The 102,317-nt window shown below is 33.3% G+C and overlaps 8 protein-coding genes and 1 long non-coding RNA gene across 15 annotated transcripts; 5 read left to right on the top strand and 4 right to left on the bottom strand.

Annotated features, from left to right (window-relative positions):
• The first annotated feature begins 21,002 nt into the window (after window positions 1-21,002).
• On the top strand, window positions 21,003-22,229 carry LOC130624278 (uncharacterized). Its single transcript, XR_008981195.1, has 2 exons — window positions 21,003-21,675; window positions 21,846-22,229. It is a non-coding gene; the product is annotated as an uncharacterized LOC130624278 (long non-coding RNA).
• Window positions 22,230-30,500: 8,271 nt separating this feature from the next.
• On the top strand, window positions 30,501-31,829 carry LOC130623097 (putative uncharacterized protein DDB_G0287457). Its single transcript, XM_057438595.1, has one exon. It carries the CDS (start codon window positions 30,501-30,503, stop codon window positions 31,827-31,829), a length of 1,329 nt encoding a protein of 442 aa, XP_057294578.1.
• Window positions 31,830-41,141: 9,312 nt separating this feature from the next.
• Window positions 41,142-42,591, top strand: LOC130624274 (GTP-binding protein Di-Ras2-like). Its single transcript, XM_057439852.1, has one exon. It carries the CDS (start codon window positions 41,350-41,352, stop codon window positions 42,322-42,324), a length of 975 nt encoding a protein of 324 aa, XP_057295835.1. The 5' UTR covers window positions 41,142-41,349; the 3' UTR covers window positions 42,325-42,591.
• A 4,196-nt stretch (window positions 42,592-46,787) lies between these two features.
• Window positions 46,788-48,288, top strand: LOC130624277 (uncharacterized). Its single transcript, XM_057439854.1, has 2 exons — window positions 46,788-47,611; window positions 47,723-48,288. The coding sequence occupies exons 1-2, from the start codon at window positions 47,472-47,474 to the stop codon at window positions 47,883-47,885; spliced, it is 303 nt and encodes a 100-aa protein (XP_057295837.1). The 5' UTR covers window positions 46,788-47,471; the 3' UTR covers window positions 47,886-48,288.
• Window positions 48,289-48,974: 686 nt separating this feature from the next.
• On the bottom strand, window positions 48,975-55,832 carry LOC130624272 (protein phosphatase 1E-like). Its single transcript, XM_057439850.1, has 7 exons — window positions 55,525-55,832; window positions 53,384-53,493; window positions 52,784-52,992; window positions 52,185-52,373; window positions 51,340-51,483; window positions 50,666-50,822; window positions 48,975-50,452 (listed from the first exon to the last, which is right to left on the bottom strand). Exons 1-7 carry the CDS (start codon window positions 55,701-55,703, stop codon window positions 50,070-50,072), a joined length of 1,371 nt encoding a protein of 456 aa, XP_057295833.1. The 5' UTR covers window positions 55,704-55,832; the 3' UTR covers window positions 48,975-50,069.
• A 60-nt stretch (window positions 55,833-55,892) lies between these two features.
• LOC130624275 (uncharacterized) lies at window positions 55,893-57,777 on the top strand. The gene is made up of 2 exons (XM_057439853.1): window positions 55,893-56,536; window positions 57,179-57,777. The coding sequence occupies exons 1-2, from the start codon at window positions 56,015-56,017 to the stop codon at window positions 57,380-57,382; spliced, it is 726 nt and encodes a 241-aa protein (XP_057295836.1). The 5' UTR covers window positions 55,893-56,014; the 3' UTR covers window positions 57,383-57,777.
• Window positions 57,778-58,189: 412 nt separating this feature from the next.
• On the bottom strand, window positions 58,190-62,329 carry LOC130624273 (protein HGH1 homolog). The gene is made up of 3 exons (XM_057439851.1): window positions 61,606-62,329; window positions 59,176-59,366; window positions 58,190-58,549 (listed from the first exon to the last, which is right to left on the bottom strand). Exons 1-3 carry the CDS (start codon window positions 62,270-62,272, stop codon window positions 58,322-58,324), a joined length of 1,086 nt encoding a protein of 361 aa, XP_057295834.1. The 5' UTR covers window positions 62,273-62,329; the 3' UTR covers window positions 58,190-58,321.
• A 6,364-nt stretch (window positions 62,330-68,693) lies between these two features.
• On the bottom strand, window positions 68,694-81,399 carry LOC130624299 (paxillin-like). 4 transcript variants are annotated; one of them, XM_057439880.1, is made up of 9 exons: window positions 81,207-81,399; window positions 77,403-77,714; window positions 75,773-75,805; window positions 74,547-74,579; window positions 74,252-74,365; window positions 73,497-73,673; window positions 70,835-71,145; window positions 70,126-70,356; window positions 68,694-69,723 (listed from the first exon to the last, which is right to left on the bottom strand). In XM_057439880.1, the coding sequence occupies exons 1-9, from the start codon at window positions 81,217-81,219 to the stop codon at window positions 69,457-69,459; spliced, it is 1,491 nt and encodes a 496-aa protein (XP_057295863.1). In that variant the 5' UTR covers window positions 81,220-81,399; the 3' UTR covers window positions 68,694-69,456. The 4 variants fall into 4 exon arrangements, with proteins under 4 accessions (XP_057295863.1, XP_057295865.1, XP_057295862.1 ...); XM_057439882.1 differs by having other exon boundaries at window positions 77,613-77,714; window positions 81,207-81,396; XM_057439879.1 differs by lacking the exon at window positions 81,207-81,399 and adding an exon at window positions 80,743-81,191.
• A 2,117-nt stretch (window positions 81,400-83,516) lies between these two features.
• On the bottom strand, window positions 83,517-99,816 carry LOC130624298 (ribosomal protein S6 kinase beta-1-like). 4 transcript variants are annotated; one of them, XR_008981197.1, is made up of 19 exons: window positions 99,588-99,815; window positions 97,155-97,189; window positions 93,161-93,287; window positions 92,897-92,965; window positions 92,371-92,442; window positions 91,929-92,004; window positions 91,471-91,528; window positions 91,216-91,278; window positions 90,920-91,048; window positions 90,161-90,251; window positions 89,815-89,856; window positions 89,559-89,624; window positions 89,361-89,423; window positions 89,057-89,134; window positions 88,340-88,447; window positions 87,470-87,552; window positions 87,275-87,313; window positions 85,108-87,012; window positions 84,515-84,850 (listed from the first exon to the last, which is right to left on the bottom strand). XR_008981197.1 is itself a non-coding variant. In XM_057439878.1 (18 exons), exons 1-18 carry the CDS (start codon window positions 99,672-99,674, stop codon window positions 83,713-83,715), a joined length of 1,299 nt encoding a protein of 432 aa, XP_057295861.1. In that variant the 5' UTR covers window positions 99,675-99,815; the 3' UTR covers window positions 83,517-83,712. The 4 variants fall into 4 exon arrangements, 3 of the variants coding, with proteins under 3 accessions (XP_057295861.1, XP_057295859.1, XP_057295860.1); XM_057439878.1 differs by lacking the exons at window positions 84,515-84,850; window positions 85,108-87,012 and adding an exon at window positions 83,517-83,725; XM_057439876.1 differs by having other exon boundaries at window positions 84,515-87,012.
• Between the last annotated feature and the right edge of the window lie 2,501 nt (window positions 99,817-102,317).

Raw genomic sequence — 102,317 nt, 5'->3', positions numbered from 1 at the left:
GACTACGGTATTTGAATTTTAAAAATTGAGGATATCGAAGATTTCAAAAATGTGGGATTTTTAGTTTCCAACTTTCAACACATTTTTCCAAGAAGGTGACATGCCAAGACACTTTTGATTTCCATTCGCTGTGTCATTGCAAGCACGGCGACTTTTCGACCAGGCTTACTCAAGATGCAAGATATGATTAGAAATATGATTCGACTTTGCATAACTCACCGGAGCTGTCATCAACACAACATAATTTGACGCTGTGTGGTAATGTATGGTATGTTTTGATGTCTGTAACCATTGGTGAAGTTAAACTCTTGATATCAATTTGCTGTTATAGTGTCAGATGACGTTGATATTCCAAGTACGTGCTATAAGTCTGCATATTTTTTAGTAGCGATAGCAACGAATAATAATAACATTCTAATCTACGTGCAAATGAACGTCAAAAGAAAGAGATTTTCTGTTTATATGTACAGTAGACTCCTAATAAATGCCCTGGGCTTTATAAAAATTTTAAGATTAATTAGAGAGGGGTGTTATTAACAGAGGGGCGTTTATTTACAAAAACATTTTTTTTGATATGTGAGATATTTTTTATATATCCTCAGTATTTACAAGGTCATTTTCTTCATCAAAGTCAATGAATTCTCTTCAAAATATTGGCATCTTCAACGTTCGAATCAGTTGGCTCAAAGGGGTTTAAACACCTCCTTTCATCGCACTAGGGGAGAAGCGTTTTATAGAATGAAGCGTTTAAAGGATGGAGGCGTTCATTGGAGAAATTGCTTCGAAAAACTTAAAAATTTGAATAACCAAAGCTCGAATAGCTGAGAGAAATTTGTCTAAAATCGAGTTAGAAAATTCACATGAAAGGAAAGTCGTTTCGAAGAACCAAAAATTTTAAATAAGTGCAGGTTGAAATAACTGGGAGTTTGCTGTAATACAAAAGTACAGCTATTGTCAAATAATACGATTACTGGATAATAAAAACGAGCAAAGAATTGTGTTCCCTTTTTTGATCCCATTATTGCGATAGAATCATTAATTTTTGAAATTACAATAAAAACTTGTTAACTCGCGCTCTTCAGTCGGTCCTTTATGCACTTTCTTAGGAGAAACAACCTGAAAAAATTAAATATCTCGAAAGTCGAATAACTTTGTCAGTAAGACAATTTTCTCTCAATATATCAAACTTTCTTCATCAATTTATAGGGCGTGCAGACACTACTCGATAATTCAAATATTCGAGAAAACATAAAAAATTGAGTTATCGAGTGTTTGAATTTTCAGAGGTTTAACTGATCTGGATTTTGTAAGTAATGACATTAACCTAACAAAAAGGTGATTAAAAGCTGAGCAAAGCAATGCACACTGCAGTGAAGTAAAGTATTTTAAAGTAAACTAAAGCAAGGAAAAGTTCATCACAGTAGACATTGTCAAAAAAACTAACATCAAAAGAAAATAAATTTTCCCCATTAATGACGTTTTAAATACAATTCAATGAATTTGAACAATTTCAAGAGGTTAGTACAGATACGACCACAAGATAAGTTAATAATTGTCTTTAATTTCCAATGGCCTTGATGTCGATTTATTTCCTGTAGCAAACAACAGAACCTAAGGGTTTTTAGCTCATTCTAAACATCTTATTGATTTCCGCCAGCGCCACGCGGGGCGGAATCTTTAAAATCGCCAGATGGAAGATATATATATATATATATATCTATATAGATAGAGACAGGACAGAGCCTGGACGCTGCACAGTCGGTGGTACAGATACTGTGTACTCTCACTTTTGTACCTTTAATATCCCAGTTAAGAAGTTAAAAAAACACTAGTCGGTAGCTCGTAGATAAAACACGGATTTGCCCTCCTCTATATATCGCATTTTGTGTTTCTGCAGCACGAATTTTTAATCTCTCACAAACAAATAGACGGAATACTGCTATTTTTAAAGAGATTGGCGATGGTTCAAGTGCAGCAGCCATTTATAATCCTGGATGTAGTTTCTCGGCTCCATCTCTTAAAAATCAGAAAAATGCAATAATGAAGGTAAAGGGAATGTTATGTTTTAAGACATCCGTATTTATTAGGGTAATACACATAGCTGGTCTATTATATTTTAATGATATTTTTAGGCCACCCGTTAAGCTGGTTTGGACCTTGCTAGACTCCGTGACCCAGTATGAATTGCCCAACATAATTCACTATCATAATTTTAAATACTAGTTTTCAAGGGATATTACATATTGTTCCTACTGTGAAATAAAATCTCACAAAATTTTCCAAACTTAAACTGGAAAAGAAGTTTCTTACTGCACAGTGGAACTAAAAACACAGGAATGAAGCCGTGAATACCGCCAAGTCGGTTACTTCTGGTACAAAATTCTGTTATTGTTAAAATATTTTACTCGTCAAACTATATAAAATTATTAAGGTATATAAGTTAATGTTGCACTTTGAATTTAAGTCGCTGCATTAATAGCCGTCTTCTGTCTGTCTCTGTGCAAAATTGCACTTCAAGTAGCGAGAATCACGAAATGTGGTATATAAACAACGGGTGAACTCGAGGATTGAAACACGGACTACTGACTAGCTTTAAATACTGCAATATTGCTTTATCCGCCATAAAGGTGCGTTTTCCATTAAAATACGGTGTAGCTTAAAATCAAATTTTAATTCTTTAACACTACCCACCGAAAGGTGTAAGTAACCTAGTACGATGAAACTGGTGAAACTGGTGTAACCACCAAGCAATTTTTTCTTTTCTCAAACAAGATGAGTAAATATGTCAAATTAATAGCAACATACGTGCGTGGACTGCTCCACTGTGTTACATTCGCCATTACAAACTAGCCACCACTGTCGAGAACCCGTCCCTACGTAGTAACTCACGAAGATAGCGAATGAGTAAAAATTGTCTTTCGCATGCAAAGAGTACCGTTTTTTCACCTGGCGAAAACTATAGATAAAATGTCACCGAAGCTGCGCACCAAAATTCAACTTTATACAAAAAACACAATAATAATGGGAAAAAAATGACGGCCCGTCATCAAGCGGTCGATAAAACAATATATTTATGTGTTAAAAACGTCGAAGAATGTGCTCCGTCTAGCAAACGTAAACACTTCTTATCGTAATACGTGCTTCATCATATCTTTTTGCTGATCGTTACTGCTATTACTGGAGCGATTATGTTTTGTTTTTTCCTTATCTGGCATAAGAAATTTCGAAACTTTATCGTTTCAACGGAAATGATGACATTATCTGAATTTCCGGTTCGTACATAAATTAGTACATAAAAAAATATTAATCACAAAATGCACTTCTTTTTCAACTTTTTTTTTCCTTTTTTGATCCAGAGTGTCCTGACAAGGAAAATAAAAATTGGATTTAAAGTTACTAAATATGGATAACCTATACAAAAATCATAACAGATTCTACCAGACAGATAAAGGTATTAAACCAAGTAATAAAAAGCCTCAGTAAGCGTACTTTAAGACAACAGGGATGAAAAGCGACAATTCCTTGTCACCAGCGATGTTGAAAGATCGGAAATGATTAATTTAAAACCAGAGGCAGTAACATTTCAAAACTCTCTGTTGTTCATTCTTCTCTTTGTTTCTTTGACTTTTTTTCCTTTTTTGATTAGGATTATTATTTGATTATTAAGTATATATAACGTATACAAAAATCATAACACATTTTGCCAGACAAAGGTATTAAACCAAGCTTTAAAAAGCTTCAGTAAGCGTAGGGTTGTCTTAACACATTTAAACAACAGAAATAAAAAGCGACATTTTGCTATCCAGCTACGATAAATCGAACAGGAAAGCAAAAATTTTTCCTCCTTCAAACAATCATTACCTATGACGATTTGTTTTCATCATCTTACTATTTTTATCAATATTTCTTATTTTATTTATTTATTTTTATTTCGTTTTTTTAAATTGCAATTTCATGAAAACCTTAACGAGTTGACGAAATATGTTTCGACCAGAAAGAGTTATTCCATGAGACAAAGCAAGCATCACACAAGCAATTTTGGCAAGTGCGTGTCTTAGGATTTTCAAAAAACAGGACTTAAAAGCGACATTTCCTTGCCAGCTGCGATGTGGTAAGATCGGAAATAAGTAATTTCAAAAAAAATGCAGTAACATTTCAAAAAGAGTTAACTTTTGTTTATTTTTCCAGAAATCTGCTTAGCAGTTGCTTAGGTAAAATTGTATAAGACAAATCTTAGCATAACAGGAAGGTAAGAAATATCACAGAGAGAGAGATCAGAGGTCAATTCAACTACAGATAAAACAAAAATGTTTATTTTTTGGTGATTATAAGAGGGCAGTAGATAAATGTAGAGATAAGTTACTGATTATCATTAACTTGCATTGGCTTTGATGGCGAACCATTTCCTGTTGCAATCTAAAAAATAGTCAAGAACGAACCATTTCCTGTTGCAATCTAAAAAAAAGTCAAGAACATTCCTTCAGTTGAATTATAATTAGAAGAAACAGACAACGGAAGTCAGACATTTAAAAAATTCCTTTATACGTACTGACAATCCAGTATTATTTAACCTTGTTCCCAGAGCATTTTGTCGTTTTTGATGTGTCTGATAGCGGCTTAAAGTCCAAAAAACCCTGCAAATGAAGATGAATATAATTGACTCCTTTTTTTTGGCAGGCAATAATTTTTGCGAAATTCTTAAGAAGATGTGATGTAGGTGATTTTCCAGAATTGATTACCAGTGCGCAAAAAAAAAGAATGATAAGAAAGGACATTGTATGAAGTGTCAAGACTTTTCACCTGTTGTGGTATATTTCTTTCTCTTATCTGGTATAGCTAATTAGGTAACATTAGCGTTACTGTGGAGAATATGACATTATTTAAAAGGAATTTCCTGTGCGCACTTGAATTAGAAACTTAAGTTAAAAATACCAACCGCAAAATGCACTTTCTTTTTTAACACATCCATTGTTTCTTGACGCATTGCCAAAAGGAAAAGAGCTCCGAAATTGGAGTAGGAATTCGACGTTGTGCAAAAATTTTATCGCTATATATAAACCTAATTGTAGCAATTATAAGGATGTTTTGCAAATATATATAAAGGGGGAGAAAAAATAGAATACACTATGAAGATCTGACTGAAGCTCTGTAAAGTAAAGACATTTCGAGCGGGTGAGTTAGAAATTATATTTTATGAATTGTAGAAACTTTTTACTCGAAAGGTAAGTGCATTTGAGGAAAAATATTTAAAAGAGCTTTTAAACTTTAATCAAACCCGTAATTTTGACTTTTTAATAATTTTAAAAACATTCCAGGATAATCTATGCGAGCACGATAAGCTGCTGGACACTGGACACAAGTAAGGCACAAAAGACACAGTTTAGAAGATCCGTTACTATATAAACATTGCTTTTGCTTCATTACAACAAGATTTGACAATTTCCTATCTAAATATATACGCCCCTCTCTACAAGCAACCTAGCCATTTGTCTAAGCCTAGTTTTAGTCCAGAAAATTAAATATTCCATGGAAGAATTTCTGAAAACGTAAAATATTTTTTGTAAATTTGTTCTGGCGTGCCAACGCTGCTTGTTGTCGATTTTATTAACATTTTTTATTGAGAATAACTAAAGAAATACTTATTCAAACGTTCTTGAAAATTCTAATTCAGGTCAACCTGTTTTTTGTTTACAACTTTAAAAAGTTATTCCCTTTTTTTTCTTCCTAGAGAGTTCATTTCCTCTGTAACGGAAAAAACGAGTTTAGAAAATCAGACTTCTATATTTCATTTTTTACTTTTAATTAAACTTTATTTTTTTCGCTAACCTTGTTTTTAATCCATTTCCTAAGAAATTAATTATTTTGGACGTATAAATATAGCTAGCTTCTTAAATTCACCTGCGTTTTATCAGGGACGAGGGTCAGCTAAATTAGAGGTAATATTTCTGATCATGTTTGGTTTCTTGCTAAAAGCTACAATGGAATTTCTTACGTTCTATTACGAACAAGCCAATACTTCAAATACAGGTTTGCGTGTTAGGTTAGCTAATTAGATATTTTAAGACTGAGAGAGTCTACTGTTATTCTTTTTGACTATCTGTTATATTAAAACGCATTTTTAACACCTAAATATATTACATAGTCGATTTTGTGTTAACAATACACGAAGTAATTTTGATTAAAATAAGTGATAGATTTTAATAATTCCTGTGTATGTTCCACGGCCTCAAGACTAGTCTATATTATTTACCCGTAATCTGTCTGTTTGTGCAAGAGAAAAAAGTCGTTCTACGAAAAACCAAAAAAGCAAATACAATACAATTTATTCACTTTATTGAATTTTTAACGATCTATGTTATAATGCTGGCCATACGTCTGTGGTGTGTGAATCAAAAAGGTGGCTGATAAATTGGAATTTTCTACGTGCCAAAAACAGTATATCTAAAATTACAGCCAGTAAGTTTGCTGAAAGTGAGGCTTGGCAATATGACGAAGATATGTTTAGCACACATATGACGTCATATAGAATATTTGTAATTTTGACAGTATCGCAATTGTTATTCAATACAGAAAATTTTTTTCACTATTTTTCTAGATAGTGGTATCAGCACCTAAGAGAGATATATTTTTTCATAAGCAACTTCACTTCCGATCTGGTACTTAAGTTGCTAATCTAATGCTGCAAACTTGATAAAAATGTTGCTTAAAGCTTGCTTCGCAAAAAGTAAACAACTTCCAAGATTCTCAAAACACCTGTCAAAAATTATGAGGCCGGATAATTATTAGTTTCAAAATCAGGAAGATAGGGCTGCATAAATTAGTATAAGGACAAACCCAGGGTGCATCAAAAGAAGTTACATAATGTAAAAAACAATAAAATCTCAGTAATGTATCGTTTTAAAAACTGCAGTCTAAAAAAACAATTTGTTCCTTGTATCCATTTTTGTTAATAATGTTGTTGCTTATAAAAAAAATCATACAGGAAAGCAAAAACTTTACCTCTTTTAAACTATCATATTCTATGAAGATTTGTTTTTATTATCTTACTATTATTACCGATATATCTTATTTTATTTATTTATTTTTATTTCGCTATTTTAAATTGCAATTGCACAAAAACCTTAATGGGCTAACAAAATATGTTTCGACCAAAAAGACTTTTTCCATAAGACAAATCAAGTATCACACAAACAACTTCAGCAAGTGTGTGTCTTAGCATTTCTAGACAACAGGAATAAAAAGCGACATTTTCTTACCACCTACGATGTTGTAAGATCAGAAATGAGTAATTTCTAAAAAGACGTGGTAACGTTTCACAACTAATTATCTATTGTTTACTTTTTTATTTATTTTTAATATTTGCTTAGTCGTTGAAAACAAGTTTGATCATAACAAGATTGTCTAGATGGTAATTTTTTTATGTGCAACCGTACTTGAATAGAATGGATTGATTTTCTAGCATAATGTACTACTGGGTAAAAATTTTTGAAATGAAAATGCATCAAATATCACAAACTAAATTCAGCAATCAATAAATAATATTATTATTACTATCATTATTATTATTTATTTATTTTTTTGTTCTATTTCAGTATTTAAAGTTCTATATTTTTCTAATTGCCTTAATGTTGTCAATTCTTTAAATAATTATCCTCAATTTGATACGTTCTGAATGTAGGTTTTCCAACGTTTAGAGCCGCTTTGCACACAGATTAACCTGTGTACAGAGCCATACTAATTCTAGTGACCTATTAAGGAGGTCAAAACAAGAAAAGCTCAAGCTAAATTTTATGACTAATTAGATATTATTCAACGGAATTAGATGTCTCTTTAATGAATAGAGGTATTAGTGTCACGCCTAACTGTAAAATTGAGCCCATATAACGTTGCATTGGTTTTAAATGGCCTCATATCTGTAGCCATAGCAACGAGGCGACTTAATATTTGACTTTGACTTAATATTTGGCATGAAATAAAAATGAAATAAAAAAAATTAAGTTAAAGTGAGATTTTTTTAATAGCAAATATGTACATGTTTTAAAAATATATATGTAATGAATCTAATTATTTTTATGAAAGCTCTCTGTTTTTTGATAAATAATATTTAACAATATAATATTTAAATTTATTTCTTTCTAAATGTTTGAGATCATCTCACACAAGTCTGATAAAGCAGTTGAAATCTTTTATATCTTGTCAATCAATACATAGATTATATTAGCACAACTGGACGCCCTATGGCATAGCCTATTTCAAAACGAGGTCTATATTTTGTTACGAGGTTATATTAAAATGGTATCTTAAGTAGGGTATACTATTTACATGGGGAGAAAGGTAACGCGTTGCGTTTTGCTGATAAAGCTTGAGTTTTAGATTTTTAAATTCTTTTAACAATCTAATTATGAAAAGCTATATAAAGGCTTATCTTAAAAATCTGAAGATTTTATTTCTTACATAAATAAAGCGTTTTAAGTATCCTCTCTTTAGTCATCGATTACTGGTTGTTCATCAGTTTGTTTACTTTCTTTATTATTTTGTTATTATTTTTATCTATTCTTTTTAGCTTTGGAAACGTTAGTGGTGTGACAAAAAAGATATACTGGTAAGTGCTGTGGTCACACTTTTCTTGGTGTTTTTTTGTTGTGCTGAGAACAATATTACTGTCGTGTAAAAGTAGCAGGATAAAATGTTACCATAGTGTTAAGTAACAAATTTTGTGTGTTTGTTTTTTTTTTAAGTGTAAAAAGTTTCAGAAGAAAATACAGCAAAATTTAAAATGCATTAAAAAAAACAGCAAACGAGAGATTTACTTTTAATGAACAAGCAACAGCACGCAAGAAAAAGCCGAAGCTAAATATTTGAAAAAAATATTAAGCCACTGAATAAACAAGCAACTTGAAGTCCAACAAAAAACCTTGAAATCACATTAAGTTTTTACTTTTCTAAAAAAAAGCACGTAAGAAGTATATGCTAAAAATTTGTTCTTTTTTTTGCTCAATAATTGTCGACGTTACTTTAATTTTTCATTTGTATGGGTTATGGTGAAAAGCAACTGGTGAGGAACAAGCATAATTTGACTGAAGGTTTGAATAGCAAAAAGGGGTGAACCAAAAAGTAGTGGTATACAGTAAAGGTGTAAATTGGAAGGTGTAAATGTTGAAGTAAAAGAAAGTAATTGATTAACATTAAAAAAAATATGAGGACAATCTTTTTAGCAATTATTAGTTCCTTCTCCTTAAAAATATATCAACTTAAAATAAATAACTTCCTACCTATAATCTTTAATAAACCTTACTCCGCTTCGTGTCCAATTTTGTTTTTTTGCTTTTTTCTTTCGGTTAAAATACGCTACATTAATATTATTCCATAAGAAAGTTCTTGCATAATTTTCTTGTAAAGATCATGATGATTTTCCTCAGAAATATTTCACCAACAAAGAAAGGTCAACAAGTTGGGTAGATGTAACATCATTTCATAGGAAACTTTCCACCATTTTCCATAATGGTAATGATTTTTCACTTTTCAATTTCTGTTGTCGTCTCCAAAATATGGATCTGTAATGATTATTGATCACTTAAAATCATCGATCCAAATCTTTGCAATCCCTCCATTGTGTACCAAGTCTCTCACTCCTCCTCAACTAATCAATGAAAATGGACTCTCACAATATTTCATAACGTTAATTGTTCAATTTGACATGACGTTTCTTCTTTTCAGACAGAAATATAAAATATAACTTAAATTGGTCTATCCGCAAGGTATGCGGACTGATAAAGACTTCTTACTTTGAATGCTGTAGTTATGCCATTATTAGAATGGTGGCAAGCTAGCTACAAACATTGTATACTTTGTCACCATGGAGGTGACTAATTTGAAACTGTTAATTTATTTACACATTCACATTCTTGTAAAACTTATGACCATACTACCTTGAAAAAAATCTTTCTCTATGGTGATACTGATAATAAACTAGAAGAATTTCAATTGTAGAAAAGTCGCATGAATAACGCTTTTATTTGGATAAGATATAAAATTGTCGAATGTCAAACTGAAAATCATCCCGATTATATAAGGTAAACGACTCTACTCCATCAGCAACGTCTTACACGAAAAAGCAGCTGCTATCAAATATGGCTGCTAAACTCTCACGACACTCACCAACAAAAACAAACAAACAATTAGTCTTTCAATCATTTTAATTAGCAAGCTTAGAAAATCAAAGCGACACCTCCATTAAGGATGATTTAAAACACTAACTGTGGTTGGCAGCTGTTGTTTCCATTTGTCAGATTGTTGAGGATGTCATAAATCATGATGAAATTTCAAACATGCACACCGATGTTATAATACAGACTGACTTAACATACACGTTAAACGTCTGCACCATAAAAGTTATATAATGTTTGCTTACTCTATTTATGTCCCTTCGTGTCCTTAAAAGACATGACATTACCATAAAAACAGCCAAAATGTTTGTTAGCGCATAAGATGAAAATTGCGAAAAAAATATTGTGGGGGGAAGTCAGTCAGTTCAAGATGACGTCATTTTAATATTCCCTCACCTAAAAAAAGCCTTAAAAATGAACTTAAACATTGGAATAAGAAAAACCGGTTGCAAAAAGTTTCAGATGTGCAAAATTACTTGGTAGAAGAATAAAAGCTGACATTCTTTTAAAATGTTGATAGGGATATGCAAAGAAAGAAAATGTGACGTCATACCAAGAACTTTTTTAACTATCCTAAAACTAACTAAAATTGGTGAAAAGTCACCAAATTTTAAGCCCTAAACCGGTATGCTTCAAAAGTTATCACAAAATCATTAGGAGAAGGGACAAATAATTCAATAAAATAATTCAATAAATGTAATTTAAATGTAACTATCCTAAAACTAACTAAAATTGGTGAAAAGTCACCAAATTTTAAGCCCTAAACCGGTATGCTTCAAAAGTTATCACAAAATCATTAGGAGAAGGGACAAATAATTTATGTTGGGTGTCAATAAATGTAATTTAAATGTAATTTAAACTTCCAAATATGCACCACACGTCAAATAATTCTCGCTAAACGTCGAAAAACATACCTTAAACGTCACTCTCTACGTTGAACGTTAAACTATGCACGCTAAATTGCGCAGGCGCAGACTGTCAAATTGAATGACTTTTACAAAACTTGGTCAAAGCAGTAAAAAAGTTATCACCTCTACGAGTTAAGTTATTTTAAAAATGAGAACAATAAGTGCACGCAATGAATGACTCGTGTAATGACTTTTTAAACTCTACTGCAAATTCAATTATCTGTCTCATAACAAATCTTCTATAACATATCTGCAAGTTTAATGAAACCATCATAAATTGATCAATTATTGAAAACATAAACATCTCCATATTAAAAATAATTTAAAAAACAAGAACAAGTGAACAAACGCTCAGGCATATTTTATAAATTTTATTGCGACAAACTTCCAGCCATAAACGAACAATACAAAGTCACTTCAAACTGCTCTTAATCGCGACTTCATTCTTTAGATAAAAATATAACAACAGCTTACTGTAGTAAAATTTTAGAACTGAGAATCATTGTTTGAGAAGTTTGCAAGTCAATAGGATTAATATTGCGCAATGAACAGGATACATCTAAGAGAAAAGTAGCTACAACAAAGGGCGTGGCAGGCACTATAGTTTTAGAACAGGGAGGGAAAGGGGACGGGAGGGGATAACCAAGAGTAGTTAATAATTCACCGATTATGAGATATGTGGTACCATGTTATGGTAAAATGTTAACTACGCTTATGATAGGGCTAACGCACCAAAGAAAATTTTTAACCCCCTAGATTGGCTAAAAGGCATCATCTAAGTATGTTTTTTCCGTATGAATCACAATTGACAAAAATGTCACACACCCCACTTTCATAGGCACCCTAGGCTACTACGGTCCTGCGAAGCAAAAACAAAACAAAAAACAAGTTAAGCGATCATTTTGCATATTATAAATGTAGATAAGAATAGTAGTAGAACATGTCGTAACTGGCTCCGTCTTAATTGGAAAAATAAAATTGTCTATCTCATTTTAAAAGCAGATAAAGCCGCCGTGAGGCATTTTATCTTTTTTATGAACTCCACCGTTGCGGTTACGCAATCTTCCTTACTCCGTTCTCTCCTTCGCAGTTGTCAAGTTTTTGTTGGAAAGTTGTTTATACTTTTTTTAAATGCATTCCTGTGCAAGTGTTAGGAACAGCAGGAAGTTATTACACCATTTTGTTTTATTTTATTATTGTGGTAAAAGTGTACGTACGAAATGGACTCGCTGATTATAGGATCTCATATGTACAATAAAGTCATCTCACAAAATTCTTTACTTAAAGTTCTTACCACTTTTACTCGCAATAAAAGTTCTTAATGCGAGGTCATACCACATGCAGCTTTACACTAAGTATTTACGTGTTTTTAGTCACCTTATGTGACTTTACATCGAATTAGTTTCGTCCTTAACTATGTGTTTAGTGCGACTTAATCAAATAATTCTTATTTTATGTATCTGAAAAATGCACAAGGAATTATTTTCTTCTCGATTCTTTTACTTTTTACTGTTTTTTTTGTTTTGTTTTTTTTTACTCAATTCAGAATTCAGAGGAAAATAATTACTCTTACATTTTTCAGATACATTGAATGAAAATGTAGTTAAGTCGATTTGACTCGTAGAAGATTTTTCCGCAACCAAATGCAATAATGTACCCCAACTTTTGACGTTAAAACAACGAGAAAGAGTTTCTTGTCTAAAAAATAAAAGACACCCTTGTCTATAGTTAATCTTCTCTTCTTAATTCTTAAAAAGAGGAATTTGTAGAAATTGAATGGAAATAACATTAAAATGCAGCGCCACACAAGTGGTGCGCAGAGTACTTTATGATGCATTAATTTACAGAAAGGTATTAACTTGGAAATTTAACTGAACACAAATTAAGAACACAATTTAACTGGGATGACGAAGTCAGCTTTTAGGGGCGCACTAATTTTAGATAGCACGAAAATTCCAATTTGGCAGCTTTTATTTTGATTCACGCACATAGCATGGAAATTAAATTTATTTTTTTAGCCATATACTTGTTACTTTAAAAAAAAGGCTTTAAAAGATATATTATTTCTTCCCTGCTTGCAAATATATCTATAATATAAGTAGTAGATGGTTAAACAAAAGTGAACAAAAGTTTAATTAACATTTCCCAATTCGCGTTAGTCAGTGAATCTTTGAAATTTTATGTGATAACGGAGCATATTTTAAATTAAAGGTAACCAAGGCAATGGATAGTGCCTTTATCAGTCAAAATTAATGATATACATCAATGATTAATTAAGCGAAATAAGTCTGTCTACTGTTGTTAATGCATTTAGCGTTTCACCTTGACGATAGGATGACAGCGTAAGTCAGTTTTTAATGTCAGTATCAAGAATAACGGATTCCTCAGTTCCTTGCTGTCATATTTGATCTTCCTCCATAATCTTTCTACAGCATACTAAACCGTTACTTCTTAATCGGCTTATTCTCAATTACGCGTACTCGCAGTTTCGTTGCCTCACACACTTATCTTATAGTCCAGAGGAGAAGTTGTAGTATTATTGACTCAGTCATCTTTTATTGTAGAAAAAAGAAGATACACTTTAGCGACTTTGCAAGGTATGCAAAATTGTTGTTATGAATACTTTTGATTTCTATGAGGTGTAAAAAGTTTGTTTTTTACTTAATTTCGACGCTAAATATTTTGATGAGTACCTAGCTAGACCTAGTTTCCTCAAATGATGGAATTGCAGATGCATGGGTTGACCAATCAATGACGTATATTATAAGGTTATAACGATAAATTTTGCTGTTCTCAAATATATTTCTTTCGTTTTCGTCTCTTTGCTTGGTGCAAAATCTATTTATAAGAGCAACACATAGCTTCCGATAGTGGCAACAATTAAGAAGAAAGCTATGATAAGAACAAGCTTAACCATGATATGCAGTAAGAAAGAGAGAACATAGAAACAAAAGTACACTTAAGTGTATAAAAAAAATAAATTAAAAGTTACGTATAAAAATTACAGTTACTTGTATCAAAAGAACTTAAACATTAAGTATTGCAACACAGGTGTAAGCATGTTTGAGATGTAGTTCTAAAAGTTTCGTGTGAACGTCATCAGATAATTTACACAGTGTTATGAAACAAACATCTGGCATATTTGCCGCTAAAATTACTGTTGTATTCACATTCGTGAATTAATTACGGAAACTCTGATTTTATCCACATCTGAATAACGCTAACAATAAATTGTTTTTATCAACGAGATCAATATACTTGGAAATATGGTAAAACAGACCACGAAACGTCTTCAGTATTTGTTTTTTCGGGTATGTCACTTCTCAACCGTGCACAACAGCAGCTTGAGAGGAGGGCAAACCCGCGGTAATATATTTTATAAATCTACTTTGCTTTAACAGCTCGTCAGATCCTTCATAAAGTTGTTAACCTTTTCAGAACCTTCGCCATTGTCGTTATTTCTTTTGTACATCGTTTTTTTTTTCTCATATATCCGTAACTGACCTTCTCTATGTCCAAATGACATGACATGTTGACTGATGTTACAATTTCTGACTAAAATGATCATCCGCTGGACATGTAATCACAGACATCAGTTTATTCGAGGAATATTTTGCGAGAGAAATTTCCGCGAGAAAAACTACCGCAAGTGTAAAAAGCCGTGAATTTTGCTATATAAAATTTAATCAACAAATTAAAGATCTTCGCGAATTCTGAAAAATTTACGTTTCTGCAAGATAACATCTCGCGATTCGTATTTTACAATAAATTTTACAATTGCTCGCTGAAGAAAAAGTCGTGTTTACAACAAACGTCTCACAGAGAATAAACATTTTCTTGTTTCTTACCCTATCGTCATCTATGTACCGATGTTGGGTCAATGGTTGTTTTTTAAGTCTAAGCAAAATATATAATTCGAGTTTAGAGAAAAATTTGGCAATTTTAATTAAATTCAGACTTTTTTTAAAAAAGCTTTTAGTGGATAGACTCTCGCGAATCAACGATTTGAAATGTTTGTACCGAATAAACTTTTGAAAAATCGGAAATTCGCGAACTTTTAAAGTATTTCGCCAAATTAAAGTATATTCACTAAATATTAGCAAATTTGCATTATTGTCCCGTTCATATTAACCACAGTCGTCTTAACTTTATTAAAAGCTGTCGGAACCCTAATATAACAACATCACTATTTTTTTTTCAGCTAAAAGACATCGGTGAACACCACATCATATGAAATAAACATCGTCTCTTTGGGATGTGTTGCATCAATGATATTTATTCTCCTAATCGTGGTCATACTCACACACTCAATTCTACCAACAAATGCTCGCCTTAGGTCAAGAACAGAGCGAGCATTACCTAAACATATCTTCTGCTTTGATCAATGTTCAACATCACTTCAAAGATGTTTAAGCGCAAATACGACTTTGGATATACAAGCTATGGTCGTATGCTTTCAAGCTAATCACATTTGTAGGCTAGAATGTAAAAGGAAGAAAAAAGAAAAAAGAAAGAGGAATAAAATATTAAGATAAAGTTCATGGAATACAACAACATAAACCTTCAATTCGTATTTTTCCTCGAAAACATTCGCACAAGGGCAAGACTTTGAAATCTTACGTGCCTGTAAAAGACCATATTTATCTCATACACCTATATTTTGTAATTTTAACAATATTTCATATTTATATTAACATTATATATATATGTACATAGTAGCATTAACATTTTTCAAGGACTAACAGTTTAACTCCAAAGAACAATTTTTTTTTTGATTACTGAATTTAAAATTCAAGAAATCGCTTTTATTTGCCCACAATTTCAGTCTATTTTCCAATCTCAGGTAACTTATGGAGCGACCATGTAAAGTTCGTGTGGAATATAATGACATCTTTATTGCAGCCTTTAGGTTTTGATGTGTTTAGATTTATTATGTTAAAAAAATTTGAGAGTAAGACCTAAGATGCGTTTTAATAACACTTCCCGCGATTGGCACTCGATTTATAAACTAGGGGAAGGCGCGTTTTGGGAATTTGGCAGAACATGAAACGCGGGAAACAACATTTTTGTGTGTCTTCCCCCTATGTTAGCATAATAAAGCTAAACACATCAACACCTAAGGCTGCAATGACGATGTCAATATATTTTACACAATCCCCACAGCTGAGATCTCAAAACTTTATTTTAATTTGAAAAAATTATCAAAAGAAGTATCAAAAAGAATTATCTGAATAAGCCAATAATTAAGGCAAAGACTTCTTATATTAGACATCCTATATGGCAGCGGTTAGACTTTATGCCCTATCCCACCAATTTTCACACCCTTCTAATTAAATAACCAGTAAACCTAAGATGGGAACTACAATCCAGACACATCCACTAATTATCAATCAAGCCAGTAAAATAAGAAGGTATCAAGTTATCATTTTTCGTGTTCTTTTCAGTTTCCAAAAAATTCTGATCCTTAAAAACACCCTATCCGAATTGCAAACATATTAAATAAGCGCCAGGGGCCTAATCGATTCTTTGCAGTACTATGTCATATTTACAAAGGTGTTGGATACACCGATATCAACAAGAATAAATCAATGTATATTAACCATAAGAAAGTGGTTGGAGTTTAATCTCCACGACGTTGACTTATAAAACAAAATAAAATTGTGCCATAAGCAAGTGACTAAGTACGTCTATTATGGTACAGAAATAAAAGTGGAACTTATGCTTGCAATTTTCTTGACTGCAATGAATACAATTTGGACTATGTTAGCACTAATAGCCTTTGTATTTTCTACCGATTTATTTCGTGATACACGATATTTTCACTTTCATACATGCATTATAATTCCAAAAAACAGGTTACATATTTTTATTGTTGAGCATGTGTAAGAACTTGAATGTTAGAAAAGATTGTTAGTTTTTGTATCAGGTGCATGTAAAAATCGACATTTACAAGTTTAAAACAAATTATGTTCATTTTAGCTTGGTATTAAGGCTACAAGAATCTTAAAAACAAAAGTATGAACCAATCTCAAAATCATTATCAGATTAATTATTGTCTTACGTAACTTGACTTAGAGGAGGCCTTTAAAATTTTTTAAAGAGAATCAACAGAATCGCTAAACTGCAATCTTTGCTGACGTTGCAATTAAACATGTGGTCATGCATAAATAATAGACCCATGCTGTTGCTGGTTACTTTAATTAATATTATATCTACCAATTACCTTTAAAAATAAGCCTGCCTGTCTGTCTGCTTACGTTTTAACAATAATTCGTAGTTATTCTATTAGAGAAAACATCAGAACTAATTTCTAGGTATCACCACTCATGAACAATTTTGTGGTGATAAAGTATACCCTCCGTATAAATGATTATCATTCATCACTTGAGTTTTAGCGCTCTTTTATTGTGTATAGTTTATTGAGTTCATTTAGATATTTTTAGAATGTATGTTCAGTGCATCTCACGATCACGTACGAGTAAAATTTAGGGTCATAAACAATTTAAATGTTTTAACATTTTGAACAGTAAATAAAGTTTTGCTCTACTGACTTGGTCATAAGTACTTCTACAGCATTCTCAATACAGAAACGAATAAATGCGTAAGATTGCAAATTTATGGACTTTCTTCCTATAATCTTCTCCCCCTTCCCTGTATCACTGTTGTATCCACATGTCAGGGCACAAACAAGGCTTAAATCAACACTGATGTCGGGGAAAGGAGTAAAACTTACCTTTTTTTTATGAAAAAAATCCCATTTCGCCACTTATTTGGTCTGGGATTGTAGAACATGGCGTTGTGAACAAATTATACGAAAACATGGGCGTTACTTAAAATTCTAAATTAAAGGCGGCAAAAGTATGGTCTTAAAAACACGCTACCAAAATATAACATTAATCTACTTTATTTACATAAGCGATTTCGTGGATTAATTTTTGCAATTCTTGCATGTCCTTATCAATTCATATTATATTTCCGATAACTACATAAAACATATAACTTGTATTCAGTTCTCAAAAATAATCGTATTTAGACATGGTTCCGCAAAAAACTCTTTTTTCTTTCATGGCCTTTCACAACTAAATTTGTAACAAAAATAAGTAAAATTGTAACAAAACATCAGCAGGACTGTACGTGCTTCTTTTCTCTAAGGTTTCCATTGTTGAGCAATCGACAACAGCATGCAAAACAACTATAAACGACCTCAGAGAAAAGTCTTTCTACCACGCCTGACGTCAGACAAAGATTGAAGCAAACAAAAATTGATATCAATTCACAGCTTGAAGGCGAGAGATATCATCGCTTATTGTAGTGGAATTTCAGAATTTTATTTTTTCAGCAGTAACGCGTAGGATAGTTGCACATATTATATCACGAAGTACGAAGAAAGTTTAATTTTTTTCCTTCCTTTTTATTTACGCCTGTTTTTGTTTGTGTGGTTCTTATGTTGTTGCTGTTGTTGTTGTTGCTGTTTCTTCAATGTCCTTGTTTTTATTTACGTTCAGTTATCTTCAATAAAACACTCAGAACTGCTTCAAATAAACGCCTCCTCTATTTAACAAGAAATATGTTTTTATAAAATTCAAGTTTAGGAGAGGTGTATAGTTCAAAGGTGGCATTTGCTTATAGGATGCTTTCTTTGCTCGTAATTTTCCTCTTTTTAACTCGTGAGAAGCGATATATCACTCACAATTTTACCGTCAGTACTTCTGTCTCTGCATAGTTTGAAAACTTAGGGACATAGTGGTCATTTAGTATCAAATTTTTCTCCGAATTTTTTCTTTCGTTCGAAACATTTCTCTTCCAAAGTGTAAAGCACTTCTCTTCCATGAATTAGTAAAAAAAAAAAAAAAATTCAGACCCAATTCTGGCCCGCAATATTGATTGATTAGATTTAGATAACTCACGTTTTTGAATAAATGACATACCGGTCTGGCCATGACAAAGATCAGTGTTCTTAGTAATTAATAACTCTCAAAAATTTTATGTGTAGTGGACCATGCTTTTCTTATTGTTCTTGATTTTCTAATGTTCTAAACAAAAAACCTGTTGTTTTTAACCTAAACTTCCAGTCTGATATTTTTTATGTAGTTTGATTGGTGGACCCTACCATAATGGCATTTTATTGACTAAAATTAACTACTTTGCCACGAAAGTGAATTAATTCGTAATATTATTTTACTCATGCATATGCACAGGAACCTGCTACAATATCAGGCTGTTGGTTAATTAAGTACGTCTCAGCCAAGTATACTTCTCGCGAAAACAAAAACACAAAATAAACGGATCATGGGTGTAAAATTGTGGTCCAGATTTCAAAGTTTAGTTGTGAAGAGAAAGTTCCGGGCCATATGCATAAAAGTGTTACGTGCAGAAAAGAAGTGTCCAAATTCAGCAGAGAACTTTTTGCATTATAGAAGAGAATTACCTTTAAATTGGAAGAGAAGAGAAGTAAGCCAAATGCGATGGCCCTTTTATGTTAATATTAAATGTTTTCTCTATGGCGTCTTTTTTAATTTTTGCTACCCTTGCGCCCCTGTTATGTCCGTCAACACAATATTACTTCATATGGGCGTAAGACATAACTGTCTATGAAAACCATTAGGCAGAATATTAGGCAATGTCTGCTTGATTTTTGCTTACGACAACAATTTATCAGGTGACCAAACATAAAAGCGAGGCTGCTGGTTTAGTTATTTTTAATATTGTATATTACTTGTGATAATTAAAAATAAAAAAACAAAAACAAGAGTAGAGCATTTTTAACCAGAATAGTTTGCAGTTTTGCCTTAAACTTCTTTTAGTTTTGTGTTTTAACGCCTATTTATTTAATTCGTCATTACTTCTACTATTGCTTCAAACTAGTAACGCTAACGCACTAAATATATTGCTTTCGGGCGTACAATGCGCCAATGCATTTTTGTCGTGTTTTTGCCTATTCTTTTGGTTTTCCAAGGTTTTATCATGCTTGAGGGCGTGTGTGGCGTACAGTCTATTGTGTTGTAAAATAACTGTAATAACCTCAAATAGAAATAACTCATTGAGCGCCTTATTGTACCCACAGAAAATCTAAAAACAAGGTAAAAACCCTAAACTCTGATCAATCATTCTCTGTAGAGTTATTTAACACAATTGAGGCCTTTTCCTTGACAGGGTGCATTGAAGCAATCATTATGTAGCACATTTTGAATTTTGCTGACGTTAGCGATTAACCACGATACCAAACTTAAAAATGAGGCAACATTGTTAGTGTGCAATGAGTATTGAATAAGGAACGTCGTAAACAGACCTTAAGAACCTTTGACCAGGTCACTTAGACCCCAACCTGAACCCCAACCTGAAAAGGGTTAACTTTGGTTTCTTAGTTTTATTTTTCTTATATAATATAGAATAAGCAACAATTTTTGTCTAACAAGGTATAAGAATTGGATGAGGGTGGGAAGACTTCTTTGTTTATTAGCTATATTACATTTAACTTAATATTGGATTGTTTTTCACAAAACAGAATTTAAAATTTTGCAGAAATTTAATTTCGTGTTTTACATCCCTTCACATATTTCTTTCTTAGAAGAAATATTTTATCTATATCGTAAAAATCAGTTATGAAAAAAAATAACAAAATCATTAAATCCTCAAAAAAAATAATTGCTTTACGTTATGATCCCTCATAACCTATCCCTCATATTTAGGTTGGCAAATTTTAAAGTTCCTTTTAGAAAGTTGTTATCAACGCTTTTTCTATAATAGATGGCTTATTTCGAACTTGTAAAGGTTCAATTCTTGTTTTAGACTAAGACTTTCGGTTATTTAATTAGAAGCAAATCAATTGCTGATGTCAGCATGAGACCTTAACTAAAATTAACGGTTTATTACGGCTGTTTCGTGGATAGTTCCGTATTATTAGAGTGGCACCAACTAGTGTATTCTAAACGCTTTTTACCTTGCGTACTATAAAAGAAGTAATCCGACTGCGTAGTAGTGGCGAGTTAATTCTATTTGCCAAGTTTCAACATAGCAGAAAAACTTCCTTTATACCAATAAATGCAGACCTTGCTACGATGTCGTATTAATCAAATTGCCGTGTTTCCTATCAAAAAAAAGAAAACTGCGGAAGACAGCCTTTATTGGTTTAAGCTTGCTGTTGCTTCCGTTCTGTTTCTCGTCAATGAATGCTTAAAAGAATGAGAGATAAACACTATTGAAATATTTAAAATTTTGTTTTATTTTGGTTGAAGAGGAAAAATATTTACAACTTATGTATCTATAAATAAACCAATCAATCTAAACAGCTTCAGTATCTCCTCCTTCCAATAAAATACAGAAAAAACATTATTATTCACAGTATGGCACCTCATAGAACACCTGCATGCGCTGTTACAAACATGACGTCAGCATATATTAATAACAAACGTTTCCATGGAAACTACAGAACACAAAATGAATAAAATACAATAGAGAAAAGAAAAAGATATTGCGATTAGGAAATTATCTTTTCATCGGAAAGTAGGGGAGGCTTATATCCTTGTTGAAACTTGCTATATGAAGGATTTTGGTAAAGAAAATTAGCACACACACACAGGCACACAGACAGTAATATACAGGTAGATTTAAAGTTAAGTCGATATATTGGAACAAAGAAATTGAATTTTATTTTCAAGAAACAAACACAAAAACAACTTCGAATAAAGACACTTCTATGTGAAATCTATTATATGGATTTCAATAGATACATAAAAATCGTTTTATTTTTTCTATTCTTTCAACTATATAGCTGTACGGCTCTACGACAATATTCTAGAACCACAACAACATCAAGTATCGAAGAGAAATTTCAATTCTGCATAGAAACTTGTTCTATAACCACTCACCAATGTTTGACAATAGGTGGAAATGAAGTTCAGATGCTTATGGTGTGTTTTCAAGCTCAACAAATATGTAAATCTAACTGTGCAATAGATAGGCTTAGACACAGACGAAGATTTATTTGGAAAGGAAAAGATGACAAACCGACGTAATTATTAGGTTTTTTGTAAAAGATACTTGTTATGGAAATTTTGCTTTGTATTTAATAGAGATTGGATACATTTTATGTTTGCTTTTAATCATGTCACATAACTACTGGTTATTTTTAGAAGATATATTTTGTCTAAATGTACTTACTATTTTTTGTTTTTGAACATTTTATCTATTTTTTCCATCATAACAGTATGAAATAATATTTTAACAATGAAAAAAGATATTAGATTTGCCAATAACTTTAATAATTAAAAATCCACGGAAACTTGACCGTCTCTGAACGCAGCACACGTTTTTTTCGCAGACAGACAATGAGTATCATATTGCCGACTAGTTGTGAGCCCATGGAAATTCCATGAGAATTTGCTGCCGCTACTCGCAGCACACAACTTTTGGCTCATAAACGGACAGTAAGCATTATAATACAAACTAGGGCTGTGAGCCCTCGTTGAATGTTATGAAAATTTGCCGTGGCTACCCGCAGCACCCATCTTTTGGCTCACAGACGGCAGTAAGCATTATATTACAGACTAGATTTGAGCCCATTAAAATTTCCACGGAAATTCGCCTGCCCAACGTATCTTTTGCATCTGTCTTGTCTTGCATCTGCCTATTCGCCTGTTGCTCTGCAGGGATCCAAATTTTGGATAACCAATTTAAACAGACAGGCAATTGGCAATATAAATATAGAGATAAAAACAGGTTAATTTACTTTATTAAAAACAAAACCTCTGGGTAGTCTCAAGTTGTCAATTTTACGAAGACAGCAATGTCAATGCAACATGTACAAGAGGCGTTAGTTTGAAACATCATGATCTATTTTTCTCTGTGTTTGTTGCATTTCTTAGTGCCACGGCATGTTCTAAAAAGGTTTCGTTGTTTTTTGCACCGGATAGGGTGCCTGATAACAACAAATACTCATATTTTAACTTAATGAATTAGCTTCACTTCCCGGCCGGTCTTTTTAGCTAACACAAGACATCTTATTCCGGAATGATTTCCACCTAGATTTTTTTGTAGTGAAATTTTTTTAGTGTCTGTTGCAGGAGAAAGTTACGGAAGCTTATTAGGGCCATGCCTACTCATTTTATTGATTAATGTTGTATCGAAGATCGAAGCTTTATTTCAATCTCAAGATGAAAGCTTCGATCTTCAGATGGAAGCTTCGATCTCGAGATACAACATTGATCAATAAAATGTGTAGGCATGGCCCTAATAAGCTTTTGTAGAAAGTTGTAGAAAATTTAAAATTAAAGTGTAGATGCCTCAAATAAATTTTCAGTGATTCAAGTGAACTTAAGGTTGCTTAAATTTTTCAGCTAATCCTATATCTCTAAACCAGACGAACGTCTAGCTTTTGCTTACTGATAACGGAGAGTGGGTAATATATTATAGTAAAATGAGTTAAGCCTGCTTTGAGAAGTTGTGATATGAAGGCGTAGGTTCGACCACCCCATCTTATCGCGCATAGAAAGTCTGTTACGAAACTGTATAGATGAGATAAGACTGGTACTGCACCGCAATGTGCATAATACAACAATGCGGCTGATTTTTCTTCCTATTGTCCTTTATTTATATTCAGCACAGAGTACAGGTTATAAAACGTTTCCATGTTCGTATACAAGTTCACACCCATATCCGCTGTACTGAAATTTTAACAAGAACGTTAGTTTTATATTTCTCCCTTAAACCTGAACAGCAAAGCTCACATCGAAACAAATAGGATTACTTAATTTGGCAATAGCACGAGTTGGAATCTATTCGTCGGAGAAATACGATTTATTTGTAAATATAAAGTTGACAGCCAGAGAGCTGTCAATTTTGCCAATACCTGCATCTGACGTATATTAGACCCATCCCATGCTTCATCAACGAACAAAAAACACCTAAACGGCGTAATTTTCTTTATTTTCTTCAGAAGGAAAAGTTTTTGCGACATTTTCTGACAGGATTTTAGCGATTTTGGACTGAAATTACAAACATTCTTTCCTGTATATCTCTTATTAAAAAAGCAACAAAGAGCCATTTTTGGAAACTACATATTTCAGTGACTGATTGACCAATATGCCAAACTTTTCATAGATCAAATTGACATAGACCAATCCAAAAAAACTCACTTGCACATGAAAAACTGTTGGCAAAAATCAACGGAAAAGACATACATGGTGGTAACGGTGGCAAGATGTGACCGAGACAAAAGGAAGCTTGCCGATTGGCATTATGATGATGTTACGTGAAAATTAAGGGGAAGCTTTCTGCCATGGATATTCAGTGCAAAGTTCAAATTCTTGAAAGCCAATGATTGAATAAACTGTGCAAAGATATCTTAACAAAAATAAAGAAATACAGGTCAACATGCCTGTACAACATAAATAGAGACATTCACCTGTACTGCAAAATAAAAAGAAGAAGGAGTTGGTGCTTCCCATATTGTATGGTCGTGGGTTTACAAAAAGCTGGTCAACATGCTGGAGCAGTTTGAGAGCGCTTGTACCAATCTCTTTTTACAATTAAAACAAATAAAGTTGCTTAGGGATGACTCACAAATCAAAAATATATAAGCCAAACGTCATTTCTGCTTTACAAGGAGAGAGATGAATTGTATGACATGAAAAATCTTACCACTTGGAAACTCTGAAGTAATTTAATTGAGTCGTCTACACGCGTCACTAAGGATGGAAGTTAGCCAATCAAGGGGTTTGAAATACTACGCAAACAAGATCTATTAATAATCCCGATTTATCAATTTCAATTAAAATTTTACGCTTGCCCACAAACAAGAGTCAGCTTTTGGGGGCGTTGAAGGTAAGATGATTCATGGAGTTGCGCTGCAAGAATGTTTTAGAGAATCTATTTAAAATAAATCCGCTTTAGAGAGGCTCCACTTCATGTGCAAGCACAGAACACAAAAGAGTAATAATATAAATAATTGTGCGACGGGCTATTGAATATGCATCGTCTGTCTCCCATTAATCATAAATACGAATAAATAATCCCTGAAAGACCAACACGCATTGGCGTTTTTGGCAATTACAAGGGAATCTGTATTAGCCGGTATCTTTCACTCGTATTAGCTGGCATCATTCGCCTACATTCACCGTAGTATCTATAATATAATACCCGTATACGTCTGTCCGTCCTTCCGTCCGTCCGTCCGTCTGTCTGTCATGCAAAATGGTAGCTTAGCTGCGCAGGTAGCGAGACGCACGCAATGCGTTATAAAAATAACGGGCGAACCCGTGTTTTTTTCCACGGGCTAACGACTAGTCTAGATAAAAACAGGTTAGTCGTTCTTCAGAGCTCACCGAAAACGACTATACAATTATCCAGCAATGACACAAAAAGAGAAAAATTATTCTTAAGCGTTCGGTATTATGCATGCAAAAAAAAAAGGTTTTAACGCTCTGCGGTAAATAATGTTATTTTAGTGTCTTTATTCTGTATGCTCAAAATCGGTACGTGTAGCTTATAAGAACCTTTAGCTTGTCCTCTAAATCATTGTCTTTACTCTTGGGATAAGTATTGATCTGACAGGCCTACAACAAGTACAAATAGATAGAAATTTTCTGACTAAAAATAATAAAATACACAATGATACCATATGGGCGAGTGAATGTAAACATAGCTCTGGTTTAACTCTAGCCATGTCAGGGAAATGGGGGTGATGGCAGACTGTGCGGACCTTTTGATGTTGCTATATCTGCGTAGCTCAAAATGAGCATTAAATTCTTCAGAAATCCCCATTAAAGACATTGCCCCTCCTGGAAATAATAAACAGGGTATATCCCTTAATATTTGTGAGGCTAGCCATGTAAAATATGTACAAATATCTAGTCCAAGCAATCTTTATTTTCTAATTTGTGGGACTGGACTTTTTTTTCTAATTTGTGAGACTAAAAAAAGTGTCTAACATTAGCATTGATCGTACAAAATAACTTCGCCTTTAATTAATTTAAGAAATTAATAAAACAATTTAACACAAGGTTTAAAATATATTTAAATATAATTATAGTACTCCCTATTCTTAACTACTATATATAACACAAAGTACTCGACTTTCAGAGAGTTTCAAACTACATTAGCTACAAAAAAACCCAATTCTTACCAGTTTAAATGTCTCAGATCTATCTGATCACACAGATTCAAATTTGTTGATTGGACTACATTATATTAACTTAGGGGCTGTTCACATGGAGGCGGGCTGGCTCGGTTAGGCGGGCTGGCTCGGCTAGCCGGGGTGATTTTAATCACGTGTTCATATGAAATTTTTTATATCTCGGCCAGCCAGGATGGAAAAGTTATTTACATTTCACAAAAGATTCATAAACAATGAAGACAAAAGAATGTATTTCGAATTTAAATAATTGATGAGAATTTTTTTAAATTTATTGTTAATTTCATCTCGCCTAGGCGGGCTGGCTCGCCTGTCATTAAACACATTTTTATTTTTCTATGCGATTCTTAATAGCAGCGATATCCCGTTCAGCCGAGCCAGCCCGGTCAACCGAGCCAGCCCGCCTCCAAATAAACAGCCCCTTAGAGAGTTGCTTTTGAAGTCAACTTTTGATTAAGGGACGTTCTGGCTGCCTGAAGTACTTTTTTCGTAGCAGGCTGTTTAAAGATCATATGAATAAACACAAAAACAAACTATTCTTATTTCCAGTGGGCACTTCAACGTTGAAAAGACGTTGCATGTGCACTAAATAGACGTTGGTGAAAATGAAAGTTATTTTACGTATTTCCTTGACGTTTATTTAACGTCAGACAGCAACGTCATATCAACGTACTTTTTATGTTGTTTAGATATTTTTCAGCAATTATTATTCATATTCTTTTCAACGCTTTAACAACAGATATGGAGATTTAGTCAACGCTTAAACAACAGATTCGGAGATTTGGTCAAATCAATCAATAATGTTTGTGTATCCTTTCCCCTGCTTGATTCCGACGTTTTGTGCATGACTATCTCGAATAAAATAATATCGTTTGCATTGTATACAATTTTTTAGCATAATCATCAGTTTTAATTACAGCTTCTCCAATAAAAACAAGTTAAATAAAACAATGGTGTTATAAAGCAGACTTGCATGCCTCCGTATGATGAAACATAACAGAGTTTTATAATAACAAAACAAAATATCAAAACGGGTGCGATGTAAAATCTGTAGTATTTAGTGAAATCAGTTTTATAACTAAATATTAACATGTAGAGGTAAACTTTTTTGCTATTCTAATTCTCTGTCACACAATCAAAATTAATATAAGCTAGGATAATTAGTTTACAAACCATATGCAGGTTAATTATTAAAAAAAAGTTTAATTTTAATACCTTCATACTCGGATCGTCTGTTGCTCTTTTCCTTTATGTAGGGATAGTACGAAATTTACTATTTTTAAAAAAGTTTCCCGCCAATGCCTACGAGGGTTATTACACGCGACAAAGTAGGGGTGTAAATATGTGAGAACGAAGTAAATAAGGAGATATTATTGTATAATAAATTATAATTTAATAATATTGATTGCATTTGAAATATTAAACATTTAAAATACAAGTTCAACTATTTGTTCGCTCGAAACATGCAAACGCCCCTGACAACTATTCGAAGAAATAATTTGAGCGTTTGATACGCTCTGTTGAAAAAACCCATTGAATGTTTGTGTATGTTTCATTTTATGAGTTTATGAGTCCGTGCGAAGCTGCAAATACAAATGTTAATATTTTTATATAAAAAAAAAACTACAGTGAAATGAGTGAAATTAAACATTACGCTGACATAATGTATCCAATAGCTGCGGACAAATTACGCATACAATGATTAAGTCAAATACGCGTTGTTGTTAATACTTTAATGGGATAAATTTTCGTGGGGATTAAATTTCGCGGTTTAGCTCATCCGCGAAATTTTTAGCATTTCCCGGGGACTTATTTTCGCGGAAGAGAGATAATCTAATTTTTCGCGCGGACTTAATTTCGCGGATGAGGTCATGATAGCAATTTTTTAAAAAAAGTAAAGTTGTATAAAGCCTCACCAATCACTTCTACACCGACCAAGACAAAATGTAGTTTTTCATTTTAGTTCAAAGCTCTTTCAACACAACTGTAACGTCAGGTAGAATAAGCACAACTAGATAAAAAACAAAATGAATTTCTAATTGAATTCGAAAAAATGTCCACTACTATTTCACTTTGTGGGATGTGAGAAACTTTCAATTGTTCATCCGTAAGACTGGAAAGAGAACTTAAATTCGGTTGATCATTTGCATTAGAAGCTAGAAGCAAAGGATTAATATCCTTGAAAAGGTCAACTGATGCGAGACCTTTGTCACTTTTCTCTTATCTTTTTTCATCTTCAGTACTCGGTTAATTAATTTACCCTGCAAACAAGGAAGCCTCAGACTTTGAAAACAAAGAAACACAAAAATTTAAAATGTCGCGGATCAAGCAATTTTTCAAAGTTTTCGCAGGGACAAATTTTCGCGGATGGCCTTTTTCTAATTTTTCGAAGGGACATATTTTCGCGGATAGTACCCAAATCCTCGAAATGCGCGAAATTTAAACCCCGCGAAAATTTATCCCATTAAAGTAAAACAGCTTTGGTGCGTAAAGAATAAAATATTCTTAGTCAGTAGTATACTTTAAATTCCTAGTTTATGCTTAACAATTTGTTATTTTGTTGGACAGTTTTGGAATAAGACTTCTATAAACGTCTGTTTAAAATATAACTTGGCAAAAACCAGCTGAGATGAATTAAAATAAATAAACAATCTTACTAAAAAGTTGTGTAAACGTCGATATGGCATCAGTAGAATTATCTTTGCAGACGCGATGTTAAATAAACATCTTTTATTGTCGTTTAAACAACGTCTTGTATTCGACGTTGTATCAACGTTGATGTTACTTCTGGTTAAAACAATGGAGAGAAAACAACGTTGGCAAAATGTTGATGATACGACCGTTGAATTCAAGTCCTGGTACAATGTTGAAAAGACGTTAGATTTTCATCGGTCGCATCAACGTTGCAAACCAAACGTCGAAAAGACGTTGGGTTTTTGTTGGTTGCATCGACGTTGCAAACCAATGTTGAAATGACGTTGGATTTACGTCGGTCGCATCGACGTGTTGCAAACTGAACGTTGAAAAGACCTTGAATTTAGTATTGCAACGTCGCGACCAGAATTTAACGTCGAATCAACGTTGAATAAACGTCGTATGCCTGCAGGGTTGGTTATTCAGAAAAGTATCAACTTTACAGGTCCTGGGTGAATAAGCGTCCAGCGTATGCGGCCGTGTCAATCTATCTTTCCTCAGGCGATTCTAAAGATGCCGCCTTGCTTGGCAGAATTCAATGACAACATGGAGCTAGGTTGAAACTTAGACTCAAACTGACTTTTTGTTTAGAGAAATATTAATTGCTATTCACTCGTGAAAAAATCCACCGCTTCGCTTGTCCTTGAAATTTATTAACAAAGTGAATAAAAATATATCGCATTTGCTAATTTGTATCTCTGTAACACGACAGAATACGAGTGTTATTAAGACAGGGATACACAATCGACAAATAGCATTCAAAGTTCTTCAAAGTTCAGATTAATTAAAAACATGCCTAATTACTTCGAACGTGATACTATAGAAAGTATTCATTCTTTACCCTGCCATTTTTTCTGTTCTTTTTATCTCTAATTAAAGATAATCGAAATCAGTTAACACATAAAAGAAAAAATGTTTCGGTATTTTCTTCAGCCCTTGTTATTTTCAGGATTAGGCACAATAGTATATTGGAATAAAAGACGTAATTAGATCAATCCCTGCTTTGAACATGCGTTTATAATATTTGTCAAGGCGCTACACAACCATATTTTTAAATACAGACACCTTCAACTAACGGAAAACCTTCCTGTACTTCCACTATCCGTTATCTTTCTAACATCACTAAAGTTTCTCAAAAAAGCACTGTGTTTGTTATAAAAAAATGTCCATTCATGTTCAGAATTACAATACCTTCTGGAATTGACAATTAAACAACTTTTTACTAGAAATAAAAATCAGTTAACAATCGCTTATTATTATCATCAAAAGTCCTTTGAAAGGTTTATACACCACGCTGTGTTTTCTTGCAAGCGACATTCTTCAAAGACAAAAACTTGCCCCCTAGCTAAGGACTCAATTAACTTATGAATTCGAATAAAATGGAATAAAAGCCAGTTTTAGTTCAGTATCACTACATGGGTACATGTATACGTGTGTGTAGAAATTCATTTCATTGATTACACATCTTTATCACAGGAAGATATTCAAAAATCTTATAATTTATTGCGAGTAAATTTTATTTTCAAGTTGTTTATTTATTCGTTTATTAGCCTGTCGGTGGAACAAAGGCATTAATTTGATTTCAGTTTTTATAATTACAAAATGTCAATTCCGTCTACAGCCAATAAAAAACATCCGTTTCGGAATCGTTCGGCGTCCGTGTCGCATAATCAATACGACGTCAATGGTATTAATTTCGCAGATAATAACCTCGAATATAAAACGCCATTATGGCAAGAAATAAATCAAAGGAATACATCGAGGCGAAACAGCGTAGATATCAAATCAACCGTTCGCCGAACTTTACAAGGTGTGAAAAACGCGTTTGGAACGCGTGAACCGTCATTGAAAAAATCTGCATCGACACCAAACATTGCGAAGTTGGGTAGTTTCAAATCGAGGCTATCGACTTTACCAGCACACCGACATTTAACGGAAAACTTTTTGACACCAGAATCTTACGAGCCCCGCCGTCGTAAAGTATCGTGGGCTCGTAAAATTGAGAATTGGCTCGATAACAACAAATCATCGAATCAATCTGGACAGCGTAAAGTGTCGTGGGCGAGTTCTACAGCTCATAGCTTTGATAATAGTCAACCATTCCTGGGTAATGAGTTACGAAATTCTTATTATTCTGATGGCCAATTAAACGACGTATCAGAAAATCAAACGGCAGAACAAATCGCTTTACATTATAACAAGATCGTTAATCAAACTACACAAGGTAATATCAATTGTGAAGGGATCAACAAACAGAACACGAAAGAAATTGTAAAAACAGAGGAAATTTGCACACAAAGCGATATAATGGATGGTCTTTCTGCGAAGGGGAAAATAAATTACAAAAATCATCAAGATTATTTACTGAATCCTCACAGAAGTTTATACAGCGGAAATAACATTAATAATGATTTTGATTTAAACAATAATAACAACAACAAACTGAGCGATTCAATAAATCAATTAACATACGCGCTAGATGATCTGAACATGCTTGACGAGCAAAGAAGTATAAGTAAAAAAGGACTGCAAAAAAGTTTAAGCGGTGAGCCTAGAAGAAGAAGAAAATCAAGAAGAAGTACTTCATCGGACAATAACACAGATTCTGACGAATACGTCAGCATTGAGGATATCCAAAAAATAATTGAGGAAGAGATCCATTACGAGCTGGATGGGAAATCGTTTAATTCTAAATTAGTTACCTTATGGTGTAAAGATATTTCAAATTCGGTTCGTGATAAGTTAAAGTTTATAACTAAAAACAAACGGAAAGTGGTTGTTACAACGTATATTGGATCCAAAATCAATGATAGTGGTGTCCACGTGTCTGTAAAATGTCAAAAACAAATGAATACTGATGACTTCTTGACTGTTGCCTTAGAAGGAGAGGACATGGTGACATGGGTGACGTTGCTGCTAGCTGATTATTAAGTCCGCTGCAATAATTACACGCAGATTTTGGTAACACCATGAAAAGAGCTTCGTTTCACGTAGATCTATAATCTATATCTACGATTGTGTTTATGTGTTACATCGAGAAAGTAAACTTTTCGTTTCATATGTGTAACAACACACCACTGGTTTAAGATAACTTTTTACACGACAATTTTAAAAGGCCGTTATCTGTGTGACTTATACATTGACATCATTAAAGATATAATTAAATGAAATTGGTTGAACGTGGTTAGTCATAGCGACTGATTAGTTTTATTGTTTACAAAAAGATAAATGATAATCAAAGTTTTATAATTTTTTTGCTACTTTCGTTTTTGTTGTTTGTTTGTTTGTTCGTGTTTGTTTGTTTGTTTGTTTGTTTGTTTGTTTGCTTTCCCTACTTTTTTAATGCTTAACTAATAACCAGCATTTCGAGTTTTAATATATAGATATTTATTTTTTATTTTTTATATATATTTAAATTACCTTATTGATTTTCAAAGATGTAGTATTTTGAGTTTAGAAGTATCAACCAGATAACTAAAGAAACTGCTTTTCCCATGAATTAGAAAAACATATTTAAAACACCAGAAAAACTTCCCTGCATTCAATTTCTGCCTTAAAGGGACTGAGTACTTTGAGGATAAAGCATTCTGAAATTTGCCTGCCCAATGTTTTTGAAATCACTGTTGATCTAATTTTTTTGAAAAAAAATCTTTTTTTAAAAAAGATCTTTATCAAAAAAACTATAAATGTATCCGGACACTTTGCGCTATTGATAGCGCCGGTGGCCTCTAAAAAGATGAGCAGAGAAATATAAAAATGACTTAATCGAACGATTTTAAGATGGATGAACAAGCTTGATTTTACCTTAGTTAGGTACACTTGCAACAGCATTCTAAGTGTAAACAGAGCCTTAGTAAGTAATAACGTCGATAACTATAATTGCGACGCATTGGTCAGTGCGGTGATAATATGGCAACCTTACACGAAGAAAATTACTATTGATAAATGTGCTTTATTGAACCACGTGTAGAGGTAAATTTTTGTTTAACTTCGTTTCCAGGACTTTTTCGCTTTTACCGCCCACACATTAGAACTGGCCTTTATCGCCTTACAGTAAATTAACACCAACGAAGGAGATACAGGTTCTCTTATTTAATCTGAATGCGTAACAAAAATTTGCCATTTCTATTTGTTGGGTGCATATATTTTTTAAATTAGTTTCGGAGCTAATAGGCACTAGTATACCGACCAGGGTGACATGGATGGTTGTTTACAAAGAGTACAAGTTTTGTTCTCACACTTGCTTGCATTTCTATTACTTGCTGATGAAAGCAGATTTCATTACATCTGAAAAGACACAAAATTGGGGCAGTTAAACACTTAGTGAAAAATTTTTGGAATTTTTAGACATGTTTTAAAATCACGTAATAATATTTTTTCAATAGGATAGATAAGGATAACTCCTTTACTGCATAGTTTTCAAATGACACTCCCCGTGTTGACTTCATGGTCGAATGGCTGAAACATTCTAGCTATTTCTGAAATATTTGTGTCGATGTAACGATGTAATAATTTTTATTTAAGTCCGTGAAGTATTCGGGTTAAATATGTCAACAAAGTTTTCAAACGCAGAAATTTTCATTTTTTTCCGCTTGTCAAAAAGACTTTAAAAATAACTGTATAAGAAACTGACTAGTCCTCTTTCAAAAAATAGTTAGAAACTTTCAGTAGTTGTAAGATTGAAAAATTTTTACACAAAAATTTTTTTTTTTTACACGTACATATTTCAATAGTATTTAAGCATTATTAATTGGTCAAGAAATTAGACAACATCGATTAGATTTTCTTGAGAAATTAAAAGACTACTTTAAATTTGACGATTTTAACGGAACAGAAACGTTTTTAAAGATGAATAGAAAAGCAAAAAGACATTATTTCATTTTTACTTTTATGTATATTGTTGAAGGTCTTTGTGTGTCAAAATCTGGTTGTTGATTGGATATCTCTCTGATAGATTCCGTTAAAATTAAGAAACTTGTTAAAAAACCTTTTCTAATAAAATGACTCAGTATTTAAGACTAGTTGGTCGTTTTGCTTGGTTTCTTGTCTTGTTCTATAAATTATGAAGTGTTATAATTTGCAAAATAGGGTTTTTTTACGTCTTATTTTATGGGTTTTTCAGAACAAGTTGGTCCTGGAATATTTGTATATTTTATCCATATTTATATATATTTTTTATTTCCTTTTTTTATTTATTTACTTTTTTAAAGAAAACAATGGATTTTTGAATTTAACTCGTTACGACGATTTAATAACTGATATGTTTAATTAAAACATTTCTACCAAATCCATGTTCCAAATCCATTCTTTATTCAAGATATAATTAGATTAGCTGATTGATTGATAGTAAGCCAAGCATAACTAGCAGGTTCACGAGCTAACTCGTTGAATGAAAGTTGATCATCATTGTATCATGCTTTTTGTGTGAGACATTTCCTTACGCATTTGAGTTACTGTATTTTTTACTTATCATTTATCGCTCTTGTTGATCAAAGAATTGTTTCACTGTTGCGCAAGTTTTTAATTAAAGTATTTATGTCTAATCCTCAAAATGGCGGGATACGAGCTTGTTCAGCAGCCTACATACATGTCCACCAGTAAACAACTTGACGTCATAGCAAATTAGAACAATTTATAGTCTTCTTGAGATTAAATTAGCGAGAAATAATCCGCTAAAAAAATCAAAAAAGATCCGCTAAAAATGATTAAAGAAAAATGCAAAGATAAAATAATATTTTTGTATCTATATCTTACTAAATCTAATTTTCCTAACTTTTTCGCGAACAATTTTAATAGCTACATGTATTAAACGTGAACTGCTCTCCGTAGGGATCAGTTGGCACAACGGTTTAATTTTTTTTGTGTGTTAGAGCCTGTCTACGTAGGGAGACACCACAGTAAGTTATTTTCTTATAATGTCTTACGGAATCTGTTAGGTTGGTGTATTTTAGGTTATTTTGTATATTCTTTAGGCTATCGAACACATTTATTGAACGTTTGATACTTTGATGTTATTGTTTACATTATTCCCGGCTTGAGACACACAAAAACACTAACCAGGAACATAATAATGACCGACCGCTTACAACCGGTCGGCTAGTTTTGATTTAATTATGGATTAATGTCACTACACGAGAATAAAGTGGTACAAGAAGCAAGGCATGTGCCTCTAATCTGGTTTTTAGCAACACAACATCCTTTCTCTACATAGGATACTGTGAATCCTCCAAAGGTGAGTAAAAACAACCAATTTAATCACAAAAAATTCGCTAGATTGTCAATTTGTTTTAATTAAAAGGCGCGCTAAATTAGATGATTTTGGAAAACTTCCTAATGATGTAGAATGTCGAAGTATTCCAAAACAGCTGGTACTTTTTGTTATGCTCATTTTTAATATAAAGACCCCTGAACACTTAGTTCCTTTTTTAGAATGAATGATTCCGACAGATTCAATTTTTTTACGAAATTATAGGATGAGAGCATTATTTTTATAATATTCTTGTTCTTTGTGAAAAAGAGAATTTTAAAATAGTGTTTGCCTTTAAGTTTAGCCATGAATTTAGGGGGAAAGAGGGAAATTGATATCGAGACATATTTTTTCTTACTAGACTGCAGTTTATGACCAGGACCACCAATCGCAGATGCGGCAAGAAGAAACGAACAATAAAAAATGTTTATGCGAATTAAAACAAATTTGAGTGTGTTGCCACAGTGGGTTGCGTCAACAAAATCCGAAAACCGCAGATCAAGTAGTTCATTGCTCAGAGATACAGGAATTCGATTTTTTACCCAAATGACTTCGAGACAACGGCGAGCATGGTTTAATTAAGGAATATGGATGTTCGCTTGTCTAAAGAATTACGATGATTGTTGCCTCAGTAATGCTCTCTTTTCTATGCCCAATGTCTCTGTTTATATGTACGTTACTGTACTTATTCAGATCGGGCTCTTGCGATTCTATGGAAAATGCTAAGGCTTGAGAAGGGTGGTGAGGTGGGCTAAAGAAATTTCGGTTGTAATCGCTTCTCAAGGAAGATCTGTCAATTTCTTGAACTTCGATTACAAGATTTACACGCCAAAATAACACTGCAGGTCCATTTCCTTTGCTAAAAATTAGCACGTAAGACGTCACGTAAGACACGTATGGCACGTATGGCACGTATAACGCGTATAGCATGCATCACACGTATGGGACTTCATCATTAAATTTTAGAACACCTCCAGCGATTGAAATATGAAAAAAATTTGTAAACACATTAAGTATTTAAGCATCGTTGGCTTTGAGTTAATCTGTGGCGAAAATTACCATATTAAGGTATGGTAAATCAAAACGAAAACGTTCGATAAACAGCGATAAATGAATTAATTCTATTTTGGGTAAATAAGTCAAAAGTATAACATTTTTGAAAGTATAAGCGTACAAATATTGATTATAACACTGATAAAAATATTAAAGTTATGAGAAAAATGTTTAGACAAAAATTGTGCCACTCTCCATCTGATGATGCTGTTGTTTTTATCAAGCAGTTGAAAAATCAAGAAAAACTCAATTTAAGATGGCTGTACCAAATTGTTATTTGCAAACGTGGGCTCTCAGAGAACCATTCAATGTTGTACATGTTAACTGTACGGGTATAGGCGCATTCCGGTGAATTTCTATGATCTACAAGAGAGATTTCTAAATGTTGCTACTGCAGCACTACAAATTGTTTTGTGAACTATCGATGTTTTGCTTTCATATCTTCAGATTCCCCATTTCTATGTTGGAGTAAAAGGGTGTGTCTTGCTACAAAGTAGAGTGCCGATGTTGAAGTATAGAATCCATTATTATTGAAATTGCTAACCCAACATAGCCTCTTAAGTTCCTATTGGTACTACTATCAAAGAGGGTCTTGCAAAGGGGTCCTAGTGCATTTGAAGCTCCAATTTAAGCTACGAAAGTCGTGCAAGCACATCAATTGCTTAACTAGGCAACCGCCTAAAATATCAATTCTATTTTCATGCTGAACGCTAAGCAGAAAGGATAGATTCACACTTTTATAGTCTCTGGCATGAGTCGGTCAGGGTTTGAACCCAAGACCTCCCGCACTGGAAGCGAACGCTCTACCACAAGGCTACCAATCCGGGATTTTTTTATCAAAAGTTTATTTTCGTGCTGATTCCTATCTTTCAGCTTGTACCTTGATATCTTTCATGATAAATCTATTATCACCCAAATTTATCTTATCAACTTCATTATCCTGGGTGATTAAATCTAAGGTTGACATAAATTTGACGTCTTATCGCTCACTTAATTTGATCAATTATCATCGCGATGCTTTAGGCTAATACAGCTATTGTGACGAAAGAGGTGTGTGGGGAGGGGTGGTAAAACAGAGCGGGGGGGGAGGGGGGAATGGCCACGCTAATCTTTTAAATGGCCAGATTCAACATATTATTCCCCGACTGTGTGAACCTTGATTCTTATCGAATTTGGCATGTACATTTTCTTTAGCTTTAAAATGAATAGTTTGTCTGTAAATTTCAAACTATATAACTGGCAATTAAAAATACAAAATATCTTTTAAATTAATTCTACAACCTGATATTTTGTTAACAATTTTTAACTTGGCAAGGATGCACACGCACCAAACGATGTTTTAAAATTAAGTTTTTTAACATAAAATTTTTATCATCTTTTCATCGCTTCAATCAAAGAACCCCTTCGAAGGACCACGTTATTAATAAAACCAATACTCCGTCACCTGCTTAATTTATGCTTGTTGAATCATATGTGTTCTAGTGCTCCCTGATAAAGTTTATCAACACTGTTGTGTTGTTGTGTTGTGTTGTGTTGTTGTCGTTGTTGTTGTTGTTGTTGTCGTTGTTGCTGTAACAAGAAAGAGCTTTGCCGATTAGCAAAAGGAGATTTTTACTGGGCAAAACCTGCAATGGAAAGTTTCTTACCCAAAATTATCTTGTGATAATGTGGTATCACTAAAGATATGTATATGGAGAAAATGAATCCAGGTTTTTTCACTCACTTAGTCAACTTAGATTGGGTTTTCCATACACGTATGTTACATTTAAACTACCACTCGATTTTCTTAAAAATTTTAAAAAGATTTTGAAATTCCTATCCAAGACTGACCACAAATTTTATTTGCTATGCTCAAATTGCTTAGAAATATTGTAGGTTTTCGTATAGTGGTTTATTATAAAGAGAAAATATTGTATATGAATCCTAATAAATAAAATAAAGGATTCACTAATCTCAACACACGTCATGGTGAAAATATTTTCTTCGGATTATGATTATTATATCATGTATGAAATTATGAAATATTCATATGATGTATAATCCAGATTTCGTAATCAATTTAACAATCAAATCCATCAAGGTTGTCATTAAAGATAATGCTCCAGACATTAAGTCATTGATTTTTAGAGTAAAGGAATTAAGCTAATTAGTCGGTGGCTTGTGGAAGTCCACGGGTTCGCCCAATCCTTTTTTTTACCGCACTATTGTGTGCGTCTCGCTACTTGCGGTACCATGTTGCGCAGAGACAGATAGAATACGGTTTTTATTATGGAGAATTCGACCTAGCAGCTTCCACATACCATTGTACGCCTGCACATATTTAGAAGAAAAAACAAAAAGAAAGACATACATTAACCTTTCAGTTCGACCAATCCGCAGGGTGGATGGGCTACTTTATCATTTTGGAAAAGCAACATCTCTAAATCTAGTGTCTTTAGAACACTCTAGATGGTTTTTTGTAAAAGTAGACTTAATGTCCTACAAGATCAAGCGGTTTCAGCGCTGCTCTACCCATGTAAGGCGACGCAGCAAAACTTAGAAATTCTTTTCTTTGAAAATGCACGACTTTTCAGTACTGAAATGGTTAAAGCAATCAAGACCTTAATTTGATACTGTATCATTTTGTGCTTATTTTATGTCTTTTTCTTTATCAGGGCGGGAAATTATATCTGAAATATGGTAAAATATAAAACTTATTTTTGTCCGATGGTTATCATGTGAGATATTCTCTGCTTAACTACAATATTGATGATTATTTGCTTGTTGTAAATCAGATAAACAAATATTTATTCTGATAAACTAAATATCACTATAGCATCCTTTATAATGGTAGAAAATAGGATAAAAGTGACGCATGGCCTAGTAGTTGCTCCTAAGATCCATGTCTAGCAAGATCAATTCCAGAAGTAATGTCTTTTTTAATATACTAACGATGAAGATTGGCTTGTTAATAGCAGCTCAGGGACCAAGGGACACTCGGCATAAGAATAATAGTGCAGTCTACAGTGTGGGTATAATTAGCGAGTGTTTTTACAACAGCCACAGGTCAACACATGCCATATAAGGGAAATTGGGTAGACAATGCCGATGTATCTACCTAATGTATACATTTAGAAAACAGGACCAACTTTGACAGCAGTGTTCCCAACACTGAACTGATAGTAGTATCATTTATAAACGGAAAGATAAGATGGAAGATTAATCTTGGTTTGAATAGTAGACCTTGTTACGTGTCCGTTATATTGATACGAAAATAATGGTTAAAATGTTATCTTTAGTTGGTGTCTTACTTTTTTTTGAATCATACGAGGCGCACCTAGCATTTGTGACGTCGTCATGACGTCACATGTAATGCAAACTTAGGTGTTATTGTTCACCACACGGTATTGTTCACCACACGATGTCACGTTCTCATGTTTTAAGTAATTGTGTCCATACTTGTGGTAAACATTTCTTTATTAGTTTGAAATGTCACTTTTTTACGCTTTCAACAATTTCACAGGGAACCTTAAGTTATGCTTTTCATAGCAACTAAAAACATTGTTTTAAAAGTTATAAAGCTAAAATATTTAAAAGTGATGTCTCATTTGTCAATATTTTTTTTATTAATAAGGACATTTCAAGTATTTTCAGTTTGTTGTGTGTATGCAATGTAAGTCTCTTTATTGGAAGATCTTAAAAACCATCGTGGTCAGTGCAGAGAGGTTGTTCGCTACATAGAGGTTTTTTCCAACATTATTTATATTATCTGCTCTGTGATGTTAGGTACAGACCAGGGGGGGCTGGTTTAAGATAAGAAAGAGCCTCAAGACAATGTATTACAATATATTATAAGCATGTTATCTTTCATTGCGGAAATTAAGACAAGCTCAAAAAATCCCTGTAAGTTTTTATTTTTGTCACCCTAAAAAATCCAGGTTGCTAAAAAGGAATTAACAGAATGATAAGATTTTATACAGTAATATCAAATCAGTGTCTTAATTGAAATTTATGGACTTTCTCAGAGAATTTCCTTATATAATCCATATTGAGGTGTGGCCGCTATAGAAGGATCACTTTTTGGAATAATGTAAATTGACACTTTTGACTTTACTTTAGAGAAGGGACCACTTTTAAATGTTTCTCAAATGGATGTTATGTGAGAGTTGTATTTTTTTTATTTTTTTCTAACAAATGTAATTGCTGTAGAGTGATCTCTGAAGGAATGTTCGCCATACGGAGGTTTCACTTTAACGTCCACTTCGATTTTCACCTCTGTCAACATTTCTTAAGAAAAGTGGCAGGAAAACAGGGTGCCGGAGACACTACCTAACATGGCGGAGACACTACGAGGGATAACGCCTTGCTATTAATTGCTAAATTTCTTAATCTTGCGCAAGTTTATAAAACGTATAAAAATAAGTATATAATCTAATTTCTCTATTTTCTATCCAACCCACGTGATATGGTGATGACTGTCACTGCCATAAGCGTGTCATTCTCTCCACCACCAGTGACCTATTTTACAACTTACTTCGACACCAAGTCACAAAAATGCCTAATCTAATATCGCAAAGGATCTTGATCTTGTTTATTTTACCCATGTTGCTTCGTAATGAGTCAGTGTGTTATGACTGACCACGTGACCACCTACACGGAGTGACTGATTGAGTAATTAGCAGCGAATTAACAAAATGGATATAATAGCAGCTGGATCAACAAAAATGGATTAACTTTTCTGTTTTGAAAAGAGCACTACAACGGAGCGCGCATGCCACATTGAAATTGAGTAAGTTTACACACAAAAAGCAAGACAAAAGCAATAATTTTATATTAGGGCAAAACAAAGCAAAAAAATGACTTTGTAAATCTTTCCTTTTTTAGCAGAACGTAATCTATCGCGTAATCGTTATCCGCGGAAATTTCAAAGCCATTTCTATATAAATATTTGTTCATGTGGGCTATTATCTAGTTTAAATGTACACAAAGTAGAAACACGCATAAGATAACCGTACAGGTCATAGAGGACGTGGAATCGTTTTACTTATTTACAAACGAAACTTGCACGACATATTTTAAAGAAAAATTAAAAATTGATAGCACGTTTTAAAGGAATTGAAATCGATAAATTGAAGTTGCGACAATAACGTGTTTTTTATTATACTTGGAAAAATGGTTAAAAGTAATGTTAGAAAAAGTGGATATATTTTCGAGTATCGATTAGCATTTCTTGGCGGTAAAGCCACTGGTAAGACATCCGTTATCAATCGTTTTTTAAGCGATACGTTTACACATCGATATCGGCCAACAATCGAAGATCATTTAACGCATATCATCGATCATAATGGCAACATGTGCGTGTGTTTAATCGTCGACACTAGCGGTTGTCGCGATTTTCCGGCAATGCGGCGATTAGCGATTACGAAAGGGAACGCTTTTCTCGTTGTTTACTCGATAAATGATCGACGTTCGTTTGACGAAGCTATCGAGACAGTTAACGAAGTTAAGCGTTTAAAACCAGAAACAGAAGATGTAAAAATAATAATAATTGGAAATAAAAATGATTTAGAACATGAAAGAGAGGTTGAACGACACGAGGGCGAGGCTCTTGTCAAAAGCATTAATAACAATAACGTGTCTTCAATGTTTATGGAATGCAGTGCCAAAAATAATCAAAATATTGACATCGTATTTACCAATATGTTAAATATGTTTATACCCGAACAGTCTGTTCCGGAAAGTATCACACCTGAGAGAAGTGCATTTACGAGGATAAGTTTAAGGAAAAAGTCGAGAAAAAATCGTCTGCAAAAATCAAACCCAACCGAATCGCTGAGTCAGCAGAATACAAATTTCTCGAGTGACACAAACTTGTCCAGGTCAGACTACAATGTCGGTCAGCTTTTAAGGTCATCTTCGGTAGCATCAAGCATGGGTTATGAAAGTAGTGACAGTGATGGGTTATCGAGTCAAAGAAGTAAAAGTTTGTCAAAAAACGAATTAAAAAGGCAAAACACGGCGAAAGATATACTTAAAAGAACATTTGGAAGTATGCAAAAGTTAATTCGACCAGAACAAGAAATAAAAAGATCGAACACTTTGGATCCAACTCATTCTTTAATCAAACATAAACAGACAACCATTTAAAAATTTTATAACCGAAAAAAAATTGTCTTTCAAAAAACTTATTGACAAATGCTTTCATATTTATTATTATGTTTTTTTTTTTACTTGACGTGTTTCGTTTTTAAAACGTGTTGTATGTCCAAAAAGTACTAAGCACTAAGTTGGTGTAGCGACATTTATTTATTTTTTGAATTTTATGAATTAGAAATGTTTTTGTGATATTTTATAAAGATGTATTATAAAGTATTGTATTATTGAAGTAAAGTGTGATATATTATTATTATTAAAGATATATTTCTTTCTTGTACTAAACTCTTTTAATCAAAAGATGACGTTATCTTTATACAAAACCATCAAACCCAGGGCCTGCGATATGGGTTCAGGCCTTTTTTTAAAGGTTTCTATACACAGGATTTCAGTGAAACTTTTACACCTGACGAAAAACTGCAATGTTGAAATCTTTGCATATACAAAACGAAGTTAAATTTATTTTGATATGTTATGATATTATATTGGTAGGTTGATGTGATGTTAATATTGGAGAATTCCGGATTTGACGACTGTACAAAGTTTACCCAAATTAATACGAAAAAAATAAGTATTATTTCTTTCTCGTATAAATGCCACACCTGAAAATGCGCGCTCTAAAAATGGCGGCAATAAACATGCAATAACCAATGCTTTCCACACCGAAGCTGGTGAAACGAACATGACAAATCGTAAACTCGTCTATTTTATGAATAGACCAGTCGGACGAGTGTTAAAAGAATTCACATGAGTTCGCCCTCTGTCACACTCAGGGATTCATATTTTCATCCGTCTATAAATTTTTTTCATCCCTATATTGTGCATCTGTAGCAGGAAGTAGCGATTTATTAGCCATTTTAGACAGACAGGCAGACAGACATATATACAAAAGTTGGGTACTACCTTACTTGCAAAAAAGAAAATCACAAACAATAAGTCAGCAAAAAATTTAGTCACTTTGACATAATTTATTCACTTTTCGCCGACTAATTTCCAGATCGTCAACGATCACAAAAGGTAGAATTTTCATTTTTTTTTTGCTTTTGATGAAAGCAACAAAGGACGATGAAAACTATGTAAATCAGTCAATTTCAAAGATTATTTTTTCTTCTTCTTCGATTTGAACATTTAGGATGGGTTAACCAGTGGATTTATCTGCGGGTCACTAACTAGTTTTAAATCGTTATTTAGTAGAAAAAAATAGGTGCATACCGATACAAGGCTGCTTGTCCTTATTTCTGCTTTGGTCTCATATATATTAAAAAGAAAAAAAGGGAAAGAAAATAAAATCGGCTAAACAAATAATCGATTAAATGTTAATTGGCAAAAAAATTTTGCGGGTAAAAAAAATTGTCAAACATTGTTAATTGGCAAAAACTATTTCTGACTTAGCAAAAAAATTTAGTAACCTTTTGCCGAATTTTTTTTATAAAGTATAAGTAACTCGATCCATGCAAAAATGAACGGGATTCTTTTCGTACACGTTTTACATGCAGCGCTATTTTGTGCGTCGTTAGTATGAACTAACTTCGTGTTACAAACAGACAATCGGAAAGAAGACAGCTATTATTATTGAGACAGTGATGTGTTTCCCTTCTGCTTGTTGCTACGTTACATCGCTCCTCCCTCCTCCATTTTTAATGACGCGTTGCTGTCAGTGTTATTATCATTATTAAGAATTGAAAACAAATAAAAAAATTGTTTTGTGCTTAAAATAGGTTAATAAGTTTACAGTATGAAAATAAAAAACAGTGCTTATCTTTGCTTTGTTCGGACTATTCTTTTAGGTGAAGGTCATAAGGTGTATTAATGTTGATTTATAACTGTTATAAGCAATCACTGTCAACATGTCAAGCGATAAGATTTGATATAACCTCGTTTCCGGGGCATATTGCTTCGTTGATGAAGCTGATTCATTGTTGGTCACTCCGTAATAAAAGCTTAGGAGCCACAAGACACTCGGGACGAGATTGGAACTTGATGGGTCCTTTTGCATGCGCGTGCGATAAAAAGGTGTATAAATAGACTGTGGTTGCGCCTTTAATTATTCATATGTAGCAATATCCAACGATTCAACTTCATTCCCATGCTCATCTCGCCGTCCGATATTTAAAAAGAGACATCTGGGATAGAGGTTGTGATTCATATATTCGATTTTTACATGATGATATATATGATGCATGAATTACATATGTTATGTGTGAATGATATGTATATATATATATACAGGCATATGCAAGCTCATATATATTAACAGTGCATTGTGATATATATGACATCACAGTGATTGCTTTCAAATTATGGTCAACAAAATAATGATATATGGTCAACTAAATGTCAAGCCATCTAAGCGAATCTGGTCCGTGTTTTACAGGCATTTCTTTCAGTCAATAATCTCAACGCCTAATTTTTTTTCCGATATCGAAATGAGAATTAAGTTGGAAGATAATTAAATATCTCTGTAAATGCTGATTTTTAATATCAGAATAAAATTGTGAGTCTATGGAGAGAAAAAAAGATAGCCAGTTAAAATAGCACACACTACGTTTCTTTTATTTTGGAACCTTCATTTTTGAGCGTTCTTCTTTTTGTAAATCAATTTAAGAAATAAGCTGCAGCTGTTCATATTCTACATTGCTAGCAGCTATAATCGAGGGATATACCCTGTTTATTATTTTCAGGAGGGGCCATGGCTTAGATTGGGAGTCCTAGAGTATTTAATGCTCGTTTTGAGCTACGCAGACCCAATTAGGGTCTGCGCTCTACCAGACAACTCTATGCCACATCGAACGGCTCACACATTGTGGGATTGTGGGATCTCCCCAATTTTCCTCACATGGCTTGCGCCAACCCGGGGCTATGGTAACATTAACTCACCCATATTAAATCGCCATCAAGGGAAATCGAACCCCAGTCTCTCACACAGGTACGTGAGTTATAACCACTAAGCTACGGCGCCACTACAGGACAAGGTAACTGTATGTGGAGCCTTTCGGGTGGTCATGCCCTTTTCCACGAAATACGTTTTCTCAAACATTCAAACACTAGTCAAGCGATTAATAAAAGACGGACAAAAATACCGTCAGTTAAACTAAAGTCGACATATAGGCATGATTAACTTAAGTAAAACAAAAACTTCTGATTTGAAAGTTGTTGTGGGGCGCATTTAGACTGATGCAATGGAATTGATATACAATTTTTTTTGTATTAGCTATACTTTCTAAGTTTTTGAATTTAGGCATTTTGCAGGAGGGCGATTAGTATTTTTGTGAAAATTATTAGATTTTGACCAAATAATAAAGAAAAAAGTATAATTTTTTATCGAAATTATGTGATTAAAAGCTGTCCACATGATCAAAAAAAAAATCAGAGCAAGTGAGCTTGTCATTATAAGTTGAATGTTGGTTTTAACCCATAGTCTATAGACTATGGTTAAGCTCAACCCAACATATTTTGATCCCATGACCTGGTTTAAATAGGGCTAAATACCCTACATAATACTCCGCTGTAACACAATATATTGTGAATCTTAGTTTTAAAATAAATATCAGAATTAAAGTCCCAAATGACTTAAAAATAATCTGGGAAGAATGATACTTCAACACTGTTTAAAAAGCGTTGATGACATTAGTGTTTATCACTGCGTACTTAATTTTCACCATTCCACACAAAGGTTACAACTCTCTGATTGAAATAAAAATACAGACCAGCATATTTGGCACAATAAGCTGACATTGCTAAAACTGTTTATTCATAGTTTTGATATGCTACGACAAGTTCATAACACATTTTAAAGTCTAGCTACTTAGGCACACATTCTTAGAGTTAAATACATCGGAATAACAAAACCATCTTCGATGGGTCTCCTCTAACTCTCGGTCCCCCAAGCTCTCTTTGCATAGCCAGCAACCGGATACATATATCTTGTCCTCACACTCTCTCCGATTCAAATGTTCGTCAAGATACACCGTTGCTCTTCAACAAGAACACCAAGTCATCGGCATACACCTATGAAACTGCCCCTGGTGTTTCATACCACCAGCATCTTGCAGACTGCAATTTTCTATGTACCTCAGCTATTGGGATGTAATGCAGCTAATATCTTGTGTTGTGGCAGCACCACCAATGTGTTAAGGCGGGGGCAAACCATGCAATTCTTGTGATGTTGGATGAAATGTTGGACTGGTTTGAGTCACTTCAAAAATTTTAAAAAATTGAAATTTTTGAAAGAGAAGAAAAAAATCGTGTTGGACGATGTTGGATGAAGTTTGATCGCCGTCAAACATTTTATCCAACATTTTCGGCAAGCTCAAAAGAATTCTTTATCTAAGTTGCGTGAATTTTCATGTTGGATTGGTTTGGTGGTACTTTTCATCCAACATATAAAAATCACGCGAATTTCGAACATTTTTTAATGGAATGTTTTTAATTTGATATCATATGATATATTTCATTAATGAGGAAATCGAAATTCTCCACATGCATCTGAAACATTTCCCTAAATCCGAATCTGTGTTCGATCTTCAATTCTTTAAGATATTACTAAAATATTCATTATGTTCCCTCCTCTTTATCCACTCTCTTGATTTTCCGCAGGTTGGTTTTTCATCGTCTGAATCGACGAGTTCGTTCAGCAACATAAGCAGCACTGCAGAACTCCCTCCATCCGCCATTTTGTTTTTCAGGAATGAATGAAATCTTTATCGTTCGAATGTTTTTAAAAGCAGCCCTACAAACCTAAAATTTTGCTTCATTCAACATGCATTTTTTCATCCAACATTTCATCCAACATAGGAAAAAAGTGTTGGTTTGCCCCCGCCTTTAATGTATATTTTATTTTTGTTTATGGGCAATCATCGCCACGTATGGAATCTGAAATCTGCAACGACGACGCCATTTTCAGCAGGAAAAAATTGTTTGTTGCTTATTCTTCGCGTATTGCCTCTCAACCCTCTGGCGCGCTTGTTTAACCCACACATCCCAAAGGAGAAAGTAAACATCTTTCGAACGCAAAAACATTCGAATTGAAAGGCATTAGGCGCATTAAACGTTAACATTTCGAAAAATGTTGACAATATAAACAAACGTGGTAAAGTTAACATTGGAAAAGGAAAGTTTGGTGTCGTACTTGTGTGAGAAACATGGAGGGAAATAGTAAAGACATGGTTGACTGTAATGTCTCAATTTCACAGATGTCTGAATTAATTTGTGAACATAAACCCAACGAGTTACAAAAGACTAAAAATATTAAAACAAAGAAGATTTCGTCAAAAAGAAAGAGGTAGCTTATATTTTGTTTGTTTGCTTGTTTGGTCCCTGATGGTTTGTAACTCAGTTTTTGCCACACATTACTTTACTCTCTTAATTTCAAATTCTGTCCTATTTCTTTAAGGAACGAAGAACACGCTATTTTAAAACAAAAAAAGAAAAAGCTGGACGAAGAAATCGAAAAAGTGCAGCATAACATAATCGAACTTAAAAGTATCTTTCATGAATTTGTTACGCATGCGGCTACTTGTCCTTCATGTGGAAGTCTAAAAATCAGATTTGAATGAATCCAACCTGCAAAGCACCTTGACGGATCAAACATTGTACAAACCGGCTTAATACGTGGCAGAGTTATTGTTTGTATTCCCTCATTCTTTTTTTTGACATTTTATTCCCAATCAAAGATTGAGGAATTACGCTTTTTTGTTTGTTAGAACTCCTTTCTTAATTTTCCTTAAACAGGGTGCCTCTTCTACAAGAGCAACTGTGAACAAGGTAATAACCCTGGGGACAAAGTTTATTTACTGTAAAAAAGATGTCCCCTTACGGATGAACACTACGGCCTCCCTTTTGCATATATGGACATTTTTTGGCTGAGCCTCCACCACGCACTCCCGTTTTCTATGAACAATTCTAAAACAGAGTGAGTGTGCGACGCATTCGTTCTTTTTCAAATCAAAATTTTCCAGAGGTTTTCTATATTTTTTAACTTTAAAAAAAATTGACAACTATCCAACAAAGCAAAATACTGGGATGCTTACCAAAACGTTGAATAAGTACGTACACACGACGTAAATGGGAACTTTTATACTGAAATATATCAATCAAAAACGTTTTTCACACGTTTTTTAGCACAAATTCTTCGCATGCCTGAATGCCACTGGATCTACTTATTATGTAGATCTCAATTGATTTGTCTGGGATTCAGACCTGGGCGAAATTAGATTTTTCCACATAAACATGTCAACTGACTAGCGTGGTAAATTTTAGACTAAAAAGTGCATGTTTAAAATGACCACGCAATGTAAACTAATTTTAGAGGCCGGGGGGAAGAGGTCGAGAAATCGAAGAATCATTGGTAAAATCCTTCTTACTCAAATGAACCTGCCTGGTATACCTTAGCTCGGCTAGCCTGTGTTGTTACAAGTTAATTGCACACCTTAAAAATTTATGTGCACACCTTAAACATTGTTTTTTCTAACAACCAAAATAAATAATATAAGGTGCACATGACTCTTCTTTCTTCCATGATCAGTATTTTAGCAGACAAAAAAGTAAAAGAAAAAAGTCAGGTTGACCGGTCTAAATAAATTTTCCCTGCTCACCTTTATAAGTAAAATGGGGCTACAAAATGGGGTTAGGGGCATAAACCAATGTATATGTCAACATTATTTTTTTTTCATATAAGCATCTTTTACATATACAATGCGTAGTTCTTACAAAATATACTTTTGTACAACACTTAAACAGTATAATTACAAATGGCGTCAAGTAAAACCTAGTAAAAAATTCTTAAAAACTTATTTCCCTCGTGTTGAGGTAAGTCCTGTGTCTTCACGGACTGGGAACCACAGCTCGTGGAGAAACACATAAGTGAACACTTTAAAGGACTTGCAGGATACTCCGAGTACTTGACTGCAAGTGGGGGCCGAGGGGGGTGTAAGGGTCCGAGGGCGGGGAGATAAGACAGTTCCTACTTTAAGAAATGCTCAAACTCTACCTTCTTTATTTCACCAAACCTGATTTTTACCCGCCTACTGCTTTACATTACCCGGGATTTTGATTTCCTGAAATTGTCAGAAAGAGTTACTAATTTGTATCACTAGTATTGTACAATAAATAGAAATAAATACAACCTAAATAAAGATATAGAGTTGCTTTCGTGGTAAAAATGGCAGATATCGAGCAAAATAATGCGAAATTTTGTAATCTAAGGTTTCTTTCATAACAAACAAGTAAGTTTGCGTTAACCAACTTTATTGAGAGATTTTTGTGGACACAAAGAAATATAATTGACAGTGGTTGGGCAAATGAGGCAAAAGGAAGGATCTCATTAGGGTAGCGAGGATTTAAGAATAAGCTCAGAGACCGATAATAAAAATATAACATTTCAGGATAAACAAACAATAAAGTGTCGCGCACACAAAAAAATTCTAAATAAAACTACAGGTATTCGCATGGCTATTGTTGGCACACCATTTGTCGTTAAGAGACAAAAACAAAACAAAATATACGAGTAAGAAACAAGCAGAAACATCTAAGAAACTTTGTACCATAGCCAGGAAAACGGGACGTTGGAATTTCCAACATGTATTTAAATTACTCACGTCCAGTGAGCTTTTGGAACTGGACGCAGCTCCTAGTTTTGCATAAAACGGTCTTTCTACTGCTTCGTCATGCACCACAACGCGCTTCCACAGAGTAACTTATCTTACGGCGTCCCATACCTCTGCAACCGTAATGCTTCACATTTAAGTCGTTTGGTTTTTGTCAGAGATAGTAGCGTTTTCTTTTAATTTATCATCCAGAGTGTTGATATCAGCATTAAGGGTAGAATCTTTATTATTAGCCACAATGTTTTTTTCGTCTAGTTCTTCTCCTTTGGTTGTCGTTTGTTGTGATGCTAGTTCAACTGTTTCCTCTGGTACAAGCGTGGATCCATTAAAATCTAAGTAGACCACCATAATAGTGATGTTATCCATAGAGCCTTTCTTTTTAGCTAAGTCTGAAAGTATTTCTGCTGCCTGGTCGCGGGTACCATCTTTAATACATTGCTGCACCTTTTGAACGGCTTTTAACGGTTCCACCGTATCCCATAGTCCATCGCAAGCCAATATCAGAAATTCTTCATCGCCTATAAAGAAAGCTTGCGTAGTAAAAAACAAACAAACAAACAAGGAAAAAAACCCAACAAACAGTTTACATAACCACTCGACAAGTAAACTATCATATTATTAGTTTCGAAATAAATTCAAGTTAGCGAAATCTATGCAGTAAAAATAAAGCTAAAAGTAAAACTTTTCGGTATATTTAATTTTAGCTCAGCCAATTGACGAAAGTTTCGTACCTTCCATTTCATATTCTTCCACATCCGGCTCACTGGTAATAAATGGGCGTTGTTCATAGTCACCGATAGCTCTTGATACAGACAGTGAACCGTTCACCCTCCATCCACCGAAAAATACCACACAACCACCAAGCGCTTCAATTCTCTCTCGTTCATCCTGTTGCAACAAAAATGGAATAAAAGTCTCGAGATTGATGTTGCAAGATGTAGTTTTTTAGCAGAACAACAGAATCTCGATATTTGTGACTAAATCAGACCTTTCTTTGGTTTTCCTATTTTTTTGCTGACCGTCCCCGAATATGGGTTGTTTATGCTTAGCATGAACATAAAAACAAACTGTGACATTCTACAAAACATTCGCACTTGCGCTGCTTATGCACATCAATGGGGATATAAAATGCATCGGTTTTATTAACATACGGCTTTAGCAAGCCATGAAGCAAGTTAGGAATGAAGCCGGATACACACGCATAGTATAGCTGTAGAAATTTTGAGGCTGTAGAAATGAAATTTGCGTCAGTAATAATTTATTTTTTAATGCAAAATACCAAACAGATAGGTTCGTTTTTTACTGCAGGACTGCTTGTTTTGATTCGGTCGCGGTTAGAATTTTTCCGTACCGAAAACAAATAATGAACCATGACACCGGTACCCCCAAAAACATCATTACCTACCTGTCGGTCAGGTTTGTGCGCTTCCATCAATTGAATAGCTTGTCCAGCTTTACATAACACCACTTGTGAATCGCCCAACCATGAAACTATCAATTTTTTGTCCTGGATAAGCACCAATACTGCAGTTGTGCCACTTCTCAGCCTCTAAGGATAGATTATTCCATAATAGTTTTCATTTGTATACTCTTAGCAAGCGCTAAGTTGATTCATTTATATTAATTTCCGTGCAGCCTCACCATGACATACTTTCTTACAGTGTATTTCAAATGCAAAGAATGGGATTTTTTAGCAAATCAAGTTTTTTTTTAAAAAAAAAAGTTTGGTAAAAATACGCAAAGAAAATAATTTTAAAAAATATAACCAAAAATTATACAAACAATATAAACAGTCTGGAGAAGATTAATTAATGGATTGATTGGGTTCAGAGAAGTAGACATAGCTAATTAAGTTGCCGACATGTTGCCAAGGTGATAGGAGCGCAAAAACAACATTTTTTGTAATCTATTTTAAAGCTGTTTTGCTAACCACTTTAATGTTTCTATGAAAAAATGAAGGGTTGTTGTCATGGGTACAAAAATAAGGCAATGCTTTTTCGTAGTTACTACAGTAATTACTATGTGTTGTATATCCGCTGTGCTGTTTTTAAATCAATAGGATTAGTTCAAAGTTTAATAAACAGTTTCCATAACTTGGACAATGGTCTCATAGTAACCGCTTAATAAGAAAGTAATCAATGGACCACTGCATTACATACATACCTCCTAATTAACATAAAACAGATGACATTGTAATGCCCGCAATGCATATTTCCATGGCAACACACTAATCAAATTACGCATACTTACTTCACGCTTTGCTTTTAGCATGAAATCCGAATCTGTTTTCAAAATGGCTTCCTTGATGGCATTTGCAGGATCTGCTGTTAAATTTTCTGTTGCTTTAAGTTTACAGACAAACTGTGAAGCTGCATAATTTGCAGCATCTGTGCCACCATGACCATCAAATACTGCAAATAATGACTGGCAACATGTGAACTGTGGAGAGAAAGGTAGAGAGATAGAGAGAGGGAGATTTAAAAATGTGCTAACAAAAATAATTTTACAGAAGTAGTACATAGAACTGTAACCAACTGGGTTAGTAATGACTTTTAATTAAATATTTCTTGCATTTGGTTAACCAAAAAAATAAATTCTGTCAATTACAGAAAACCACAAGTACACTTTATTACATCAGTTGCAAAAAAATTCTTTTTTCTGCAAACATCAAGAAACATCAACGGTCACTATAAGACTTGACATTCTTACGGTAGGTATGCATGGTGACCACATAAAATTAAAATATGAATTCCTGTGCATTCGAGGAACGTGATCACCATAGTATAATGGTTGTATACTAAAAGTTTAAAATAAAAAAGAATAGAATAAAAGCATAATGCATATTGTACCTGTGTCGTTTTGAGAAGTCCATTAAGGTCTTCATAACATATATGCCTATCTTCCATTTTACGCCTTCTGTTTTTAATTGAATGTATGCTAACATGGCAACACTGTTTGTTTTTCTGCAGTTTTAGTGACGACAATTTTGTTTTAATTTCTTCACAGACTTCTCTGAAAGTCTCTGCCAGTGCCTTTGTGACATTGGCACCATCATATTCTAAAGATATGATAAAATTACAAGACCCAAACTAAAAAAAGTGATGTATTCAATATATTAAGTGAACAAAGAAGTTAGGTGAAGGACATACATTGACTTACTATAAACAAATAAAAAGAACTTAATTTTAAAGTTGTCTTTTATTTCTTGCATTGGTAAGGTTCATAACTTTTCCAATGCAAAAAAAAAGACAAATAACTGACAAAGACATTAAAAACAAAAATAAATATTTTTTTAAGTTTGCAAAGTGTCTGATTTTTCAGGTCAATGGCTGTTTTCCCCAAACAAAAACAAAAAAAAACTAATATATGTCAACGATTTTTCGAAAGCTATACAACTTTTGATTAACTTACATTTCACACTTTATATTTATGTTTAGAAATATACTTACCCTTTATATCATTTTCCTGTCGCACTAGTAAAAACGATTTTAAATCTGTTTGCAGAAATCGCGATGAAACCATATACAACAGCGTTGATATAAAAATTTGTGGACAATTTCTAAAAAAAACATGTACAAGAGTAATTTCTATTAATAGAGCAGATTGTTATGACATTTAAAATTTGCTAAACCTGTTGCTGCTCAGAAAATAATCTTAATCCAGGTCGCCAAGCAACTACAGATAAGAGATTTATTTCAGACGTGTATTCCTGTCCACACATGTCGATAATGTTTTAAATTAAAACCTTATTCCTTATGAGCACACTTGTTGTTAAAAATATTACTTGATGTGACCCCAAGGTGAAAAATGTTGATAATGTATACTACTGTGTAAGGATAGGGGCTCTTAAGGGGGATATTCACGAAGCGAATTGAACAGTGAATTCAACGGCGAATTGACTGTGCATGCGCAGTTTTGTTTTTTTGATTTTGCATCGAACTGCGCATGCTCAGATACAATTCGCCCTCGAATTCCCTGCTCAATTCGCGTCGTGAAAATCCCCCTTTAGATGCTGCCACTTATATCCGTTCAACAATACCCCCATTTAAATAATATGTCTGCTGTGGCAAATGAAACATTTTTTTTATAAACTGATCACCAAATTAAAGATTGCCTTATTGCTGTAACATCTCCTTTAATGTGCTCCTTACAAATTCATCATTCTCTTTGTTTACACGGTCTTACTGGACAAAAATAATAAAACAGCCCACTTGATTTTCTGTTGTTTTTATAACTTTGTCTCTCTGTCTGAATGCTAAAACCAACATTACATAATACAGCAATTAGTCTAGCAACCTGTATGCGGATAAATAAAATTGAGAGTGGTATAAAGCAAAAAACGAAACATATCTTTGACTAGAGACAACATATTTACTTGTGACGTTTGACTATGCAAAATTAAATCTTTATCAACCATGACAAAAAGTACTAATCACAAAAATAAATTTGAATAAAAGTTTAAAACTCATTGAGCTTTTTGTAAAATTTGTGAAATTAGAACTACCCATAAATTGTTTTCACAGTGGCATGTTTATTTTTGATATATATACCGTACAAATATAGATTTTTCAAATAAAATTTGAACTTTCTAACTCCTGCACTTTTCTGTCATTTTATTTTCCAATAAAACTTTTAGGATGTAAGGCTAGATGTCCTGATGTCAAAAAGGAATTTAATTCAATTTCAAATGATTGTAGGCTTATTGTGTGTAATTTTGACTTTTTTTTAAAACACAGAACTCACCCGAAAGCATGTGTGGTTTTTGTGGCCTTAAAAAGAATACATGTAATTTACTCCCTCATGCATAAAAATTACAAATCCATTAAAATATTTCTTGCGAAAATATTTATTTCTAATTGACCCCTAAAATCCAGCTGTTCCTGCAGTCATAAAGCGCCTATACTGCATTCTGAAATTATAACATCAAATAAAAAAATTTGCTTATAATAATACTTCAATAGGAGTCTAGAGAAAGATTGAAAATATTTTCAGAGATTATGGCTTAGCTAGCTGACTACAGTCAATCACCCGGATAAACCGCTAAACCTTGGAATCCTGCAATCTAGGTATATATAGATGTATCCCATTTCAACTTTGACATTAGTTTGGCAGGAAAAAAGATGGGGATGCTAGGTGAAACAAAGTAATTAGTTCACAAGTTCAAGTCCATTTCACAACACAAAGGCATTCTTAGGACTTTAAATAAATTTAAAGAAAACATTCACAGGTACAAGCATTTAATCTACATTCTATAATAGTTTATAACCTGATGTTTGCATGTGAAGAAATCCGCAGGAAAAGACCTCTATTAACTAAATCCTAGTATCTTTTTTCCTGCCATGCAAATGCTATCAGAGTCAAGGAGTTTACTGCTAAAACTGAAGCTAATGGCATCACACTGGAATCCATCTATATGAATACTGCAATTGACAAGAGAAATTAGAAACCAGGATCCCTTGTTTAACAGTTTTCTTCGACTAACAGCAAACATAGCTAGTGGCTAGTTGTTAGTAGTTACATGTGTCTAGGAATATGTCCTGCTAAAATAAAAGTCTACTAGGCAATCAAACAATCATTAAACTGTACATACTGTTCATGGAGGAATCTGCTCAAAACATCCAGTACTTCCCCTTCCAATTCAGCATATGTCATGCAAAAACAAAATGATTTTAATTGACAAGATCCATTTTGGTCTATTGTCCTCAAAATTTCTTGAATAAACTTCTCACAAAGGTCAATATCTTCAGAAGTAAATTCTACAGAAGTCATTTTGAATTTGGTTTTTGCTCACGCAACTTCTCCCAACAACATAAGCTAACAAATCCAGGTCATTCCATTCTGCACACCTTGCCTTCCTTTAGTGTTTAGTTTGTTTTGTTGATGTTTGTAGTCAACCGGGTGGTGTGTGCGTGATGACCGGGGTCCATAAAATCCCAGGAAGTTACCAGGCTGGGTCAGTTGGGACGTAAGCAAGTATTTCAATGACATGACGCAAGAAACAAATATGGCTGACATAAACAAAACAAAACTGAATTTCTTACAACTGAATTTCTTACAACTCACTCATTTTTCAATCAGGTATGGGGGAAGGTCGAAGCAATTTCTACTTCAAGTTTCCAAGAACGAGGCATGTATTTGATGCTGGAGGAAATGGCGTGTCGCGGGACGATTTGATTATGTCTGAAAAGGAGAGAAAAGCATTTTTGCAGGGAAAGAAAATCATTGTCGAGGAAAAAATAGACGGAGCAAATTTAGGCATCAGTATAAACAGAAATCATGAAATATTGACTCAGAATAGAGCACATTATATAAACAGCTCTTCACATCGACAATTTGGAGCCCTGGACTCTTGGGTTTCGAAACATTCAGCAGATTTACACCAGATATTACAACCAGGAAAACATATACTTTTTGGGGAATGGATGGTCGCAAAGCACTCTATCCACTATGTGACTTTACCGGACTATTTTCTAGCTTTCGATATTTATGACAAACAAGAAAGAAGGTTTCTAAGCGTCCAGAACAGAAACGAACTGTTGGCAAGTACTGAAATATCAACAGTTCGATATATTTCCTCGGAAGAAAATTTAGACGAAGACAAGGTAAAAAAAATTGTGCATATCCTAGTCGCAGTAAATGCCTGGTAGTTACTTTAGTGGAGTCTTTTTACCCCTTTTTAATAAATAAATATAATAAAGCATTTTTTCCAAAGCATTATAATAAATTATAATGCTTTAGAAAGGGAAAGGAAAGGGAATAAAATTTTTTAAAATTATTAGTTTGTATACAATATATATAGCTAGCACAAAACATGATTAAAACATGAAATAGCGATATCAACATGGGCCAACGCAAAGCGCTGCGACAAACTGAAAAGTATACGTTATTCTATGAGTACCATATGGGCAAAACGCGCCGCGATGGAAAACATTTTTTTCGGTATCACTTTACCTCTATAAAAAGGTTTTATGTCAAAATTGTAAAAAAATACTGGTAGATTTAAAATTAATTCTTTGGAATATTCTATAGGTTCACTGACGTAATATCTTAGCACGTCTGGTCCGCGAATATTTATTTTTTAAACCTCGCGAAACTTAACTTACGGTAGTAGGCCTGGTACTAGAATAGCACACAAAGCACACGATTTTGCAAACTCGCGGGTTATTCAGGACAGGGAGATTCTCCGTACCTGCCCACGACCTAACTTCGAGTTTTAAACTTTGTTATTATTTAATTTCTTGCAGTTGTTAAAACTTCTGGAAACGAAGTCACAGTTTTACGATGGATTTGTCGAAGGATTGGTGTTAAGAATTGACGAGGATGAGACTGGAGTATCCGATGTATTTTCCAAACGAGCGAAGGTAGTACGACCCGATTTCCTGCAACAAATTGAAGAGCAGTGGACTAAGCAAAAATACGTCAAAAACCGCATGGCATGCTATTATTAACCATTTCAACTACGAAACTCCAGCAGTATCTTATGTCCGTAAACTTGGTAACTTGTAACAGTAGAGCAGCTGATTCTCATTTTGAGTAGAAACTGACCACGTCTTGCTTGTATTAACTGTAGTCATTTTCGCGCATTCAGATTTTACGCGACAGACTTGATCTGCCCGCTCATCAAATCAATCACGCACTATCGAAATATTGAAGAAAAAAGCTCTTCATCCCATCTCCGCGTAATTTTGGTGGCTGTGAATCGAATCCTGCTTACTGTCAGGCGGCATATTAGCAAAGCACAATGTAGAACTGCTTTAATTTAAAAAAAATACTGTTAAGGCCAGGATACACTTGTATAATATCATTAAATATATTCTATAATATAGTTATAATTTTTCTACAATATACTTATAATTTGTTATAATATCGTTATAATTTCATTTCATTTCATAACATCGTTGCCACAACAACGCTAGCAGATAATAAATCTTTTGTCACATAAACTCAAGGCATTCGAAACCAGATCACCAACAATATTATTAAAATCAAACTCGTTTGATTTTATTAAAATATTATAGCCATAAAGCAAATTATGAGGTTATGACGCACATGCCAGGTGTTGAAATTATACATATTATAGCTATATTATAAGAAATTATAACCATATTTTAAACATATTTTAAGAAATTATATTGATATTATAAGGTATATTTCAGTGATGTTATACAAGTGTATCAGGCCCTTTAGAAACATCAAAATATTATGATACTATTATGACTCATTCAAAGGCCATTATTTTAAAAAACATAGAAGCAGAAAGTGGGTTTTACTGTTTCTTTAAGACAATAAAATCGTAAATTATTGAATATACATAGAGTTTATAATAATTTGGGTAAAAATTTCCACAATAAATGAACTCAAAGGATAGGATTTACCCGCGCCTAAAGTCACGTTGAAAGTTGATTGAGTTTTTCTGCAATATGTGATGGTACTTCGACATTTCTTAAATTTTCAAGTCCTTCTTCTGGTTCGTCCCCAATCAAAACAGTAATTATATTTTCTAACATTTGATTTAGCACATCATCTTTCTCATCGCAACATTTGTGGAGTTCTCGCATGATGTAATAACATCCAGTACTCTTCATTTTCAAACGACATTCCTTGGTCGCACACAGCTAAAAAATAAGGAGATGAATAAAGCATGTTTAGTATGTCGTCCGTGAACACAGCAAGAAAAGGAAGACCACGGTGTCCACTCAATATTTTAAATCCCCTGCGAATTCCTGGACATACTAGAAGTGTACGTTTAGTTCCTTTATGAAACTCTATTTTAAATTTTTATCTGAATTAATTTTCGCAGGTCAAAAAGAGAGATTTATTATCGCTGTTGCTAGATTTGAAAAAATATATTTTTGCCATCTGTTGGAAACCGCAAAAGTTGTTGGTTTTTGACTGTATTAGCACTGAGGGAAGGGGGCATATAGAGTCCGTGCTCTCTTTAACTGGACATAACTTAAACAATCCAGTGATGAAATTTTGCGACTTTTGCTAACTTTTATTGGAGCTTGTAATGAAAAAAAAATTATATTGGAATCTTTTTTAGATATATTGGTCTTAGGGATAAAATACGGACCGGACTTAAACTAAATATCAATGCAGCGAAATGACGTCATTATATATATTTTCGAATATCTAAAAATGTCATTAAAATATCATTAAAATTTTTGTATTCAAAATCAGTTATTTCTATAAGTCTTCGAAGAAGATTTAGGGTCATAAGGTCAGTAGTATTTCATTGTACCTGAAATAACGACTCCACCAACAACATTACAATTTCTCGATTTGTTTCACGTTGTTTGTCTGGCGGTAAGTACTGTAGGTCGAGAGGGAGCTCATCATTTTCTTCAGCTGTGAATTCTTCTGGACCAGCTAATGGAAGGAGCAAGTGCGTGAGAATGTCATTGTCTTCTTCAATTAACCAATCATGGTATTCTAAGATAGGAAAACATACATCCCATGGTGGTTTATTTTATCAACAAGAAATACCGAAAGTGATTCATTAACCGCGTAGTGCTCAAACAGGCACCAAAGTTTAGATTTTGCTTTCATCCTACTTAATTTCAACAAGCTGTCTGTCATTGTAAGTATCATCAAAAAGAATAAAAGAAACTTCTATCATCTAGAAGAGTAACTTTTGCAAAACTTTTTTTAAAGTCCTGATATGAAAAATGCAGTGCTATGTATTATTGGAATGCACTTTAAACATTTTATAAGGGAGATTAGAAGTGTGTTTTATTGTGAGCATAAAATACATCACAAAAAACATAGTCCAAGTGTTGTTAATTAAAATACATTTCAAGAACAAGGTGAAAAATCGCTCATAATAGGCTCAGGGGGCATTAAAAAAAGTAAAATTTGAAAGATTCTTGGAGAATTCAGGTAATTTTAGGAGAAATCACTAATAAAATTTTTTGTGAGAATTTGGTTTTTAGGAGATAACATAGGATTCATGATAATGGTAATAAGACATATTAGCTACAAGCCATTAAACCTTTGTTATATAGATTTAAAAAATAAAATAAAATCGGCACACAGGGTTAAAGAAAATATGTGCACACCATTCAACTCGCCTATAAGCAACTGAAACGGAATTAAAAAAGAACTAAGCAACTTCAGTTCTGTGTAAACACTATGACGAGCAACTTCAGTTCTGTATAATCACTATGACGAGCAACTTCAGTTCTGTATAATCACTATGACGAGCAACTGCAGTTCTGTATAAAAATGATGACAAGCAAGTACAAAAAGGAAATTTTCTAAATTGACAACTATTTTTCACAATTTTCTGTCATTCTATTAATTTTTAAATGTTGCTCTTGTTCTTACTGTAAAGTCGAGAAAGATATTGATGATAATGTTATAATTAAGTATTGGTCAAAACAAAATCCTAGATAAGATAATTGTTAGCATTATTTGCAGTCTCATTCCATTTAAGTGAATTTAGAGGGTAATCTGGCCAATATTCGCAAAGTAAAGTGGCACCTGTATCAAAAAAATAAATAAATAAATTCTACCCAGTATTTAGGCATCCAGAACAATCACTATCGTAAAAATAAAATGGATGAAAAGTACATTATATTTATATAGTCAAAACTTTTCCTTGCAATTTTTTGAAAGGTGATTAAATTGGAATCAAGAATCAGATGGTCTTACACCGGATCAGATGGCCTTGCGATATTTTGCAGCCTATGATGTGAAAACAAACTTCATGTACTACCCACAAGTGAAATTAAAAAACTGTTTGTATATACCACTAGATAGACATCAAAAAGAGACTGAAAAATGGTATCATATGCCAAATTTACTAGTTGCCTTACTGAGAAATAGTCCGTAAAATGTTAAAATTTTGCTTAAATATGACATTTTTATACAGATTGATGTCAGTTTTTTTAAGTTGAGAAAGCAATGCATACTGCATTGATTTTTTTAAAAGAGGATAAAAAGTTATTTAAAAAAATACTATATGTATATGGTTTTCTATTTTATAAAGCTGTTGTTAAAGATTAAAAATTTTGGGGGTTGACAAACAATTTCTTACTAAATTCTTTAACCTGACCTGCAATAAAGTACAGTGAAAATGCTTTTTGTTTTTGACAAATGTGGGAATAGTAAACAAAAAAGCAAGTAGTATATGGAGTTTTGCACCTACTTTACCATTTAAAACACAGAAAAAATTAGCAAAAGCTAAACTTTATATCAATGCTCATTTCTATCATAAAAAAGAATGGGCATTTCCTCAGGAAACTTAAAGACAAACAAAAAAAATAAGGATTATTTTGAAAAAAATATGATAAAATCAAAAGGTGTTACAATGGTGACTTCATGGTTGTAACTGAAATACTTTTGGTAACCCAACTGTAGCCTATTTCAATTTATTAACACCTTGCCTCCCTCCCTCCCTTCTCGAATTTTAGTACAATCAGAAAATGAAAAAAATAATATTTGCAAAGTTGTAGTGTTTGGGTTATTTTACAAATCGATCACAAAATTATATTTAAATTTCATTCCTGTCAAACTTCTTTCCTAAAAATACTAAGGTCAGGCACAATAAAAATTTCTGGACAGCTAACATAGAATTTGCAGGGCAGAAAAACAAATCTATAGAGCAGGAACAGCCAAAGAATTAAGGTCAAAGCTGCTAAAAATACATTAATAACAAATTTATAAATACCTGTTTCAAATAGGCAATTTTTGATAATCCTTGCAATGGCTAACCTTCTAACACCGGACTTCTCATATTGAGTAAATGGAAGTAATCTTGTTAATATGCCATCATCCTTTTTAAGAAACATCAGTCTTGCGTCTTTCAGAACTGTAATGTTTGCAAACAAAAATCCCAAGTGATGAAGACTACATGACTTGTTATAGTCCTCAATACAAAAAGCATCCACTAATTTTTTAATAGAAACATATTCCTTATCTTCTTGTAAACACTTGAAAACAACCTCGGAATTAGTTGTTGTTTGGGTCAAATTGGATAACAACATAGCAATCATGTCACTGCAGTCTGTGTCGTTTACGAGAACTGCACGAAGCAAAAATGTAACAAAGTCAGCATTGATTAATTGTGTCAATATTTTGTCATTGATAGTTCCTGACGTTAAATTAACCAAAACCTTTAAAGCTTCCAGTCTTACTTTGTCATTTTTATCATTGGGAATAATATCAACAAGTGCATTTATCAGCTTCGTGTTTTTCAATAACGATGCCAATCCGTCTGTTGTTCCAGTCATTCCAAGAATGTAATCCAAAATTTTTAATTTGTAATCAACAGGTGTGAGAACATCCAGAAAGGGTAAAATTTCATCCAGTGCAGCTGTAATTTCGCTTGATGCCATTGTAACCTTGGTTGCAATTGAAAAGAATATATATAGCCTGAAGTAAGGAAGGTGGGAATGTTTTGAAAATTAATAACAAAGTGGTTAAAACAAATCGGGAGGGTTGGGGGACAATTTGGAAGGGGCGAACATGAATATTTTAAAGAAAAACTTTCAGGCTTGCTTTCAAAAACTACAGTATATATTTGGTGGAAGTTACAAAAATTTATTATCAGAAAGGGAAGATTATTCTCAAATCAAACCTTAATACAATCAACAAAGAAGGAAAAAAAATAACCTTTTTTATGTCACCCATTAAAAGGGCTATGGAACGGCTGTTGGTTTTCGACTTTAGTGACTTACACGAAAGTCAAGCTAATGGCGGTAAAAAACAAAAATGGCTATTTTGCCGGCATGTATTTAATTTACAGACTCAAACACATAGATATATCTAGAATTTTTATATTCTTGTGCCTTGGTCATGTTTTTATCTAGAATAAGTATTGTTAAAATATTTCTTTGTATGCTTTATATGCTTTTCGAAAAAAAATATTGAACCAGCGAGCAAAGTGCGCTGGTCTGTTCATTGTGCGAAACGCGTGTGCCGGATTTTTAATATATGCGCGGAATATACGGAATGTGAGCATTTCAACTGGTTGGTAGCTCCTTTAATTGCTGACGCAAACGCTGACGTGTGGGGTTTTTTGTCGCGGTTTTAACTGACAAAGTTATATTATATTCACTCCAAATTTACCACTTGATATGAGCATGCAATCACTAAAAACAATATAAAAATTACTCAGATAAAAAATAAGTTCGCTGACCAGAGACAGGGAAAGGCATTTCACGTTAGTAACTTTTTTGCTGCTATGGAATACACAGAATTAGAAAGGCTGGTCATTGTTAGTTATATCACTCCCAAGCTTATAACAACATTTTAAAGAATGTCACTATCAAAAAATTACATATAAATTTAATATTTAGGCTAGTGCGTGAAAAAAGCCTGAAGCGTACAAAACATAGTTTGTAGTATAGGTCGAATATATATCTGACCCTCTGCATTTTTTTATTTACCTTAATTGATCAATTAAGCCCCCAGGGCTTATTTCAAAATGAGTTTTAGGGCAGGGGGGTTATTCAGGAGAGAGGGGGGGGGGGTTTACAGGAGGGGTAAAATATAAAATTATAATTATAATTATAAAAATTATAAAATTATAAATATATGCAAAAATCTAGGGTGCAAAAAAAAAAACCAAAACCAAAATTTGTTCTCAATTCCGGGTTAACATCATCAAATTTAAAAAGAAAAAAAAAGAAGAAATTTTAAGGAAAATGAGCAACAGATTTGGATTTATCAGCAAAAACCCAATAAAATTGGAAATTTTATATACACTCAATCATGGTGCCTTGCTTTTTTTGCGCTTCATTATATAAAAAAGTAACAAAAATATTAGTGTTGTAAAAAAAAAAGGCTAGCACAGCGAAAAAAGAAAGAGATTGACTAACTACTGTGTTATAGGATGCACGAACAGCCAATACTCCTTGGAAAATGGAAATAGGCTGAATGTCGATTCACGAGAGTTTATGTCATCATTCTTTTCATCACAAGGTAGATAACACTAGGTTGAGGATGGCTAGTGTAAATGTTGGTACTCTGAGAGGTAGAGCAGGTGAAGTAGTTGAAATGTTAGAACGTACATCTGTTGAGATGTGTTGTGTTCAGGAAGTTAGGTGGAGAGGAGCTTCAGTGAGATTTGTGGAAGGTAGGAGGGCAAGGTATAAGCTTTTTTGGATTGGTAATAGTAATGGATATGGAGGAGTTGGCATATTCATTGCAGAGAAGTGGGTAGAAAAAGTAATAGATGTTATGCGTGTTAATAGTCGTATTATAGTGATAAAGTTTTTGATAGGTAATAGGATTGTCACTTTTCTGTCAGTTTATGCTCCACAGTGTAGACTCAGTGAGGAAGATAAAGATAAGTTTTATGATGAGTTAATAGCAGTCACATCAAAGTTTGGAGACACTGAACTTGTCATGGTGGGCGGCGACTTTAATGGTCATGTTGGGAAGTCATCTGAAGGTTATAGAGGTGTGCATGGAGGCTATGGATTTGGGAGCAGAAATAAGAAAGGGGAAAAATTGCTTGAGTTTGGAATGGCAACGGACATGGTGGTTTGCAACACATCATTCAGTAAGAGACAGAGTAGGCTGATAACATATGAGTCAGGTGGTTGTAAGACACAGATAGATTACTTTTTGGTTAGAAAGTCAGACAAGAAAGTGGTGAAGGATGTGAAAGTTATATCAGGGGAAGAGTGTGTTTCCCAGCATAGGTTGCTGGTTTGTGATATTATCTTGAAGAGTGTCAAAGAAGCCAAGGGAAAGTACAGGCCCTGTCGAAAAGTCTGGAAGCTGAAGGAAGAGATTGTAGCAAGAAAATTTAGTGCAAAAGTTCAGCAATTAGCCTACAATAGTCAATGTGATAGTGACAATGTTGAAAATACTTGGACTACTTTGAAGAATTGTCTTCTAGAAGCTTCTGATGATACCTGTGGGTGGACGAAAGGACCAACTAGACATAGACAGACCTGGTGGTGAAATAATGAGGTTGACCAGTGTATAAAGGAAAAGAGGAAACTTTGGAAAGAGTGGAAGTCAGGTGGTAGTAAAAATATTTACTTAGAAGCTAAGCGTCGCGCTCGTACAGCAGTGTATAAGGCAAAATCAGAAGCAGAGAGAAACAGATTTGCAGATGTGTTAAGAAGGGAAGACCAGCGCAATGAGGTATTCAAGATAGCAAAGCAAATGAAGAAGACTAATCAAGATATTGTAGGTGACAAGTGTATACGTAATGATGAAGGTGTTTTGGTTAGCACAGAGGAGAAGAAAAGGGTAGCTTGGTAGAATCATTATCAGAGGTTGCTTAACACTGAGTTTGATTGGGACAAGGATGATTTGTCTGATGATGATTAGAAGGGCCAGCTATGCAGATCAAGACAGAATGGTAGTGGAGGCTATTAGGAAATTGAAGATTGGCAAGGCTGCAGGAGTATCAGGTATTGTTGCAGAGATGGTAAAAGCATCTGGATATATTGGAGTTGAGCTTATTACAAGTCTTGCTAATCAGATTATAAAGGATGGTGCTATTCCGAGTGAGTGGCAGTCGAGTGTAATAGTGAATTGTTTCAAGGGCAAGGGTGATGCATTAGAAAGGGGTAACTATAGAGGTTTGAAGTTGGTTGATCAAGTAATGAAAGTTATTGAAAGAGTGATTGATAAGTTACTTAGAGAAAGAATTGATATAGATAAGATGCAATTTAGTTTTGTTCCAGGGCGTGGCACTACAGATGCAATATTTTTACTCAGACAGCTTCAGGAAAAGTATTTAGGAGGGAGAAAGAATCTCTATTTTGCCTTTGTAGATTTAGAGAAAGCTTTTGATAGAGTGCCACGTAAATTTATTTGGTGGGCTATGAGAAAATTAGGTGTGGATGAGTGGCTAGTTAGGATGGTTCAGTCTATGTACAGCAATGCTAGAAGTCGTGTCAGGATTAACGATTCACTTAGTGATGAATTTAGTGTAAATGTTGGTGTACATCAGGGTTCTGTACTTAGTCCTTTGTTGTTTATTCTAGTCTTAGAAGCGCTGTCAATGGAGTTCAGAACAGGTTGTCCATGGGAGTTATTGTATGCAAATGATTTGGTTCTCATAGCAGAGTCGATGGAAGAATTAGTTGAAAAGTTTGAGAAGTGGAAGAAAGGACTAGAAGAGAAAGGGCTGAAGGTAAACACAGCAAAGTCTAAAGTCATGATAAGTAGCATTGCAGCCAAGTGTGACCTTTAGTTGGAAAGTGGCCTTGTGGAGTTTGCAGGAAAGGGGTTGGTAGTAACTCAATTTTTTGTCAGACTTGCAAGCATTGGGTACATAAGAAGTGCAGTAGTATTAGTGGAAGGTTAAGAGCTGGCATACAGTTTGTATGCAAGCGTTGCAAAGGTGAGATTATAGAGAATGAAGTATTTCCAGCTTTAATGATGTACAACAGTGGCTCGTTAGAGATAGTTAAGAACTTCTGTTACTTAGGTGATATGTTGGGCAGTGAAGGGGGTGTTGGAAGAAGTGTTACTTGCAGGATAGGTTCTGCTTGGAAAAAGTTTAGAGAGTTACTTCCTTTATTGACTAGCAGAGTCCTGTCAATTGAGGTAAAAGGTAGGTTGTATGAGGCCTGTGTAAGAAGTGTTATGTTGCACGGTAGTGAGACATGGGCAGTGAAGCAGGAAGATCTTGACCGTTTAGAAAGGAATGATATGAGAATGGTTAGGTGGATGTGTAATGCCAGTCTGAGAGACAGAAAGAGTTCAGATGAGCTAAGAAGCAGGCTAAGTCTCCGTAGAATTAAAGATGTTATCCAGATAAGAAGATTGAATTGGCTGGGGCACTTGGAAAGAATGGAGGAGGATAATTGTGTAAGAAAGTGTAGAGACTTGATAGTTCCTGGGGAAAAGCCCAGAGGCAGACCGAGAAAGACTTGGCAGGAGTTTATAAGGACAGACTTGATAGAGAGGAAGTTGAGTTTAGATCTAACACAGTCTAGATCAGATTGGAAGAGGCTCATTAATATACCCCGTCCAACCCATGCTAGCATGGAAAACGGACGTTAAGCCGAGAATGATGATGATGATGATGATGATTCTTGCTCATGCAAAGGCACATATTGTTCAAATTTTAGTTAAAAAGATCGCTTTCTCAAAGCATAGATTAGATGTCTACTTAGCGTAATCCGTTTTCAAAAATACTTTGCTAAACAAGGTTGGTTACCAGTGCTTAGTGGTGTACCACAGTGTTTTGGGAGCTGTTCTTTTTATACTTTACATTAACTACATAAATGAGGAGGACGTAATCAGTCATGCTCTCAAATTTGTGGATGACACAAAGTTATTTTCCAAAGTGAAAAACAGAAGTGATAGAGATCAACTACAAAATAATCTTAAAACCATGTTTAATTGGTCAAAAGACTGGTGCATGGTAATAAAAGATTACTGTATTAAAAGATAATGACAAAAAATCTTTTACGAAATGTTGACAGGAGTTTAAAGTATTTATTCTAAGTGGCCCAAAGGTAGTGGGTTATCACTCTCGTACTTTGTGCGCGAGAATGGGATTGGATTCCCCTTTAGCGGCGATTCAATACTGTCAATTGATTAATACCATAGCCTCGGGTTAAACCAAGCCATGTAAAGGAAATTGGGAGATGGCAGACTGTGTGGGCCGTTGGATGTTGCAGGAAGTTGTCTGGCAGACACTGAAGTTTGCGTAGCTCAAAAAGAGCATTAAATACTCCAGGACTTCCTGTCAAAGCCATGGCTACTTCAGGAAAAAATAGACAGGGTATATCCCTCGATATTTGTGAGGGTAGCAATGTAAAATATGCACATCTTTTTATCTATCTCTAAGAAGTGACGCGGGGACACAATCGCCTTGTTGTGGAAAAATTTGAATATATAAGATTTAGAGGCAAAGAAGTGTGTCAAAAAAGTGTACTGTCTGGTACTAAATCATTACAACTTTGGCACAGTTGTATTTATAGGCACAAAAACTATAAGCAATAAAAAATGGATAGATGGTTGTTTCTCGTTTCTATCTAGCTAGCTATCTATCTTCATGCCGAAAATGCACGAGACGAGGGATGCAGAATGTGATATAAAGTCTGTAGAAACATAGTAGAGATATCGCCAAGAAGCGCAGATCTTCTTTGTTTGCGCCCTGCGCACGATAGCCCTGGGGAAGAAGTTGGGTCAGGCTTTGTTTTTATATCGCTTTCTGCAATTCTGTGATAAATTCGGAACTATCGCTCTCAGGGTCGGGGGACCCTGAGAGCGATAGGGCAAGTGTCAATTAAATGTTCTAAAAATAAAATGCATTTCATTTACAAGTGTTTTTAGTATTGCTGGTTTTTTTACTTGTTTTGTCTGCGTCATTTTTCAGAAAAGAATTTGAACATCTTTATTTTATCAGCCTTTTTTCTTGGGCATATATCATTTTGAGACATCTGACTATTTTCAGAAAAAAATAAAATGCACGATAAAATCTGTCGCTTACATAAAAACATAGTCATAAGTCTCTTTTTCTTATGACTATGATAAAAACCTTGTGATATACGCGGCAATACTTTCCAAACTATCTGCTATCATTAGTTATCGCCAGTCATTGATAAGTGAGAACCATGATATAAAAAACGTCCGAAAAAAGGGAAAAACCCTGTGCATGCGCTATTCGTTAGTTATCGCCAGTAAACACCAAGTGTGAACAACGCTAAACAATGCACTCGTTCGACACAAGTTTGAAAGTAAATCAACTAAATTTGGTTACTTTGCCAATTTTCAACGACGAAAGTTTATTTTTAGGGTAATTATCCAAAAAATTCAAGGGAGCAATAGAAATGCTTTTTAAGAACACTCTAAATGTACGATATATTTTGTAAACAGCCAAATACTACAGAATTAAATCACATATACAAAAATCAAAACTGACAATCATAGAAAAACGAACCAAGTAGTCTATACATCTGAATTTTTTTTAACAATTTACAGTGCCACATAAAATGCTTCATAGTGTGATAATCGAAACTAGAAGAAGAAGAAATTGTTCGGCATCTATCGAATTGGTACAACTGGGTCTCATCTTGGAGAAATCCTTCAAGATCTTATGGACCGTTGCTTTGTAATATGATTTCATTAGAAAAAAATGATTTAAACAATTACAGTGGTTTAAACCAGCAAGAAATAAAAAATGAAAAAATTAATATTATACAAGCCTATCATTAAAAAAATAGATATAAAGTATTGTAAAATTAACGACAAATCAAAACAAGAATCACAATACAACGTACGGATTGTTGAAATTCACCAGAGTTTTGTTGATTACTAACGCGCCCGAAAACATTGACACATTATAGTGAAAAAATGGCGGAGAGAAAAAAACCCATCCAAAACAAAAGTCAAGTTCCACTTGATCATAAAAATAAAAAACAAAGTACTTTATTTACTTCTAAAAAAACATTAGCATGTCTTATCATTAAAGAAGAATTATCGAGACAAACGAGACATTTGTGTTCGGCGGCCGTGAAATTCCGACTTGATTTCTTGTTGCGTCTCCATATTACTAATTCACGCGGGAAAGGCACGTGTATACACGCGGGTAAGTGATCTACGCAAACAACTTCACGAAACACGAATGGCAGTACGGCTTATCGTTCTGTTCTTTGAACGTGCCTTTATTTAACTGCTTCAAACAGAAAGCGCAAATGAAGTGTTCAGGGTGAAATTTTCTGTGCATAGCTGTGATACACCTTCCGGTAATGGGCTTCTGGCAACTGTAACAAAGTGATCCACGTCTGGCATGGTAGTGCATCTCACAGTAAGGCATACCCTCGTGCTCAAAGAAACTACCATTTTGAAAAGGCTGGTGGCATTCCTAAAATGAGAATTAGGCAGTAAATACATAGCTAGACTACCAAAATTAATAAAAATTACCAAATTATAGTGAAATTCTTTTGATAAAAAATGGTTTATAAACAATCATATACATAAACTGAGGTTTTTAATTTCTCCAGGGTACACCTTGCAGAAAAGAGAGACACAGATTAGCTCATGTTTTTTTTACTCGTATAAGTTTTGGATAATGATGTATTTTCCGATTGTCCGCCAAAAACTGGTTATTTCGCGTAAAGTTAAAATCCTTAAACCAGCTCAATTGACGCTTCAGTAAACTTATTACACGATGGTAGCTATTAAATAGATGCTAACTAATTTTTCTTATGTTTTAAGAGGACCGTGACGGTAATGAGAATTCATATTAAAGGGATTAAAAACATACCATGCACACGAAGCACTGCGGGTGCCAGTGACCATTCAGCGCAGATATGTAATTATCAATAATGGCTTGGTTACATCCAGAGCACTTGGGCGCGAACATCTTGAAATAATCGTCTCGACAATAAGCCTTCCCATCTTTCTCATGGAATCCGGAATCGCCAAAAGGTCGACTACATTCAGCGCAAACAAAATGTTCCGGATGCCAGGTTCGATCCATGGATGTCACGCAGGACTGAAATACAAAAAAAATAAAATAAATAAAAATGAAAAATAAAAAATGAAAATCAGAAAAAAAATAAGAAAATTTGAAGGAATGTCCTAACACACTAATTTCTGACAAATATGTAAAAAAATTAATTATAACTATAGTTTCTAAATTGTATACGTCCACTGATACAGACACGGAAGAGATAAAGCTCCACTCGAGTAAACCAATGTTTAAATATAGCAGCACAAAGTTTATAACGAAGACTTAAGGAAGTCACAACAAAACTCCTGCAGCGCAACTGACATAAGAAAACGAACGTTTAAAATAATAGCTTAACAACCGATAGAAATGGGAAAAATTCTCTTCTTGAGGTAAAAATTGTTAATAGGTCAGACTTAAAATCGAGGACAGAATGGGGGAAATTGTGATATAGAGCATCAGCCCTCACTTAGCCCAAAAAACAGACTAGAATAAACAAAGGATAATTACATATCAAACTTACATCGAGGATAGGCCCATTACATGCAAAACATTTGGGAGCAAATTTTTCGTGATAATCGTCCTCACAATATGGCTTTCCGTCTCTTTCAAAGAAAGTCTTGGTTCCCAGCTGAGTATCGCATATACAGCATGCAAAATGCTCCGGATGCCAGGCTTTGCCCAAAGCAGTGCAGACCTGTCCAATAATGGGCTTGTTACATGCTGCACAGGTACCTTTGGTGACAGTGGTGACGCCCTGCTTGGACATGTTGGTCTGCAAGCTACCCAACATGGAATCCAAATTGTTGACTGGTGGTTGGCTAGACAACGATCCTTTAAGATACATAGTATAAGCTTTTAGTTACAACTCTTACATGAATGAAGTTGTTTTCAATTAAAATTTGTGTATGTTTTTAACGCTTTCCTGCGGAGAAAACACAGGGCTACACAACAATTCAACAGAAAAAATCCCCAGTCAACAGTTCACCCTATTCACCCGTATAAATGCCGATGGACTTCTATCGGAATATTGAAACTTCCAATTTGAAAAAACGCATCTGTATAAAGACACATGGGCCTATTATAGTCGGGTGCTTATATGCGGGGGAATAGGGTACATCAAATCTTTTTTTTTTAGATATTTCGCGCGAAAAATTAACATTAACCTTCTTGATTACAATTAGCGAAGTGAGAATATAGTTAAGTAGAAAACAGACATGCGCAGAACACAACACATACAAGTCCAGTTCTTCCCCCATTTGTATGTCAATTAAGTAAACATGAAACATAAAACAAACAAAAGAGACGGAGAAAAAATTAGTTAAACATTCAATGTGGAAACTAAAAATTATTACGATAGACAAAGTACGGCTTTAGTCTCCTGAAAGCATAAATATTTCTTCAAAGAGCGCAAGTTTTCGATCTCTTTCGTATGCACAGCTTTACAAAGTTTCGACTAGAAAAATACGATCATATATGTAATAAAACTCCTCCACGCCAGATTAGTTGACTGTTTTTGGAATGAAAAACATCTAGATTTTTTTAATTAGCTTCAAAGGTGGAGAGTGAATGATATTAATAAAAATATATTTAACATAGCATAGGCTTGTTGAATGGTTAAATAAATATAGCTACAAAAAAATACAAAATTATTTCGTATCACTCTTAGAAATACTGTTTATCAGAAAGATTTTTAACACGTTTTTGTCGTGTTGATCTAGAAAGCATTTGAGGTACACAAAAAGTTCTCCCAACTAAAGAAGCGCAAATGTTTATCAAGAACTGCTAACAAGGAACCTGGTACTAGACCATTTTATGCCATGTAACAATGTAAAGATCATCAAAAAAATTTAAAAAAAATTTAGAGTTATTAAATTTTATGACTGGTTTTTAAGTTAAACTTTTTGTTTTTAAAAGGTCGCAGTAGTCTAAAATGTTTGCTCTCTCTCCACTTTCTGAAAAATAACATCATTTTCACACGTGTGCACGATTTCTTGTTTTTCTCCTTGAAAACCACACTGCAGTTTAAAATAGTGTTGTATAATATAGACACAATTTAGAATATCAATAACACCATAAAACTAGTGGGAAAATGCAGGGTCGTACGTTTTTAAAATATTGTATTTGCGTCCACAGAACAGCTATAAAATCGCGCAGAAACAAAATACGGCTATTATTATAAAGAATAGTATTTTTTTTTATTTCCGATTTTATTCCTTCCATTGAATTTCATTAAATAGCCTTTTTTAAGTACAGACTCTAATTTTAGTTACGGCAGTTGATGTCAAGATTTTTGTCCCTGTGACAGAATGAGATGTGGCCAATCCTACTAAGCACTTCGTTTCGAATTGCAATCTGTTTCCGTGGAAAAAATTAAAGGCACAAATATTTTGATTGACCCTTTCTATTCACAGTCCACCTTATTTTTTGCATTCATATTATTTCAGGGTTGCTGCACCAAACAAAAAGTCCCTTTAAGCATATATGAAAAACCCAAATCGTTATTTTTGTCAAATTATTGATCATTGGAAAGCTTAGAATTTATAAAAAAATTATTTTATTCAAAAATATAGATTTTTAACTGGAAAAAGATGAACAAAGTAAAGTATGAAATATCACAATTTTTTTCTGAGTTATTTTCAAGAAAATTTAAAAGTTAAAATCTCGATATCCCAAAAACAATTTTTGCTTTACATACCCTTACGTTTTTGGCTGAAAGGTACCAGTATTTATGAATATGGAGACAAAAACTAAAATATTAATATTCTGGGTATACTAAGGTCTCAAATGTGTCTGTTTTTCTTGAAAGTGAATTGTTAAGATTTTATCACAGTGGGAAGGTAAAAAAGTACAACGGAGAAACACGAAAAGCAACCTTTCAGTATAAATTCGAAACTAGACCTTAAAAAACAAAACCGAGATACAGTTTTAGTACTCAAGTGGAGTAGATTTAAATGTTGTGACTTTTATTCGATAAGATTTTAAATGCCTTTACCTTTTAGCTTAAGAGCTGGCAATGCGAAAAACATGGTATTAAATTTAAATGAATTTAGAGTTGTTGCTGACAAGAATTTACAGGAAGGCCTAAGAACTGCAAATGTGAGAAAACACAAAACTTCACTAATTTTTCAATAACATTCACCTCCCTGTCTTATAAAAATAATAACTAGCCATTTTTAACATACCTCTAGTTTTAGGTGGCTGTTTGTCAATTTTTGCGTAATCGTCAGTCGGTGATTGCATTCCATTTTCTACTGGTGCAGGTGGTCGAGGGGGACCATCTACCTCACTGGTTCCAGTAACAACTTTGAAATCAGAAAGTGAAGCCATTAAATCATCTAATTCTTTTGTGGCAGTTGAAGCTGAAACAAAAAAGTCCTAATTCACGTTTCTGACCATTTTACTTAAATATATGATATGGAAAATAAACAGTTGCCAAAAGAGCTTGGGCGTGGCCACTAAGTGAACGGCAGTAAACCCCAAAAGTAAACATATAATTCAACAGCTTATAACGGCAGGAGAGAAATTACAGATAAAGCATGCAAATTTAGGAGATCCATGAACTTTGATTGATTTTTAAAAGATAAACTTTTTAAAATTGTTCTGATATTTAAATATCAAATACTTTTTTCCTCTATAAGCAACTGAGTTAAGACATGGTTTAAAAACTAACTAAATGCAAAGCAATCAATCAGGCTGGGAGTTTAGAAATTTGAGAAACAAAGTCTAAAAACTGAATAATCAAGCAAGCAGTCTACAAAATAATAACCACTTGAAAATCTGAATATTAAATTCAGTAATTAATCAGCATCCTTAAGTTTGAAACTTAATTTAAATTAAGTTCAAAGAAAAAATTGAGTGTCTTCAAAAAAAAAAAACGTGTAAAAATATGCTTTTTAAAAAATGGGTAAAACAAGAAAAAATACACATTGGTATTCACCTGTTCTTGGCATTGGTTGATCAGTAATGGTAGCTCGAACTGCGACTGGTTTTGCATGGGAGACAGTTTTCGAATGCGACACAGTACTGTCTAATTCGTCAAGAAGAGCTTCAACTAAAAAAACACAAATTAAAACCTCAGGGGACTAAAAAATACCCAGAACATTAAAACTGTGACACATGCTTTTCCAATGCATGATTGCAAAGAAACAATTACTGCAATTTGAAAACAAAAATACTACACTATGAATTAGAACCAAATAAATCAGGCATTGAGAATTAGATAATAATTGCACCTGCTCCCATACTGACTTGCAAGGGTGGTGAATCTAAATTAAAAATAATAAATAAACTGGTTAATGGTATAAAGCTTTTTGGGAGTAATACGAGTAAGGAAATTAAATTAATTAAAGATTAACTACGAAGGAATTCTAATTCTAATAAATCTTTAATAAACATCAGTAATTTAGTTTTGTCCTTACTTGCAAGCTATACAAAGGCAATTTATGTAACAGGAAACAATGTATTAAAACCTAGCACCTCCATTAAGAGGTTTGCATATTTAAAAAAACACAAACTTAGTTCACAAAAAGCATAGTTCACAAGTGCTGGCTTCATATACCTGACTTTTCTAAAAAAAATTAAATTTCCTGTTAAATATCTAATTTCCAATTTGGCTATAAACCCTAAACAGAAAATCATCTGCATGTTTGTAAGAGTTGAATAAAACATCGTGGTAAAAAAAAAAAGATCTATAAGTTGCTAAATTTAGGGTAGTGCATGATGTCAATCCTTGAAAAGAGGTCTTAAAAGCAGAAAGTATAAGTATGTCAATCATGGACAAAATATAAAACAGGATAGCTAATTTTGACGTTTACCATCACAAGTGATTACATGTTTATATATATTAGATTCATACATTTTGAACTTTTCAACGTTTACTTCTCAATGATCACAGTGAACTTAGAGCTTCCGATCTTGATTACTTTAAATTCACACTTATAAAATGTGCGAATTGTTGATGATTTGGACCTTTTTGAGACCTGGATTAAATTATTTTTTTGTGTAGTTAAGCTGGAGATGTCACTAGAAAATTTTAAACACTGTCCATTTGGCCTACATGTGCATAATTGAAAAAAATAGCCTTTGTTTTTATAATTTAGTCATTTAGTCATTATTTAGTCAACATTTGCGAGTTTGAGTTTAAATTTGTTCTTAAATTTAGTTAACACTTTTGGGGCAGATCAATACATGATTTTCATCTATTGTTAAAAAATTGCCCCAGGTTTTTAATAATAAGCCTTTAACTAAGATTAGATGTAAACGATACACTTTTGTTTTCGTCAAATGTTTTACTGTCAGACACAGTGTATAATCTCATGATTACTAAATAAAAAAAAACAACAACAAAAATCCTGCAAAAGAACATAATGTACAACCACAAACTTATTTCTTAAAACAACATCTCACAAAACGGTCTGTTATAAACATAAATATAAACAAGAAATGCATTAACACATACCAATAGAACTTGAGGAGTCGCCATTTGAAAGACCTGCAAAAAACATAAAAGTCAAGACCTGCAATCAAAATTTGGTACAAAAAAACAACAAATGTTCATGAGTCTTAGGTTTCAAGATTTTTCTTAATATGTCAATCTGTTTGCAAAACTCAGCCTGTAGAAAACAGTATTGTCTTTGCCAACCAGCAATTTGCAAAATTTAAAACCCATAAAAGTTGTCACTCAAGAAATCAAAACCATTAAAATAATACTATTTTAAACTTATTCTCATTTTATAAAAACAGAAGGTACAGAAACATGTGACATACAAATACATGCAATGGAAATTTACATTATATATAGACAAAAAAGAAAAAGAAATGACGATTTATGCTTATCTATGCATTTACTGAAGTGCTTTGTTTCATCGTTGTGTGCTGCTATAATGAGAATTTTTTGTGCATATTTTACAAAAGTACACAAATTAAATTAAGAAAATTTGTATAATTTGAATTAGTTTTTTTTCTTCGTTAATATTATTTTTTTGATTTAGTTAAAGGTTATCCAGCAGTTACATGAAGAACATTTTTGTGTATGGCAACAGTAGATTGTTTCATTTCATCATCTTTAAGTTTATCCTGGAATTGATGAATACTTATTTCTACGAAAATAGACTATAAAAGATTCCTTGAATATTTAACATTGTTCCTATACATGGTTGCATACCATCTTGTCAAGCTCGTGTTTGTCAAATTCTAATTTCCTGCTTAATTATTTGATTTATCAATGCAAGCATGCTGACCCCCTGGTTGGCTAATAAACAAAGATTATGTCATAACACGTTTATAATGGTGTCTGTTTTTTTTTGTTAATATGGAATTAATATATGCAATTCTAAACCTTTATATTGCCTTATAAGGAGAAATGAATGAAACTCAAGGTCCACTAATAACGCATAGCTTTTAAAGTGTTCACTGTTTTGTTTCTCTTGTTTGGATTTAAATATTTGTTTTTGTTTAAAGAAATATTTGGTTCACATAGTTTTTTAAAAAATATATTTCCTTTCTTATGGTGTCATGTTATGTCAATCATGAAACTCTCATAAAAGTAAATAAACAGCCACAAAATCTGATCTAATTCTCCACTTGTAACTGCAAATTAGTGTAATTAGACAACAAAGACTTCCTTTAATTAAAAAGAAAATAGGATTAGAGAGGAACATTAGATATAAGTAAAAAAGATAAGTTAGGGTTTATTAATGTATAAAAATAGACTGATTATTTTGCAATGGTGCTACGATAGTGTAAATAAAATGATAATAAAAACAATTAATTAATAAGTTATCAAAAATGATAATAAAACTGACATGAAATCATGCAAAAAGAAAAGGAGTTACTGCTTCAAACACTTTGTATTTTCAAGTAAACAATCGAGTAGAATTAATATTTTTAGCTATATTTTTTTGTGACTTTGCACAACTAATTTACGAAACAGAAAACTTACTGGTTTTGCAAGCACTTGCATTTTAAGAAATCTCCTTTGAATTTTGAAGAAAAGACAGTTGAACTCACATCTGTATATCATATAATGTAATATAATTTTTACATTATAAATGACAGTCATGTTTAAAACAGTAACTCTGACAAATTACCTTCAGTGCACAAACTGGAAGACACTTTATTTAAGTCATTTAACAATCCATCGAGATCAGATAAGTTATTCATGAGTGAATTGTCACTACCGTTTGAAATCTGTGCAGAAGGCTTAGAAGGTTTAGGAAGGACTGCAGGAGGGCCTTTTTTGGAATTTTTAGGAGGTATATAGGATTTTGGTGGTGGAGGGACCTGAGGAGGTGGCGTACCTGTGGTAGGAGGTGGTGGGAAGTCGTCAGATGAGCTGCTTCCTGCAGGTTTTTTGACTGGTCGACTGGACGTCTGGTTTTGGAGATCAGCAAGAAGAGCATCTAAAAAATATATGGAGTATATAAAATAATACAAAGTTAGCCCATACATTTTTAAGACTTAAAAAAAGAATGACAACTTAAGTATGCCAAGTATAAAAGTTGAAATTTTTTATTTCCAAAAAATGTATTATTTTTTCTGGAGAATCCGTTTCAGTAAAGAAAGATGAAAGAAAGATGATGGTTTTTATGGGCTTCAATTTACATATGCCATTTACAAAATATATAGAACAATTTTTGTGATCTAAAAGAGGCCAGGAGAGAGTTATTTACCAAAGACTGGGTAGAACACTATTATAAAATAAAACTAAAAATATACACTTGTTAAATATGCAACAAGTGACTCCTACACTCAAATCAAAAATTGGTTAATAAAGTTTTTTATATTAAAATTGAAAACTCTTAATTGATGTTATTAACTTCTTATACTGTACCCACTGTAATCATGGACAAAACTTAATAATACTGACTGGAAAATTTCAAATAATGAACTTAGTGGGTGGGATGTAAATTATTTATTTCGTTGTGTAGGCATGCTAAAGAATGTCAATAGCGAAACTTACAAGCTCTCTACCCGAGCAAAAATAGAGACTTTGCAGCCTTCTGACTACTAAGAAATGACCATTTTTACCCTTTTGTCCATGTTGGAAAAATGATAAAAAAGCTGCCTTTGCTTCATTAATTCTGTCCATGTTATTAGTTGTTAGTCAGCGGAAAAATAGATGGAAACTTAGCCTTATCTACTTGCATTTACTATCATTGGCTCACAGATAAAAAGTCATCTAACTGAATTATACATAAATATGAAATCAGCAATAAGTCACTGCACCAAGAGTCACTGATGTACTTAATGTGCCATGGATAATTGTTTTTTAATCAATCAATATTTAGTTTCTATAATTACAACCAATCTGTTTTTAAACGCAACAAAATATTCTTATGACAAAATATGGCAATTTTTAAGATGGATGCAGGGTTCTTTGGGCAAACTTGAATTTTTGTAAAAACGCCAAAATTTGAAGAAAATTCCCTCACTTTACCTGGGGCTTTCAGCTTAATATCGACACCCCTATATGCATGGCTATATATTTGTATATCTATATAATAATTCCGAGACTGCATAGGTGTCTGTCAGTCTGTTTGTAACAGTCAAAATTATAGAAGCCATTACAATGCACTTAAAACTTTAAAGTCAAATAACTTGGAAACAAGATGGTGACATCAGTCATTTTTTACCGCATGGGTAACTAGGGACCACCTGGGACCAATTTGGGTAAGTTTCCTAAACCTGGTTCCCCAAATATGATTTGGAATAAGCAAGTTGATAACATCATCAAAAAAAAAAGTCACAATATTTTTCTGTACTGTTTGTCAAAGGTATATGATTCTATACATTTTTTTCATCAGCGTTTTGAGCTTCACCTCTCTAAAAGTAACATGTAAACAAATTTCCGGAAAAATAAATTTTGTACTGACAGGTCTTTCCTTACAAATGTCATCAAAATTTATGTGATGGTTCTCTTTTCATTGCTTTCCTGCTCAAGTGGATTATTCCACAAGCTTTATCAATCTTCTCTTGATCTGTCTGTGACATGCAAAGTGCATGTGTTCATTTTTTTAGAAGTCGCTGAGATGTCTCAACTGCTAATTGTCTAATTAAACACAACAACGTCAACAACATTAATTTAACGTTAATAGCTTAAATTAAATTAATGAAGCCATTGCAATGCACATATAACTTTATGGCCAAATAACTTGGAAACGAGATAGTGACGTCAGTCATTTTTTACCACACAGGTAACTAGAAACACACACTGGGACCAAATTTCTAAAATCAGGGTCTCTGAGTTAGTTTTATGGACAGGTTGATTAATGTCATTAAAAATCCTTTAAACCCTAATATCTCTGCAGCAGTTTGTCAAAAATACACGATCCTATACATTTTCTTGACAAACGTTTAAGATCTATACGAAGGCAACGGGTATTTTGGAAATTTTGTTTAAACGTCGGCAAATTTTTTTATTTCTTATATATATATACATTTCTCCTTATACGTTTGTTAAAAGCACATGATCCTATACATTTTTATTTTTCAGAGTTTTATGCTCTACACGATAGAGGTAACAGGTGAACAAATTTATAAAAAACTATTTTTTGTGTACTATTCTCTTTTCCATTGTTCTCCTCCTTGAGTCGATGTTTCCACGTGCCTTATTGACTAATAATATATGCTATATATAATCCGTACTTAGCTCTCGTTAAGGTCGGACGTATCTAAAAGGCTCTCTGGTCTTGGCGCACTAAGTTGAAGAAATAAGACTAAAGCTTGAAGAAGAGCTCCTGCTTTGACAGCTAAGTCCTTTTTGATTTTTTGATTGTGGCGCCGTAGATTAGTGGTTATAGCTCTCGTACTCTGTGCGGGAGACCGGGGTTCGATTCCTCTTGACGGCGATTTAACATGGGCGAGTGAATGTTACCATAGCTCCGGGTTAACCCAAGCCATGTGAGGGAAATTGGGAAGATGGCACACTGTGTGGGCCGTTGGATGTTGCCGGGAGTTGTCTAGTAGAGCGCAGGCTCTAATTGGGTCTGCGTAGCTCAAAATGAGCATTAAATACTCTAGGACTCTCCATCTACGCCATGGCCCCTCCTGGAAATAATAGACAGGGTAAATCCCGGGATATTTGTGAGGCTAGCCATGTAAAATATGCACATCTATCTATCTATTTATTATATATTGTACTGTCTCCTTTACTTCATTCATATCTTTTTCATTTCTTATATTTATCATTATTTTTTTTTCTGGGGCTGACGTCACAAATATCTGGTGGTAGTGTGAAGTGTGCCAAAAAACTAGTGCAGAATAAATGCGGCTAAAGCATATGGATTGGTTGAGTGTGTTTACATACATAAATAGGGTGGTATCATATTCTTTTATAAAATAAATAAGTACGTAGCTACAGAAACACTAGCATCCTCCATGAACACAGTTTTATACTTTTTATCAGCTCATAGCTTGCTACTAGCTTACCTAGAAATTCGATGTTTTCCCTAGCTTTTTTTGATCCTTTTCTTTCCATTTCGTACAGCTATATTTTTCCAGTAGTTATGAAAGTGAGGAGAAAACAATGGAGATTGACAATTTACCAGTCCCGCTCTTCATTTTTTTTCATTTTTGTTTTCTATATTTTTAGCTACCATTTTTAAAAGGTAATATTCAATTCAGTGAAGTAGAAAATTAAACAAGAAAATCCGAAAAACTTTTTTTTTACAAAAATGTTTATAGAAACGATTGAATATAGTTCATTACTTATGCAGTGAAGCTTATTTAACTAACTTTAACTTTTCTTAGGAGTCTGTAGTTTTATTATAGTAAGAGGCATAATTCTTTTCACTATTGAGCACAAACTAAAAGCCAGTAAGTGCAACCATACACGCCCTTTCTAAGGAGAATGTATTACAAAATAAGCGAACACAGATTATTGATAAACTTACCCAGGTCCTCCATTATTTTACGTGTCTTGATACCTCTCCTGACTATTAATGTTCTTGTCCAAACGTGGAAAATTTATTAGCTAAAGCAAACTTTTAGTTGATTATATTATTTTACAATGAATTGTATTTATAAACAATTTTGACTGTTGACGATATAGAATTTAGATATATCCGGATGACGGTTATTCTGAGGTCCGACATTTTGCTGACAATAATTGTTATTGTTCTGAAAACAATAAGTAATCTTTCAAAACAAAACAATAATGACGTTTGTTAAAAAAAATTGACGCTTCGCTAAACATTCAATATTTGACGGGGGGTTAGTTACTGACTGTTACCCACGTGGTTTGTGGTATATCAGAAAATAAAAGCTTGTCTATTTCTAACGAAAAATTGTTTAAATTTAAGATATCGGTTACTTTTATTATAAGAAAAAAAACCCAAAATATTTTGCAAGAAGATTCATTTAAATTAGGTCATTGCCACTCAGCATCATTCTCCATCTTGTCGGATTTAGATCGGAATTAATTTGCTTCTATCGCTAAACATCGAATAAGGCTACTCCTTCTTTCCCAATGCAGTAAAAGATATCTCCCATTTTAATAACAGATTAAATTGAGTAAAGTTGAAGCCTCAAATAGAGTCTTTTATGGTATACACCCTCTTTTGGGCAATAAGCGGCGGGTAAGAATGAACAAAGGAAACCGCAATACAATTAAGCATGTAATGGTATATATTTTACTACGGAGTGATATGCATTGAGCTGTTGTAGGTTAGATACAAAAGCTGGTATAATGTAAACAATAAACTTTACACGATTTTTGTTTATAAGAAACTTGGTAAAAGGTCTAGTTCTAAACGTTTCTTAATTTTTGGTCTAGAATTTAAATGTTTTTTTTAGTTCTAAAAGTTTCTAATTTGAACATAGTCGCTTGCTTCATTTTTAAAAATATTTTGTAGTTTTTTTATACCATTCCTTTTGTTTTAACTTGAAAAATGAAAGCATTCGATTTTTAAATGCGAAACAAATTTGCAATACAATACCGTTTATTACAAGTATTTCTTTCAAAACAATTTTCTCAATTAAGTAGTCAAATATGGACAAAAAGTTTCTTATCCAAAAACTAGTCATAACAATGTAGTAAAAGTTTCTACATTTTTTGAGATTCTACAAGTACATTTCTCATAACCTGGTTTCTTATAAAAAAAACAACGTATCTTCGTAAAAAAATACATTGTAAATATTAAAGCTAAGAAATTTCTCGTTAAGGAAAATTGCAGAAAGATTATAATTTTACTTAAGAAAATGGTTCGTTGTAAATTCGTCTCATTTACCGCGATGCGAATCTGGCAAATAGATTTTGTAATCTTGTTCCCAGCTTCCTGAAGAATTTTGACAATAACTAAGAAAACATTCAAACTTTCCATTCTAAATATTCCAGTGAAAAAAGCGCTGTGCTACTGTAATTTTACTAGCTTTACATAGATTTTACCCAGATAATCGAAACTTTAATCTTAGAAAAAATTGTTTTACATAAGTAGCTACAAAAATTGTCCGAACCGTTAATGTATCAATTTTTTTCTAAATCAATTGTAAACCTTTTAACAAGAAAACGTTGAGCATTCGAGATATCCAAGATTTATTCTAAAAACCTATCGAGATTATTTGTAAAAATTACTTTCACAGAAGACTTAAATTTTCCTTTTTCAAAAAAATACACGCACACAAATATTTAAAATGATTCTCATTGTGTCATCATCAATTTCTTCAGTTTAGTTGCCAACCATGCACAGAGAACACGTTGTGATGTGACGTTAGGCGACATTTTAATGGATGACACGATGAGTTTTTTTTAAAAATGTTACATGGATATATCAAGTCGTCTACAAATTAAATAATGCAAGAAAAAAACAATTATAACGGTATAAATACGACATAAACAATACAACATACTGAAAGCACAAATCCATTTATTCGATAAAATTAGAAAATTACCGCATGTTTTGGAATATACGACACCACGCAAAAAGCCACTCACATTATAAAAGCATAAATTTTTTCAGGTGAAGGCCACAGTGTGCGCACAGAAAAATTGGGTTTAGTTAGCTTTTCCATATCACACCTTGTATATATGTACTTTATATATGTACTTTATAACTTCAAGGAAAAGCCACGGGATTTCCGAATCTTTGAAAAGAAAATTTGAACACCTAAAAATATATTTTAATAACTCTAAAGGCGTAGCGTCCTCATTACTACGGGTGTAGCGCCCTTTTGCGGAGAAATAGGATATATTCTTTATCTAATACTTTTCGGTAATACTATGTGAGTGATATATATCTTTATTCCTATTTCACATTTCCAAACTGAGTTTATGACGTTGTCGAAAATTGGAGACATGTTCAAGCACCATTATTTTCCCCAATTCCTCGCCTCGTTGGAAAGAGAGTCACATTTATATGGCGGCTTCATTCCCGGTTTGCATCGGGTAAATAAATACGTCGTTTATGGTGCCATACTAGAAATAAAATAAGAATGAGTTAATAACAACAAACAATGCATTTCGAAGGAGCGATTGAAATTTTGGGATATTAAAGCGCTAAGAAAACCAATTCGTCGTGTAAGAGAATATTTATGTTAACAATGAGGTAAAACGATTATCTGTATATGATTATATTAATTGTTATGGATTACTTTAATCATTCGCCAATTATTTTTTTTTCTCCAATCTAGATAATCTAACATCTCCGTCAATTTAAATATTTGGAAAATGAACAAAAATCCCGTTAAACCCGTTAAAAATTATGACGACAAAAAAATAAGTTATTTATTTACACGTTCCGCAAGTAAGTAAACAATGGTTTACCAACACCAATACGTCATTTTAAACTTTATCATCGTTTAACGCGAGCATTAACCTACTTTCTGGCGCACATATACGCACAGTTTTGGTTGCGTTGTTGTTAGACACCTAGTAAATAATAGTTAGCTCGTTTCTTTAGCCCACATTTAAATTTAGATCCGTTTACCACACGGAAAACCGGGCTCTTTGATTTTCAAGACAAAATAGCAGTGGAACCGAATAAGACGTTCCCAGTAAAACATCATTGTAAACACAGTCCACTGAAAGACATACCAATATCAAAACGTGAAAAAGAGTCCTGGGAACCAGATTGCAGTGGTACCACGAAGGTCTGAGTTATGTATATCGTTACACAGAACGTTGATATCTCTGCTGAGAAATGCAGATACACTATTAAATTGCGTTGCGTAACAAGGGAAATGGCACGAAGAAGAAACAAAAAGATTTTTAAGAACATGCTCTACTTTAACTATAGCTACGTATAAAACCTAGATTTAAAACAATAAGTAAAAACCATCTATCCGATAAATACGACGCATAAATTAAATATATAAAGAAACTTATAAATAATCTCTTAAACATTCGGAAACTGCCAGAAAAGTTTTTTAAGGAGTTGCGACACAGGATGAAGGTTTAGTGACTTACACGTATATTCGAAATCGTGAAATTATATTTTCAATCTAATGTAACTTTGACCGTTCGTGTACCGATGGAGAGCAGAAGGAGAGAATTTGTTTCGCAATCATCTTTAAACTCATTTCTACAGCAGTCTCATCAGAACTGAAGAAAGAGAAGATTTTTATCATCGTTATCGAAGAAAAAAAATCTGAAAGCACTTAGTTTTACAAAAATTAAAAATAAATGGAAATTGGATTTAAGGTGGTACGAGATAAAAGAGTAGGTTCTAGAATGAATCTTCTTTGCTTTAACACAAGAGTTTTACGAAATTGCGAAGCTTGCGCAGTCAAAAAATTGAAAGTTTTTTTAAAAAAATTAATATTGAGGTAAAGAAGGAGTATGAAAAGGAAAAATAATACCTTTTTGCGAAATAAAGAGATTTCGATTTTTCGCGATTGCTCGATTTGCAGAAAATTTCTAAAACACACGAAAAAACTTTCCCTCAAGGTATACAGTTAATAGTCCAATTAAAAAAACGCAATGTAGCAAGAACTAGAGATTGGGAAATAAACAATCTTCCAAAGAAGATATTTTCGTAAATATTCAGCGTTTAACCTGTTAAAAAATAAAATTATGCAATATATAAAATCAGCTAATCAGAATTGAAAGTAACCTAAATATTACGCAATCACGTCCTGTGATTGCGTAACACTTCCGTAAAATTAGTGTTGATACAAGTTTGTAGCCTGGAAAAAGATTTTCTTTGAGAAAATTTTTAGTTTCTTATGAATTTTATTTTTCTTTTCTTTCCTTTTTGCTCTTTGAAACACAAATTTTTTAAAAAAAACAGACACAAAAGATATAATAAGACAGATAGGTTGAAAATTAGAAAAACAATACAATGTTAAAGGTTTGAGACAAAACAGCATGACTTTTTGTTTAAAGTAGTCATCACAACTTCTTGCATTCCTTGCTTTAAAAAACTACCCAGATACAACTATAAAAGCTGTCAAAAGCCTGGCAGTAACATATAATAAAGCTGGCTGGTGACTTGTATAAGAAGGAAAGCTTCCGAATAAAATTTTTGCGATTTAACTACTCTCCACACCACATGAAACTTTCTTACCTCCTCCTCGCTTTTTTTCCAACTATTTCTAAGTTTTCCAAAACTTTAATACAAAAACGTCTTCTTTAAAAGTATTTCCAGGTTTAAAATTTCCATGGCAAACCTTTCACAGTTTTCAATCGATAATAAATAATAACATCTTAAGATTTACTCGTTGTTGTATAGTATACATTAATTATTACCATAAAATTATATTTATTATATGAAAAAATCTTGATAATTTATATTTAGACAGGTAAACTAGATGCTTTTTCAATTTATTTTAAGTTAGAACAAATTTGTAAAAAAAAATTTTGTCAAAAAATAATTTAACTCTTACGGAACACACACAGAAAAGTATCGCGCATGCGCAGATATATTTCTCACCCATTTATTTCCGCCTGATTGAGAATTGTCTATACACTTAACTTTCAAATCTCTTCAAAAAGTAAAATTTATAACGTTTGCGTTATCTTGCGTTATCTGCGTGTGTTTTAAATATAAGTTGAAAAAAATACCTAAATTAATATATAAATATGCAACTATATAATATATCGACTAAAGCAACGGTATCCGATATCTGGGATTCTGTTCTTGTTGCTGTTGTTGCGGCGGTACATCGTAGTGTGATAGTAGTTCAAACGGTTCAATGTCATCCATACTATCCTCATAGGGAGCCGGTCCCAACGTTCTGGGGATTGGTCCGGCCAGTCCAAAGAAGCTGTTATTAAAAGTTAACTCCATGTTCATGTTATGAGCTTGGTGCTGTTGTGGTAGTGGATATGATGTATGTTGGTTGCTATAAGTGGAAACCGGGACTTCTTTGTTCTCAAATTGAAAATTTGCATAGTTGACATTGTTAAAATAACCGGAGTCGGCGTAGTGTTCGGAACTGTAGTTTGCCTGTATGGGTGAAATTATATCAAAACTAGAATTATTGTGGGAGTATTTTCTGTCCGGCGAGTAATGGTCAAACTTGCTTGCACTTTTTACTGCATTCGATGCGTGTGTGATATGCGGTGGTGGCGTATTACTAATAGCTGAAGGTGCAGTAATAGCTATTGAGGACTTCGGCGAATCCTTAAACGAAAACTTGTCGTCTTTGCTTCCTGATTTAGGTTGAGTATTGGCTTCTGTGATTAATTTGGAACTTCCCACCGCTGACCGATTAAGCTCAAACCCAAAATGTGTTTGGCCAGTGTGTTGAACCTTGGTTGGGCTAAGAAAAATAAAAATAGATTTAGTGTATGGTTATTTTAAATTATGATAAATTAAAAATACATTATAATTATGTGTTTATGTGTTATGGTTTATTATGTGCTTATGTGATATGGTTTAGTTCTTAACCCAACCAGGTTTTAAAAACATTCTATTAATTACTGAACTGAATGTCAATTTATTTCTCCGGCTTTTTTCGCGCGCTTTCTCGATCTTACATAAATTCGTGTTAACTGTAAACGAACACAAGCAAACAAACTTACCTCATTGGACTAGAAGGCGCTCTAGATCTTCGAGGTGACCTACACAAACAGACATTTACATCAAAGCAGGAAATAAATAAATAAATAAATAAATAAATAAATAAATAAATAAATAAATAAATAAATAAATAAATAAATAAATAAATAAATAAATAAATAAATAAAATATAAAGAGATGACATATTACGAACATACCTAAACGATCTTGCTCCATGCGAGTCTGAGAAAGAGAGTTTTGACAGGGACTCCATCATCGAAGGCGCGACGTAGGTGAAACCCTAAAAAAGTAAAATTGTTTTTAAACTTTACTACAAATAAAACAGAAGTCCAACTGACTTACCAAAATCAACCTTGAACTTAAAATGTTTTTCAAAAACTTGTGCCAATGTTTAAGCAATAATTTTTGTCAACCCATGGAAAAATCCATGGGGCCGCCCGTCCTTTATATATCACATTTCGTGTTTCCGTAAAAGACAGACAAACGGGCAGACAGAAGACGGCTATTATTAAAGAGACAGGCAAAACTGTACTGGTAAGATCGACTGCAAAATATCAAAATAAACTGTATCCTTCTTGCCAAACAATCCTGGACCAAACATTGCAAACGAATTTCTTAAGAATTCAAGCCACAGAAAATCAAACAACACGAATTTGAAAAGCTTAAGTCCATGCTTAAGTAAAAGCACTAATGACTTTATAAACAACATTAAAAGCGACGAGTTTGTTTCGAAATATTTTTAAACAAAAATTCCCTACAAAAATATAGAGGGAATGAGCTACAAAAAATGCGCAATTATCTTGATTTACGGTGGACACAGATTACAAACTTCATAATTTTTTGGTAGTCTAAGAGAATTTATTCACTTTTACCTTATATTCAACACCTAGAATTTAAGTGTTAAAGTCAAAGTCTAGGAAAAAAACAATTGAAAAAATATAAAAAGCATTCCACATTTCAAGAGATTTTCCAACTATTTCAGGAGTTACTAACAATCAAGCCTTTTCATTTTATATATCAGAGAGGCAGTTCATTTTGAATGTCAGAGGCCGCATTGGAGTACATACCTGAAAGATTCTATCTGCACTCTCACTCAACATGTTGTCGCATGGAGAGTCAACAGGTGTTTCTTTTGTGAAGCGTTGATCAAATTGACTGACATCCTCTTCACTTGTCTAAAAATGAAAGGAAAAAAATCCATAAAGTTTATTTCACAAAATGAAAACAAAACTCTGCTGTAATGAAAGGCTTTGGGTTAAGGAGGCAAGATATCGTAAGCCTCGTTTATTAGTTTTTTATATAACAATTTCCATTGCGCTTTTGTGATGATTACGGTATCTTGGATAAACTTATTTATATGGAACCACTCAATTGATTTATTAGAGTTTCGAAACCTGTTACACTTCACTGCACACTAACAAAAGGATTTCCTGACCTCACTCTAATGTATTATTTTTTTGTTTCATGTTTATTCTTTAACAGGGAAAGTTTTATGCTGCCTAACTTTCCCTTGGAACTCTTGGACAAATAAGGTCACGACACAAAAAATTGGCAGTTGGGAAGTAAAAAAGTAAAACTTAAAAACAAATCTTATTCATCATTACAAAATTAAGTAAAATAAAAGATAGATTGATTTATTAATTAAATTTCACAAAAGAAAACTAACATTATCACGTAAATTTAGGTTCTTAAAATTAAATAAAATTAAATCGAATTTGACTTTTATGTTATTAGGAAACAAATATTTTTTAGTTATTGTAAAGGTGAAACACTTATATACTTACCACAGACGGTTTGAAAGGTGGTTCCACTTTTCTCGCATATAATTCATCCCAATTTAAATGACGAAAAAACGGATGTGCCTAGCATGACAAAGAAAACAAATATGTTAAAGTAACGTAAAATCAATGTATTCTTTCCACCAGACTTTTGAACTTTCTAGGTTACAAATTGTGAAGGTTTCTTGCTTCTCAAGGTTGAAGGCTGCACTCGGAACTTAAGTAGTTGAGGGGTAATTATTTTCAGGCTTCCTTATTACTGAAGGCAAGATAATTAAAGTACATGCTGCTATCAGTTGGGGGAAATTACCTTTATCGGCTCTGCATCATCACTTCCACCTCCTAATCGACTTTGTGGATGACGTTTTAGTAGCTACAAAATGTCACAGAATTCACATGGTTATGACCTTCAAATGTTTTTTTTAAGTAGTATTTTCTTTTCTATTCTGAGAATGCGTCTGACAATTCATAACTTTATTTCCCTGAAATTTTACTTACAAACTCTTACCTTTCGAAGTAAATCTCTTGACTCTGCAGTTAAGTAAGGAGGCAGAACCAGTTTGCCTTTTAATATCTAAAAAGAATAATAATTAAACTAGTCTTTAGCACATGCAAAAATCAACAGGAATCCACCTATTGGAACAAGTCGATAAAAATATATCGCACTTGCTATTTCAGGTATTGCTAGCACAAGTGAAGTTGCACACAAATAAATAATACACACATGTATTGTTAATACACACACTTAAACAATACGAAATTACCTTATCGATTGTTTTCTTTCTGTTGTCAGAACAAAATGGAGGCTACAAGAAAAATTGAAAAATGTCAACTGATTTTTTCCCCGAGTTTTCCATTTCATAGTTTCCATTCACATTTCTTTTTTTTAATATAGGAAACATGGTTGTAAGAAACACGAGGCTTAAACTATACTTTAACTGATGGAAAAATAATAGAAAAATTGGAAAAAAAAACCGATTATCTTGCTAAGAAGTTAAACCAAGCTAAAGCCAAAATATATTTTATTCAGGGGAAAAAATATGTAGCACTGCAGCATAAAAAAAGTAGCTCTGCAGTATGAAAATGTGTTTAATGCAGAACAACACTTACAGCACCAGTTAACATGTCGTACATTAAAGTACCAAGGCTCCACCAATCAACTGCTTTCCCATGGCCATGTCTTGTTAATATCTCAGGTGCCCTAAGACGAAATTATAGCAAGAGATTAAACCCTTTTTTAAACACAAGGCATTATAGAATAAGATGGACAACATTGCATATATTTTTGAACTTTCTAGAAGTTTTTTGTCCATCTGTTAAATTTTTTCGTTTCAATTTTTTTATTATCTCTATAATAATAGCTGTCATCTGTCTGTCTGTCTGTCCACACAAGACATCTTCTATCAAATGCTCTACAGCGAAAGGATGCAGGATTTCTGATTTAGCAAATAAGGAGTGTTAAAAATGCAGTAGTCAGAGTTTCTGTGATGTCCGCTTAGTAAAATGATTAACTTATCAGCCCGTAAAAGTCCAAAAAAAAAACGAAAAATAGTCATGCTGATGTCGGCAAGAATTATCACAGTTTGATTTATGGAATCTAAACAAATAACCTAATGATCCTAAGTCTGTTTAGAACATTGGAAAGTGTGTAGGTAAAATATTGGAATGCCATAAAGAAGTGCTTGTGGGTGCTTCAAAATTAAGCATTTATTCCAAAGACTTTTTGAACATGATTGAATTATTAAAGCCAAAATTGCGCAAAGTTTTTCATCTGTTTAATTAAAAATTTCTTCTCTTTAGCGTATGTATACTCGAAGGCTGCTATTTTATGGTGCCATACATTAAAATAAAAGATGCAACAGGACTTACATATATTCTATCGTACCACAAAATGTGTGTGTCATATCTGTATGATAAATCGATTCTTTACAGAGTCCAAAATCGGTTAACTTGATATGTCCATTTAAATCTAGCAGAATGTTTTCTGGCTTTAAATCTCTAAAATATCATTTTAATGATAAGTTAAAATTTAAGAAGAAAACATATATTAAAGCTTGAGAGCAATATGTATCACTAAAATCAAGGCTTTGTGATATTTACATAAGTTTATAAACTTTACAAGCATTTTTCCTCACAAAAATAGGAAAAAACAGACGAGGACAGACCTGTAAATAATTCCTTCAGTGTGTAGATGCTGTAACGCAAGTGTGATTTCGGCCAAGTAAAAACTAAAGGAAAATGTTAAAATGTTAAATCTGTAAGCAAGATATTGCTAAAATGATTTACAGTAAACTGCATATCATTTAATTCACAAAATGATCAAAAAAGACTAACCAATTTAAAGGCTCGTAAATAATTTCAAAACAACTGTTATTGAAAATTAAGATATAGTGAACAACTAAAAAATGAAATCCCGTTACCTTGCAGTATCCTCAAGAAATACACCTTCTCTTTCTAAGTGCATAAATAATTCACCACCTTTGTAAAAAAAAGTTTTTTTTATAAAATATTTGTATTAGGAGCACAATCATACACTTACATACATTGAATATAAAGAATTTTTACTCAAGGTAAATGACATAAAACCTAAACTTTTTGGAAATCAATATTTTATTGTTGTAGTTGGTATTGGTGAAACCAGCTAGACGCCCAAAATTTTAAAAATAGTTAAACAAGTTCTGCTCACAACTTTCAACAACTAAAAATTGCTGTATTGCTACTTTACATTGTTACTTTTACACTGCTTTAGGAGTCTCGGAACAAAAAAAAGAAGCCCTTCTTAAGGTTCTGCTGCTGAAAAAGCTGCAGCAAAATAATTGAAAAGGATTTAATGACTAATGTATTTAAGCACTGTTCAAAAACAAAAAAAAATACTCACCAGACAAATATTCTAAGATTAAATACAGTTTTCCTCCAGTTTGAAAAGCATACAGCAAATCAACAATAAACGGAAACTAAAAAGGTGATGGTAATGTACCTATACAACATGAATTTGTTGTGTTTTGCCATTACAAGGTGCATACACGAAAGGCACATCAGCAAAAAACCTTGCTGAGGAGTTGTGGCAAATGTATTACTTTATCAGGACTTTAAGAAGTTCATTATGTCAAGCATCAAAGTGAGAGTAAGAGCCAATTTACATGACACCACTATTCCGTGACAGCTCTGAAATTACTATTCACTAATAATTTTTGATCCCTACAACAGTTTCATGGTTTCCTAAAATGTGTAAACACCCTGAACAATAAAAAAAAAAACACAAACAAGGCTATCCAAACAAATGAAAAATATAAAAATGATTATAGAAAAGTTAAAATTACCTTTATTGCTTCTAATATATTTCTTTCAGCTTTTGTATGCGCAGTATCTTTCTGATTTCTTACAATGGTAGCCTACACGACACACAAGTAGCACATCACTTAATCTTATCCTCGCGTAATATTTTTCTGCTTGCATATGAAAAACAGAAATGTTTTTTCTGTTTGCAAGCCTATCAATAAGAAAATACTAGAGTAATAAATTGTTTGCCCAAGGTTACAATAATCTATTTTGGTATTTTACTGCAAATAATAAGACAGATTTAACATTGATTTCCATGTGACATAAATTGATATTGCTCAGCCAGACAAACTTTTTGTGGAATTGGGAGAGCAATTATTGGCTGAGCTAGTTTCTCATTTCTGAGAATTGGGAGAGTCTTTGCGGGAGCAAGCACAATCGCTTTCCCCTAATTGATAGATCTGGTTTGCTACAAATATAAAATTTGCCCTTCATTACAATTCAGGTTCTTATTTATAACAATTAGTTTTTCTTAAAAAAAGGGTTATATTGATTACTAATACCTACTTTTTTCAACACTTTCATTGCAAATATACTACCAGCATCTCTACCAGTTCGTTTTTTAACTTGAAATACCTAAATATTAAACACATTATAGCAAAATTTTTAGAGAGTACAAAAAAGCATAATAAAAGGCACCACAATCACATGAACACGCTTAACTGCATACAAGATGCCCATTGATACAAAATATACTTGTAAGAAGTTAACTTGACATATACTTTATTTACAACATAAAGCAATCCTGAATAAAAAATAGAGATAACATACCTTGCCATAACCTCCTTTACCCAAAACCTTTAACAATTCAAAGTCAGATGGGCCCAACTTTTCCTTAGGATTAACAACTTCCTGACATATAGGTACTTTTTCTACATCTGAACCCATCTCTTCTATCCTGTAACAAATTAAATTAACTTTCTCAGTTTGTTCGTTAAAATAGTCTACACTTATACTTCAGCATTATTCAACTTAAACTTTTAAAATATATTTAACCATCTAAAAATTGTAAAACTTCGAAAAAATGATATGTCAATGAAATTACAAAATCCAGCAACCTAACAGCTTATTCATCAGTTTAAACAATAGTAAAAATGCCAAGTCAACACTGTGATTAGTTATATTTAGTAAAAAAAGAAAATTCAAAAGATGTTTCATATTCCAAAAAACTTATAGTCGAGAAAGCTGCGCACTAATTTGGGCGGTTAAACAGGCAAAAAAAATTTGAAATAAACATTTTAGAGCACCAAAATATAAAAACACAATCCTTTTCGAGTTGTTTGATGAAAAAAAAAAACAGTTTCGAGATTGCTCCCTACTCTTCTTATGAATAAATATTTGCTGCATATTAAATATCTACAGGATACCATCTTCTGAACAACCTGACTAATTTTGGCTTCACAAACATCACACGCAGCAAGCAATTTTCATCATAACGTTGTTTTGATGTTTAAAGGTATAGCTTTTAGCACAGAGAATTGTATTATGGGTAATTTTTTAGTTTCTGCGTAAATAGGTGCACATTTTTTTACTGCTGTTTCTTGGAGTTGCTGCTAAAAACTGCACGCTGAAAACAAACAAAAGAGATTCTTTTCCATGTTCGTCAATGATGCCGAAGGGTAAGAGATTTGTTACAATCATGCTAAAGTGATTTTTAGTGTGCTTGTTAAAACGAAGAGTGTGACAAAAGCACAGTGTTTCTACTTGAAATGTCTTTTCAAATTCTTTGAAAACAAAGCGTGGTGGTGTACATGTTCTTTATTATTTAAATTCAAAATTTTATTTTTTAGATAAAAAATAGACATGGGAAAGTCAAAACTAGAACGTAATGTAAAGCGTTAGACGAGTCTGACATAGAGAATGCCATGAAAACAATCGATTCAAACGAAATGATGATACGCAAAGCAGCTAAAACGTTTGGTGTTTTGGAGTTAAATATTAGACAGAGAAGGAAAATGGTTCAAAATGGGGTTCGTTTAACTAATTTGAGAAGGAAAACAGCCCTTATAAAAGAAGAGCAGCAGCAGCTCGTTAACTGTATTAAAGTTTTATGCAATGCTGGTTTTAGCTCTTTACGATACGAAATCCTACATTTAGTCCAGGAGTACATAACTATTAATAACAAAAAGATACCCTTAAAAAACAATTGGCCGAAAAGGATTGGTTAAGGGGATTCAGGGATAGGAACAAACTGTCATTTAAAAAAGCCAACATGATGAGTACAGCTTGAGAGTCAAGCACAAGCAGTCCTTTTATCATGAATGACTTTTACGACGTTATTGAAAAACACATTAAGGACACAGGATTTAAGCCAGAGCAAGTTTGGAATTTGGATGAACTGGGTTCCCAACTAATCCAAGTAAGTCCAAAGTAATTGCTCCAAAAGGCAAAACTGCATTTAAAGTTCGATGGGGAGATCGTGAAAATTATTCCGTGTTAGCTACTTGCAGTGCTGGGGAAGAGTGCTTGATCCCCTCAAAATCTTTCAGGGAAAAAACTTTTGGGACTGTTGGAAAAGCCAAAGTGCCTAACACAATCTATGGAAGATCGGATAATGGGTGGATGACCACAGAAGTATCCTTTCAGTGGTTTGAAAAGTTCATTAAACAGGTGCAGGAAAGATTATTGGTAGTGGTATATGATGGTCATTTGTCCCTACATCCATCAAATTAATTCAAAAAGCTATGGAAGAGGATATTACTCTTATAAAGCTACCTCCCAACGTTACAGACTAATTGCAACCACTTGATTCCTGCTGTTTTAGTCCTCTTAAAAGAAGGTGGGAAGAACTTCTTGCTGAAAGGGTAAACTTTATTGATCAAAAAAAAATTTCAAACCTGTATTTGTTGATCTGTTATGTTCAATAGGGCATCGATATATCAAAAGAGACAATGTTATTTCTGGGTTTCGTACGACTGGCATCTTTCCCATAGATAGAACCAAATACACTAAAAATCTGTTTTTAGTGTATTTACGATATGACAGCTGGGCCCATTTGGGAAAATCACAGAAAGTAATGGAGGAACTTCCAACGTCAGTGGCCACTCCAAAGAAATTAAAGCCAAATGAGTCAAGTAATGTACAAGAAAGTGGACAATCAACATCAACCTCAGTGTCATCTTCATCAAATTTGTGAAGTTTGTGCTCACGTTCTACCAAAACCACCTCCAGTGCCAGGACATGAATGGGTCTTGGGTTGTATGATTTAGCCAATTCAGGAAAACCACAATAACAGCTCCAAGCATCTAATCTTGGATAAGGTGAAAGGGCCTCAAAAGAAAAAAGGTGTAAAAAGAAAAAATAAGTGACAAAAAGGCTAGTGTCATCACGGAAGCAGAGTAACTTGCTGAATTACAGAAAGAAGAAAAGGAGAAGCAGAAAAAAACTAGAGAAAGAAGTAAAGGCAAAAGCACGAAAAAAAAGAGCAGAAGGAAGAGGAACAGAAAAAGAAACTTGCAAAAGGGCCAACAAATAAATCGAAAAGAAAGATTGAGTATGATACAAAAGAGAAGAGTGAGGAATCAGAAGACATATAGGAGAAATAACGGAAGAAGGGGTGACTGAAAGCGAGAGCTCTGAAGACGAGAAAGAAAAACCTGCTTCTGAAGAAGATAAAATTCAAACTATCAAAAAACAAATGGTGGAATTATGGACTGGTCTCAATATCCCTACATCAGGGAGCGAGATTAAATCAAAATGGTTCGGGACTATATACTATGACAATAAAAGGAAGCCACACATGTATGCCGGTAAAGGATCGTCTCCACGATCGTTTTAAAAAATAATCGTTTCAATTCATATAATTCTTTTTGAAATGATCTCTATACGAATTTTAAACAATTTTAAAATATTTTTTTGCCAAAAAAATTGTTTCAAACCGTTTCAAAGTAGTTTATAATCATTTTGTTAAAATGAAAACGCAATTGTTTCGCATTCGTTTTATAATAGTCTCACAATATCAACATCAATTCGTTTCAACAGTTTGTTAAAATCATTTCAGTTTTCGTTTTCATTTCGTTTCAAAATCCCTTAAAATTTAACACTATTATTATTATGTTTAACACACCGCTTTCTAAAGAAATTTTATTATCAAATTATTTAAAATATCTATATACATCTATCTACGGCGATGTTTTAGCTCCTTATCATCTTATTTTTATGTTTTTTAAACAATCTACGGTAATGTTTTAGCTTCCTACGATCCCGTTATTATAATTTAAAATGATCTATGGCGATGTTTTAGCTTCATACAATCGCGTTTTGATAATTTTTAAACGATTTACAGCGATGTTTCAACTTCATACGATCGGGTTTTTGATGGTTTTTAAACAATCTACGGCGATGTTTTAGCTTCCAACGATCGTGTTTTGATAATATTTAAACGATCTACAACAATGTTTTTCCCAATAAAAATTTACTTAATAGGATATTTAGAAAGTATGGTAGTTTTGCTAGTCCTAGCAAAATGGAAAATAAATAAAGCAATTTATTTTGGTGTTTTTTACATGCTTAATAAATAATCCATTATCACATTTGAAACATGGTGTTGCATAACACCAGTACGTTGCCAAGACATGAAATAACCATTTATGTTTTAAATAAGCCTATATGTTTTCTTTTAAGAATATATACATATGTTTTATTGATTAATAAGATACAAAGATGACCAGAAACAAAAACTAACTTAGTGGTATTTTCATCACATTGTAAATTAACAAACTTCTTATCAAAATAAAATATAGAGAGAGGAAAAAAGTTTACTTACAAATGATCATGGTCCATTTCTTCAAACTCTTTGATCTAAATAAAACAGATATATTTATAGACAACTTTCTATGCAACCAACGTATATTTTAATTATGCATTGAGAACAATAAACATAAGCACTCATAATAAGTAGGTAGAAAATATAAGAAACAGACAACAGGAAAAAAAGAAATCGTTTAAATGAAATATTAGTTTAAAATCAATTAAAAACTTGTTAAAAAGGAAAAAAAAGTTCCTTTTTGTTTCGAATCTTGCATTTCTAAAAAATCTATGAATTCCATTGATCCCTTCCATCTGTTCCTACTCTAATGCATGTATAAAAAACTGCACACTTTTCAACACTCTTGTAAACATTGACAAGTCATTATGCTAATTGGAAATATACTTGTATTACTAGGAGTAATTATTTATGCTGAATATTTATAAGCTATACATTAACAGTTTGAACAAATTAAGCAAAAAGTAATAAAGTATTGCTTTGTGATTTCTGACAACTTTAACATCTTAAAATGTTAATGATGATAAAAAATCTTTTTCAGGCGTTAAAAAGTTGAAATTGACACTAGCAATTCTGTTAGCAACACAAACACTAATTTTAAGAACTGTAAGTGTCATATATTGTTGAAGCATACATTATGAGAATGATTTATGCCAGAATAAAATTTCATTAACATTTAATGCTAACATGTATAAATAAATCAAAGCTAATATGCAAATCAAATACTTAAATCCATGAATAGTTAATGAGGTGTGATAGTTGTATACTGTCATTGCTTCCAATGACAATTCAAAGCTGCTCACTTGAAATAAAAAGAACAGGAAAACATAGACGTGTATATCATTGGTTTGTCATTTCAAACTATAAGCTTCACTAGGTAAATAAGACACCAACAAATAATAACAGCAGTGGTCCACATTATATATTTTGACCACTAGATTTTCCCTGACGGTCTATTTTTAAGCCAGCGTATTTTTATGCTTGTAAGGAAATGAAGTATAGCCATGTTGAACATAATAATGTTCAATATAAAACCTACATATTAGATTTGTTATGAAAGGCAGTTGCATGGTCTCAAAATCCTGGTAATATTGATCGTATTACAGTGGAAAGTTTATCATTTCTTGAACATGATAGTTTAGTAGGCGACGTTTCGGGAGATCCTTCTCCCATCATCAGGCAAAGTAAAATGATGTTGCGCATGTATTTATATAATTGCAGAGGATCGAAATTCATAAAAATTAACCAATCAGAAACGAGCTGATAATTACAGTTAATTACGGTAATTAACATTTTCGGACCTGGATGTAGGTAACTACTTTTTCTGTAGAGCTGGTAACCAAATCTCAGGAAGTTGATACGAGATGCTGTTTATGTGTTTGTTACGTTCTACACTGTTGATGGTTTCTTTAATCTTCCTGGCAGTTGTTCTGGATTCTCTGTCAATGATTTTCTTCTCATCCCAATTAAAGTGATGACTTCTGCTCCAGCTGTGGTCCGCAATTTCGTTTTTCTTCACATCTCCGTTTCTCACTGCGCGCATATGTTCTTGTACTCATTGCTTAGGTAACGAGGGTGCAGAGCTAGACACATTTTGGAGTTTTAAGAAGTTTGGGCACAGATAATTTTTTAAGCAAAATCTAGATAGCTAAGCATTATTTCCCGACAGATTTTTATTGTGGTTACCTTTCGTTGCATAATTATTCTTCCATTTCTACATTTTTTTAGCATTCTTCCCCCTACGAACTAGGTTTGTTTCACCCTGTGAAGTTTTAAAAATGGCGGATGTAGAACAAATGTCATTCGTCAATTAAACAAAATGCCAATCATCACTGTGGCAACAAAGCTGAACCGGTTTATCGATTTGGCAATCTCTAACATAATATGGATCAATATAAAACTAAATGGTTTGCTAATAAAAAGCATTAAGCCAAAAAAAAAAAATCTGACATTTTTGTAGCCCTTGATTTTGAAGTTCGAGTTATTATGAGAAATTAGCCACAGGAGGGGAGAGAAAAATGAGTCAAGTTAACGAATATTTGAGTTAAATGTATCCAAGTTTTTTATAAGGAAAAATTACCAAAAATTTAAGGGACCCAAGAAAATGATTCAATATAATGAAAGTTGGAGTTACTGGGGGATAACTCATCATTCTCGGCTTAACGCCTGTTTTCCATGCTAGCATGTAGTTATAATAAGCAACATCAAGATCACCATTTTCAAATGTACGAAATAACAAGTTAGCTACTGACTTAAAACTACTATCTTTTTACAAGATTCCTCTCCATTTTTATGTATATTTAACTAGCTAGGTAATGTTGCTGCCTAGGATGATAGGTTTATCAACGATTAGTTTTCACAATCAAAATTTCATGTCAGTTATTAGACAGCTATCTAGACAGAGGAAGGAAAAAATCACTTAGCTATATATACCTCATCAGTGATCTCATATTCGTCCTCACTGGAGGGTCCGACATCCTTGTGAAAATCATCATCAATTTCAAAAATTCCAGTGGTCATCCCTTTTTATCAGTTAATAAGTGTCAATCTACCATATAGAAGTATTATAACAATTATATTATCTTGTATAGTTAAAGCTCATCTACTATTTTTCTTCGCTGTCTGTTCTGGCTTGGTGAATCACTTCGGAAACATTCTGATAAAAAAAACGCCGGTAGTGATGGCTTAATTTACCAGAGCTAACAATGGTTCAGAATTTTTAGTTATACGTTGGTAAGTGCGTTCACATTTTCCATGGTTTTGCTTGTTATTTTGCAATCACGCGGAAAACATTCTAAACACGCAGATTGTATACTCGCGCGAAAATTTCTTTTTTCTTTTCGAAAAGTCTTTTTGTCTATCAACTACATGTAATTCGACCAAATCGCGAGACCCCCTGAAGAGTCGAATTACATAAGTTGTCGAATTATAGGATTTCAACCTTTTTTTCAGCTAAATTTTGAGAAAAATAAAATATGGATGCTTTGCGCAGCGTAAAATATTGTGCATTATAAAAAAGGGTACAAGCTTTTGTTTTAGTTTTGTAAGAATCAGTACTTATATCTTTTCAACAATAATGAACTTTTCATACAATTATTTGTTTTGAAAAAAGTCAGTAATGGAAGATTGTGTCAAACCGGCTAATCTTCTTTGCTTGATTTGCTCTGATACAAGCAAGAGATCTAACTGCCAATCAGTTGTAAAATGCTAATCTATTCAGAACACTTCGATTGCTTCATCAATTTTATTTCGCGATGGTGGTGATATTGGGTTCTCAGGAAGTTCATCCTCGTCATTGCCGAAATCTTCAAGTTGAACTGGCTGGACTGGATCGTAGCAATCGTAGCAATCGAAGCAATCGAAGCATCGTAGCATCGTAGCAATCGAAGCAATCGTAGCAATCGTAGCATCGTAGCATCGTAGCAATCATAGCATCGTAGCAATCGAAGCAATCGTAGCATCGTAGCAATCATAGCATCGTAGCATCGTAGCAATCGTAGCAATCATAGCATCGTAGCAATCGAAGCAATCGAACCAATCGTAGCATTGAGCAATCGAAGCAATCGAAGCAATCGAAGCAATCGAAGCATCGTAGCAATCGTAGCAATCATAGCAATCATAGCAATCATAGCAATCATAGCATCGTAGCAATCGCGGATAGAAATTGCAGGTGGTATTGTAAAATTGCTCCCAATTTTTCTTTCTTGCGTAGTAAAATAACGGCCGAGCTCGCGTAACCATTTTTCAAAAAGTGTTCCATCCATCCACTCGGGCTACTTAAGGCCAGTCCTTTTTTATTTCAGGGTCATTTTCAATAAATCAAGTTATCAAGATTGTGGCATAATTTATTGGCCACCATATCATTATATGAATAGTAAAACGCAGAATTCAACTTTTGTGAAAAATTTTGATAACGTCATATGCCATAAAGGCGCTTTACCCGCAGTTTTTTCTAGATTTTTCGGAAAAAATGAATTCTGCGTTTTACTATTCATATAATGATATGGTGGCCAATAAATTATGCCAGATTCTTTCTAACTTGAGATATTGAAAATGACCCTTGAATAAAAAAGGACTGGCCTTAAGTAGCCCCAGCACAATTTTTTTTTTGGATCTATACTAACAGGGGAGGTTACGAACATTTTTAAATCATCTCGGTTTTTTCCAATTACAAACATTGGGATTTTTTCACCAACAGCATTAGAAGCAGCCATCCCCGTGAGTCGCACTTTGCCATGTTTTCCACCTGAACAGCGTTCACCACGGAAGTGCAAAGACTTTGGTAAAGCTTCGTAATAAAGACCAAACTCATCGGCATTCAGTTTGTATCTGGTTAGAATAGTTAGTAAGGTAGTTTTTTCCCATGGGGCAGTCATCTCTTTGGTTACTTTTGATGATTCACCAGAAACCTCCTTGAAGGTAATACCGTGTCTTAATGAGATGAAATTTTACCGTACATATGATGAAGGCAAATCTGAAACCAACCGTGGAAATTATTGCAAATGCATTAGAAATCGTGATTTAAAACTTTCAGACACTTTGGAAGTTGACGTCCGAACGTTTTAAATCATAACTTCTAATAAAGAAGTGTCATTACCTCTCTCTCCAAACTTTCAAACATCCATTTGATGCTGTAAAATCCTTGTGATTGAGTGCTTTCGCAAATTCTTGCGCCTATTTTATTAGTATAGGACCATTGATTGGAATGTTGTGACCAGGCATTGATTTAAATCACTTCAACAAGGCTTTATTCAACTTATCGTAAGTTCCTGATTTGACACACGTCAGCGTGTCAAATGACGAATGACGAATTTTCAAAACGAATCAAAGATCTTTTGTTTGTTTTTCTTTCAGGTAGAAATGCTATTGCCGGGAACATTAAAATGTTCAGCCACATATTTACGCGGGCTACACTCTAGCTCTTTTAACGCATCATATTTAACTTTTAAAGTAACTTCATTGTGCTTTCTTTTAGTTGTCATTTTGTCTCGTTTGTATCATCAGCTGCGTCAGTACTCGAAACAAAAATTTGAAACGTAAACAAACATTCGATTTTAGAATTTCCAAAGTCGCATTACATGATGAAAAACACGACCAGGGGACCGAAGAATCCGGTCGATTTACATGATTTGTCGAATTATGAGAGGTTGAATTTAAAGGAGT

The sequence above is a fragment of the Hydractinia symbiolongicarpus genome, chromosome 13 (assembly GCF_029227915.1).
Source record: "Hydractinia symbiolongicarpus strain clone_291-10 chromosome 13, HSymV2.1, whole genome shotgun sequence".
In the NCBI taxonomy this organism is placed as follows: Eukaryota; Metazoa; Cnidaria; class Hydrozoa; order Anthoathecata; family Hydractiniidae; genus Hydractinia; species Hydractinia symbiolongicarpus.
The sequence above is the reverse complement of the archived record's forward strand: the minus strand, read 5'-3'. Positions and strand labels throughout refer to the sequence as shown.

Excerpts from the sequence above, each read along its gene's own strand:
- LOC130623097 (XM_057438595.1), top strand. The coding sequence starts at position 30,501 with ATGTCAATTCCGTCTACAGCCAATAAAAAACATCCGTTTCGGAATCGT.
- LOC130624274 (XM_057439852.1), top strand. The coding sequence starts at position 41,350 with ATGGTTAAAAGTAATGTTAGAAAAAGTGGATATATTTTCGAGTATCGA.
- LOC130624277 (XM_057439854.1), top strand. The coding sequence starts at position 47,472 with ATGGAGGGAAATAGTAAAGACATGGTTGACTGTAATGTCTCAATTTCA. Across the intron at positions 47,612-47,722 it reads ATTTCGTCAAAAAGAAAGAG|GAACGAAGAACACGCTATTT; the intron begins GTAGCTTATATT and ends TATTTCTTTAAG.
- LOC130624272 (XM_057439850.1), bottom strand. The coding sequence starts at position 55,703 with ATGACTTCTGTAGAATTTACTTCTGAAGATATTGACCTTTGTGAGAAG. Across the intron at positions 52,374-52,783 it reads GACTTCTCAAAACGACACAG|TTCACATGTTGCCAGTCATT; the intron begins GTACAATATGCA and ends TTCTCTCCACAG. Across the intron at positions 51,484-52,184 it reads TGCTAAAAGCAAAGCGTGAA|AGGCTGAGAAGTGGCACAAC; the intron begins GTAAGTATGCGT and ends ATCTATCCTTAG.
- LOC130624275 (XM_057439853.1), top strand. The coding sequence starts at position 56,015 with ATGGGGGAAGGTCGAAGCAATTTCTACTTCAAGTTTCCAAGAACGAGG. Across the intron at positions 56,537-57,178 it reads AAAATTTAGACGAAGACAAG|TTGTTAAAACTTCTGGAAAC; the intron begins GTAAAAAAAATT and ends AATTTCTTGCAG.
- LOC130624273 (XM_057439851.1), bottom strand. The coding sequence starts at position 62,272 with ATGGCATCAAGCGAAATTACAGCTGCACTGGATGAAATTTTACCCTTT. Across the intron at positions 59,367-61,605 it reads AAATTGCCTATTTGAAACAG|AATACCATGATTGGTTAATT; the intron begins GTATTTATAAAT and ends TTCCTATCTTAG. Across the intron at positions 58,550-59,175 it reads TGGTGGAGTCGTTATTTCAG|CTGTGTGCGACCAAGGAATG; the intron begins GTACAATGAAAT and ends CTTATTTTTTAG.
- LOC130624299 (XM_057439879.1), bottom strand. The coding sequence starts at position 80,791 with ATGGAAAGAAAAGGATCAAAAAAAGCTAGGGAAAACATCGAATTTCTA. Across the intron at positions 74,366-74,546 it reads GCAAGTCAGTATGGGAGCAG|TTGAAGCTCTTCTTGACGAA; the intron begins GTGCAATTATTA and ends GTGTTTTTTTAG. Across the intron at positions 73,674-74,251 it reads TCAACCAATGCCAAGAACAG|CTTCAACTGCCACAAAAGAA; the intron begins GTGAATACCAAT and ends TTTTTGTTTCAG.
- LOC130624298 (XM_057439876.1), bottom strand. The coding sequence starts at position 99,674 with ATGACCACTGGAATTTTTGAAATTGATGATGATTTTCACAAGGATGTC. Across the intron at positions 91,529-91,928 it reads AATCTTAGAATATTTGTCTG|GTGGTGAATTATTTATGCAC; the intron begins GTGAGTATTTTT and ends TTTTTTACAAAG. Across the intron at positions 89,625-89,814 it reads GAAAGAAAACAATCGATAAG|ATATTAAAAGGCAAACTGGT; the intron begins GTAATTTCGTAT and ends TATTCTTTTTAG.